The sequence below is a fragment of the Gossypium hirsutum genome, chromosome A05, assembly GCF_007990345.1.
Source record: "Gossypium hirsutum isolate 1008001.06 chromosome A05, Gossypium_hirsutum_v2.1, whole genome shotgun sequence".
In the NCBI taxonomy this organism is placed as follows: domain Eukaryota; kingdom Viridiplantae; phylum Streptophyta; class Magnoliopsida; order Malvales; family Malvaceae; genus Gossypium; species Gossypium hirsutum.
The window spans coordinates 99,615,379-99,759,557 of NC_053428.1; the positions used below are offsets into that span (position 1 = coordinate 99,615,379).

General features: G+C 32.7%; 6 protein-coding genes, 3 long non-coding RNA genes and 2 other non-coding genes across 28 annotated transcripts; 4 read left to right on the top strand and 7 right to left on the bottom strand.

Moving 5' to 3' along the window:
- Positions 1–3,760: 3,760 nt before the first annotated feature.
- Positions 3,761–6,065, bottom strand: LOC107961465 (bidirectional sugar transporter SWEET6b). The gene is made up of 6 exons (XM_041114252.1): positions 5,894–6,065; positions 5,326–5,362; positions 4,751–4,970; positions 4,396–4,551; positions 4,178–4,297; positions 3,761–4,091 (listed from the first exon to the last, which is right to left on the bottom strand). The coding sequence occupies exons 1-6, from the start codon at positions 5,925–5,927 to the stop codon at positions 3,945–3,947; spliced, it is 714 nt and encodes a 237-aa protein (XP_040970186.1). The 5' UTR covers positions 5,928–6,065; the 3' UTR covers positions 3,761–3,944.
- A 3,399-nt stretch (positions 6,066–9,464) lies between these two features.
- On the bottom strand, positions 9,465–47,370 carry LOC107959844 (bidirectional sugar transporter SWEET4). Of its 16 annotated transcripts, none has more exons than XM_016895997.2 (10): positions 28,409–28,926; positions 28,176–28,315; positions 27,934–28,045; positions 27,184–27,301; positions 24,302–24,419; positions 18,489–18,689; positions 18,229–18,390; positions 17,137–17,256; positions 9,843–16,843; positions 9,465–9,725 (listed from the first exon to the last, which is right to left on the bottom strand). In XM_016895997.2, the coding sequence occupies exons 4-9, from the start codon at positions 27,273–27,275 to the stop codon at positions 16,685–16,687; spliced, it is 852 nt and encodes a 283-aa protein (XP_016751486.1). In that variant the 5' UTR covers positions 27,276–27,301; positions 27,934–28,045; positions 28,176–28,315; positions 28,409–28,926; the 3' UTR covers positions 9,465–9,725; positions 9,843–16,684. The 16 variants fall into 16 exon arrangements, with proteins under 16 accessions (XP_016751486.1, XP_040970191.1, XP_016751485.1 ...); XM_041114257.1 differs by having other exon boundaries at positions 27,184–27,764; XM_016895996.2 differs by having other exon boundaries at positions 27,934–28,103.
- Positions 34,022–34,128, bottom strand: LOC121229741 (small nucleolar RNA R71). The gene has a single exon (XR_005927696.1). It is a non-coding gene; the product is annotated as a small nucleolar RNA R71 (small nucleolar RNA).
- Positions 47,371–50,187: 2,817 nt separating the features above from the next.
- Positions 50,188–53,498, top strand: LOC107959842 (uncharacterized). Its single transcript, XM_016895989.2, has 6 exons — positions 50,188–50,536; positions 51,458–51,799; positions 51,880–51,986; positions 52,092–52,224; positions 52,394–52,588; positions 52,989–53,498. The coding sequence occupies exons 2-6, from the start codon at positions 51,479–51,481 to the stop codon at positions 53,271–53,273; spliced, it is 1,041 nt and encodes a 346-aa protein (XP_016751478.1). The 5' UTR covers positions 50,188–50,536; positions 51,458–51,478; the 3' UTR covers positions 53,274–53,498.
- Positions 53,499–55,252: 1,754 nt separating this feature from the next.
- Positions 55,253–56,217, bottom strand: LOC107959841 (uncharacterized). Its single transcript, XR_001700989.2, has 2 exons — positions 55,937–56,217; positions 55,253–55,608 (listed from the first exon to the last, which is right to left on the bottom strand). It is a non-coding gene; the product is annotated as an uncharacterized lncRNA (long non-coding RNA).
- Positions 56,218–60,009: 3,792 nt separating this feature from the next.
- On the bottom strand, positions 60,010–62,777 carry LOC107959840 (cyclic nucleotide-gated ion channel 18-like). The gene is given in 7 exon segments (XM_016895988.2): positions 60,010–60,200; positions 60,203–60,872; positions 60,951–61,187; positions 61,277–61,388; positions 61,477–61,787; positions 61,874–62,086; positions 62,168–62,777. Coding segments are annotated over 7 exon segments (2,151 nt in total). The 5' UTR covers positions 62,654–62,777; the 3' UTR covers positions 60,010–60,078.
- A 17,402-nt stretch (positions 62,778–80,179) lies between these two features.
- LOC107959839 (uncharacterized) lies at positions 80,180–81,124 on the bottom strand. Its single transcript, XM_016895987.2, has one exon. It carries the CDS (start codon positions 81,122–81,124, stop codon positions 80,180–80,182), a length of 945 nt encoding a protein of 314 aa, XP_016751476.1.
- A 6,216-nt stretch (positions 81,125–87,340) lies between these two features.
- LOC107959836 (uncharacterized) lies at positions 87,341–91,324 on the top strand. Of its 2 annotated transcripts, XR_005927356.1 has the most exons (7): positions 87,341–88,031; positions 88,609–88,677; positions 88,848–88,893; positions 88,997–89,076; positions 90,613–90,698; positions 90,952–91,074; positions 91,264–91,324. It is a non-coding gene; the product is annotated as an uncharacterized lncRNA (long non-coding RNA). The 2 variants fall into 2 exon arrangements; XR_005927355.1 differs by lacking the exon at positions 90,952–91,074 and having other exon boundaries at positions 91,264–91,322.
- Positions 91,325–91,448: 124 nt separating this feature from the next.
- On the top strand, positions 91,449–92,589 carry LOC107959837 (uncharacterized). Of its 2 annotated transcripts, none has more exons than XR_001700988.2 (2): positions 91,449–91,547; positions 92,229–92,589. It is a non-coding gene; the product is annotated as an uncharacterized lncRNA (long non-coding RNA). The 2 variants fall into 2 exon arrangements; XR_001700987.2 differs by having other exon boundaries at positions 91,455–91,547; positions 92,351–92,589.
- Positions 92,590–95,674: 3,085 nt separating this feature from the next.
- Positions 95,675–95,781, bottom strand: LOC121229915 (small nucleolar RNA R71). Its single transcript, XR_005927866.1, has one exon. It is a non-coding gene; the product is annotated as a small nucleolar RNA R71 (small nucleolar RNA).
- A 23,227-nt stretch (positions 95,782–119,008) lies between these two features.
- LOC107959834 (potassium transporter 8) lies at positions 119,009–123,874 on the top strand. Its single transcript, XM_016895985.2, has 7 exons — positions 119,009–119,610; positions 119,696–120,191; positions 120,270–120,323; positions 121,590–121,850; positions 121,965–122,017; positions 122,104–122,482; positions 122,577–123,874. The coding sequence occupies exons 1-7, from the start codon at positions 119,575–119,577 to the stop codon at positions 123,629–123,631; spliced, it is 2,334 nt and encodes a 777-aa protein (XP_016751474.1). The 5' UTR covers positions 119,009–119,574; the 3' UTR covers positions 123,632–123,874.
- Positions 123,875–144,179: the final 20,305 nt, after the last annotated feature.

The window sequence follows — 144,179 nt, forward strand, 5'->3', positions numbered from 1 at the left end:
AATTATATTTACTAAAAATAATGGCACTTACAATAATTATTTGATTCTATAAATAAAAGAGTTATTGATTAAAAATAAAAAAAACTTGAAAATAATATATTTATTAATTTATAAACATTAATTAAAAAAACTTGAAACAACATGAAATAAAAAATACATATTAAAATGCTTATAAGAGGAATTAAACTTAGGACTCAATGATGAAATCACAATTATCTAGCCATCTAATCAAAAGAACTATTGTGAGTAAGAGAAGAATTAAACCCGAGACTCAATGATAAAAAACACTAACATTTAACCATTTGACGAAAATAGATGAATTGATAATTTTTAGTAAAAACCTTTCTTGTAGGACGTGTTTTCAGTTGACGTGACTAAAAGCGTGCTCTGTAGGATACATTTTCTTTTCTCTATCCAAAAACAACGTAAATCGATAAATTTAAAAAAAACGACCTACTTTCTTAAATAATTTTTTTCATCATATTTCTAAAAGTTAACTGCTTAGCAAATCCATGAACCAGAAAAATGCAAAATAATAAAAATTCGTTAAAAAATCCAAACCCTCTGCTAAAATATCCCATTTATAAAGTTTAATTAACCTAGATTAAGTGCTTGAGCTAAAAGGGAGAAAATATCGTTGCTTTTAGGAGTTAAGGCGGCCAAAGTTGTTGCACAAATTAACACTAGTGGCTGGGGCTCACACATGCCCATGCCATGACACCAAATTTTCTTCTTCCATACAAGCTGTAGCGCCAGCTTTCTAAGTTGCGTCCGACGCCTCTTTTTCTCCTATTCCGTATTTTGTTTAGTTTTAATTCCTTACTTCACTTTAAACTGTCTCCAAATTTACACCTTTTTTAACTCTCAAAACATCTCATTAATTAATAAATACTAAATCATGAAAAATAAAGCATAAATATTTAAAATGTTAATGTATGCAAATGTCACATTAATTATGCAAATTAAGCTAAAAATGATATTTTATCTGAGAATCAATGAAAAGTAAGTAATAAAAACTTAAATTATATGATGTATGAGTACTTATCAAGAAGAAATCAAGCTCTCCATACATGACTTGTGTAATACTCTTAATTTGGATTGGTGATAATTTTAATTGAGCAGTGCTACACTCGATGTTTGAAGACACCAACGACAAGTCTAATGACTCCATGATATTATATTAAAACTCAGAGCTATTTTGATTAAAGGAGATGAATGACTAACCAAAACCGAGCTCAATGTACTCATCATCAAATGCTAAACTGAGCTCAATGTACTCATCATCAAATGCCAAAAAAGTTTGGCTTTAGGTATCAATACCTTTAAATAAGGTATCTATATTCTCAACATTCGTAGCATTGACTGGAACAATTGTGCTTTTCACAATGTATGCACAATAAAATAAAATAAAAAGTTCCCCTTTAATTCCTTTAGAATTTTCAAAATTTTAAATTAATTTAATGGTACAATTGTATTTTGGCACTCCTAAAATTTAAATTTCAATTATTTCATCTTTAAAAATGAAAATTTTACATTTTAGTCCCTTAAAAAATTATAAAATTCTATGTTAATACAATGACAAAATTACATTTTTAAATCTCCTCAAAAATTATAATTAATTCGACCATTCCAAAAAAAAACTCTAGTTTCTCTTGCCAACTACATTCTCTTGTAAAAATGGGTTAGCAACACCATCATTGTCATTAATATCAAGCACATTGCTAGCATCCACATTAATGGTATCCATATTCTCAGGCAAAACAATATTTAGTGGATGTACCACTAGTTTCCTCATAAGGTAGTGGGTGTATAGAAACATCCTAAACTATAAAAGGGCCTTGCTCCTCACGATCCCTGCTATCAATTTTGCGCTAGACCAGTCTAGTTGTTCTTCTATTTGCATTGTTGTTAAAAGCTCCGACATTATCAGCAAAAAACACTTGGTTGGGGTCAATGGTTGTTGCATGGCCTAGTTTACGTTCAACGAAAGTAAGTTTCTCATTGATCATGTGCTCAATCTCATTGTTGTGTACTGCACAATTTGTGGGCGCGCGTGTGCCCAATCCTGCCATGGTAACGACGGGACCTACATATATTTGTATCGTAAATACACCTCACATTATAGGGCCATCTTTACTCTTCACGAAACATCCTGCTAATAAGGTTTTCCAGGATCAATGCAGATCCTCACTCTTAGGAAACAAATATTAAGAGGGAAAGTTTCTCGCCATTCTACAGAGATAACTTCTTCAATATTGTAGCCAATCTGTACACCAATCTCATAATATGAACGGTACAAAGAGGAAACCCCATATTTGTACCCAAATCATCACGAAGTGAGGATAAAGGTCATTGATCGGATCATCTTGACACCATGCATCAAAGATAAACAATTGACCATCAAATGAACACAAGCTCTCCTCATGAATCAACTACCTATAGCTCACTTTTGAAGTGAATGATGTAGAAATTGTCTTCTTTTCCTACAATAGTAATCCCCCCTTCAGGTTCCATGGTTTCATTGATCAATCTTGTTATTGGCTTCCTCATACTAATTACCAAGATTCGTCATCGGTTTGAGCTATGAAGAGAGTCAATTATTTTTGTTTTTATTAATATTGAAAAATTCAATTTGAACTCATAAATAATATTTGATTTTTTTACAAGGTTTCATTGAACAAATTTGACTAATGTGTTTTAATTTGGATTTAAATGTGAAATTTATTCAAGTATTGGAATTTAATCCTTTTTAGTTGATTTGATTGCAAATTGAAATATTACATTATAGTCTAAGAATCAAATAATTTTACAATTTTTAAAATGCTAGCATTTTTGAATTCATCAATTCGAAAAGTTAGCATTTATAATTGATTTGTTTGGAAAAATTAAGTTTGAGGAATCTTATAAATTAGAAATAACTATAAAGGAAGAGATATATTAATACTAGATTCAATATAAATATCATTATAATTGTAAAAATTTATTGATAGTTTTAATAAAGTAAAAAAATTTTAAAATATAATTACAATTAAATAAAAATTATTTTTAAAATTTTTTTATCTTATAATGGAACCATGTGAATTAAATCAAATAAAATTGAGGAATTTTGAAAAACGATCATATTTAAGTAGAATTTGAAAAAGAAAATTCAACTCCTAAAATTATCTATAAAAATTACTCATTAAATTTAAAATTTTCCAATATATTTACTCAAATTTTCTTCAAATCTCTCACCTAAAACACCTAATTTTCTTTAAATAATGATGATTATTTAGATTATTGTATATAATTAATAATCAGATCTGATTTGAAAAAGAAACCATTTTGAAGCTGATATGAAAGACCCAATGTCTTCCAAAAATAGCAAGTTCCAATGAAAGACCCAATGGCTTGAAATTTTGACATTGCCCATATTATGAATTACTCAACATAAAACATTTCGTGTGCAAAAATGGAAAGCTATCTTTTTGGTACATGAAAAGCAAAAAGATATTAACCATAAATAATATATAGCATATTTCGATTTTTAACCAAAAAAAAAAATCTCTCCCTTTAAATAAAATTTAATGCAATGTATATGCATTTTAAAATATAAAATAAGCAAAATTTATCTCTCTTTTTTTTACCAAAATATTGAGGAAAAAAGTGGCAGATAGCATTCGAATTTTTAATGGACCAATCGAGCATGAGAATTGGCAAAAATCATAAGAGAAAATAGAAAAAAAAGGGCAATTCCAAAATAAAGCATATGAAAAGAAAAGAAAAGAATTAAACCTAATCCATTACCAATAGGCAAGGTAACCAAGTCATAAAGCATAAACCAAAACTAAGAAATCCTCTGGACTACTTAAAAACTAAAAAAAATATAATAAAAAAGAAGCAAAATTGAAAATTAAAGTTTTTGTTCCCTTTGGAACTCAAAATAGAAAGGGGCTTTAAAGTTTTCAGGCTGCTCCTGTGGGGTGATTAGAGAGCTGAACCTCTGATTGCTTCTTTGCTCCCTCTTTACTATTCTTCTCTCCATAGAAGTAAAAGTAACAATATAAACCGAGCTGAATCACACCAAATATTGCTCCTAGCCCATTGCTTACCTACAAACATCCACAGTACTCACATTATTAATTTAGTTAATTAATTATTAGTATCATCATTATTATTTTAGTTTTTAATTTATTACCAGGAGGAAGAGATCAAATGGTATGAGGCCATAGATGGTCCAACAGATGCCATTAGATAAGCCTGCGACTGAGAGCCAGAATGGCATATACTCCACACTTTTTGTAGTGATAACTTTTTTCTGTTAATACAATGCCCAAAATCAAAGACGGTTAAATATGTTTTCCACCATGCATATATCTGATTATGGATATGAATATTTAAAAAGAAGATTTTTACCCAGATGCCTAGAGGCGCAGCATACATAATGATGTTAAAAACATCAGCTATAATTCCAACGAAAAGAGATCTGTGTTTATCGAAGCAGAGCATTGCAATGAGAACAATGGCTACTGTCAAAGCTGCTTCAGCCAAAAGGATATGAGCAACACGAAGCTGAAATAACAATAAAAAAACACAATATTTAAAACCCCAAAACCACATACCAAATATTGATGCGTAAGTTCAATCTAACACATGTTCTCATCCTAAAATTCTACCAATAAATCTTTATACATACACACAGTGAATTTGTTAAAATAGAAAATAATGTAAAGGCCAATAAGCATGCAAATTAAGGTTCATGTATAATTACCCTTTTCTTCCGATCATTAGCATAAACCACGTATACGGTTAAGTAGAGCAACTCAATGACAAGGCCAACGCTGTTGATGGTCAAGACTAGAATGTTGTCCTTTTTAACAATGGGAAGACCATAAAACATCCAGAAAATACAGTTCAGAACTGTGCACAAATAGGGGTATGGCTGAAACTCCTCAACTGCCTTGTTCTTATAAATTCGGAAAAAAGTTGGCCTATTAACATTTATTCACAAAAACCAACAATTGTCAGTGAGAATTTTGAATCCAAAAGAAAAAGTTATGAAAAAGAAAAACTTCATTATATATATTCACATATTCAAGAAAAAAACTCAATTTATAGGTATATTTATATAATCGTTTATCATTCTATATATACAACATCTGGAAAAGGAATAAAGAGATTCGAGTCTATAATACTTTTAGAATTATAGTAATAAATTTACTACGGACCAGAAAAAGAAATTTGTTAAGCATTTTTTTTTACCAGCTATTCGTTAAGCTTTTAATTAGGTAAATCTAAAATAAAATAATAAATTCATAGCAAGATAATTAGACAGAAGATGCGTACACTGGCGAGAGGAAGAGGCCGAAGGAGATGACATTCCCTGCAAAACAATATATAAATGTATAAATAAACGAAACAACTTCAAACAGAAAAAAGAAAACTGAATAACCAGTCTTCGATCTTCATAGAATAGTAGATTCGTTAATAACGTAAAAACTTAACATGATAAGCATTTAAGTACATATTTACTTAATGAAAAACTGAAGAGAAATGTGAAAACTCTTATCAAAGCTTTTAAACTCGCAGTAAATCTAAACGCATTAACGTCAACTCATCGCTTATCATGATGAAATTCAACAAAAAGCAATTAAAACCTCTAAAATCTCCAAAACTTAACCTCATGAACACTAAAGTTCATATTTACTTAATGAAAAACTGAAAAGAAGTTTGAAAACTATATTGGCTTATTGAACCAAAAAAAGAAAGGGAAACGATTAACAAAACATCGATCGCCATTGATCAAAGCTTCAAAACATCTTTAAAGCTTCTAATCACGATCAAAATCAAAAAAAAAAAAAAACTAATCAAAACCTTTAAAAGCTCCAAAACTCAACAGAGAAACATAAATTACCAATAATGCCAACGACATTGCGAGCAAGTCCCATCTTCGAAAGCTTAAGCAGTAACGAGAGAAAAGGAGAGGAGAAATTGATGAAGGATGAAGGATGAAGGATGAAGGATGAAACAGATTTGAAAGTTATATATAAAGCAAGGGATAGAGAAGGATTTTTAGTTGGAGTAGAAATCCGCGTCGATAAGATTTTACCTTTTTAAACTAAAATTTCTTTTTTGAAACACGAAATTTTAATTATCCACTAATCCTAATTAAATTCTAATTCCTTTTTCTTTTTCTTTAAAAAATTTGGTATTATTTTTTGTGCATGCAAATTGCATGGCGTCGTGGCTTTGGATAATTGGGGAGAACTGGAGAAGTAAGACGCGGCGTTTAAATCGTTTGTGTGTTTGTTGTTACGGAGGATATTCATTCGGTGTTGGATTTCATCTAAATTACCATTATTGCCATTACCTGAATATCCATGTATTATTATTATGCGTGGCGAAAAAGAATTCGAGACGATTTTCGTCTTTCCAAATTTTCATTTCGCCAATAGAATTTTGCCATGTCAGCTTCAGTTAAGATTTTACAAATTATTAAATTTATATTTTCTTAATTTTATTATTAGAATTATTCAATTATAAATTTTAAAATTTTCAACTATTCGGATTGCGTTGGATACTTTTGATAAATATTCAAACTGGTTTGACTCAGTTTGAAATAGTAAAATAATAAAAAAATATTAATATTTTAAATAATAAACAGATTTTTTTGGATTGAGCATTTACTGTTGCTTTTCCCTGATATAAGTTCAATTAACTCAAAATTTCAACATTAATCACCTTCAATTACTGTAATTAGTCTATCACAATATCAAATTTGATAGAATATATCAAATCTATAATTAATACATATATAATGCTTATCCACAGTGGGTACTAATTAAGTTATTAAATAATTAAACCATCTTTGTTTTAACAAATTAAGCAATTATTATTTTGAGGTATAATTATTTTTTATATGAAATAAAAAAATACATATTTCTAATGAGATTTTATTCCGAGATACCATAACATTCACTTTTTACTTTATTATTTGAACCAAAGTAGTATTTGGTTTTAGTGTCAATTTTAAATAAATATATTACATAATTCTTTTACCTACATTATGTGTGTCCTATAATCTAATAACAACGTGAAATCTACACGTACATCATAAATAGATTTTATATTATGATTAAATAAATTAAATTAAATATGATAAAAATATAGTCTTTTTATATTAAAAATAGGATAAATTTAAAAAATATATATTCGCATAATTTTGGTTAATTTTCTTTTTCTTTTTTACAATTGAACCACGAAAATTATAGTAGAGTAATTAACTTCTAACGTTTTGATCACTCGATTGTTAAAAGTGTGACAAACTTAATAGCGAAACGACCTGACATGTTATGTTTGTCACATAAGCACAAAGTATCATTCATATGTTATCATAAAATAAGAAAATAGAAAATAAAATTAAAAATTAAAGACCAAAACCTTAAAATTGGCGGCCTTCAGCTTATTTGTTTCTTTCTAGACACAACAACAATGAAGCAAAGGAAAAAGAAGAGGATGAAAAAAAGGAAGGAGAAGGAAAAAATGGTGTTACCCGATTTCATCCGGTATGCTTTTTATATGGAAATTTGATTGATTTAAAAATGTCATGGTCTAATGATAACCCAAGTAGAAGATTTTTTTTTATTGAGAAAACTTCGGCCATCAATTTTGTAATTCATGTAGGTTTTTTAGTTATGATTTGCCCATGACACCTCGTGCAAGAGTTGTGCTGCTTGGGCTGTTAAGAAAAATTAGAACAATAGAGATGGAGAGAAAGAAGGTGTAGATAATGTGATTATTTGCTTTGGTTGTTATGTTGATGTTAGTTTAGATGATGAAGTGAAGTTTTTGGGAGAAAAATGAGATTGAATGATTCAATTGGTTTGTGGAGTAAGGTTTATCTTGTATTAGTTTGGTTTCTTAGTGTAGGTTTAGAGAGGTTAGGGTTGCTTTTTTGTAAATGAAGGTGAACCAAATGCAATATGGGTTGTGATGGGATTTTGAGATGAAATTTAGAATATAAAATTCGAAATTGAGTCATAATGTGAGAATATAACTTATATTAGCAAATAATCTAAATGGTTCTTTATCTAACAAATCGAAATTGAGTAAATCAATTAAATGACTATTATGTTATCTATCAAATCCAAATGGGTATCGGAACGGATGACTCTCAAAAGATAAAAATATAGGTGTGATTATCTAGACTGACAAGACATTGAACATGACCCAAGTAGATCGAACTCCTAGATCTATTTGTAGATTTATTCACTTATGATATTCATAGTGTGGCTTACCTCAATGAGTAAGTAACTAACTATGCGTGCGTGACTTGTATACTTTAATGTATGAAAAGCTTGAGTTTAATTGATAATAGAGCTAAAAATTGGCACGTTGGGTATAAGACTTCTACATGGCATGACCTTGTTTAGAATAGTGAAGTTCATAACCCAATAAAAGGTAAATAATATCCTCTTATAGGTATTGCATGATAGATAGAAAAGTAATATGGTCATAGGTCATTTGTTTTAGGAAAAATTATTAAATTGCTATTTGTTAGTAACCGCTTTTTTCATGAAAGAAAATGTAATGGTTACCATAAGATAAAATAGGATTATATTAGGTGAACGAATTTAACCCAAAGAGATTAAGGATATCCTATGAGGGTAACACACATTTGATAATGTCAGTGGATGAGAACTTAATGAGCTGCTTTCGTAATGATATATAATTGGGAGAGTTTAGTCATGACATTTTTAATGGATTGACTCATTGACTAAATAATGTTGTAATTAATAGAAAAAAAGTCAAAATTTAATTAGAAATTATTTGAGCCCTAATTATATATGTTCAATCAATACCTCTGCTAACTCGATATAACTCTTGACAGTTTGCATTTGAACTGATGCAATGAATAAATAAAAATGATGAATTAGAGAAATAGATCGCATGTATCATATCTACAGTGAATGTGTTTTCTCACTACGAAGAATAGATGACTTGGATATTAAATTAATTTTTTAAAATTATTATTTAATTGATTGTAATTTAATAATTGAAGTTCGAAATAGAAATTAAATTAATTAGTTATTGCAATATTATTGAATAAGACCATTAAATGAGTTATTAGATTGGTTGAGTTATATAAGTTGGTTTAAAAGACTAAAGAAAAACATATTATTGTACAATACATGGATTATTAAAATATTAATTTTTGGCTTCTTCTTATTAAGCTAAAATTGTTGTCTTTTTTTCTCTCTATAAATAGAGACTATGGGTTAGGTCAAATAAAACAACACAAAACGTTGTTACACTGTCAAATTTTAGTTAGATTTATTCTACAAATAAATTTTATTTTTGCGAGAGTTTGTTGTTAGTTTCTAGCCCATAAAGAGACATTGATCTTCCCCACTTGAATATCGATATAGTTTTTATGTGTTTGTTAGTCCAAAAATTTAGAGCCTATACTCTAAACAAGCCTAGGGTTCAAGAACAATAGAGAAGATTGTATTCGTAGAAAGTCAAAAAAATGACTTACACTACCTATTTCAAAACACAGATACAAATTTGATAAATAAATTTATTGCTATAAATATCACAGTTACTCAATTTAAAAAAAATAATATAAAAAAAAATCTCTTTATAAATGGAATTTTCCCAACATATGCTTCCTCCTTATAGGCCACTTTTACCTTGGAAAGACCTTGAAGATTGAGGACCTGTCGCAGCAAATGTGGTCTTGTGACCTAAGACATAAAAATAGTTACTATAAATAGCTTTCATGGCATATGCAAATTAAAATGTGATGCATTAGAAAATTAATGCATAGTCAGAACCTGATTTAATCATATATTCTCACTCACCTCCCCCTTATAGATTCTCTTGTTGTAACATTTTTTCCTATCTTTTTTTGTTGACTTGACTAGTAGTAAATTTATTAGCTTCCTTCTTCCTATTTTTATTAGGCCTCCCTGGTGGTCTGCTTCTTCTTCTTCTTCTTCTTCTTAATGCAGGAGGCAATATTGGCTCAATGTCTTCAAATGGAGCCTATTGCTTTGAACCATTACTAGGACAAGTAGGAAAGAGGCATATTTCAGAGACTAATTTTGAATATAAGCATATATCTTTTACTGCCGTACGTTCAGCTTGCCACCAAATAACTTGGGACGAAATTTTTATCTTTTCTATTTCTTTTTTTTTGCTCAATCAAGGTATAACAATACCGCATTTGCAGCAACGAAAAATGCAAGCATACACTCAACAAAATAGACCCATACCCATGATAAAAAATTACGCTCGAACAAATAACCACAAAAAACACCCACAAAATTCCCAAAATCCCCTACTGTTAAAAAACCTTCAAAGCACCAAAAATAAAAACTAGCACAAAAAACTCCGTTAGACCCCATAACAGCATACCAACATGCCTATACTAACATCATAGTAAAATTCCAAAACTCACCACCATGCCTTAAACATACCAGGCCTTTTTATTCTAACAACTGCTAAAGTATCTGCCATTTCGTTACCATTCGGCTCTGCAAATGAAAAAGTTACCATATCCACACAGGCAAGACTCCTTTCCAAATCAGCAAATGTAGCTTGATGTGACCAAGGTCTCCTAACTTTATCTAATAACCAATTATACACCACCAAAGAACCCATTTCGACAATAAACGAACCAGTTCCCCTACACCCAATCTCAATGATTACATCCAACGCAATAATTATTGCTCCTAAATTCAGCTGAATCTGCAGCACAAGCATCACTTGGCCTCGAGAATAAAGCTCTTACAATTCCTTCCTTATCTCTTAGCACACCTCCATCGCCCAAAGCAACCTCAGAAGTTACACCACTTACTTTAAATTTCAGCCACCTACAAGGAGGATAACTCCAACCCCTTGGAATAGATTTAGAAAACCTGCTCTTGTACGGACAAAACCACCATAATCTCTCTTGAACCATATACTCATCGAAAGCAGTTCTTACCCACAATAATGCTCTCATCTTGGAATGAAAAATTTGCGTATCCATCGACAACACCTTTCTTTCAAACACATCTCATTCCTAGCAAGCCAAACAGACCAACAAGATGCCGCAATTGCAATCAACCACAAACTTTTGCAAGAATCATGAAGCTTCACATTAAAGCATAAAGAGTAAAATTCTTCAAAACTACTAACCACTTACCAGCCAACATCCACCAATTAAAAAACCTCCTCCAAAAATAAAAACAAAATTACATTTAAAGAACAAATGGTCCGCACTCTCTCTTTCTCATTCACACTAAGGGCAAACATTCAATATGGATTGCAGATACACCCCTTTCTTCACTAAGAAATCCTTCGTGGGAACTCTGTCAATAGCTAACATCCAAATGAAGTTACGCACCCTTGAAGAAACTTTTAATTTCCAAATTTTATCAAAAGCAAAAATGGAGTCATCCCCATCTCCCTCAATCAGCAATTTAGATAACTTCTTCACTGAGAACTCACATTTACTATCATGCACCCATAATAACCGATCCTCTACTTCCTCGGCCAAGACCACACTAATCACCCTTTCAATAAGGAGACTAAGAATCCCCAATTCTCGATCTAACAAAGGTCGAACAGAAAAATCATCCCATTTAACATTGCTAAAATCACTACTGTACGAATAATAAAAAACTGACTCGTTTTAGAGTTTTGCTAATCGAAATATCTAGGAAAATCCAGTTTTAATGGATCATTTCCACACCAAATATCCACCCAAAACATCATCGACTTTCCATTCCCAATCTTCCACCTAAAATTTTTATTTCTCATCCATCTAGCTACTCTAACATCAAACGAGTTCTCAACAATCTCTCTCCAAACTGCCGACATTTCTTTAAACTTATTCGCTCAAAATCTCCAATGTTGCACACTGGTGCCATACTTTGTTAATATAACTTTACTCTACAACGACTTTTTTTCAACCGCTAAACGCCATCTCCATTTTGCCAGCAAAGCTTTGTTCTTTATCGCAAGATTCACCACTCCGGCACCACCTTTTTTCCTTAGGACTACAAATCTGTTTCTAGCAAACTTTCGCCATTTTTCGTTTGCCATTAAAACATCTCCACAAAAAATTTCTCCTTATTTTATCAATATTTTTTATTACTATCACTGGCGCCTGAAATAAAGACATGAAGTAAACAGGCAAAGTCGATAAGACTGCGTTAATCAACACAACCCTGATAGCCCACGACATAGTTCTACATTTCCAACCCGACCATTTTTTTCTAAATCTCTCAACCACACTATTCCATGTAGCAACTCTCCTCAGATTCGCTCCCGATGGAATTCCCAAATAGCTAAACGACAATACCCCAATCTTACATTTACAGATAGCTGCCATACGATAAAAAATTTCTCGTTCACACCAAACCCCACAATACATGATTTTTTGAAGTTAATACTTAAGCCTGAAAAAATCTCAAAACAACGAAGAATGAATTTCATATTTTCCATCACCTTTTCATCTACCTTCAAGAACAAAATAATGTCATCTGCAAATTGTAAATGTGAAATCATCTGACCTGGAAGAACTTCTTGAATTCCTTCAATTAATCCCATCGCCCCTGCTTTGTCCAACAACAAATGTAATACTTCCGTCACTAGAATGAAAAGAAATGGAGATAAAGGATCTCCTTGACAAAGACCTCTACCAAAACTAAATTCATTTGTGGAAGATCCATTAACAAGAACAGCTGCTCTTGCCATTGAAACACACTCCATTGACCATCGAATCCAACGATCGCCAAATCCCATCATGCGTAAAACTAATTCCAAAAAATCCCAACGAACACAATCATATGCATTGGAGAAATCCAGTTTGAAGATCAAATTGCCCTCGTTTCCTTCCATTTTCTTCATCGAATGAATCACTTCATTTGTAATTAAAATACCATAAAAAATCTACTTACCTTTGATAAAAGCGCACTGTGTCTCACTGACTAGCTCTCTAATTACCTCTCCTTAATCTACGAGAAAGAACATTTGCTACAATTTTATACAAAGAACTAACTAAACAAATTGGTCTAAAATCTGCAGTTTCATACGGGTTATCAATTTTGGGAATAAGGGCTACAAAAGAACATTTGATGGATCTTTCAAGCTTCTCAGTCTATAAAAATCTAACATCATTCTAAACAAATGTTCTTTAACTATATTCCAGCATTTTCGATAAAAACACATGTTAAAACCATCCGGACCAGGTGCTTTCGATTCCTCACAACTCTAAACTGCACCTTTAATCTCCTCCCTTGAAAAAGGTTCCTCCAGCTTCTCGATTTCTATATCCTTTAGTATCCTAAAATTGAGCTCCATCTCCATCTTCCAATTTCTCGAGCGACTTTGGAAATGATTTTTAAAGAAATCATACACTCTCTTCTTTAACTCCCTTGGTTCATTACACCAGAATCTCCCGATTTTTATTCTGTATACAATCTTTCTTTTTGCTTTTATCTTCACAGCTCTATGGAAAAAAGTTGTATTCGCATCATCTTCTTTCAGCCACATCATTCTAGATTTTTGTCGCCATATCGATTCTTTGAATTTAATTGCATCCCAAACATCAAAATTCAATCTTTTAAGCTCCTCCAATTCTTTCTCGCTCAGCTTCCTCTGATTACTAGTTTCATCTAACACCTTAATCCTTTCTTTACACTCTATTATTCTATTATCCAAAAAATTGCAATTATCCCCATTGCATTTCTTAAGGACACCCTTAAGTTTTCTTGCTATTTGCCCATTCAAACTGTACATGTTAGACCATTCCTTCTCAATCAACCCCACACATTCTTTTTTCTTAAACTACGCATTGGTAAACTTGAATGGCCTAGGACCCCAATCAACTTCTTCATCTGCTAGTAAGATGAGTATATGATCAGAAACAGATCTCTTTAACCCCTACTGATGTAAATCTTTGATCTAGATCAACCAGAATTCTTCCATCAAAAATCTGTCAAGTCTGCTCCTTTTATTCTTCTAACAAAAATCTATCAAGTCTGCTCCTTTTATTATCCGAGCCATATCATGTGAACTTCTTTCCAAACAGCGGCAAGTCAATTAGATTACAATTGTGGATAAAACTAACAAACTCTCTAGACCCATTCTCTGTTCCCACACAATTGCTCCTTTCACTTCTACATCGCACCGCATTAAAATCTCCTCAAACAATCCATGGACTTGAAAATTGTTTTCTTAAATATGTTAACACCCCCCATAAAGTTCTCTGTTCAGACCTATTGTTAAGGTAATAAACATTTATCAACACCACTTCTAATCCCTCATTTACCCATTTTCCTTCAATCACAATCAATCTTTTATCACTCTATTCTTTGGATAACTTGAATTCATCTTTATCCGAAATTGTCAATAGCTCTCCCAGCCTTTCAATTACAGCAACGAATCAGAAATCATCCCCCTATAATTTTCTCACTACATCCATAGTCACAAATTCTAATTTTGTTTCCTGGAGAAAATAAACATTCACTCTTGCCAAACGACTTATTCTTTTGACAGATTCCAGTTTCACCTCCGACCCTAACCCCATTATATTCCATGATATAATTCTCATGACCCCAAACAATTCAAACAAACACTACAAATACTTAAACAAGAATTCCAAACTTAGAAAAACTCACCAAAATTTAAGTCTTTGACGCGACTATTTCCTCCATTTTCCTATCTCTACTGCCCCTTTAATCTTCTAATTTCATCAATTTCTTCTTCCTCATCCCCCCTCATACTGAAACCCAACTTCTTCCCTACTTCCCAAGTTCTCTTTGCCTCCCTTAAGGTGACCCTTCTACAATTGCTAATGTCTGAATCAGATAGCGAGATATTTGCTATTGTTTCTTCAAACCTTGTTATCGCTTTACCCTTCTCTAACTTCTCATTTCTATCCCTTTTCTGTTTTTCTTTTGTCGACAGGACACCGACCTAAATTTTGAGCATAAAACGAATTCTTTTATTCAACGACTCTTTCTTCCTTCTATTTTGGTTAATTTGAAAAAGTTCATCTTCTATTCCTAATTTTTCTTCCGCTTCTTCGAAGTTCCTGCATTCAAAACAATTATCACCTCCTTCAATAGCATTTGGGCTATTATCACTCCTTAGGAACTGCCTATCTTCACCTGTAAAACCCACTCTCAGATCCACACTCTTTTGTTGGCCAAGCCCCTTTTTGGGGTCCACTTGGATAAGCAGACCCATGTTTAACATATCCTCCTTAGCCCTAACCAATTCTTTATCATTATCCACATCCCCAACTGATATTAATTCTTTATTCCCAATTAAATTTTCTTCTGACAATATTCCTTCAATAGACAACCCCATGCTATCTTTTTCTATTTCACATTCTTCAAGATTGATTGTTAAAGCACCCCCCACATCATTTCGTCTAACCTTCGAAAATTGTTCTGATTCTGTTCTGGTCCTCGACTCAACTTCCGGTGTTTGTCCTTCCTCCTCCTCCGGCTGGCCCCTTACTTTCAAAAGAATTTCATTTTTCTATTCTAACAGACCTTTTTCTTTAATTCTGATCAGAAACTGTCAATCACCAACCTCTATATTTATCAGTTCATCAATCTAATAAGGCTGATTGATCGAAATCAACATCCCCATCCACTCATAACTGCTAGAATTATTCCAACTTTCTCCCATTGATATCAACTTCCCCCAGAAATCTGCCACTCTTTTAGAAGTCTCGTAATTCCAACAATGTAATGGGATACCTGCAACGTCGATCCATGCCACCCTCTTAGACAGAAATCTCTTTTCCAACCATGGTTCGATTTTTATAAAACATTCCTTCAGATAAGCCCAATCTTTTTGTTTCAAAACTTCCATAAACTCATTATCCGGAACTTCTATAAGAAAAAATCTTCCTTGAATTCTCTTAACAGATATCTCCTCGAGTCCAAACTTAGACAATCTTTCGGCCATACTTCTTGTGTCGCTAACGGTCGCTGATTCCCCCACCAAACATCGTTGAAGTTTCCCTAGAAGTTCTACTTCCACAAAACCTTCAACTACTCTCACTTAGTTCCCCTCCATTCCAAAACAATTCCTATTTTTTAATTGATCATCCTTTGAATTCCCAAAAGTTTCTCCTTTCTCGCTTACACTTTTCTCATTTCCTTTTCAATAAGTCTCCTTATTACTGATTGAAATTGCATGAGTATTCTTTTTTCTCCATATCTTCCTTCCTTTGAAGCTAGCCATTTTCACCCCAATTCTGTACCCTAGAATGACGAAACCATTGAGTCTTTCTATTGCCCGTTGAGCATCCGTTACACATGAAAATCTCACAAATCCAAACCTCGATCCAACTTTGCTTTTCTTATTCAAAATAAAAGCATCTTTTACGACTCCATGGAAGTTGAATAACGTCCATAATCCTTTCCAGTGCATGCTTGCCGGAATATTATTCACAAAAACTGTTATTTGGAGAGTTTCACGAGCCATCTGGAGAGTTTCTTATTTTTTCTAATATGGTACTTAAGCTTTTTTTTTTAAATTCGATTATCTTTTTTATTTCTTTTTTTTAAAAAAAGAAAAATATTCTAACAACACTATGAAAATCTTTACATGCATATTTGTATAATTTACTTGGAAAATATTTAAGAGTCTTTTTTGCTTTTTTGCCTTTTGACATATATATATATATAAACGATCAAACTGTTGGTCTAGCCGGTCCATTGCTGCCGGAGAGTTGAAGCTCAGATGGCTTGACGACGTCGTTTTCATCATCGTCTTTCGGGGCAGACTTGAAGTAGCAAGCATACAGAATCAACTGTATTGCTCCAGAGAGTGCCCCCAATCCATTTCCAATCTACATCATCAACCAAACATATTAAAATTTATTAAAACAATGCTTCACCTATTTTTTTTCTTTTTAAAATACATTTTTATTACACTCGAACAAGTTATTATTACTTTATATATGCCTAAACACTATAAAAATAAATAAATAAATTTATCATAAAAAAAAAAGTCTAAAATGCTTTTTGAGCCATAAATTAAAAGTTAACTACAAATCAGAAGTCAATAACTTAACATGTAAAAAAAAAATCTCTAAATAAATTCGTATTTTTTTTTAGGTTATTTTAGCTTATATATTCTTACCAATATATAGAGATCAAAGCCAATGAGGGCATATGTGACCCAAATAACTCCATTAAGAAAGTTGGCTAATGAGAGGTAAAATGGCATGTATTTTACACTCTTTGTTTTAATCACCTTCCTCTGTAAAATTAAAAAAAACATATATATTATATTAAATTGACAAAAAAAAACTAAAAATTATAACTTAATTATTTCCTGAGGGATCAATTTATTAATTTAGGGATAAAATCTAAATTATCATTCATAATGTATCAAATTTATTTTCTAAATTTGTAAGTGCAATCCAAAATTGTAATTATTTGATAGTCCACAAGCAGATTGAGAGTATGAGAAATGTTATATTTATTTTTAATTTTTTTACTACATCTTATAAAACATTTGCCGTACCTTAAATTTACTTGTAGAGTCTAGAAAAATTGATAAATTATGTATGCAATAATTTTTAAAAATGATATTTATAAAAGGTGAGTATTTGATCAATTGACAATGTATTTTTGTTATTCTACAAGTAGCCTTAAAAAAATTGATATGTGCCTTTTTTTAATATTTTTTATATCCCTATAAGACACTTATCAACCCCTTATCGCTACTTGTGTAATCTAAAAGCTCCACTTCCAATGTACAAAATAATTTCCCATTTATAAAAAGAGAAATGCAATTGACATATTATGTTTCTTCTTTTATGTTCAATAAATTTTAAAAATACTTTAAGGATAATATTTGGTACATTGGTAATTGTAAGTTTTAATTTCACAAGCAAGGTTGAGAGTTTTTTTCATGTGACTTAAAATTGTGTTTAAAAGATTTTAAAAATAAATAATACGTGTGACAAAATTTAAGTCCTACTTGTAGAATTAAAAATTTCCACTACTTGTATTCCAAATAATTACCCATATTCTAAAATATATAGTTAATAAATAATTTTTAACCGAGATATAAGCATGTATAAATGGATTCTAATTTTTATTTTTACAAAGTATGATAAATATGATTATCATCCAAATAGTCTAAATTTAGACCTTATGACCCCATTAATTAAAATCAAATAATATAGGAAAAAGAAGGGAAAAGATAAAAAGAAAAATGACATACCATAATGGTAAGAGGTGAAGCATACATTAATACTCCAAATATGACACAAAGAATTCCAACAAGGTCCGATCTTTGGGCATGGGTTTTGCGCAATGTCAACGTGCATGCGGCTACAACACCCAAAAATAAAATCTCTAGGGCAAGCCATCCAATAACCTTGGCCTGCAATTTCAATTTTATATATAAAATTCAATTCATGAACATGTGTAGGAATGAAGTATGGAAGAAAAGGTTAGAAAATGGGTGGGAAAGTGAGGTACTCGGCCTTTATTGGGGGCATAAAGGAAGAAAATGGAGAGATAAATGAGCTCCATTGCAAGTCCAATGCTATTAATGGTGACAACAAGGACGCTATCGGGATGAACCATTGGTAAGCCATAGAATATCCACAACATGCAATTCATTGCAGTTGCTATGTAAGGATCTGGCTTGAATTCCTCCACTGCCTTCTTCTTGTATATCTTCACAAAAGTTGGTCTGTCATAAATAAAATATAATCCATAATGAAACTCCCCTCTCTCTCTCTCTACCCATGTGGCTAAATTAGATGAAGAGAAAAAAAATCAAAAGACTGTACAAGTGGGTCGTGAAGAACTATGGGGGTGAAACACCTAGAACATACCTTTACTCCAAAACATTGGGCTTATCTCAACTTGTGGGTTTCATAAGGACAGCAAACAAAGACTATTTATTAATTATTTTGTTAAAGGAATTAAAGTATTCTTATTATCCACATTTTCAAGAGTTTTCATGCAAATATAAACAATACAAAAGAAAATGAAAAAAGGGTTTTGAGGGAGAGATTTTACAGTGGTGATGCAAACAGGAAGAATGAGATAACATTTCCTGCAAAACAAAACTTCACAAATAGGATTCGGAATACTAAACTCCAATAGGATAAACATTAATCACTAAAGAAGAAGAGTTTTTAGACCGGAAAGAACTTACCAATGATCCCTACAATAGTTCTTGCAGTATCAGCAGTAACCATCTTTCAAGCTTTACTTGGTAAAAAGGATCCAAAAATGAAGAACCCGAAACAAAGAATATCAGAATATGTCCTAAATGAGAAGTTAATTTGCCTTTACCGACTTTTATATATGGCTGGTTAGGAACTAAATTGGACTACCATGTAATGATAAAGCAGCCAGTTAAATGCTTACACATCATGTCATTGCCTACTATGGGCAACGTGGTAAGCTACTGAAAAAGGGTCTGAGTGGATAAAATGGTGGATGAATGTAATTTGAGTTCAAATTTTCTTTCCCAAGAAAAAAAGAGTGGTCAAATGGGTGTATTTCATGCCCGGATAAGTTGTACGGTCTAAGCAGCAGTGGACATTGATTGCACATTGTTTCAGATTTTGCAACCTATCGTGAATGGTGCTTTGAGTTTTCTTGGGGGCACTTGAATCTTCGAGTGCCTTCACTTTAGCATTTTTGGATAAATGAAAAGAAAAGGGGGTTTTCTAGCTTATTAAATTCATAAGTTGAAATGATGATAAATGGGGGCCAAACCTCATACAAATCCCATGAGTAATCTTATGCTTAACTTCAGCGACTTACCAACCATTGTTCTTTTTTACTATTTTTCATGGAAATGCAGTTAATCTGCACTAAAAACATAAATAAAACCCATCTAAGATATCTTTATCAAGATTAAACTATACCATTTTTAGAAAGATTTAGATTTTCAAGTTATCGGTTGACAGTAAAATATCATGATTTTGAATAAATCTTTAGAAAAAAGGGCGAAACAATTAATTGTATCATATATTTTCAAAGTATCAGCCTCATGATAATTAATTTTTAAATTTCAAAACGTTTTTATTACATTAAATGATACGTAAAATTTTATGTGATTAACTTAAAATGAATATTAAAAAAAAAAGTAAAATATTGCCACATAACTTTTAAAATTAAAAATTAAAAAAAGGTGAACGATAGTTTCTGTTTCGGAAACCTCAAAACCAAAACTTTTACAACATTAATTTTATCATATTTATTTTTCTTTTTTTTTTCATTTTGAATTATGTCACATAAACATATCATTTAACAATTAAATTAATGCTCTATGTTATATCAGCAAAGTTCAATAATTTTAAATTTTTTCATTTATTGAGTTAGTATGATTTTTAACACGATTAGGGTTTCTTGGTCTGCTTTGTAGCACAGTTTCTTTCTTAGGGTTTGGTTAGGGTTTTCTCAAACAAGGGATTAGGATATCTCGGTCGATAGGGGCGACATGACTAGTGATAATGCAATGGCTGAAGATCTCGCTACTCTCAATATTTTGGACAAAGAAGAAGTTCCATTGGTGTTGCTGGGTGACGCCGACGATGTAGAGTATCTTTATGATTTATGTTTGGTGGGGAGAGTCCTTATGGATAGCGTGGTGCATTTTTCGGCGTTAAAAAACACTTTAGCGGATTTATGGCATCCTTTGCGAGGGGTTTCAATAATGGAATTGGAGGATAAACAGATCCTGTTTAGGTTTTATTGCGAGATAGATTTACAGAGAGTCGTGAATGGTATGCTCTGGTTCTTTAATCGACATCTTATTGTTTTTCATCAGCTAGGACGGGGTGAGGATCCTAGCATAGTTCCCCTTTGGGAAACGATGTTTTGGGTACAAATACACAATATACCAAGTGGTTTCATGATGGAAGGGATGGCTTGCCAAATTGGGGATTTTATTGGTAGGTTTTTGGAGTATGACACATCTTTGGTGACGAGGGGGTTTGGTCAATATATGAGAATACGAGTTTCTATTGATGTTCGGCTTCCACTTAAGAGAAAGAAAAGAATAAGTGCTGTTCAAAGCAGTTCCTCTTATGAGGTGTTCCAGTATAAGCGACTACCCCTATTTTGCTTTCTCTGTGGTCGCCTTGGCCATGGGGAAAGCTTCTGTCAGGTTCGGTTAACATTAAGAAATCAATAAGTGGAGTTTGGATGGGACGTTTCATTAAGGGCGGCTCCAAGAAAGGGAGGGCAAGCGGTGAGTAAATGGTTGCGAGAGGAGAATGAAACTGATATGTGGGCTAGAATGGATGTTGATGGGGAAAGCATGGAAAGGGTATTCGGAGCGGATGTAACAAATAGGGGTGATCATAGAGAAGGAGGAGGGCCTGTGGGATGGTTTAGCCGACAGGTTCGACTAGTGACGAAGAGAAGTATACTTGATATTCCGAAAAATGCTATAAGAGAAGGAGAGGGCGTAGGGATGAAAGACTTTCCTGCTGAATTCATTGACGGAAAAAAGAGACAAAGATTTCATTCAGAAGTGGGTAACGGTGAAAGGGAGATGGATTCGAAAAATGCGATATCGGCAGCCATAGATAAGTTGGCCGATCGGGCACAATAAAAATTCTAAGCTGAAATATCCGTAGACTGGGGCAACCACGGACAATTAGACGTCTGAAGCATAAGTTGAGACAAGTTCAGCCTCAAATTTTGTTTCTCATGGAAACGAAGGTGTCAGGTAGGAGAATGGAAGTAGTAAGAAGAAAATGTGGGTTTGTTCATGAGATTGATGTTGATGTGGTAGGAACGAGAGGGTTTATCATTAGGTTAGAAGGAGGGGGTGAGTTTATCTCTAAGGAGTTTTTCGAAAGCTCACATTGATGTAGAGGTGGAAGAAGAAGCTGAAAGGGTTAAGTGGAGATTTATGGATTTTTACGGTTCACCAGTAGAACAGGATAGAAGGGAAACGTGGGACTTGTTGAGACACTTGAAGCGTGGAAACAACAGGTCATGATTAATTACTCGAGATTTTAACGAAATTGTATTCTCGTATGAGAAACAAGGGGGACGAGTTAGGGAGGAAAGACAGATGACTGGGTTTAGAGAAGTTTTGAAAGAATGTGAGATGAACGACTTGGGGTTTTCTAGGTAGTGGTTTACATGGGAAAGGGGTAGGCTGACGACCAACAATATCAAAGAAAGACTGGATAAGGGAATGGCAAATCCAGGATGGTGGGATCTTTTTTTAGGATTTAGGGTAAGCCATCTACAACATAATTTCTCTGATCATTGTCCAGTATTGGTCGACACAGAGGGGGATGGTAGATTGCGTTTTGGGGAACAACAAAGGCATTTCAGATTCAACGCTGATTGGATTTTGCAGTCGGATTTTGAGAAGGGGTTAGTTTTGGAATGGAACTCAAATCATCAGGATTTTCTAGTAAATCTGAGGGAGGTGGGGTTTAGTTTAAGTTCCTGGGCAGCCAAGTCTAAGAAGTTTCGAGAACGTCGAACGCTGGAGCTAAATACGAGATTAAGTGAATTAAGTGCCTGCGAGATAAGCGATGAGGTGTTGGAGGAGATCACAGAGGTTAAACTTGCTCTGAACCTCGAAGCCAATAAGGAGGAGATCTTCTGGGAACAAAGAGCGATAGTCAATTGGCTTCGCATGAGAGATAGGAACACGTCCTTCTTCCATAGGTGTGCTTCCAACCGAAAGAAGAGAAATGTGATTAGAGGGCTGTTAAACGGTGCTGGGACGTGGGTGACGGATTTTGGTAAAGTTTTAAAAATTGCAACAGATTATTTTAAAGACCTGTTTCCGTCTACGGAAACCGGTGATTGTGATCGCTTATTTGTGTATTTTGTTCCATGCATAACTGATGACCTAAATAGGGATTTAATGGTTGAGTTTAAAGCAGAAGAGATTGTTGTGGCTATGAAATCTATCGGCCCTCTAAAAGCATCAGGTAGGGATAAGTTTCTAGCACTATTTTTCAGAAATATTGGCATATTATTGGGGAGGATGTGATTAAGTATTGTTTGGATGTGCTAAATAGCCGAAGAGATATAGGGGAAATCAACAAAACAAGTATTGTGCTGATTCCTAAAGTAAGTTCACCAACTTCAATGAGCCAATTTCGCCCAATTAGTTTGTGCAATGTTATTTACAAAATTGTTTAGAAAGTGCTAGTTCATAGATTCCTCAGTGTCCTATATTATTGTATTGAGGATACCCAAGGGGCATTTGTTTCAGGAAGGCAAGTTACTGATAACATCCTTGTGGCATATGAAATTTTGCACTAGTTTAAGAAACGGCGAGGGATGTTAAAGAAAGGATTTGCTTTAAAACTGGATATGAGCATAGCGTATGATAAGATTGAGTGGGGATTTTTACGAAAAATGATACGTAGCATGGGCTTTTGTGAAGAATGGATTGCTCTAATTATGAAGTGTATCTCCAGTGTGGTGTATATAATGGTAATAAATGCAAGACATAGAGAGGACTTTTAGCCTCACAGGGGATTAAGGCAAGGGGATCCGTTAAGTCCGTATTTGTTTCTCATTTGCGCTAAAAGTTTCTCACGAGATAGCACTTGCTAAAGCGGAAAGAAGGATTTCGACAACAAAGGTGGGTAGAAGTAACGTTTAGGTGTCCCATCTCTTTTTCGCTGATGATAGTATGCTGTTTGGAGAGGCCTCCATTAAAGGGGCTTCTAATTTGAATAATGTGATTAAAGAGTATGAAAGGTTGTGGGTCAATTGATAAATTTCGATAAATTACTTATCTATTTTAGTGGGAATGTAGGCTCTGACATACAACACCAGGTGGGTAGAATTTTGGGGGTTCATATTTTGAACAACCAAGAAAGGTATTTGGGGTTGCCAACTAAGGTAGGACATCGAAAAAAGATGCTTTTGTTGACATTAAACAACGTTTGTCAAACTGTTGCATAACTGGAGTATGAGGGTCTTGTCGACAGGGGTAAGGAGGTATTTTTAAAATCTGTTTTACAGGCTATACCGATTTATGCAATGCAATATTTTAAATTACAGTTATCCTTCTATTATGAGCTTGAGAGTATCATGAATAAGTTTTGGTGGCGTAGCTCTAAAACAAATAAGGGTATACATTGGTGCAAGTGGCGTGACATGTGTCTCTTCAAAGCGAAGAAGGGATGGGTTTCAAAGATTTATCGAAGTTCAATTTGGCATTGTTAGCGAAACAAGGTTGGAAAATTCTTACGCAACCAGATTGCTTGCTTGCTCAAGTAATGAAAGTAAAATATTTCCCAAAAGAGGACTTTATGAGTGCAAGGTTAGGCTCTTACCCTTCGTATACCTGGAGAAGTAATTGGGGAGCTCGGAAACTCCTTGAGGAGAGGCTCAGTTGACGGATTGGGAACGAGGAAGCAGTAAATATATAGAATGATGTCTGGCTTCCGCGACCTGGAAATGGGCAGATACAGGGTCAACATATAAATATTAGCAGCCATAGATAAGTTGGCCGATCGGACACAATGAAAATTCTAAGCTGGAATATCTGTAGCTGGGGCAACCACGGACAATTAGACGTCTGAAGCATAAGTTGAGACAAGTTCAGCCTCAAATTTTATTTCTCATGGAAACAAAGATGTCAGGTAGGAAAATGGAAGTAGTAAGAAGAAAATGTGGGTTTTTTCATGAGAGTGATGTTGATGCGGTAGAGACGAGGGGGTTTATCATTAGATTAGAAGGAGGGGGTGAGTTTATCTTTAAGGAGTTTTTCGAAAGCTCACATTGATGTGGAGGTGGAAGAAGAAGCTGAAACGGTTAGGCAGAGATTTATGGATTTTTACGGTTCACCAGTAGACCAGGATAGAAGGGAATCGTGGGACTTGTTGATACACTTGAAGCGTGGAAACAACCGGTCATAATTAATTACTCAAGATTTTAACGAAATTGTATTCTCCTATGAAAAGCAAGGGGGACGAGTTAGGGAGGAAAGACAGATGACTGCGTTTAGAGAAGTTTTGAAAGAATGTGAGATGAACGACTTGGGGTTTTCTGGGCAGTAGTTTACATGGGGAAGGGGTAGGCTGACGACCAACAATATCAGGGAAAGACTGGATAAGGAAATGGCAAATCCAGAATGGTGGGATCTTTTTCCAGGATTTAGGGTAAGCCATCTACAACATAGTTTCTCTGATCATTGTCCAGTATTGGTCGACTCAGAAAGGGATGGTAGATTGCGTTTTGGGGAACAACAAAGGCATTTCAGATTCAACGCTGATTGGATTTTGCAGTCGGATTTTGAGGAGGGGTTAGTTTTGGAATGGAATTCAAATCATCAGGATTTTCTAGTAAAACTGAGGGAGGTGGGGTTGAGTTTGAGTTCCTGGGCAGCCAAGTCTAAGAAGTTTCAAGAACGTCGAACGCTGGAGCTAAATGCGAGATTAAGTGAATTAAGTGCCTGCGGGATAAGCGATGAGGTGTTGGAGGAGATCACAGAGGTTAAACTTGCTCTGAACCTCGAAGCCAATAAGGAGGAGATCTTCTAGGAACAAAGAGCGAGAGTCAATTGGCTTCGCATGGGAGATAGGAACACGTCATTCTTCCATAGGTGTGCTTCCAACCGAAAGAAGAGAAATGTGATTAGAGGGCTGCTAAATGGTGCTGGGACGTGGGCGACGAATTTTGGTGAAGTTTTAAAAATTGCAACAGATTATTTTAAAGACCTGTTTCCGTCTACGGAAACCGGCGATTGTGATCGCTTATTTGAGTATTTTGTTCCATGCATAACTGATGACCTAAATAGGGATTTAATGGTTGAGTTTAAAGCAGAAGAGATTGTTGTGGCTATGAAATCTATCGGCCCTCTAAAAGCATCAGGTAGGGATAAGTTTCCAGCACTATTTTTCAAAAATACTGGCATATTATTGGGGAGGATGTGATTAAGTATTGTTTGGATGTGCTGTATTGTTTGGATGTGCTAAATAGCCGAAGAGATATAGGGGAAATCAACAAAACAAGTATTGTGCTGATTCCTAAAGTAAGTTCACCAACTTCAATGAGCCAATTTCGCCCAATTAGTTTGTGCAATGTTATTTACAAAATTGTTTCGAAAGTGCTAGTTCATAGATTCCTCAGTGTCCTACATTATTGTATTGAGGATACCCAAGGGGCATATGAAATTTTGCACTCGTTTAAGAAACGGCGAGGGATGTCAAAGAAAGAATTTGCTTTAAAACTAGATATGAGCAAAGCGTATAATAAGATTGAGTGAGGATTTTTACGAAAAATGATACGTAGCATGGGCTTTTGTAAAGAATAGATTGCTCTAATTATGAAGTGTATCTCCAGTGTGGTGTATATAATGGTAATAAATGGAAGACATGGAGAGGACTTTCAGCCTCACAGGGGATTAAAGCAAGGGGATCCGTTAAGTCCGTATTTGTTTCTCATCTGCGCTGAAGGTTTCTCACGACTGATAGCACTTGCTAAAGCGGAAAGCAGGATTTCGACAACAAAGGTGGGTAGAAGTAACGTTTAGGTGTCCCATCTCTTTTTCGCTGATGATAGTATGCTGTTTGGAGAGGCCTCCATTGAAGGGGCTTCTAATTTGAAGAATGTGATTAAGGAGTATGAAAGGTTATCGGGCAATTGGTAAATTTCGATAAATCACTTATCTATTTTAGTAGGAATGTAGGCTCTGACATACAACACCAGGTGGGTAGAATTTTGGGGGTTCATATTTTGAATAACCTAGAAAGGTATTTGGGGTTGCCAACTAAGGTAGGACATCGAAAAAAGATGCTTTTGTTGACATTAAAGAACGTTTGTCAAACTGTTGCATAACTGGAGTATGAGGGTCTTGTCGACAGGGGGTAAGGAGGTATTTTTAAAATCTATTTTATAAGCTATACCGATTTATGCAATGCAATATTTCAAATTACAGTTATCCTTCTGTTATGAGCTTGAGAGTATCATGAATAAGTTTTGGTGGCGTAGCTCTAAAACAAATAAGGGTATACATTGGTGCAAGTGGCGTGACATGTATCTCTCCAAAGCGAAGAAAGGAATGGGTTTCAAAGTTTTATCGAAGTTCGATTTGGCATTGTTAGCGAAACAAGGTTGGAAAATTCTTACGCAACCAGATTGCTTGCTTGCTCAAGTAATGAAAGTAAAATATTTCCCAAAAGAGGACTTTATGAGTGCAAGGTTAGGCTCTTACCCTTCGTATACCTGGAGAAGTATTTGGGGAGCTCGAAAACTCCTTGAGGAGAGGCTCAGTTGGTGGATTGGGAACGGGGAAGCAGTAAACATATAGAATGATGTCTGGCTTCCGCGACCTGGAAACGGGCAGATACAGGGTCAACATATAAATATTAGGTATACAAAAGTGTTAGATTTAATCGACAAAGAAACCACTACTTGGAAGCAGGACACAATTTGGGAGTTATTCGGTGAGGAGCACCTTGCAAACATTCTGCTAATTCCACTTGTACATAGTGAATCAAAGGATATCTTAGTCTGGAGAGGTGACAATACAGTGGTGTATACCGTTAAGAGTGGATATAAGTGGCAAATTACAGCTACGGGGCCTAATTTTAAGACTGATTTGCTAGCTAATTTTTTTACAAAACTGTGGGGTCTCCATATACCAAGCAAAATAAGAATACATATGTGGCGAATTGCTGACGATTACATCCCTACTTTATACAATCTAAGAACTCGTAATTTGGTTGTCAACACACTTTGCCTGGTTTGTAAAACAGCAGAGGGAACTGTCATTCACTTGTTCAGAGATTGCTTCTTTACGCAGCAAGTATTAAGGGGGTTGGGGGTGACAGTTGTAACATGCAATGAAGATCCCAATTGGAAAATGTGGTTAGCAATAGAGTTCAATAATCTGAGCATTGAGTAATGTAAAAGCAGAGCTATTGCCTATTGGGCTATTTGGTATAACCGTAATAAGATTTACCATGATGGAGTCCGAGAGCAAGTTAATGAAGTTGTTGGTTTTGTGCAAGCCTATTGCACAGAGATAGCCACGCTGGGGGTGGTATTGCGGGGAGTCCAAGTAGTGGACAGTTCTGAATGGAAACCACCAGAACGAGATACCATAAAAATCATCTTCGATGCCTCGTTTAACTACCAAACAAGAAGCTCTTGTTCAGGAGTTATAACAAGGAATAATGATGGATTGGTGATGGGAGCGTATACCTGTCCATGGGAGAATATATCAGATCCAGTGATGGCTGAGGCACAGGCGTGTTTGCAAGCCATCTCTATGGCTGAGGACATGGGCTTCCAAGATATTTGCATTGAAGGCGATGCGTTAATGGTAATCTGAAAGTTAAACTCTGAAGAAGAAGATAAGTCTGAGATTAGCAGTCTGATTAGCGAAATCAAGGGACGATTTTCTAGATTCAGAAGAACGAGGTTTCAGCAAGTACCAAGGGAGGCTAATAAGGCAGCCCATAGGATGGCGATGGAGGGACGGTGATATGTAAGCCCCCAATACTGGATTAAGGAGGTTCTGCAGGCGGTGGAAAGACTGGTGGCTGGAGAAAGGCGAGTTAACTGAGAGGAAGGTGAGAGGGTAAGCTAGAGTCCGGACTAGAGGCAAATTGTTTGTCCGATGAGCTCGTGAGACCGGCCGAGAAGACGGCTTCAATAGTTTTGATACTGGGAGCTTATCAATCATTGTGGGTAGCTGATACAGAGAGATCGGAGTTTGACGAAAGGGAAACTGAGTTTTTAAGTCTATGTTGCCTAGGCTAGTCGTTTCATTTCCATTTTTGTATGGTTAAAATAAGTTTAATTTTATTTTTTTGTTTTAGTTGGTTTCTTTAATTCTCGTTTATTAAAAGCACTATTTCGGTGTCCTATAGGATACAAATAGGTGTAGGTTTAGTCTTTTTAGACCTGATATATTTATTTATTTTCCTTATCAATACAAGTATCAGTTCTGATTTCAAAAAAAAAACAATTAAATTAATGTTTTTAGTAATAAAAGAACTTTATTAATATAGTACCAATAATTTAAAAATATAATTAAAATATTTAAAAATTTAAAAATTAATTTAAAATAAGAGTGGCAGAGAATATTTGATGTAATTATCTCAACAATTAACTATTATATTTGTGAAATGGTAATTAATAATACTATCAAGCCACTTGCCTATTTTGCATTGATTCTTTTTCATCTATTCTTATGATCGTAATTGATTGTGATTTTTATTATTGAAACATATATATTATATAAAAGAAATTACGTAAGAAAACTTTGAAATTCAAAATATTTAAAGCGTATTTTTAAATATAGTTTTATTGTGATTAATAATAATTTGATTGTTATAACATACTGATTTATATATTAAGTTTTATCCTTATTCTATTCTTTATATTTTCAATCAAATATAATGAATAAATTAAATGATTGAATCTAATCAATAAATAATATTTTTTTATGTTTATTTATATCTTATTTTGAATATAAAATATTTATAATTAAAATTTTATAAATATATATATTTTTTATAAGAAAAGAGGTAAAAATTGTACATGGATTAAACTCAAGATTTATCATAACTTTATTTCAATAGAAGATTTTTTGCTATTACACTATAGGCTTACTTGCCATATATATACAGATTACATAGATTAACACATTGCGCTCTCTCTTTTATCTATTTTAAATTATTTCTATAATTTTTTATTATCCACTAAATTTATTTTTTTAGTAATAAAATCAAATTATAGATATACTTTTAAAAGTGATATTAAAACCTGTTTTAATATTATAAAATAATCTTAATTTTTTTAATATATCTTTATCATCAAACAGATTATTATTAGGTCTAATATTCCTACTATTCAAGTTGTTGAAAGCTCTTGAATTTTATTTGCTTACACTTTAGTATATTGTTTATTCTCATGTTGTATAATTATTGTTATTTTGTCTCACGAAGAGGAATGCAAATATGTATTGGTTATGTTTTTAGTTTTATTTACTTATTTTTTTTTATGTTTAATTTAGTAATTGTTACTTGAATATGTAAGTAAACATAATATCGTATGTAGTATTAATATGTTAGTAATAATCATAATGCAATGCAATGTAATAGTAGTAACACAACAGAATACCTGTAACCGGACAGAGTTGAAAATTAAAAGAAGAATTTTGTTGAGGCCTATATGAACAATTTCCTTAAGACAGATTGGACCTCTCTTCGGTGCTTTGAGTAACGTTGGACGTCTGTCTTCTAAGATACAACAACAAACAATCACAATAGTGACACAACAACAGTAATCAATCAAACACAATCTTGCCCTTTTTTTTATCACTACGAGGAATGAATTTAGAAGGAATTTTTTATATTAATGGTTTTTTATGTTGTGTTTTAGAAGTCTCCTAACTTGGCTTTATATAGAGGAGAGGAAATGAATGAAGAGATTTAGATTGATTCATGAAGAGTTTTGTAGAAAAGTTAATAGATATAAGTGAGCAGACATAATGAATGAAAAGATGCAATATTAAACCAAAAGTAATGAATCTGTTCACCAAGAGATACAACTGTTCATCAATAGACAGAACTATTGTTTAATTTGAGCATCAATTTATCATTAATCACTCAATAATTTTGAGCATATTATATAGAATATAGATCCATAATTTATTATTCAAACCTTCAATTTTATCAATAAAATAATATGCCTTAAAGTTCCAAAATATCCATTATTTTCCAACAATCCCCTACGTGAATAAAATTGATGGATCAATAAGACTCAAAGACTCAAAGAGGTGATAGATTCTACATTCGATATTTGCATAGGATAGGTAGGCATCAACCCTTGAACTTTTCCTTGTGAAAATATATTTACTTTACTAGCTGACCAATAGACGCAATGTCCTTGAACTGTTCTATCGTTTGTGTAAACAATGATATACCTCACACAATCACCTTTTTAGCAAGATTTTGGTTCTCATGGGTATGTTCATATGGCCATGAACATCCTCTTGGTTCTATAAGAGCTTAGAGAATTATGCCTCAATAGTCTTCTTAAAGTGGCCCCACTTCACTCTCACATAGGTGACTTATGTTGTTCGTTTCACTGAAACACACAATGGTCATTAAAAGTATTGTTTAACCTTTTCCACATTTTAATCATTATTTTTATCATAGGAATGGAGTTCGGATAAGAATCCGCACAGTGAGCTTATAAGGTTTATGTAAGTAGGTTGTCCCATTGAACCAAGATCTTGGGATCTCCAATCAACTAGATTGGGTTTTCCTTCATATACCGCCTTAAATATTCATGGGATTTAGTCACATTCCTTTCAATGTTTTATCAACTTGATCTTGGTTTAACCCTTTGGTTAGCGAATCCGTAGTGTTATCTTTTGTTCTTACAAAATCAATAGAGATAACTCTAGTTGAGATCAGTTGTCTAAAGGTATTGCGTCGAGGACGCATGTGTCTCAACTTACCATTATACGTTACGTTCTGTGCTTTACCAATTGTTGTTTGGTTATCGCAATATAAGCATATTGTGGGCACAGGTTTTGGCCATTCAGGAATATCTTTTAAAAAGTTTTGTAGCCATTCTACCTCTTCTCCAAATTTGTCTAGAGCTACAAACTCATATTCCATTTGTGGATCTGGTTATAATCGTTTGCCTTAAGGATTTCCATGACACAACTCTTCCTCCCAATATGAAAATATAACTAATTGTGTCTTTGGCATCTTGAATATCAGATATACAACTAGTACCGGAGAACCTTTCTAACACAGTAGGATCTCTGGAATAATGTAATTTGTAGTTCTGAGTATATTTGAGATATCTCAGTACTCTCATAATCGCTTTCCAATGATTCTCCCCTGGACTGTTTGTGAATTTATTTAAACTGCTTACAGTGAAAGGAATATTAAGTCTAGTGCAACTCATAAGGTACATTAGACTACCAATAACTCTTGCATATTCTAATTGGTCAACACTTTCACCTTTTTTTTAGATAGATGTTGACTTATATTTATCGGAGTTCTAGCTACACCAAAATCATTGATAAACCATAAAAGTAACATGTTTTAATCCCATGCTTCGCATGTTTTTGGATAATTTATTATGTGAATTAATGAATTTGATGCTCCTAATCCTTTAAATTTATGTTTTTATACTTAAGTGAGCATAGGGAAGTGAAAGGAGCGAAAAACAGACCAAAATTAGACAAAAAGAGTTGTTTTCAAGAACCACTCGGCCTAGACATTTTCAGACAGGTTGCACATGCCCGTGTAAGCCATACGGGTTGGCCACATGCCCATGTGCCAGCTCGTGTCAATTTTGAACCTTGCTTCTCTTTTACGCGAAAAAGCCTAATTTTAGAGTTTTTGAGCATTCTAAAATTTATAAATACATATCAGAAGAGGACTAAAGAGGACACGCAGAGTAGAACGAAGAAATTACTCGAAGAACACCATCACAGTCAACTTAGAAGTAGATCTCCTTCAAGATCGAAGATCTCCGTTCAAATTTCCTTTGAAGTTTTATTAGGTTTCTTATGTCTTGTTGTTATTCTAATTTTGAGTTGTTTCCCTCCCAGATTATGAACTAAATTCCCTAAATACCTAAGGAAGATGAAACCTATGATAAATCTTATTATTTAATTTCTGATTTACATGATAAATACTTGATTTCTTATTCTCAATTATGTATGCTTATTTCATGTTTTGATATTTTCAAGATATCGATTCATATTAAATGTGCTTATTCAGTGGAGCAAAAGTCCTTATTTAAGAGTAGTTCTAGCATAATTGAGTGGAGTTGCATTCAATCCTAGAAATAGGACGACATAAATCTACTGGATTAGCGTCGAATCTAATAGGGGAATCCATAGATCGAGTTAATGTGACAATAGAGGTTTTAATTAGAAAGTGATTTCAATTAATCAACCTAGAGTTAGTTGTTCTTATTCTCGAAAGAGATATTAACATAATTTAGGGATTTCTACGGGTCAAGGCAGAAGTGAATAATTTGTTTAAATTAGATTCAGAATAATAGGTAAAGTCTAGGTGGATTCTTTCCTGGGTATTGTCTTTCTTTTTGGTTATATTCAAATATTTTCTCATTCCATTCTTTGTCGTGTTCTTAGTAATTAGTTTAGTTAATTATAGATTAAAAACAATTCCTCAATTTATTAACTAGATAATAAAAAGATAATAATCACTAGTACTTTTAGTTCTCGTGGGTATGGTATTCTCGACTCACCATAGCTATACTACTATTCAATAGATGCACTTGCTTTTGTCGTGATTTTTGTTAGTTAAGTGACTCATCAAGTTTTTGGCGCCGTTGTCGGGAACTAAAATATTAGGAACACTTGATTTTTATTAATTTAGCTATTTTTTATTTCATTTTATTTTTGTTTTTAGTTTAGTTTTTATTTTCTAATTTTTCTTTTGTTTGCTTTTAACAGGTTCCTTTAGTTTATGACTAGAAGAAACTCGTCAGGTCATTTAATAATCGACAGTGAGATTGAAAGCACAGCTCGTAGAAATCGTAGAGAAGCAAGGCAGAATCGACAAAGTACAGTGAGAGGACAAGAGGATGTTATAATTATTACTGAGGAGATGGCTGAAAATCAAAATAATCAACTACCTCCTGTGGTTGCTGCGAATCCTGCAAATCCAAATCTTGCTCCTCGTACTATGTAGGACTATGCCAACCCCACTCTAACTGGGGCTGAATCGAGTATCATGAGACCTACTATTACTGCAAATAAATTCGAATTGAAGTCGAACACTATTCAGATGATTCAACAATTTGTTCAGTTCGATGCTTTGCAAGATGAAGATCTAAATACTCATTTGGCCAACTTTCCAAAATTCTGCGACACTTTCAAGATAAATGGTGTTTCTGACGATGCCATTTGCCTTCGATTGTTTCCCTTCTCATTGAGGAATAAGGCTAAACAGTGGTTGAACTCCCTGCCACGAGGTTCTATCACTACATGGGATCAAATGACTGAAAAATTTTTACTGAAGTATTTTCCACCGGCTAAGACAGCCAAGCTGAGGAATGATATCTCTTCCTTCTTGTAAATGGATTTAGAGACCCTATATGATGCATGGGAGAAGTATAAGGATTTATTGAGAAGGTGACCTCACCATGGGTTACCTCTATGGCTACAGGTTCAAACCTTTTACGACAGTTTGAATCCTTCAACTAGGCAATTGATCTATACAACCGCTAGTGGGACTCTGAATAATAAAACATCTGAAGAGGCTTATGAGTTTATAGAGGAGATGTCACTGAATAATTATCAGTGGCAAGTCATGAGAACGAAGCCCACAAAAGTAGCTAGTGTTTTTAACTTAGATGCGGTCACCATGTTGTCGAATTTGGTAGAACTCTTGAATAAAAAAATTGATGGTTTATGTGTTTCTACACAGGTACATCCAGTGATGCAATGCGACGCAAATAGAGGTGGAATTAATAATTTAGAATATTTACCCTATAGTCCTAGCATGGAGAATGAGCAACTAAATTATATGGGTAATAATTCTAGACCTCAAAATAATCTTTATAGTAATAACTATAATGCAGGATGGATAAACCACCTAAATTTCTCATAGGGTTTGAATCCCTCAACTAGGCAATTGATCTATACAACCGCTAGTGGGACTCTGAATAATAAAACACCTGAAGAGGCTTATGAGTTTATAGAGGAGATGTCACTGAATAATTATCAGTGGCAAGTCATGAGGACGAAGCCCACAAAAGTAGCTAGTGTTTTTAACTTAGATGCGGTCACCATGTTGTCGAATTTGGTAGAACTCTTAAATAAAAAATTTGATGGTTTATGTGTTTCTACACAGGTACATCCAGTGATGCAATGCGACGCAAATAGAGGTGGAATTAATAATTCAGAATATTTACCCTATAGTCCTAGCATGGAGAATGAGCAACAAAATTATATGGGTAATAATTCTAGACCTCAAAATAATCCTTATAGTAATAACTATAATGCAGGATGGATGAACCACCTAAATTTCTCATAGGGTGGTCAAGGAAATCAAATACCACAATTCCCTCCAAGTTTTCAACAACAACCTTATCAGCAAGAGAATAAACCAAACCTTGAAGAGATATTGGTAAAATTTATTTCGATGTTAGAGACTCATTTTCAAAACACCAAAACAACTTTGAAAAATCAGCAAGTGTCGATTCATGGGTCGAAAATCAAATTAGACAGCTTACTAAATTAGTTTCAAAAAGGCAACAAGATAGTTTACCTAGTAACACCGAACCCAACCCAAAAGAGCATGTGAAAGCAGTTACACTAAGAAATAGGAACGTGTTGATTGAACCTGAAAAGAAGCTACAACAGGAATCTAATAAGAAAAAGGACGAGGAGATAAAACTCGAAGTGAGTGAAACACCGGTACTTAAGGAATATAAACCACTGATCCTATATCCAAAAAAGTTGGTAAATTTCTTGAACTTTTTAAACAATTGCATATTAACTCACCTTTTGTTGCAGATATTTCGCAGATGCCCACATATGCAAAAAATTTTAAAAAGCTTTTAACAAATAAAAGGAAGTTTAAAGAGCTATCTACTGTGGAACTCAACGAGGAATGTTCAATTATTCTTAAAAATAAACTACCAACCAAGCTGAAAAATCCAAGAAGTTTTACTATTCCCTGTTTAATTGGTAGTTTAAATATTGAGAAAGCATTAGCTGATTTAGGTGCTAGTATTAATTTGATGCCTTATAAAATGTTCAAGCAGTTTGGTCTTAAGGAACCAAATCCCGCTAGGATGAGTATTCAATTAGCTGATAGGTCTATTAAATACCCTAAGGGTATTATTGAAGATGTCTTTATAAAAGTATATAAATTCATATTCCCTGTTGATTTTGTTGTGCTTGACATGTTAATTTTAGGTCGCCCATTTTTAGCCACTATTAGGGCTGTTATTAATGTGGGTGATGGTAAAATTGTGCTTAGGGTAGGTGACAAAGAAATTGTTTTTTAAAATCTATGATGCCATGCGATTTTCTAGAGAACAAAATGATTCATGTTATTTTATTTACTCTATTAATCATGTTATTCAAGATTCTTTACAAGAAATTGTGCATAAAGACACGTTGGAACTGTGTCTTGTCCAAGGAGAGAAGGTAGATGATGTTACTATTGTGATAGGTGAGACAAAAATGGATTTAAATTCTAATGAGTCTTCACTGAGACAAAAGAATTATGAGGGCATTGAGGTAAACGTTGAATTAAAATTAAAACCCTCTATTGAAGAACCTCTCAAATTGGAACTTAAGTAATTACCAAATCACTTAGAGTATGCGTTCTTTGAAAATAATTCTACATTACTAATGATTATTGCTTAAAAAATATAGCCAAATGATAAAGATGAGTTATTACAAGTATTAAAGGAACATAAAAGAGTCATAGCATAGAAGATTTCTAATATTAAAGGGATCAATCCTTCTTTTTGCACCCATAAAATTTTAATGGAGGATGAAGACAAATCATGTGTGCAAGCTCAAAGACGGTTGAATCCTAACATAAAAGAAGTTGTTAAAGCTGAGGTAATTAAACTTTTAGATGCTGGAGTTATTTATCCTATTTCTAACAGTACTTGGGTGAGTCCTGTGCAGGTTGTTCCTAAGAAAGGAGGCATGATTATTGTAGCCAGCGAGAAGAACGAGTTGATTCCAACAAGAACAGTCACGGGATGGAGAGTTTGTATTGATTATAGGAAGTTGAACGATGCCACGAGAAAAGATCACTTCCCTTTGTGATTCATTGATCAAATGTTGGAAAAACTATCTAGGCATATATATTATTATTTCCTAGATGGACTCTCTGGCTATTTTCAAATCTCGATAACTCCCGAGGACCAAGAAAAAATGACATTTACATGTCCATATGGTACGTTTGCTTATCAACGAATGCATTTTGGATTGTGTAATGCTTTTACTACTTTTCAGTGTTGCATGTTGGCCATTTTTGATGAACTTGTAGAAGACATTATGGAGGTATTCATGGATGACTTCTCGGTATTCGGTAATTCTCTCTATCTTTGTCTTAAAAACTTAAAACAAGTTCTAATGAGATGTGAGGAAACGAACCTTGTACTTAATTGGGAAAAATGTCACTTTATGGTTAGAGAAAAGATTGTGTTGGGCTATAAAATTTCTAGCAAAAGGATTGAGGTTGATAGAGCAAAAAATTGAAACTATTGAAAAATTACCTCCCCCTAATTCAGTTAAGGCTATTCGAAGCTTTTTAGGACATGCTGGGTTTTATAAAAGATTCATTAAAGATTTTTCTAAAATAGTTAAGCCTTTAACGAATTTGCTAGAAAAAGATATGCCTTTCGATTTTAGTCAGGAATGTTTAGAAGCATTTAATACTCTTAAAGACAAATTAATTAATGATCCGATTGTGGTTGCACCTGATTTGAATTTACCTTTGAACTAATGTGTGATGCGAGTGATTTTGCAGTAGGTGCAGTTCTTGGACAGCGAAAAGACAAGCATTTTCAACCAATTTATTATGCTAACAAACGTTGACAGTCGCACAAGAAAATTACACTATTACAGAAAAAGAATTGCTAGTTGTGGTTTTTGCATTTGATAAATTTAGACTATATTTGATATTATCTAAAGTTGTCATTTACACTGACCATTCAGCTCTTCGTTATCTCCTCACTAAATCAGATGTAAAACCTCAACTTAGAAGATGGATTTTATTATTGTAGGAGTTCGATTTAAAAATCCAGGATAAGAAGAGAGCCGAAAATCTTGCAGACGATTTCCTTTCTAGGTTAGAGAATTCACATCTTAAGGAGCTTGATGGGAATGAGATAAATGACTCGTTTCTTGATAAACAACTTTTGGTTATAACTAACTCTGAAGTCCCTTGGTTTACAGATATTGCAAATTATCTAGCTGCTAACATTCTACCAAAAAGGTTGACACATCATCAAAAGAAGCGATTCTTTGTCGATGTGAAAAATTATTCTTGGGAGGACCATTTCCTCTTTCGTGTATGTGCAGATCAAGTAATTCAGAGATGTGTTACAAAATTAGAAGCGAGTAAAATCTTGCAACACTGCCATTTAAGACCAACAGGAGGACATTACAATAGAACTATGACAGCACACAAAATGCTTGAATCAGGTTTTTATTGGCCCACACTATTCAAAGACGCTAACAGGTATGTTACTTCTTGTAATATATACTAGAGAATAGGTAATATTTCTAAACGTGATAAAATGCCTCAAACTTATATGCTCTCATGTGAAATATTTAATGTCTAGAGCATTGATTTTATGGGTCCATTTCTTAGTTCGTTTGGTAATAAATACATCCTAGTAGCGGTCGATTATATGTTGAAATAGGTAAAAGCTCAAACTTTACCTACAAATGATGTTAGAGTGGTAGTTAAATTTCTCAAGAAGCTCTTTTCTCGGTTCGGAACACCTAAAAAAATTATTAGTGATAGAGGTATGCATTTTTGTAATGCTCAATTTGGTAAAGTCTTTAAGAAGTATAGAGTGCATCATAAGACAGTTACCCCTTATCACCCTCAAACTAGTGGACAAGTTAAAGTTGCAAACCGAGAGCACAAACGTATCGTAGAGAAAACCATAGAATCAAATAGGAAGGATTGGGCGATAAAAGTAAATGACATTTTATGGACCTATAGAACTGCTTCTAAAACTCCCATAAGAATATTTCCTTACAAACTTGTTTATGAAAAAAGTTGTCATTTACCGTTTGAATTTGAGTACAAAACATTCTAGAATATAAAATTCCTAACCTATGATCTTAAACTTGTAAGTGAGAAGAGATTAATGTAGCTGAACGAGCTAGATGAATGGCGAGTGAATGCTTACGAGAACTCGCGACTATATAAAGAAGTAACAAAACGACGTCATGATGCTTGTTTGAAGCAGCCCAAACAATTCGCAGCTGGAGATATTGTCTTTTTATATAATTCAAAGCTTAGGTTGTTTCCCGGAAAGCTGAAATTAAGATGGTCAGGTACATTCATAATATAAATCGTTTTCCTATTCAGTATGATAGAGGTAACTCATCCAGAATATGGCACATTCAAGGTAAACGGTCATTGACTTAAACTTTATAATGGTGAGGATTCTAGAAATGATAGAGATGAGCTTCAGCTCCGCGAACCTTCGTAATTATGAGCACAAGGTAAGTCTAGCTTAGACTTTAAATAAGCGATTCTCGGGAGGTAACCCGAGTCTTAACACTACTAATTTTCTTATTTTCATTACATGGTATCTTTTAAAAAATAAATAAATAAATAGAAATGTCAGTTTTTAACTCACATAGCCTGGACAAACAGGCATGTCCTTGGCCGTATGGATCCTATGACTTAGTTTTAAAATTTGAAAAAAATCGACAATGAGTTACATTATTTGGCAACTTGGCCGTGTGACCACGCGTGTGTGTCATTGGCTGTGTGGATACTAGGACTTAATTTTACAAAAATCGACAGAGACACAACCTAAACTAGTCCACACGAGCATGTGACACGGGCGTGTCCTAGGCCATGTGAAACCTGGAGCTAAAATTTTCAATTTTAAAACAAGTCAGAGAGTTATACAGGCAAGGCACACGGTAGTGTGCGAGGCACGGCTGAGCCACATAAGCATGGGAGAAGCGAAGGAGGTTACACACAACCATGCGACACGGTTGTGTGTGCCACACAAGCTGGACACAAGGGCATGTTTGAGGCCGTGTGAAGACTGGGCTTTTATTATTAACTGACACGGGCTAAACAGAAGCCACACGGGTGTGTGACACAATCGTGTGGTCCAACACGGGCCTTACACAACTGTCACCCTTTTAAAAGCCCCAACTATATTTTATTTTTTTTAGTTTATCTTCTTCCTCCCCAGAAACCCGAACCATCGTCGTTCCCTTAACTCTCTTTTTTCGACCGTCGTTTACCACTCCGTAACATTTAATCCCGATCTTCCCCTTTCTCCCTCACTCATTCCCTTCGCAACCATCACCCACCTCTTTCGGTCGCCCTTTTCCTTTTCCCTCCCCTCGAAACAACACATGCCACACACACCACTAGCTGATCCTAACAAACACCAACCACTCCTCTCCCCTTACTCCAATAGAAAACCCGAGCCCCAGCCTTATTCCCCTTACGCGTACACCCCCACTCCCGTACGAACAACCCCTCCCTTTTCTCTTGTTCTCCTTCCTGTTTCACACCCCCACGCACGACTCACACCATTCGGTCGACCGATTCCCCGTCAACCGTCGAGCCCCCGCACCTCCGTTCACCGTCAGTTGTTCAATCGATTTCCCCTTTTGCCCTTCTATTTTTTTTATTTAATTCATTATTTATTTAATTCTTATCTATTATTATTATGATTTCTTTGTTTATTTCTTTATTATTATTTTCTTGTCAGTGGTTTTACTAATTTTATTTATTGCTTGGTTCATGTTTTATTTATTTACTTTCTTTATTAATTGATTTTGGATTGATTCTTGATTTAGTTGTTGAATATTCTTACTAGTTTATTTTATTTTATTTTATTTTATTTTTCATTCCCCATTTTATCCGTTCATTTTATTTTAGTTACTTTCATTGTTGATTTTATTCTGGCTAGTTTTAGTTATTCATTTTTATTGATAATTATCAATTTTATTTACATTTCCTTTGTTTTTGTTTGTATTGGCATTTTGCTTGTTAGTTTCAACATATTATAAGTCCATTCTCTATTTAGTCCAAATGTTGAGCTGAACTTGGATGCTTATTTCTTGTTAGCTTGCCTATTATGTTGATTCGTCAATTTGATTTCCTTGATTGTTTTATTGCAAGCATATTATGACGAACACTCGTGGCAAGTCTAAGACCGCCGTCCCCGCTCATCTTCGAGCATTTTCACCGAGGCCTATCACCCTTATCTTCGATTTTCGATAGGCCCCTAAGATGATTTATATCAATTCCTTCGCGTACGACCACTCGGTCTAGGCCACTATATCGATTAGGGCACGTTGGAGCAGGTCCGCCTAGCTGATGATGTTCGCGCCTTCATTACCACAGCTCTGTGGAATAGATTCTTCTCCATCATCGAGCCCACTTACATGGAGCTTACCTTGGATTCCTGCGCGATGTTTCTGGTACAGCAGGTCATGACGACTCATAACGAGCCAGGCACCATCACTTTTTGACTTGATGGTTTGGTGCGCCACATGAGCGTCCTCGAGTTCGGTGCTGTTATGGGACTTTACACAGAGGAATTTATGAGCGCCGAGAACTTCTTTTGACTTCATCGACACATCTATTACTTTCTATCTTAGTGTTGGACTGAGTTTATAGCAAGTCAGACACCATATGACGCGAGTTGCTTGAAGGCGACTTCTCTCCCTCCAGTTTTACGATACATTCATGCACTTTTAACTGATTGGTAGGAGGGAGAGCACTGGAGTCGTTAGTACTTATGACGCCTATTTTCTATGGAGCATGGCCACCGAGCATATCTTTGACTTGGCGTACTTCATTGTCTTAGCCTTTCACCATCAGACTGACTGCCACAGGAAGGGCCCTATCTATTTAGGCCCTTTTGTGACACGCTTCGCTCGACACTTCAGTCTCTTAGACACATCAAAGCAGTCTTCCACACTCACACTTGTAGGCCAGATGTCCCCACATGAAATCTGGACCATGATACACATGAGGATGATTAAGCAGAGTTGTGGAGCGGATCCCCCAGTATCGATTATTTCATTTTGACGCTCAAAATGAACCCGAAGACTTCACTGATGATGTTCTTCCCTATCACGAGGACCCACCACAGCTTCCACCTTCGAGTCACCATCATTCCTTCTACTCCTACTTCAGATGACATCTCCAAACGGCTCACTCGCTTCAAGCAGTACTGCGCTCAAAGGTTTGACAGTCTTGACGCGACATTGCAGAAGATCTATCAGCATCTCTATATTTCCTCTCCAGCGCTGACAACTCACGACACTGATGTGTCTGATGATGAGGACCATTGAGTCTATTTATTTTATTTTTATTTTATGGTCATTTTTATTTTTATTTTCAGTTTTTTTTATGTTTATTGTTATTTTCTTAAACTTCTTTTTTTTATATTTTAAACTATATTTTTATTCATTATGTTTGTTTCTAATTGAGTATAATCCCTTAATCTTCTTCACTACTTGTGTTTATTTTCTTAATAGCTTGCTCATAATCATGCACTACATTTAAGATTTGTCTACAATTCCACTTTTCACTATTTTGGGGATTTCATCCAATATTCAGGGTAGTTTCAATTCTCTCCCTCTCTTATGATATTATGTTTCTACCGTGATTGTTGTTGTTTGTACATTGAGGACAATGTACATCTTAAGTATGTGGGAGGTTATTTATATGATTATTAGAAAATCCCTAAATTATATCTTGTGTTCAAGTAATTATCTCATATTACTATTAGAATGAATTCTTATCGATTTGTTATTTTCATTGATAGGTTTTAGATTAAATTCGTAGATATTTGTGCATTGAATGTTTAAGCTTTAACACATGAGAGAATCAAGCATGATAAGTTTATTTTCAGAATTAAAAAAAATTAGGTTGTTTCCCTAAATTGAGGTATCACCTTGAAGTTTGAGATTTGCAAGATTGATATAAAAAATCATAATTTTTTGTGAGATTTTGAGCCTTTAGAGCATACATTTTTCTTGCTCATTTTATCATTGGTTATGAGTGTGTCAATATTGATGTGTTATTTTAGGACTTACTTTGATTATGCATGTCGAGACCACACATTTGATTTGATTTATTGAGATGATAAAAGTACTTAAGTTTAAACCCACTTATCCCATAAAAAGCCTACCTTTATAATTAACCCTTAGCGAACCCCTTTTGAGCTTAACACACCGTTTCTTGATTTACCCATTAATGATAACCCATAACTCATTTTTTGTTCATTGAGAATTTTTCAATTTTATTGACTCTATTTTTTTATCGAGATTTGATTTAGTTAATTGGCTGATTAAGCTTTTTGATTAAGTTGTAGAATTATTTCTTCTTATTTACATATAAAATCATCAAAAAAAAAAGAAAAAGAAAAAGATATAGTTATTCAGTTTTTTGTTAATTGAGCTTGAACAGTTAAATTCATATCTTGAAAAGAAGCTCGTGTTATTTTTGAATAGTTTAGATTGATGTAATTATTTGTAATTCAGCATTTGTTATTTTTCTAGTTAGGTAATTTATCAATTTGATCTCGATTCTAACCATTTTTTTCAGCCTTTCTCCACACCCTTAACCTAAGCCCCATTACAACCTCTTAAAGACTTTTTGATTTGTGTATCGTCTCATTTTATAGTGGTGGAGATTTGATTTTCATGCAAGCCTATGGTAATGACTTTTCATGTTTGACTATTGAGTGCTTATTTTTTAACATTAAACACTTTGAGCGATTTGAGTGAATCTTTAGTGAGGATGTCAATTCTTGTCGATTTTGAATTAAAGGTAATTAATTAAATAAGGGGAAATTCCTATGTTTTCATGCTTAAAAATGTTCGACTTTGACTGTTTGAATTTTTAATGCTCTTTTAGTTGAATTATCAATGTATGATTATTTTTGAATTATAAAAAAACATTATTGATGAGAATTATGAATTGAGAAAGTTTAATTTTAATTGTGAGTTGAGGATTTTGCTTGAGGACAAGCAAATGATAAAGTGTAGGGATATTTAATAAACCATAAAAGTAACATGTTTTAATCCCATGCTTGGCATGTTTTTGGATAATTTATTATGTGAATCAATGAATTTGATGCTCTTAATCCTTTAAATTTATGTTTCTATATTAGGTGAGTATAAGGAAGTGAAAAAAGTAAAAAATGGGTCAAAATCAGACAAAAAGAGTTGTTTTCAGGAACCACACGGACTGGGCATTTTCACACGGGCTAGGCACACGCCTATGTGCCAGCCAGTGTCGATTTCGAACCCTACTTCTCTTTTACGGGGAAAAGCCTAATCTTTAGGGTTTCTGAGCATTCTAAAGTTTATAAATACATATCAGAAGAGGACTAGAGAAGATACACAAAGTAGAACGAAGAAATTACTCGAAGGTCGTCGGAGTCAACTCAGAAGCAAGTCTCCTTCAAGATAGAAGATCTCTATTCAAATCTCCTTCGAAGTTTTATTGGGTTTCTTATGCCTTGTTGTTATTTTAATTTTGAGATGTTTCCCTCCCTGAACATGAACTAAATTCCCTAAATACCTAGAAAAGATGAAACCTATGATAAATTTTATTATTTAATTTCTGATTTACATGATAAATACTTAATTTCTTGTTCTCAATTATGTATGCTTATTTCGTGTTTTGATATTTTTAAGATATCGATTCATATTAAATGTGCTTATTCAGTGGAGCAAAAGTCCCTATTTAAGAGTAGATCTAGCATAATTAAGTGAAGTTACATGCAATCCTAAAAATAGGATGACATAAATATACCGGATTAGATTCAAATCTAATAGGAGAATCCATAGATCGAGTTAATGCGGCAATAGGGGTTTTAATTAGAAAGAGATTTCAATTAATCAACTTAGAGTAAGTTATTCTTATTTTCGAAAGAAATATTAACATAATTTAGGGATTTCTACGGATCAAGGCACAAGTGAATAAATTGTTTAAATTAGATTCAAAATAATAGGTGAAATCTAGGTGGATTCTTTCCTGGATATTGTCTTTCTCTTTGGTTATATTTCAGTATTGTCTCATTCCATTCTCTGTCGCGTTCTTAGTAATTAGTTTAGTTAATTATAGATTAAAAACAATTCCTCAATTTATCGGTTGGATAATAAAAAGATAGTAATTACTAGTATTTTTAGTCCTCGTGGGTACGATATTCCTGACTCACCATAACTATACTACAATTCGATAGGTGCGCTTGCCTTTGTCGTGATTTTAGTTAGTTAAGTGACTCATCAATCATCCTTGCGAAATTTCTCAAGAATCTTGTCTACATAGTGTGATTGAGTCAATGCAAGGCCTTCAAATGACCTTTTGATTTGGATGCCTAAAATTATGTCAACAAGTCTCATATCTTTCATGTCAAATCTTGAATTTAACAAGTTTTTGGTCCATTTTACCATTTCGTTGTTACTTCCAACAATGAGTATGTCATCAACATAAAAACATAAAATTACATATCCATCAACAGTGGTTTTGACATACACACATTTGTCATACTCATTAATTTTCAATCCATTTGATATCATGACACCGTCAAACTTTTCATGCCACTGCTTTGGTGCTTGCTTAAGTCCATACAAAGACTTCACCAATCTACAAACCCTTTTTTTTTGCCTTAGAGCTACATGACCCTTAGGTTGTTCTATGTAAATCTCCTCATCAAGATCTCCATTTAGAAAAGTTGTCTTAATATCCATTTGATGAACACAAAGTGGCAATAGCAAGTATCATCCTTATAAAAGTTATTCTTGATACAGAAGAAAATATATTAAAGTAATCAAGGCCTTTCTTTTGTCTATAATATTTTATAACCAATCTGGCCTTGTACTTATCAATTGTTCCATCTACTTTCATTTTTCATTTGAAAATCCATTTAGAATTTAATGGTTTAATTCCTTAAGGTAGATCCACTAATTCCCATGTATGATGTTTCATGATGGAATCAATTTCACTCTTGATAGCATCTTTTCAAAAAGTGCTTTCAGATGAGAGTATAGCTTCACTATAAGTTTAAGGTTCAATCTCCAGCATATAGGTTAGAAAATCTTATCTAAAGGACTTTTCCACCCTTGCCCTTTACTTCTTCTTAGCTCTGCCTCGACTTCAACCTCTTGTTGAAAGTCTTGATTATCAATAATCTCTAAAGTTCGTTTTGTTGAACTTAACCCAACTTTATTAGTCTTACAAGGGAATATATTTTCAAAGAATGAGGCATTTTTAGATTCCAATATCATATTCTTGTGAATTTTAGAATTCTTTGATTTATGCACAAGCAACCGATATTCATTGCTGTGGCGTGCATAACCAATGGAATTACAATCCACCATTTTAGGACCTATTTTTATTTGCTTCGATAAAGGAACCATTACCTTTGAAAGACACTCTCATATTTTCAAGTAATTGTAGGAAGGTTTCCTACCCTTCTATAACTCATACAGTGTCTTTTTTTTTTTGCAGGGTACCTTATTTAAAAAGTAATTCGTTGATAAAACAACTTGAAAACCCAGAATTTCCTAGCATTGCGTTCATCATTTCCTTTAGGCTTCTATTTTTCTGCTTTACTACTCCATTGGATTGAGAAGAGTATAGTGGTGTCACTTCATAAATAATACCATGTTGTGCACAAAATTTACCAAATGGTTCAACATATTCACCACCACGGTCACTTCTCACTCTCTTAATTCTTTTATTAAGTTGGGTTTTAACTTCCTACTTATAGAGAATGAATTTCTCTATAACTTCATCTTTGCTTTTAAGAAAATATATATAACAATATTTTGTGCTATCATCAATAAAGATAATAAAATATTTATTCCCTCCTCTAGTTTGATTAAACTTTAAGTCACAAATATCACTATATATTAGATTAGGTGGTTCAGTATTTCTTTCAACAAATTAAAATGAAGACCTTGTTAGTTTTACCTCAACACATGTTTCACATTTATGATTATAATTAATGTGAAATGAAGAAATATGATCTAAGTTAATCAATCTACATAAAGTATCATAATTAATTATCAACTATATTTAGGAGTTGGACAGATTGGAAGAGGAAATGAGTACCTGTTTTAGAGTAAATAAGGAATGAAGACTGTTAGAAGGCTCATACCTCAAAATATCTACCTCGTGGGTTATAGTAAGAAACGCGAAAAGGGAGGTTCTGGTCTCAAAGTCACGGTTACACACTGGTGTGGGGTCGACCTTTGGAGTGGAGGCCCTCGCATGCTTAGAGGCAGTGCTTTCAGGGGTTGGTATGGGGTTGGCAGAGGCGATAGTGGAGGGGGATTCCAAGTCTGTCATTAACAAATGCAAAGCAGTTTTAGCAGATAATCACAAATTAGCACATACATTAGAGATATTCAAAGAGAAAAATAAGGATTTCGTTTTATTCTATTCAGACATGTGCATAGATTGCCTAATCAGTTAGCCCATAGTTTAGCCACGACGATTTTAAAGAAAAAGGAAATGGTTTACCTGGTAGGTTGCATTCCTAGTTACGCTCATTGGCAAATAGAGATGGGGCAGCCAAGGGAACCAGACTGAAGTGTCTTTGTTGGAGAAAGAGAGTAGAGAGAAAAAGGGTCCCAAGCTGAATAATCAGACTTTCTTCTTGGAGATCTGGAACTGACAAACTGAAATAATAATGATAGTGGAGTGGGTGCCAGTGCAATGAGTCAAATTGGGGTTTGTTTTTATTATGTTTCTATAATTCTCTTTATCACGGGCCTTTGAAGTTTTGGGCCTGCCTGGAACTATTTTTAAATTGGTTATGTTTCTTATGTTTTCTTGGTTTGAATAAGAGCCAAGTTTGATTTTTTTTTAAAATTAATTTTTCAATTCTCAAATGAAAACATACATGATTTAGGTTCTTCATATTTTCAGCCATTTTCGACGTTTGTTTCATGTAAAATAGGATGGTCCACGTAAAATTACTTTATTATTCTTGTAAAATATTTTATCAATTTTTTTCGTAAAATATTTTCCAAATTGATAAGGCTCTGTTTACTGTAACACCCTCATACTTGTCCTGAACATTAGGTCAAAACACCGAGATTTTACATTCTTTACTACATTCTTCACTTATCAAATATTTTCTTATAAATTTTCATAACTTTTCAATTTAGTCCTTTTTTGTTATAAAAGTTTAATATTCACTAATTAATCATATTGAATCATTTTTCTTTCTTGTTACATTTTAATCACATAATTTATCTCAATATGTTGTTTTACATATCAAATTTCTATGTATTTCACTTCTATTATTTCATCTACATATTTTCTCAAGTTTAACAATTTTAGTCCTTGTCATTATAAAATTTTCATATTTTTCCACAATTTCACTTTTGCAATACTTTATGCATATTTCATTATCTCATAACACATTCATTAAACTTTTATCATAATTTCCTTATTCATATATTAAATTGTTTCACACTTAAATTGTTATACAATTTTCAGCTTAGTCTCTGTTGCCATGTAATTTATTTTTCATCATATTAACACTTTTATCAAATAATTTCATTATAATGTCTTATTTCACCTAACAATTTTTTATGCAGATCACTCCTCTTGTTTCAATTATAAATTTCACAAAGTTTACGATTTAATCCTTAACATCATGAAGATTCATTATTTACTATAATTTCACCTTAATATCACTTTGTAATAAATTCACTACTTCATAAATCTCAAATGTATATTTGTTTAATTGCAAACAACTTTTACGAAATATTTTCAAGAAATCTACCAAATAATAGAAAATATTTTACACAGATTCATCTAAATATAAAAAATATTATTTTTTTCGATAAAGGTAAGTTATTTTTCAAAAACCATTTTATGGGAAATAAACGGATTAAAATTTTATATACTGAGGGAACATCTAACTGAATAAAGAAAATCATTTGAAATGCAATTATTTAAGTACAATTAGATGTAGTCAAAGGTCTAACTAAGGGTATGATTGTTGCCATCACAACATATCGTAATTGTATTATTAGTTGTCGCACGATTAAAATAAGAAATAAGAAATAATGATAATTAAAATAATTTATCTCATTAAAATGAAATTCAATAATAGTCGATAGATAACCAATCATACAGGTTACTCATAAATCAATGCATTCTCTTAAAACTTTGAAATAGGACCAAATATCAACTAAAAATTGTTCAATTATGGACCGCTTTTCAGGTTGTTCTGGAGAAATAATGATTGCTTTAACCATAAGTGAACACTTAATTAATTATATATTAATAACTTCATGGAATAAGAACTTATATAAAAAAAATGCAAGTCCATTTAATTTATTTAAAATCTATTTTAATAAGATATAAATAATAAATTATGAATTTTATGTAATGGTCTGATGGTGAAAGATGTTTACTATTTTAAATGTGATTATTATTTGAGTTTTACTAAAAAAATATTATTGTGTGTACTAAAAATTTTAGGATGATATAGTATGTTTTTAGGGGTAATAACATAATAATAAAAAAATAGAAAAGGAGGTTTGACATGTGAAATTTTTTTATTGAACAGAATATCTATCCATAAATAATGAAGGAAAAAGGATTGAATTAAAAAGAAGAAGAAGAAGTTGAAATTGACATCCCATTTGTATAAAATTTTAAAAAATAAAAATGAAGAAAAAGGAGACAGGAGCATATGGCTTACTTAAGGCCCATGAAAATTACTGAATGTCTCCTCAATAATAGCAGCCCAAATTATGGTGCACCGACACTAGTTTCCCATGTGAAAGGTTTTTATTTTTATTTATTCATTTTAGAAATCATGAATATATAAATCATTTATAAATTATTGGTTTGTAAATGGAATGAATAGGATGATGATGCCTGCTTTTAATCTTATTTGCAAAATAAAAAATTATCTTTATCAATTTATAAATGCACATATGAAATCATATAAATAAAAGGGAAATCTAATTTCTAATTATGTAATAATCAATTTTATTTTCTATAATAAATAATAAAACAAATTTTTTAATAGATGCTGTGATTACATTAAATATAAATTAATTATAGATGTTTATTTATTTTGCTACAAAATTATATTGATAGTGTAGTAATCACCTCATCTAAACAACATGGAAAAGGAAAAACAATCCATTTCATGGTTTTCCTCTTTTAAGCTAACTAATGTTACGGCAATGTATGATTTAAAAAGAGGAAATATTAATTAATGTCTAGTGACACTATATAAATAGATGTTAATAAAAAAGCAAAAAGAAAAAAATCAATTAATTTATTTTTTCCTAAAATAATATTATAAATAAATGTTATGAGAACAACATGAAACTTCAAAAGTCTTCAATAATAAATTTATTTGATGTCTAATTCCTTAAAAAAAGAGATTATTAAATCCAAAATGAAGGGAGCCTAAAACCTTTTCAAAAATCAAAATTTCCTTTTCTATATATTGGACCGTCAACTTCAAATGTTTTATTCTGCAGTCATTCATTTTTCATTTTTTAAAGAGAAAAATGGAACAGTGGCATTTTCGGTATTTAAAGCCAGACCAAGGGCGCTTAGAAAATAAAAATTAATTTCAACAGCGAGAGAGAGAGGAGAGAGAGAAAGACAAAAGGCCGTCTCTCACAGTCACATGCAATAGACCCGTGCCTGCCGGCCCCGGTCGGATTTTCTTCCCGCAATAGCCTGGAACGATATCGTTTTGGATCAGTTTGTTTCCTTCTATATAAAAGAGTCGCCATTTTCACTGGTCAGTCTTAACACGAGTCACAGTGTTCGCCGATCGCTTCGTCTCTCTCTCCATCTTTGGTATTCTCTCTCTCTCTCTCTCTCTCTCTCTATACATATATATATAATTAATTTTTTGATTTTTGTTTCGTGAAATTTAAATCTCGGAGAAAAATTAAGCACATTTCTCGGTCAGATCTTTCATATATATATAAATTTAGTATAATATATTTTTATTTTATTTTATTTTATTTTTAATGTTTATGTGATGTCATTTTCGACATCTAGATCTCTCTTTGCAATTGCTTTGATTATCTTTTTAAATTTTGTTGTGGAAACTGGAAATTTCATAATTTGTGGAACCGTGTATTTTTATCTGTATTTAATCAAAGTTAATGAAGAGTTACTTAGATTTGTTCGTTTTCGTTGATTATATCTTTCAACGCAGATTTATAATTAAATATTTTTTTTGGTGTATATTTGTTGTTGGCTTTTTTTTTTTGTTTTAAGTGGTAAATTTGGTTTAATTGAGGCTTTAGAGTCTTTAACTGGTAAAATGTTTTTCAGATTATGGCAGTTTAGAAAGAAAAATTTGAAGTGGAAGTAGGCAGTTTTGTGGCTCAAATATTGCCTAATTTGTGAATGTTGGTTAAAATGTTGGCAGTTAGGCTGTACAGTAGTAGGTATTATAGGTATAAATTGTTAAAAATGAGATGAAATTTGTGGAAGGAAAGATTCAAGCATTGAACATATGATTACTGCTTAAGGATTCTCGATTGCTTGGCTTAGAATCACTTTGTTTTCTGTGTTGATCTGAGATGAAAGATGAGTAGTCGTTGAATATGCAGAAAAAAAGAAAGGATTTTTACTGTTTTCAGCTATGGAGTTCTCTAAACCAACTGGCCAAGCAATTAATTTAATTTTGCTGCAAGTTTGTAAGGTTTGTTCATTGTTGATCACTCTCTGGAATATGTCATTGTTTGTCTATTCCTTGCCTTTCAGTTTCAGACTTTAATTTCTATAATGTCGGGGAATGCATTAAGAGATCTCAATACTTTACCTACACCTGAGAGGAAGAATGACAGCTCCAGTAAAGGGAATTTTACTAAGCCTTGCAATGGGAAGACAATTGAAAATGTTGAAGAGCAGCTGAAGAAAAGCCTGTCTTCTGTTCAAATAAATGGAGGTGAAACTTTAAATTTGCAGCACAATAAAAGCTCCGCTTCTGTTCAAATAAATGGAGGTGAAACTGTAAATGTTGGAGTGGAGGTAGCTAATTCGGAAGTAGAATACATTGAATCTGAGAACTTGAGTGATCTAGAAGATGTTGATACATGTCTTAAGGTATAATTTACTTTCGGTTTACACTTCAATTTCTAATATTTGGTGTACTGTTTTCTGATTTGCATATATACCTATTTCAGAAGCTCTTACCTGGACTTGACTCTAAAGATTGGATTCTGGTTGTTGAAACACTCAATAATGTTCGTCGATTATCAGTATTCCATAAGGAAAGAATGCATAGTATGCTGTAAGTCTCAAATTCTTACTTGGTTATCTGACTAGAAAGACTAGAGAATCGGGTGTCTTAGGTTTAATTTGACTAGTGTATTCTATTCCTTGTTCTAATGTGCAGGGGTGATTTGATCCCTCTTGTAGTTAAGTCCTTGAAGAATCCTAGGAGTGCTGTTTGTAAAACTGCAATTATGACATCTGCTGATATTTTCAGTGCATATAATGATGATTTGATTGATTCTTTGGATCCCCTGGTACTTTCACATTCCCTACGATTTATTGCATATTAGTCTAGCTGCTCCTATGCCTTGGATGGTGCATTTCCATCTTTGATATTATTCTCTTTTGTTAATGTTTCTTCATCTTGGGAAACAATTAAACCTATTCTGGATTTTCTGATGTGTTCAAATATGATTGATACAGCTTGTACAGCTTCTTCTTAAGGCTTCACAAGACAAAAGATTTGTATGTGAGGCAGCTGAGAGGGCCTTAGAGGCTATGACTACTTCAGTTTCCCCTATGTTGTTGTTGCCCAAGTTGCAACCCTATCTGAAGAACAGAAACCCACGAATTCGAGCAAAGGCATCAATGTGCTTTAGTCGTAGTGTTCCACGTCTGGTAGGCAGTTGGGATCTGATATGCTTAGCGCTATTTTATTTACCTGGAAGGAAGTCCATTTTTTTTGCAGTCTTAACCATGTTCAATTTGTTTCATTGGTTTGGATGGTACCGTTGTTTGCTATATTTGCAGCAACATAGTTCATATAGATTTCTATTAACTAAGTTCATTTAAAGTAGTTAGCGTCTAGCTATATATGGGTATTTTTGGTATATATGGTTTGCAAAGCTACTGTTTCTTTTTCCTTTTTATCCCACCATTTTTTCATGCATACTGATGATTCAACCTCTGATATCCTTGTTCACTTATTTTCATGATTGATTGCTTTATTTTATAGGATTTGATAGATGTCCTGTCGTATTTTATGATTTTTCTTTTTTTATTCATTTGATTTTATCAGGGTGTTGAGGGAATTAAAGAATATGGAATTGACAAATTGATACAAGTAGCTGCATCCCAACTAAGCGACCAGCTCCCAGAATCACGGGAGGCTGCTCGAACCCTTCTTTTGGAGCTGCAAACTGTATATGAGAAGTCCCATGGTCTCTCAACTGTAGTATCTGAGAATCCAGAAATGGGCTCTTGGGAGAACTTTTGTCTGTCAAAGCTCTCTCCTTTAAGTGCACAAGCAGTGCTTCGTGTGACAACAAACAGCACTCGGGAAGGTCTCGTTATTGGTTCCTAACGGTGAGTTTTATATCGACCATAAATGAGTTTGTAGCAAGTAATGTCTTCTTTTTAATTTTGGCCACAAATATATGAGCTTTAGTGAGCAGAGTCTACAGTCACCTATTATTGTTTTGGCTTTGGTTTTGTCCTTTTTCCTTGTAAATTCTCTCGAATCATCTCCCATCTTGGTTAAGAAATTAGTCGGATTGGAATTGAAATCGAATTAATGATATTCTTTGCATATGGTTCCCGAAAATAGTATACATTTGCTTCAGCTTTCCATTTTTTTCTTTTTTTGTGCTTAATCTCATAGCTGAATGTTCTATCATATATGTTACATAATGCCATGTATACATGCTGTGAACCGATGACATATAATGGTGTTATTGTTTGCTAGTCTAATTTATTAAATCTTCACTCTCTATTTTTTATATATGTTTAGAAATGAGGTATGATGTTTTAATTTTTTTTTAATGTACTTGTATTATATATATATATTTATATATATTGATACATGTATGATGTATGTATGTATCTAATGTACCCATGCTAAATCTGGGTAACGTATCTAAGAGTTTGGGTTTAGTTTAGAAGTCTTTATCATATGCTCACATCTTTTTATTTTATTTAATTTTAAAAATGTTTATGGTCCTCCTCTCCATTTCTTAGCTTAAGCTATAAGAAGCCCAAGTTGGATTCAAAACTTAGCTATAGCTTCTGCATTTGTTTGGATAATAATATAACAACTTGTTTGATTAGGTTGGAGCTAAGTTTTAGAGTTTTTATCATTATTTCATTCAAATAATTTATATATGAAAAATATTTTAATTAAATTTAATTATAAATAATTAAAAATATTAGTGTAATTTTTTAGAAAAAATAACTGAATTAAATTTAAATATATTGTGGAAAATTTTGCTCATGATACACTAGGTCTATTTTTATATGAAATTTTTTTAATATATTGTATTTTGAAAAAATAATTAAATTTAATCTTAATTGTTTTAGAGTTTGTATCATTGCTTAAAAATTATTTTGTACTAATATTACATATTTATAATTAAATTTACATAAAAATATTCTTGCCATATAACTAAATATCTTATTTAAAATAAAAAATTTGTTAAAATTTGATTTATATGAATCGAATGAATAGCTCAAAATTTGGAGAGATTTTATTACCATTTATGAAGTAAATAACATATTTTTAAAATTTTAGAACAATATATATATACTTATATATTTTTTAAAGGGAGAGTATTTGATATACGTAGTTTACTTTTATTATTCCACAAGTAATTTTAAAAAAGTGATAAATATTTTTTTTTAAAATACTTATTTGTTTAATATTTTATTTTACCCTTGTAGAACACCTATTATATTTTGAATTGTTTAAAATGAATTTTTTTAAAAAAAATATTTTTAATTTAAAGAGTTTTCATTTTTTTAAAAATATATTTTATTGAAAATAAAAAAATACATTTAACTTTTAATATTTTCTTGTAATTTTTTGTGGTTTTAAAGGTAAGGATAAAATTCACATAAATAATGGAGCTAAAAGAGTAACTATTGTTTTTTTTTTTTGACAAATCAACCATTTTAATGTAAAACTAATGAAGGGGTCAATATTTTTAAATACAAAAAATATAAAAATTTAATGCTCCAAAATTAAAGTATATGGCTTAAATTTTAAATTTCAGGAAAAAAGTATAGTATCATTTGACACATTTAAACCATTTATTATAATTATAATTATTTTTATTTTTATAATTGATCATATTTCCTTTGGATCTTAACTAGACAAATTCAACGTGGCTTGTTTCTTGGACTAGTTTGATAACACAATCCTATATAAATAGTATTAAATTAAAAAGTAATAAAAATATAAATTTAGTTAAGAGTAATTTGCACCAACAGTCACTCAACTTTGGAATAGTTGACAAAACAATTACCTTACTTTTATTTTAGTCACTCAACTTTTAAAAAAAATAACTGTAGTCAACCAATTTTGCCCGGCCCTTTATTTTATTTTTTCACTCGCAATAAGTAAATAGTCAGCCAAATAAACCCAAATAAAGTCCAAATAGTCTATTTACAACCTTTAATAAACACTAAACTTATACTAGCCCCAAAAATAAAAAAACAGATCTGGTCCAATGCCCGAATAGCCCAAACATATACAGAGGCCCAAAGACCAATATCCTTAAGCCCGATTTGCAAAAAGGCCCAAACTCGAAAGAACCCAAAAGGGGAATCTCAGCAGCCGAAAGCACTAGGGGTTTCCAGAACACACCAGTGCTGCAATCACGGCTTTCACGAGCGATTTTCTCCGTACGGTCGTTTCTCTATACCTGCAAAAGAATATACGAGAAGAATCAGCAACAGAATATACAGCCAAGTGACAGAAGGAAAATGTATTTTTTATTTTTCATTTATTCTGTAAATTTGGCTATAAAAAGCCATTATTTGTACCTCGATTTTTTTAATCATAGTATACACTTACGCACGCATACTAAATACGAGAGAAAGTATTTCAAAAGCAAATTTAAAAAGGTAATTTTTAGTTTTTTTTTACTGGCTTTTAGTTTTTTTTCGTTGAATCGTTTCATTTTTCCTATTCAATCTTTCGATATTGTATTTCAAAATAAAAAGTAATTAAAGCGAAAGAAAAGATCTTACTTTGCAAATTCGCCATGGATCTTCTTTGTTTCGTTGAAATAGAAAACAGGGGAGAGATCTTAAGGCTGCAAAATGGTTTCATGACTCAAATGCTCCTCTTGTTGGCGGCGCCTGCTAGATGAAACCCTAAGGGATTGGGCTGATAGCATATACTTTATTTGGAAAGATTAGCTGCGTTTTGGGGAAGGAATGGGAAAAGGAAGGTTAAATGGCCTGTTATTGAAACGGCGCCGTTTCAAAGGGGGGGGATAGGGTCCGCGTGTCAGCCCGTTTGGAGACCTGGATCCACCCTCTTGCGCTTGAAATGGTTTATTTATGTAGCAGTCCCCTCCCCTTTGCGCTGCATTGTGATTAAATCCTTCTTGTAACTATTTTGTTTCGGTTTTCTTTTAAATTTTCCCCAAAATTTGTATAATCTTGCATTTTAATCCATGCCTTCATGCAGTGTTTCAGGATCAGGGACAATTTCGAATATGGTCCCTGTGAATTCAAGCATGTTATATATGAGTCCTTATTTTATTATTAATAGTTTATTTATTTATGCAAATTATCCTTTTTATTTTACTTTGATTTTCATTGAGTAATTTGTTAGACTTATGCTATAGTTTTAAATTTGGTTTTACTTACTCTTACATTTTGAATTACTTTATTGATGTATATAGATTTATTCTTTATTTTTTTTTATCATTTATATTATTTGTAATGTTCATATTAATTGTATCATTTGTATTATTGATTATTTATTTGTTGTAATTTGGGTAATTGTGTTTCTACTTGTTGCATACAATTTTATGTAATGTTGTAATTTGCATCATAGGTACAGTTAATTGTTTTTTTTCTTCACCTATTTATGTTATATATGTAATTGTTGGTTAAAATAAAATCATATGTTTTCTACATTATTTAAATTCTAACTATACGTATACAAAAACATTGGTATGTATTAAATTTATCTACATTTACTAAATATTAGTATTTTACACATATAATTTTTAACAAATTTGTATATATTTGCAGTTTTTTTTACGTTATTTGTCGTATATATATAATTTATGCTAAGTTTAAGTTAATTTTATAATTCATATTTAAAGTTATTTTTCTATGTATATATTTTCTTTTAAAGTTATTTATGTGTATATTATATTTCTTTTAAGAACCATATTTTAAATCATATAACTTATTTATTGTATATACTCTCATATTATCCTTATGTATGCATTATTTATGCGTTCCATCAATTCAAATCGTTTTGCTACATGTAAAATTATGTTATATACTATTTGTTTTAAAATTTCCTTTATATATATATAGTTTTATAAATATACATCACTAAATTTATTTATGTGTAAATATAATTTTGCCTTTTGTATATAACCTTGTTTTTTAGAAATTTCTGTTATATATATAACTTATATATTTACTTTGTTTCTTTCATACATTATAAATTTTATTTTTTTTACAAATAATTATACCCAATTTTACTTGTATATACATGCTTCATAAATTTATTATGTATATTATTTTATATCATGTATTGACATTCCTTCATATTTAATACATTATTTAAGTTATCATGTGAATTATCAATTTTTGAATGAATTTGTGTTTTAAATATTTCATATATTATTTGATTTGAACTTTTTTTATTTTATAATAACTATTTCAATAAACATGTATCCCAAATTTTTATGCAAATTTATCAACTTATATATATTTTGTTTCATACATATTTTTGTGCATCATTTTATTTTGTGTTATGTTGATTGTTGTGTATTTTATTTTTATATTAATTATTCATTATCCATGCTTAAAGAATTTTTGGTAACATTATACTTGGAATAATTGTATATAATTGTTAGATGTATTAAATGAGGTTGTACTTTGTGTATATTATTTCATATTCATTAACCCCTTTTTTATATATATACATTTCGTCGTAATGCATCAAATATTTCATTTGTTTTAAAAACAAATTTCTAATTTTCTGTCATTCAAAAATTCTGAAATAAGGCAATATCTAATATTTGGGGAATTCGGAAAATTATGCTCAACCGTACTGGGTATGACTTTTCCGGTGAATCAAATATTTGGATAACCTTTTATAATTTTAATGTATGAGATTTTCAAAAGTCGAAAATCAATAGCATTTTAAAGGTATAAGGGATCGTATCCAATCGTACTGGGTATGAAACTGCATATCTTTAAAACGAGAGATTTTTGACTACTAATTTGAACTATTCAAGCATTTTAAAAAATCATACTTTGAAAAATCTTTTCTTTTAAGACCTTTTGGTATAAGGACAGCATCAAATCAATTTGGTACCAATTTTTGGGCGTCATGAGGGTGCTAACCCCTCTTCATGCGTAACCGACTCCCGGACCCATTTCATTTGATTTTACATGAACCAAAATTATTTTTCATTGAATAAAATGTTTTAGTAGGTGGCCCAATCACACCCAAATCAAAAAATTGGTGGCGACTCCACATTTTTATTTTCAAAAGTCAATCCCCATTGTTTTTCAAAATAAAAAAAGGTTTCGACAATAACAAATGAGTCATTTTTACCGTTTTCTATTATAGACATAATGGCAAAGTGACATGGCAAATGACATCTTACTTGAAGAAGAAGAAGAAGAAGAAGAAGAAGAAGAAGAAGAAGAAGAAGAAGAAGAAAGAAGGGTTTGTTGTCAAGGATTGAAATAGGGCTCTTGAGAGATTCAGTGTCAAGAAAGGCTTTTGAAGTGAAAGCTTTAAATAGTAGAGAATTGAAGAAAAATGGGATTGGTTTAGTGCAATTCTGGGCAAAGGATGCTTGAGAGTTGTGATCAGCCATTAAAGTTTGCTTGCTGGTCACTGCTCTGGACCTATTCCTCAGCATACCTATCTATCCTCTTTTTATTAGATGGATATCAGAATAAGACCCTGCCAAATTTCTAATATGAAATAACTGCAAAAACAAGGAAACAATCATAATTTGACTGGAACAAAAAAAAAAACTATGGGGAAGCAAAAGATAAAAGGGGAAAACCCATATTTGAAAGCTCTTTTTTTTTCTTCTTATCTGTGTTGAGTGTTTTTTTTCCATCTTGTTTGTTTCTTCTATCTAATCACTTTGTCAAACTTGTTAGGCAGGAAAGAAAGGAGAACGACAATAAAAAGAAATTGAAACCAAAATTAGGATTTAGAAATTGGGAAAATACTAAAAACCCATATCTTTCTCTCTTTCTCTAGCTTTATCCTTCAATCTTTGTTTTTTGTTCTAGTTACTTATGTACTGTTATTGACCAAAATTAGGCAGAGAAGAGTTTTTTTGGCGATTTAGTGTTTCAAGAAGAAATTTCTCTATGGTACAAAGTTTAGCCTTCGAAATTTATCCACAATAGAAGAATATTGGGAAAAAAAACCCTAACCCAATTTAATGGTGGTGCAAGTGGTGGTGGCCGGAGTATTTGTCGGTGTTGCTGGTTTGTTTGCGGGGTTAGTTGTATTAGGGTCGTTGGAGACTTTGAGAGGGGTTTTATAGTCTCTTCTTCTTCTTCTTCTTCTTCTTCTTCTTCTTCTTCTTCTTCTTCTTCTCTGTTATTAGGTTTTTTTTTCAATTTCTTCTTAAATTGGGTGGGTTTCCACTGTGGACAGCCAACGTGGCTAGTTAATTGGCCACGTCATCTAGTTAACTGGCCACGTCACCTTTCCCGTTAGGTCTATAACGGAAAATGTTAGTAGGTGACTGATTTGTCACTTTTTGATAATGTTAGAGACTGTTTTGTTATTTTTCTAAAGTTGAGTGATTGAAATGAAACCAATATGATTGTTTTATCAACTACCCCAAAATTAAATAATAATTGGTGTAATTAACCTTTTAATTAAATACGTGTGAGATTTGTATTCAAATAAATTGGATGGATGGATCTGAACATTTTTTATTTAATGGAATATAATCATTAAATGCCCCTGAATTGTATAAATATGGTTTTACTTGTATTTATAATTTGGCTTATAAGGTTTAAAAGTCAACATTAAGGATATTTAAGAATGTGATTTTCTTTTAAAATTCTAAAAGTAAAAATAAATATACAGAGATAGGGTAGTTTTTATATTAATTTGTCTAACTATTGTTTTTTTTTTCTTTTAATTTGTCTATCTAAACATTTTCAATATGGTCTACCGAGAAATCAGGCTCGTCTGGTTTAAACAACTTGGGCATCTTTAAACTATCAGCAGAGGAATCAATCAAAGGAACTTTAGATCCTTTTTTAGTGTTTTAGCAAACTTTGAAGCTAAAATGGTTGCCCCAAGTTGAAAATTTTGTTGATTATCCATGGATGATGATGATGTTCCGTCAATGTAATCTTCATGGTCTAGTAACCTTTCTTCCACATCATCCATGTTGTAATGATAACCATCTTGATCACCCAATGTCCTGTAATAGGAACTGTTCTCTCTTTTAATCAACTCTTTCGCCATCTTCCTCTTCTTAAACCTTCTCCAAGCAGCTTGTATGAAACATGCGCCCCACGTCCGCCATTGATGAGAGTAGTATCGGAATGCGTGCTGGAGCTTCTTGCTTTGAAGCCTTTTGAATTGATGTGCGAAGAACTGGAGGTCATCGGCTTGGAGTGCGAAAGCTTCAACTTCCGAAACTGCTTGGACGGTTCGAGTTGAGAGGGGCAGGTTGAGGGTGGAGTTGGGCATTAGAGCCCATGTCAGAAGCTCTTCGCCACAAAAATCACCTGGCCGGAGGGTGATGGAGTTGAAGAAGCCAGTTCTTCCTCCACCAGTCGTGGAGCTCTCGAGTTGGCCTCGGATGATGAAGAGCATCTCGTTGACCGGTTCTCCTTCTCGGACGATGTAATTGCCTTCGGTACTCAACGACGAGACTAGGCGCTCGCACATCGCGTCCAAAAGTTGGTCATCCATTTGTGCGAAGAAAGGAACCTAGCCAAATAAATAAGAGTAGATAAATTTTCCAGTAGATGCTGATATTTGAACAAGAAATACAGAAAGATGACGCACACGGCGAACAAGAGAAAGGCACAAATGGCGTTGAATTTCGCGGCGGAGATCCAACGGCAAAGATTGCAATATAAACTCTTCATCGACACCTCGAGTGGCTAGCCATTTGTATTGAACAAATCGTCGAACACGTTCTTGCAAATCTTCAGGTAATTGACGATGCCTCATCCACTCCTCTGTATCCCTTCGTTTAAGCCTCCACTCCTCAATCCTTACAGTCATTGATTGCAATGATGTCTTCCAGGATAACAAGTTTATTATTATTTCTCATACATATTGGGACATGGATACAATCTATCTTAATGCAATAGCAAGAGTTACCATACCTGCATGTTGCCAATCAAGAGTGCGAACAGAACCAGTCCTAATAAACATATGGCAATTGCGAAAACATTCTCCCAAATATATATGGTTGTCTCCAAATTTTGCCCATATGAACTGCAAAATTGAAAGGAACTCATAATTAATGCATAATAAACATCTTGCAAGCTAAGAACCATCATGAACACTTTAGGTAATGCAATACCTTAAATTTCTGATACCCCACCAAAGGCAGTACAAGTACTTGATAACAAAGTTTTTGGAAGCAACGTCATTAGTGAAGGCAGCTGCAAACATTCCGAATTTGAAATCAGTCTCTTCGTTGGAGGCATCGCAGTTGTTGAGCACGTTGGTCACATTCGCCCAATATTCCCTCTCCGGTTTCACCAAGCTATTGCAATCCAAGAAACTTGGGATGCAAGCAATCACCTTCAAGGCATTCTCCTTCGCGCATTCCGCTTTCCAACACGAGAATTGCCTCGCTATTGAACACAGATACCATATTGCTCCCAATACCTACACGCAACCAAAGCATCAGTTTATAATTTTAAAAAGAAAAGAAAAAAAATAATTATGAGGTGGATTGCGGCTGCATTTCTTACATGACTGGCGAGGACATATAGAAGGAGATTGTATACAGCACCAGCCCAAGCTGTTTTGGCAATTATTCCATTGGATTTGATGATCTTTGAGTTAAGAGGGAAGATAATAAACAACCTTGGAACATATTGAAGGAGCACAATAAGAGCAATGGTGTTGTTTGCATGATCCGTTCTTGAGTGTCTTGTGGTTGGAATCAATACCCATATCACAAACTGCATGCACAAAAAAACTACCCTAAGAAAAATGATTACATTAAATTAAAATTTATAAGAAATGAGAATATTGGTTGAAACCTGAGGTAGTGGTAATGTAGCTGCAAGATCAATGATAAAATCCTTCTTCAAGTACCGTATCGCAATCTCCCTGGCATCCATAACAAGCTCACCCTTTCCGAAAACCCTAGAATTGGGGGCAATGAAACCCGTCCTAAACTTGATTACCATGTTGAAAAGATATAAAAGATCGGCCATAGACCTTAAAACAGTGATGAAGACCCCCATGCTGGAGTCGGAGGCCAAGCATGCAGGCCCCCCCACGTAAGGGAGGAAGAAGTAAAGAGGGTCTATGAACAATGCCATAATGCAAACAATCAAGAACACATGGTTCCAATAGGAAACAAGGTCGCTGCCGGGGTCCAATATTTGGTAATGCCATAGTAGGGAGAAGTCGGTATTATCATTGTCTTTGGATTGTAGTGTAGGACGTGTGGCGGTGGCATTGGTGGCGGTGGTGGTGGAGGTGGAAGGTAAGTAGCGGAACGAAGGGAGTACGCTATTCATCTTCCATTGCGGATTCTGATGCGACACCAATTCCGCGGCGAAAGAGGGGAGGATAGAAAGAAAAAAACAAAACAAAACAAAACAATGTAACTTAAAATTGTATCAAATAAGTTGACATGAAAAATGTATTGAAAGAAAAAGGGCAGAGAAATGGCGTGGCGGTGATACAAGGGAAGGAGAGAGATGATGGATTGTGGAAGAGAAACTGGTTTAGGAGAGAGACGAGAGACTTGCGCCCAACCTTTCAACCTGCATGAAGCTCGGACCCTGCTTCTTTTTTTATCAGGATTTTTAATAAAATCAACGCCCACTGTTATGATTATTTTGAATTATTTGATCTTTAAATAATTTTTAATTTAAATTTATTATGAAATATTAATATAAAATATTTTCATACTTTTATACACCAAATTCAAGTTTTGATTAAGTAGTATATATATACATACAACTTAATGAAAAATGTTAAAATTATATTTATGTTAAATTACAATTGAAGATTATAAAAATCATATTTATATTTATATTTATATAAGTTATATTCTATTTGTACTATCATTTAAGTTCTTAATAAAGTTGGTGTCACAAGATAACTAGATACCAACTCGATTAGGTGAATTACGAAAATATTTTTTCGTATTTAAAATAAGTTGTATTATTCGATGACACTTTAGCCTTTTATTTAAAGAACAAAAAAAAATTACATGTGTCATTTATATAGTAAAATCTTAATTTTACCACTCAACCAAAATTTTATCTCTAAATATTCTCTACATTTTACTTTTATTTTGCATATTTTATTATCTTCATCTGATTGAGATGGTGTATCAAGTCAACTAAGCACCAACTAGGTTAAAGAAATTATGAAGTATCATCCCGTGTTTAAAATAAAGTTACATTATTCGAGAGTACTTTAACTTTTTTACTTGAAAAAACAATAAAAAATGCATATGATGAGATTTGAACCCATGCAGTTTGTATAAATAAAACTTTAACTTTACCACTAAACCAAAACTTTACCTTAAAACATTTTGTACATTTTAATTTAGTTATTCACACTTTATTGCATCCATCAATTATATATATATTGATAATGTTATTGATTAAGTTGGTGTTATGATTTGCCGTAATTCGGTGTAGCAGATTAAACTAGTTTTCGTGCTTGAGGAGCTTGAATATGAGCAATTCTAGTATGTTTTATTTATGCTTTCTTAGTTTAGTTAAATTCAATAAAAAGAACATTTTGAGTCTTTTATTGACCTTAAGGGCTGATTGAGGCCTAAATGTGAGCTAACATACTTAGTAAGTGTGCAGGAGACCATTCAAAGGCATTGGAACTCAAAGCTAGTCGCTATGTTGCAATGTTGGGTGTTCGATGTCGCAACATAGGGAGCAGAATGCCAGGATTGCTATACTGCCTTTGGTGTCGCAACATAGCCAAGGTGTGTCGCGACACACCCCTGAAGCTAGCCTTGAACCGTGCATATTGCATTTGATGTCGTGACATAGGGACTAAGGTGTCGCAACATCAGTTCTATACGAGAAGCACTCATGAGCCAGGGGCATTTTAGCCCGCACAATGAAAATTAAACATGAGAACGTAAGCTAACTTAGGGTTAATGACGACGACAACCCTAACTTTATAAATAGGCTCTTAAAACACTTGTTGAAAGACAACTTTTATATTCTAAGTTTTTCTTTGTAAATTTAGTCTTTATTTTTTTCCTTTCTTTTAAACTTTAGGTTTATTTCAGTTCTTTGCTATTGTGGATTTTACACTTCAATCAATACAATTCAGGATTCTTTAACCCTTTCTCTTGATTCATTATTCATGCTTATCTTTATTATCAAGATTATTAGTTCATGAGATCCACAATGAACTAATCCTTTTATGGGGAATTAATGAGTGGAGATGTGATTAATTAATTACTATGTAGGATTTTCTTAGCGGACCAGTTGTTTAGAAAGAACTTAAACCCTAAGCTTGATGACCCTATGAAGTCATTTTGGTGGGAATTAGCCCAAAATTGGTATGGCCTATCCGTGAACACCTTAACCCCGAACTAGTCTGGACTGTGAAGTCAAGAGATAAGTAATTCTTGCTGACTCATTAGTTTAGTGGAAGATCAAGAGATCCTGCTAGGGTAGCGACTAGTTGATTGTATAGAAACCCAAAATAGGAATTAGTTATGATGACCAGATCGAGCTAATCACTCATACTTAAATTTGATTAAATTAGAATTTATATTTCCGGAGTTCACTTTCCTTTTGTTATTTTTATTTCAGTATTTATAAAAACCCAAAAATATTTATTTTTATGTTTTACCATACTATAATTTATTTAAACTACTAATTACTTCTATTTGCGTTTAGGTTGACATTAATTTAGTACTTACCTTCCTTTGGTACGATCCTCAGAGCACTAACCTACTTTGTTGTAACTATCTTACAACCTAACCCATATACTTATGGACTCCACCTCAATTCCATATCTTTTAGTTGTAGTATTCATACTCTAGACGTTGGTATGTTTGGAGACGATCAAGTTGTTGGCGCCATTTCGGAGGAGGCAACATTACTAGATTAGTTTTAATTTTACATTCAATAGAATAATTAGGAAATATCTAAATTATATATACGATTTTTTTACTAACATTTTTATTTTGCTTTGTGGTTTCAATGTATGACTCTCAGAAGGGGGACAACTATAAAGCTAACCACCGATCTAGAAAGACTAAACAAGAAACGACTCATAAAGGAAGTTGACAAATTAATATTTGATTGCCATAATATGATAAATGACCTTTAACAATATGATGCAGGTGTTAGGAACATTTCTTTTTGATATGAGTTGGTTCCGATCTAGTATCACCCATCCCATGATCTATAGTCCTTATTTTGAATTGAATCCCTCATTGTTAACATGAATTTCTGCTAATATCAGGTTTAATGATTATACAAAAAAGGATCACATAGCTTTCCTTCGGTAGTTCGAACATATATGCAATACTTTCACTTACATTGGTGTCTCGACAGAAGCTGTTAAATTATTACTAATCCTATTTGCGTTAGGTGGAAAAGCAAGAGCTTGGTTAGATACACTCCCACTAGATGCAATTACTACATGGACTGAATTTGTACAGTTATTCCTTCGACGGGTCTTGCCAATGACTCATGTAATTAGTATTTACGAAAAATTATTCAAATATAAACAAAAGGCTACCGAAACGTTAGGGCAACCTTGGGAAAGATTTAAAGCAATCCTTAGGTCAATACTGGGAGGAGGTATACATTTTTCAATTCAAATTCAACATTTTTATGATGGATTGGATAGCCAGAACAAACAACAATTTAACATTATAACTGGAGAAAGTGTTTGGAAGAAAACAAGAAGAGAAGTCATGGAAATATTGGAAAGGTTCAGTGAAAATAAAGTAACTTGGGATATACATCGAGAATTAGAAGCTGCAAAATTGGTAAAATCTAAGCCAAAAGAACAAGCCCATAATACTCTGGAGTTAACTATCAGAGATTTTGCTAAATAGGATGAATATGAATCAAACGAGGAAAAATTAGATGATGTTGAATGAGAAAAATAAAGAGATAGCCTTACACTTTATTGGTAGTGTAAAAGTAGAGAATAATTGGAACAAATAATTTCCAACACGATAAAAATGGTTCCTTCCATTGTTAAACCTCCTGAACTAGAATTAAAACCATTACCAAAACATTTGAAGAATGGGTATTTTAGGAGAGCACAATACATTACCGGTAATTATAGCTGTAAGATTAGATTCTAAGCAATAAGAAGCATTATTGAGTATTTTAAAAACATACAAGAAAGCCATTGGATGGAATATCACCGACATTAAGGGAATTAATCCGATATTGTGCCAACACAAGATCAAATTATAAGAAGGGAAAAACTAGTGGTAGATGCCCAGCGTCGGTTAAATCTGACTATGAAAAAATTGGTGAAAAAGGAATTACTTAAATGGCTAGACGAGGGTATTGTTTATGCAATTTTTGACAGTGAATGGGTTAGCCCTACACAATGTGTTTCGAAGAAAAGAGGATTAACAGTGGTTGAGAACAATAAGAATGAGTTAATTCCAACTAGGACAGTCATTGGTTGGATGGTATGCATTGATTAAAGAAAACTAAGTGATGCAATAAAAAAAGATCATTTTCTTCTTCATTTTATTAATCAAATGTTGGACTGATTGACTAGAAAAGTATACTATTGTTTCCTTGATAGATATTCTAAATATCACCAAATCTTAAAACATCTAGATGATCAAGAAAACACTACATTTACACATCCTTTTCTCACGTATGCTTTTAAATGAATGCCATCCGGGTTATGCAATACTTCTGCGACATTTATGAGATGCATGATTGTCATTTTTGCTAGTATGTTGAAGAGGGTCTGAATGTATTTATGGATGAGTTCACAGTATACAGAGATTCTTTTTAGGAATGTTTAGATAACTTTGACAAAGTCCTACAAAGATGTGAAGAAACAAATCTGGTGCTTAACTGGGAAAAATGCCATTTTGTGGTGAAAGAAGGATTGGTTTTAGGACACCAAATATCAAGAAAAGGTTTGGAAGTGGACAAAGCAAAGATCAAAGTCATAAAAAATCTTTCTAACCCTACAACAGTTCGAGGAGTAAGAAATTTCTTGGGACATGCTGGGTTTTACAAGTGATTTATAAAAGACTTTGCTCATATCTCTAAACCATTGAATTAACTTTTTAAAAATGAGACGCATTTTATATTCGATCAAGACTGCATTAAAGCTTTCAAGGTAATAAAAAAAACTTATTTTCGCACCTATAATCATTACTCCTGATTGGTCAAAACCTTTTATTATAATATGCGATACTAGTGATTATGTTGTAGAAGCAGTGCTAGGAAAAAAAAAGAAACAACATATCACCCAAAAGCCAATGGGCAAGCAGAAGTGTCTAACCGGGAAATTAAGCAAATTTTGGAAAAAGGGTAAATCCAAATAGAAAAGATTGGGTAGCAAGATTAGATGATGCACTATGGGCTTATAGAACAACATACAAAACTTCGTTATGTATGTCCCATTACAAACTAGTATGCAAGAAAAATTGTCATCTACCGATCGAATTAGAGAAAAAGCATACTGGGCAATAAAAAATTAAATTTGGACCCAGAGTTAGCCAAGAAAGAAAAACTATTTCAATTGCAAAAATTGGAAGAATTTTAGCTTATGGCTTACGAAAACACTAAATTATATAAAAAGAAGAAGCAAACTTTGGCATGACACTAAAATAAGGAAACAAGAGTTCGCACCAAGTCAAAAGGTCCTATTGTTTAATTCATGGTTGAAATTATTTCCTGTCAATTTAAAATCAAGGTGGATAGACCCATATACTATAAATCAAGTGACACCTCATGGGGCAATAGAACTTATTGGAAATGGAGGGGAAACTTTTATTATCAATGGAAAAAGAGTAAAACATTATTTTGGTGGAACAACAAAAGAAGTAATTGACACCCAAGTAGTGCAATCTAAGGTTCTATAGAATCAATTTGAAAAAAAGAAGAAATTATAGAGAAAGAATGGGAAATGGGCAAAGAGATAAACGAGGATCTAGAAGGAACAACAAATTACAACAAAAATTGATTCCCATGTCACGACATCAACTTAGCATGTCGCGGTTGAACGAAATTCAGCGTAAGAAACTTGCTTTCGTTGTCGCGACACTAACAAGGTATGTTTACGTAATCTGCAACCCAAAAATTACTAGCTTTAAATGTGTTTGTAATTGAGTTTTAGTATATTTAGAACTAATTAGTTTATAATTCTTTGCAAATAGCATTCTTATCATAACTTGAACCCTTATTCTTATTTTCATCCTCTTCCAACAGTTAGTAGGCTACAAATATCTTCTCATTTTCTTTTGAATTGTGAAAACTGCAAGATTTCTTTTTAGTCATTCAAGAAGTTCAATAAATACAGATAGAAATACTACAGTAAATCCAGGTTTGTGTAGTTACAAATTTTCTTTTTATAATATCATGAATACATCTGTTGAATTCTAGGAAAACAACATAGATAAATACCTACAACAGTTGCAACCCTATAAATTTGTCCAAGAAAAAGTGTTTGATTATAGATAAATACCTACAACAGTTGCAACCTTATACATTTGTCCAAGAAAAAAATGTTTGATTCTTTGATGAGGAATTGTAAAAGAGTGTAGGAGATTGCAACTGAAGGTGAATGGACTAACTTCTACTTACCACCTAATGAACCAACAATAATACCAATTGTACAGGAATTTTATCTCGCATTAAAAGAAAGAGAAGTGGCAAAACCATATTATGATACGGAAACATATGTCAAAGTCAGAAGGGTCAATGTTTTGGTAACAGAAATAAGTATTTGTCAATTTTGTGATTCTCCTTATTATTACTGTGATTACATGTTCAAAATAGATCTCAAACTATTCAGAAACATAGACATGAAAAAGGTCGTAAGATTTTTAACAAAAGGAAAAGAAGAATGGATGTATCAGCCCAGAATAATGATACTCGAAACATTCAATCAAACATTAATGACTCCAAGAGAAAAAATCTGGATGAAGTTCATATGTTCAAGAATTTGGCCCACATCAGATATTTCTAATATCAACCCGATACAAGTTATTCTAGTTTATATGATCTTGCAAAAGAAGTAAATGTATTGGTACTTGGATTTACCAGAGTATGATTGAGTGTGTAAGGAATCAATCAAAAAGAATATTCTTCCCACATTTAATAACAGAATTATGCAAAACACAAAGAGTACCCACGGTTCGATTAGACAAAGAGACGAACCCTCTAAAGAAATTATTAGGAGATGACTTATACAAACAATTTTTGTTACTTCATAGAAAACAAAAGGAAGAGAGGAGAAAACGCGAACTCTAAGAGGGGGATGAATAAGGAAGTTTGTTTAATTCTCTTAAAAAATTGTACAAGTATATGCTAAGCTGATACATATAGGATAGTTTATTTGAATTATTTTTAAGCATTGTAATTTTGGATAATTTTCATAGTTTTAGGAGTAGGATTAATTGTAGACTTTTATTTTTGTTTTTCTTTTCTATTTTGAAATTTTCTATGTAGGAACCTCACATGAAAGAAGCACAACATATTCACACTCATGACGAACAATGAGGGAAGCACCCACTATTAGACCATTGCAATGTCACGATCAATCGGGTAACTTTTTTCCTCTATGTCAAATATGCTCAAGAATATGAACATGAATTCATCAAATGGTAGCTGGATGGGGGCAACCTCTAGGCCAGTTCGAGAATGTTTCTTGTGTGTATTATGGTGATGGTCATACTTTCGATAATTTCCCGTCAAATCTGGTGTCGATTTATTACATGGGAAATTAAAATAGGAATGGGCTGCAATTGAACTCCTACAATCCTTCATGGAAGTATCATCCAAATTTCTTATGGAGTAATCAATAGGTTAGTCTTAGCAACTCATCTATGTCTTGTCGATCAAATTATCCTCCGGGGTATTCTCAACAAGTTCAAAGACTTCAACAAGCTAAGTCTTCTAATACTCTTAAAATTTTGTTGAAGGCTTACATGGAAAAGAATGATGCATTTATTCAAAGCCAAGAAACGACATTGAGAAATTTAGAAAATCAAGTGGGGCAGCTGGCTAATAAGCTGATAAATTGATCCCAATGTGATTTACTTAGTGATATAAAAAATTTAGAAAATGTTAGTTGTCACACTTATTACTCGACCCGATTGTCGAGACAAAGTACCGGGATGTCATATTCATTGCTAAAGAAACTACGATAACATCTTATCAATAAAACATTCTTATTGCATTAAGAATGTGATTTTTCTAGCTTAATTGAGTTTAAAATGAGCTTTAGTTAACTGAGCTTAAATGAACTTTAGAAAACTTTCAGACAAAACAAAACTCAAATTAGAACAAAATGATGAAAACTCATGCATTCGAGAGCTCGTCACGATGTCAGTTTCTCCTCGTCACGATGTCTGTCTTTCATCATGTCTAGGATATCCCTCGTCACAATGTGACTCAATGTCTTGAACTTGTCACGGATGTAACATCCTGTCATTGTACGTCAATGTTCATTGTGACTAGGTGGGATTTCTCATTACGATGTCAAACCTGCAATTGCACATCTTGCAAATTTTTGCTATTTATCACCTAAAACTACTTCCATATGCCATATAACCTTCCAATATCCAATATCACATTCAAATATACCAATTACCAGCCTAAAAATGTACTCAAATCACCATAAACAATTTCAAATATATCCAAAATGCAAAGTTTACAATTCAAGCCATGGCATCTATGTTTTCACAACATGCATCCAAAATATATATAACATAATTCTATTATACATTCTATAACTAAAGTCCAAAATTTAGTTCGTACTCTCCTCACGCTTGGCAATGTGATAAGATAAGAAACCATCGACTTAAATTCTAGCCTTTTGGATATAACTTTACCTACGTGTTAAAAAAATAAGTTAAGCCGGTAAAGGCTTAGTAAGCACTACAAGTAATCAAAATTCAATAAATAATAATCCAACTTACTTAACCATAACATAACTACACTTATGAACTTAACCTTACATAAGCTTTCATCCCATTGAAGCTAATTTTTTTTATTGTAGATATTATTACTTACCATGATACGTTAAACACCCTTTCCTCATATTTTTGTCATTGCCCATAGTAGACTATATAGAACATCCAAGATATACAAAAAAAAAAATAGAGAGGTGCATTGATATACATTAATAGAGCAGAGAGTACTAAGGTGTTATACAGAAAGTACAAATGTGCTAAATGGAGAATATCAACGTGTTAAAATCAGATAGCAGGCTAAAGATCCTTAATGGCATGCACTAATATCCTAATAGTTCTAACTTTGCCTACTTAGGCAATAATACACTTGTGAAGAATTATACTTGCTTTTCTTCTTTTTACAACTTAATCCTTAAATTAAGCACACATAAATAATATACTTTTACTACACTTTCCCCATACAAAATACAAAGATTAAGACATACACAATTTATGTCTTTTTAAAATTCTTTACATGTATGTTCATAACATACTCCATGATTTTTCCACAATTAATCTAACTAATTATACTACCATATTAAACATCTTAAGAAAATAATGTGAAATACTTGTAGTACTTACAAAAAAAATTTGATATAATATATTTCTTTCTCTTTTCAATCCTTGGCCTCATCTTTTCCTTTTCCATCAATTTGGTCCCAACTTTCTTCTCTTTTTCTTTAATCCCATACCGAAACATATAACACCTACATGTAAAAATCACAATCAAATAACTTTTCTATGCTATTTATTGAAATAAACATGTATGTAACGGAGATTTCACCATTTTTTAGCTCAATCTCTTGAAACTAAAACTTAGTTCTTATTTTCTCTCTCCTTTAGAGCAACCATGGAGTATCTTATCATGAATTTAAGGTGATTATTAGGATTCTCTATTGATTCTTCTAAAGAAACATGAAAGAAACTTGAATGTTTAAACTTGGAAAGGTTAAAAAAATGGTGGAATGACTTGTTTGGAATAAAAGTGAAAGTTGAAATGGTAGAAAAATAAGGGTGACAGTTTTTGCTTCTCAAGCAAGGATGATAGATATTCTATCTTTTCTCCATATTTCTACATAGTTCTTCAAAAATATCTCACAATTTAAAAAATAATGGTTAAATTGCTATTAAGTTCTCTAACTATACATCTGTACACTTTGATCCCTAATAATTAATTCTCATAATATCTTATCTATTAATTACCATTTTATCCTTCATTTTTCTTACAATACCAAGTATGAATCACATTTTATTTGGTAAAATTTCTTCTTGGTTTTTCCTTGGTTCCCACTGATTCCATAAAATTTCCTAACTTTTAATTTTCCTACTTTCGTCACAATATTTTCTATTCTATTACAATTTAATCATTATCTCAAATAAAATTTTTCTTCTCTAATAAATATTTTGCTAATTTCTATTGGCTCTAATTACTTCCTAGATTATCAATCAAAAATCCTATTTTGTCTATTCTGGAAATTCCCTACTATTTTTTAACCTGATATAGTACTGTACCTGTCTTCGTGGCATAATGCAATATGTTACATTGGCAATGAACCTTGCAAAGCCACCACATTGAGAAATGGAAAGACGTTGGAGATAAAAAAAATTAAAGTTGATTGTGAATCATCTGCAATCCAAAATAGTGAGAAAATTCAAGAGAATGCTAGAATTTCTAATATACTGAAATATGCTATTATGTCGAATGTTGCAACATTGCCGCAGTAAAGCCATCCTGATGATTGAAAATTCAATAGCCACCATTTCCTCAACAGTTTTAGAAGCAAAAGCAAGATACTCAAGTTAAGAAATTTTTGGATATGTTGAAACAACTTCATATCAACATTCCATTTGTGGAAGCCCTTGAGCATATCACTAACTATGTCAAAATTATGAAGGATATTCTTTCTAAGAAGAAAAGGTTGGGGTAATTTGAAATCGTAGCTCTAATTATAGTGCAACTCATTTTTGCAGAACAAGTTGTCACTTGAGATGAATAATCCAAGGAGTTTCACCATTTCATGCAATATTGGAGACTTTTATTGTGGGATGGTCTTATGCGATTTGGGTGCTAGTATAAACTTGATGCCAATGTCGGTTTTTAAGCAATTGGGATTGATGAAGTCAGACCTACTACTACTCTTCAATTGGAAGACAAATCTCTTGCTCATCTTGATGAGAAGATTGAATATGTGTTGGTCCAGGTTGATAAGTTCATATTTCTCATTGATTTTATTGTGTTAAACTATGAAGCAAATAAAGAGGTACTTATTATTTTGGGAAGGCTGTTCCTTGCAACTAGTAGAACTTTGATTAATGTGCAAAAGGGTGAACTCACCATGAGGGTCCACAATGACAAGTTAACTTTTAATGTCTTAAATTCTATGAAATCTCTTGATAAGGTTAGAGAATGCTCTATGTTTCAATATTGGATTCTTTAGTTTCTATAGAGTTGGAACATAATTCTCTTGATGATACTTCAGAATGTCTCTTGCTATTTTATTCTCCACATGAAAATGATGAAGATGAGTATCTAGCTTAGTTAGAAGCTAATTCGCATGGATCTAAAATAAGAGCTCAATTTGATTCATTAGAGCTGTCATCCAGAGAGTTTAAGGCACCATAAGCATCAGTTGAAGAGTCACTCTAATTGGAATTTAAGGTTTTGCCTTCTCATTTGAGATATGTTTATTTGGGTTCATCTTTTATTTTACTTGTCATTATTTCATTAGAGTTGACTGAAGACCAAGAAGCAAAGTTACTTGTGATTTTAAAAATTTTCAAGAAGGCTATTGGGTAGACTATTGCAAATATTTGAGGTATTAACCTTTAGTGTATGTACAAGATATTGCTAGAAGATGATAAAAAAGGGGTCTATCAAGGGACAAAGGAGATTGAATCTAATTATGAAGGATGTGGTAAAGAAAGAGATCATTAAATAGTTTGATGCTAGAACCATTTATCCTATCTTTGACAATTCATGGGTTAGCCCTAATCTGTGTATATCGAAAAAGGATAGAATTATAGTAATAAAGAATGACGACAATGAGTTGATTCTTACTAGAATAGTTATAGTTTGGAGGATTTGAATGGACTATAGGACCTTAAACAAGGCCACCAAGAAAAATCATGTCCTGCTTCCTTTTCATTGATCAGATATTGGACAGACTTGCTGAGCGAGAGTATTATTGCTTCTTAGATAAGTATTATTAGTTGGATAGATGGTCATTTTATTTCTCACCTCACTTTTTGGAGTAAATACTTCAGCCATGGAGCCTGTTGCTAAAGAAGAGCAGAAATAGCCCGACACCAATATTGACAACGTTAGTCATCAGTAAAAGTAGAGGGAGTTTTCTTTTTCTCTTTCATTATTTTGAGTTATTTCATTGTTTTTACTTAGTAGTGGTTTGTTGTTATGTTAATGTTTCTTTTGTTATTTGCTTTGGTTTGTCTACCAATAAAGGCATTGCTTTCCTTTATGTTGGGTGGGGGAATATGTTTAAGTTATTTTATATGTTAATTTCTATTATTTTTTTAGGTTTTAGGTTGTTTTAAGATTATGGTTTTTTTATTGAAATTGACTTTTTCATGTGATTTTGTTTAAGTGAGGAAGCTTAATGATAAATTTTTTTTATAATAATGCTAGCTCTTGTATAGGAAGGAGCCTTTAGTACTTAAAGTGTCACACCCCGAAAATTGGCAGACCCAATAAGAGAAGTAAGGTAGGTAGGTAAACTACTGGGTGCATTGTGGTAACATAATCTGTCACCCTGCTGGCCTGATGCCGAGTTAAAGTATTGACGCATACTAGCGCTAAAGTATTCATCCATTGGTGATATCTAAGAAATTAATCACAGGGTGTTTTCAAGTGAAGAGAGATTGCGCCAATGAAAGTGCATGCTTATTAAGGAGTATGCCTTAAAGTTTTGTTTGAGCGTTAAAAGCCTGTCAAATGTATGAGGAAATTGTAGAAAACTTAATTGTCCTTAGGACCACACCAAACGCGAGTCTCTATTAGGTAATAGTACGCCCGATTTGCATGAATACTATTCAATTGGATCTTGTATCGGGTTTAGTTGAAAGTTTTTGGGATTCTACGACAATATAAGCAGAGATCAGAATAAATAGTAGAGTAACAAGATGTATGAAAGATTACTTGTACAAATAACAAGTAAACTAAACAAATCATCACAAACGACATAGCTGACCATTTCTCAACAAGTTTTAATTAGATTGATTTGACCCTTCCCATGACTGGTCAATAGTAAGGTTAACCTTTACCGAATTTTCTTTTACCTACCATGGGTTTGGTAGGAAAATCTAAGGGACCGAGAGTATATTTATCGGAAGAGGACATTTTAAATGGTTTTTCTATTCGCTTAATGTTCAATTTCTTCTTTTTAACCTCAACATTCTCTTCTCTTCTTCTTCGTTAAGATCAAACTAAGATCTCGTCTAATGAGTAGATGATTTTGCCTTTTGGTAAGTCTTACAGCTTTGCACATTATAATTACAGAATGAAAGAGTATTATAATAAGGCCCTATATAGGGGTCACATGTAGTTGAAATGCTAGTAAAATATTTGTAGTGAGGATTCTAATGGAAATCTTATGATCTTTTAAGCAATTTCTGCTATTGGATTAGGAAAGACAATTGAAACAAAAACTAGGTTGAAGTAAAGTAGGACTTTGGTGAGCCTCTAAACTTGATTCATGCATGTCATTTTATGTTGATTATATTATGGTTGATGTTTCTGTGAACGAGTATGTATTTTTTTAGAGTGATGTAAATATGTGTATGTGTGTTTTTTGAGAACTATTTACAAGTAAGTAAATAAAGTGAACAATGTGTGATATATATGAATGGGGAAATATGTGTTAGAAAATATGATTTCGTTATAGATATGAATGAGATTTACATAAGTGTCTTTGTCATGATAAGTTGACTCATGAAGTCTGGGTAAGTGTGATAAGTTGTGTTGTAGGCATGAGTATGAACATTGTCTAATACCTTCTTGTTATACTATTCTAATACTGACAAATTTGTGTCATATGAAAATGTAGAAAGAAGCTTTATTTGTAATGCCTCTGGTAAGGAAGTTTTATTGCAAAATAAACTGACAAATCACGGTCCAACCTTGCAAGCTAATACGATATATGTAAGACTGTGTGGGTGAGGCCCCATGGCATCATTTGATAACACGCCAAGATTGCGAGACGATGTAAGACCATGTTAGTGAGGCTCCATGCCATCCATTGTATTGGTCCACTAAGACGTTAAACACAAGGTCTATCGACATTGTAAATTCAAGAATTCTCTAGAAAGCCTTTGTAGCGTATCATTTAGAAAGTTTTTGTGGCATATAATTTGGAAAGCCTTTGTGGCGAATTCTGTGAAAAGCCTTTGTGGCGTATCATTTGGAAATCCTTTGTGGCAAATTCTCTAGAAAGCTGTTGTGGTGAGTTGTTATTTCATCCTTGTAGTAAGACCTAGGCATGCTTATGAGGCATTATTTGAAAGAGTTCTCGGCAATGAACTCATTTAATGATTCTGCCATAGTGACCGCCATGACAGAGAACTTGGGGTATTTGGAATATTAGTGGTGCAAGGGTTCGCCAAACTTGGAACTTCTTAAGTTCGGTATTGAAGTCATCAGGGATTCTACTGATTGAATTAAACGTTACATTCGTTAAAGCAAGTCTGGTTATTTGGACTAATTTGAAAATAAGATGTATCTGGTGTTTTGATTATTGCTGGATTCTGTGAAGGAATACATTAAGAGTAGCATCCGTTAAGTATCATTCTAGGAAGTGTAACCAACTATTATTCACAAAGAAATTGTGTAATGTGATTCGAAATATGGTGTGAGGTTTGTGATCCGCTAGTTGTATGGAATGAGTATAAGACGGTTAAGTGCAGATATTGACGTATGAGAAGGAAACCAAACCCTTGAGTTGAGAATTTATACAACACCGTTAAAAGGTAATAATGTGTGAGGCTCACTAAGTTCCTTTGAACTTATACGCATCTTTTGGTATGTAGGTCTGATAATTGAACCAGTGCGTCGGAAGGGACCAAGCTAGTGATATGCCATGATAATTGAACCAGTGTGTCGGAAGGGACCAAGCTAGTGATATGCCATGGTGGTAGACCGAGGGTAAATTATGTATACAGAGGGACATTATTAGCAATATGTTTTTAAATGACAATTAGTAATATACCTACAAATATGTTTGTTAAATCAAACATCTAGGTTGTAAGTAGAGGTGTGCATGGGCCGGGCTACCCGGCCCGGCCCGAAGGCCCGCCCGAAATGTGGGAGGGTTTGGGCAAAAATATAGGCCCGAAAAATGGGCTTGGACAAAAAATAAGGCCCGTTTAAAAAATGGGCCGGCCTCGGGTAAGATATTTTTAGCCCGGGCCCGGCCCGAATTCACTAAAGGACAAAAAAAAATCTGCATATTTTTTTTTTATTTTTGAATGTTATTTTTTTGTTGTTTTCTCCATATTTTGCTACTATTTTACTATTATGTTGCTATTATTTTGTTGTTATTGTTTGGATATTCTCTAAAATTTATTTTATTGTTAATTTTCTTATTATTTTAAAGGCATTTGTTAATTTTTTTATTATTTTAGAAGCAATTGCTTGTTAAGTTGCATTTATCTTAGTGTTATTTAAGTCTACATATTTTTCAAAATTTATTTTCAATTTTTTGGGAAATATTTATTTTGATATTTTTAGTATTTTTGATGTATTATATATATTTAAAAATAATAATAAAATAATATAAAAAATTAATACGGGCGGGCCGGACCGGGCCCGGGTTTTAGTATTTTTATTCGGGTCGGGCTTGGGCAAAATTTTAAGCCCATTTTTTGGGCCCGGCCCAAGCCCAATAAATGGGTATGATTTTTTAGTTGACCCGGACCCGAACCCAGACCCGGCCCGGCCCGGCCCATGAACACCTCTAGTTGTAAGGTTTTAAATTACCTTGGAAAGTCTGTAACAAACGATAAATGTTTTATTCAAACTTATTGTCCTAGAAAAGATTTTAAATAAATAAGAGCTGCATTCAATAAGGCTTTTGTAGATTGTAAAAATTTTGCTAAGTATATAAGTATTGTAACATCTTATATTTGAATTCGATAAATCAAGTCGGATATAGGGTGTTAGCACATAAATTAATGATTTGAAAAAATAAACACTACATGGCACTATAGGCTAGACATGCTAATTATCATTTTTAACATCATTAACTTTTTTGGAACAAACATATAATAGAATGATAGTTAAAGTATTAAAGTGGGAATGAAAAAAATGAATATAACTCAAGGGTCGAATTTTAATATAAACCTTCTTTTTAAATATATATAATTAACTTATTTGTTTTAGTTGGTCTGTTGTAACCTTTTATGTTTGCAAAATTTTCTCTCATGTATTTGTAAATATATATAATTAGCTTATTTATTTTAGTTGGACAGTTGTAACCTTTTATATTTGTAAAATTCTATCTCATGGATTTGAGGTGTTTGTTATACTCAATTTAGGGAATAACAATAGAAGAAGTAAAAATGATGAAAGAGATGACAAAAAGGAAGAAAGGGAGGAAGGAAAAAAAGATGATGAAAGTAAATAAATAATAAGTTATATGTAATTATAAAAATATAATTAATTTTTAAATTTACTTTTTCTTTAATTTTTATTTTAGTAAAAAATTCTATGATTGGTTTTTTTTTATTCTCCAATATATTTTATGATTTTTGTTTGAGTTCATGGTTGCCCTTCCCAATAATGTTATCTTCAAGGTATAAACTTATATTCTTCTTTAGGAGCAGGGGCGAAGCCAGAGGGGGCTGGCATGGGTCCCGACCCCCCTAAAATGTAAAATTACATTTTAGGCCCTTGAAATTTTTTAAAATTTTAAATTAATAAAGGTAAAATTACACTTTGGCCCCCCCTAAAATTATAAAAATTCGATTTAATCCTTTACAAATTATAAAAATATAAACTATGAAAAATTAAAATTTCATCCGGCCCCCCTAAAAAATTTTTCTGACTTTGCCCCTGTTTAGGAGTACAAAAAATTCTTTAAGTACCTAAATGAGAAATGAAATACAGTTTGAGGCCAATTTTACATTTAAGTTTAAAAATAAAGATTAGGGGACCAAAAGAGGAATTATGATTTCATTGCATTCACAAAATCTCGAAGGTATCCTTTTGGATTTTCACTTCAATATTTAATTTTACTGTCACCTAATAAAGCTTAAGTTACTATAGAAGCCCTTCTACTAAGAGTTAAATTACATTTTATTTTCTCTACTCAAAAATTGATCTAATTAGACCCTGTACATTATTTCAAAGAGCAAATTAATCATTTCTTTTAAAAATTCCATCCCATTGTACTATCAAAAATAGGCGTGGCTGACAGAATAGTCAGACAATAACACATGACATGCTGCTTGTACCTCATTCTGATGTACAATGACCAATTTTTAATACAAAAAAATTGATGCTTTTTTTAATAGAAAGATTAGGTTGCTATATAATCTACCATACAGGGATTAATTTGTCTATTTTTTTATTATAAAGGTCTAAATTCAATCTAACTTTTAGTATAAAGGCCTCCATCAACGAATCAGGAAGTGTTTAATTAGAAATGAGTAAGATTTTAACTTCAAACTTAGCGGTTACATAAAAAAAATGATCCTTAAGAATCAATAAAAAAAGTTTTCGGTTTCTTATTATTTACAAACACAGATTATTAGATCAATTGAACTAGAACATGAACTGCAAGATCAAGCTTTAGTAATAACAATTCCATGTAAAAACAAGACAATTATACAGATTTGGTAAAATGCCAAATTTAAACATGAAAATTTATTATGTAGCTGCAGATCTTCGTTCCTGAATTTTTGCGTCTTCAACATCACTAATCTTAGAGGAAGTTTGCTTCTTAAAATCATAAAAGTAAAGCATGAGGGCCACCCATTTTACCAAATTCCCCAAGCAAACTAGGCTAATATGTAGAGTCGTTTCCCCAATGCTACTGTCTCCATTGTACCACGTTCTATAAAGGAAAGCAAATCGTAACCCAAATCTCCAAACAAAGGATCCAAGCATTAAGAAGAATCCACCGCCCCTATTACATCTACTGAGATACGATGAGAGGAATAATGCTACATCGCCTTGTTTATTATCTTCCAGGATTGAAACCACAATCCCCATGTTCCAAATCGCACTCCATTCGAGGTACTTCACCAATAAAGCTATAAAAGGCACCATAAATATCACCATGAAGAAGACAGCTAATGATGCTAATATGTATATGCTTGTTGCAAACGAGATCAGTCCAAGGAGAACAAGGGCAGCTAAAGAGAGAGAACAAATTGATGTGATAAGAGGCCCTTTGAACCTTGTTTCGTTGATAGATCTGCAAATCATGTGTTTGAGGCTGATGGGTTTTTCTCCTGCATATATCATTGATGCAATATCCACGATTGCAATGGTGTTGAAGAGGTCTACGAAATGGAGGGTTCCCATAAATAGGACACACATGAAAAGATCCATAGGAGAAACTTTCTCTAACAAGTACCCAATTTTGGTTAGTCTTTCATAGTCATCATATGTTTTCTGAAAGATTTGTGCGGATTCAATCAGGGTATGCTGAAGGATGATCTCGTAGAAAACGAGGAAACAAAAAAGAGGGAAGGAAGTGAGGAAGGTTAATAAAATGAAGTTGGGATTATTCAATAGGATTTTCAGAGATTGTTGGATTATCTCAAAGAACCCAAGTCTGTCTTTCATCAACCTTGATGAACTTTCCATCGTAGTGATCTAAGCAACTGTATTGTAATACCTTATCCTCACACTCAATGACTCAATATGAAGGTGAAGACTACAAAGTGGAAGTCTTTCCAAGGGATTGACTTTTCATGGTTTGTCATATTGGTGGAAAGTTAAAGGAAATGCTAGCTAGTTGGTTGGTTTGGTTCACATCTTCTTTGACTTAAGAGGAGACTTATCTTTGCTTTTCCTTTTATCTTTTTGTCATAAAAAAGGAGATTTGTCTTAAATTGAAATGTAATTTTTGTTTTTATAAGAGATAAAAAGGCGAAATAAAACATTTGTACTAATAGCAGACTTAAATATAATATTTCATAAGTTCAAGTTTAAATATAAATATTTACAATTTCTTTTACTATCTGTTGTAAGTGGGAAAAAAAAGGGCTAAGAGTGAATCTTAAGTTTGAAATGTATTGGACATTAATTCAATAACTAAATTGTTGGGTCATATGTTTCATATTGAGTATTGATTATCTTGATTTGGTAAAAGTTCATATGCATATGGATATTTATATGCCCAATGTTAAGAACTAGGCCTGCAATTCAGCAAGCTTGCTAAATTAAATTTGGACCCATTTGAGATCCACTTCAGGAAACTTGGGAAATGTATAGTGTTTTTATTTTTACATAAGATATTACATATTTAACTCAACTTATTAATATATTAAAATTCATATAAATATATTAAGTTAATTACTCTTATAAGGTAAAATTAATAATTACCTCATGCAAGTCGAGTTTAAGTGACTCAAGTGGTATTAGATTTATTTATAAGTCTTATATAAGGTATTGGTCGGTGGTTTAATATACAACACGCTTAAGTACTACTATAAGTATTCACACGTCCAATACTAACATTTATTTCAAGTCTTGCAGGTAGCAATCTTCACCAACTGAGGCACCTCCCTCTGTTAATCATACACAACTTTCCAATACCTTTGGTTGTTGAGTATAGTGTCAACTGCTTGGAGAACGATACTTCAAAGACTTTTTCCGAACGAATCTCTAAACAACAAACTTGAAATTTGGAACTTTGAATTAATTTGATTTTTATGTTGAAGATTAAGATGAATTAGTTAAGCTCAAAATTGCCTATTTACGAGTGAAAAATATAGCTCACTTCTCATGTTTTGCTTATGTTGTAGATGGAGTTGAATTAAATATCTCCAATACAAAATAAAAGTAATAATAAAAAATGGGTTAGTCCAATTATAGCAATTTGAATACGGCTCGATAGTGGGTGGTGGTTTAAACTTTACAAGAATTCGAAATGAAAAGGGCATGAAATGACAAGCCAATTACTTGTGAAGTTGAGAGTTGCTTCACCAGACTTGCGGTTCACGTTTTTGGAATTGTTTGAAGTGTGGAGTTTCACTTGTACATGGCGTTTTAAGATTTCATAGTTTAGTTTTGATTGATTCCATTCATGAAATCTTCTTTTTATTTAATATCAGCAATAAAAGCATAAGTCAAAAGATTGTAAGTTGAAACTTGAAAATTCCTAACTTTTAATATCTCCCATCACAAATTTAAAGAATAGATTCATGTTTAATGTTTGGTGGTTCATAGTAATTATGGGATAATGCCAAACTATAGACAAAAATAAAGGTGGGCCATCTTTGATTACTGGTACTAATTGAAAAAAAAAATCAATTATGCAATTGGCCATGCAACTAAACTAGTGATAAGTTGTCTATTTTGTTGGTATATTTTACTTTGAAAATTTTAGTTGTTTAATCTATTCTTTCTAAGGGTTATTATGCAACCAACTTCACTATTATCATTGACGAGATATTCACTCAAAGTAAGGATATATGAAGTGATCTAGTATGATTGATTTATCTAATTTTAAGAGATTCAATCAAAGAAGTTCAAGTGATGAAGATCTCTATGTTCTCTCTGTCTAAACCATTTTTTTTTAAAAGGGATCGACTTTTTATTTAAAAACGAAAATGGAGTCGTCACCAATCCTTTTTATTTAGGTGTGATCGGATCATCTCATAATTTAATCATTTTAATAAAAGTTTAAATTTACTAAAAATGATCATTTTTGGTCTACAAAATTCAGAAAACAGGTTCGGGAGTCGATTACGCACGAGAAAGGATTAGCACCCTCGATACGCCCAAAATTGGTACCTAGTTGATTACTTAATATCTTAATGTCGAAAGTTAAAAATTTGAAAAGATTTTAAAATACGATCCCTTTTCATTAATGTTAATTTTAAAAATGCTTGAATTAAATTGAAATGAGCAGCAAAGGCCTAGTCGTCTCGCGATAACAATATGCCACATCCCGCAAGTTAGGATGCGACATTTGAACCCTCGAGAATAAGCTTGCCTTCGATTTTTATTTAAAACTTAGGTATTTTAAATTTAAAAGGATGTTTGGTTGTTTAGATTTAACGAGAAAATCGAAAACCCGTAAGTTAGGGTACGATTTCTCAAATTTTCAAAAAACAAAACATTATTTTTAACAGTTTCTTTTTTTGAATAATAGTGATTACAAAACCTAAACGATGCGTGCTATTTCGTTAAAATATTATACAATGGCCTATTATGGATAAAGGAAAAAAATTAAACGCGACCTTTGAAGTGATTTTAATGAAATGGGATGGAATGATAATATACAACATGGAATAATAATTTACGAATAAAATGTTACACTGATGAATCACAATAACATGAAAATACGAATAAACGAATTATAATACACATAATGCCAATAATCACACAACACATGTCACTTTAATATCAATATTAACAAACAAAGAAAACGAAACAAAATAATATATATAAAAACAATTTAAAGTAAATAATATGAAAAAATTTAAAATAAATAAATAAATTGCAAAAAGGTTGAAATCAAACAGATTAGGGACTAAATCATAATAAAAATGAAATTTAAGAGTAAAAATTATGACAAAATAAACAAATGAGGACTAAAATAAAATAAAAAAAGCGAAAAGGCAGAGGACCAAATGGGCAAAAAAACCCAATCCTTGGACACGTGTCCATTTTTCAAAGCATCAGTGGGTCAGGGACTCGATTGAAATGCGTCGTAAATTCTAGGGTCAAATTTATAAAATAAATAAATAAGAAAAAGGACTAAATTAAAAGGAAGAAGAATGCGGAAGGACCAGGGGCGTAAATAGCCCATTGAATGAAAACACGCAGATCCCCCTAGAGCGGGTCGGGTCGCGCGCAGGTCAAGGTTAAACGAAGCCGTTTTGGCGCTGGTGACCCTAGTTCAAAACAGCACCGTTTCGTGCCTTTATTTAAATAAAAAAAATTGAACTCATTCAGCCATTCTATAAATAAAAATAAAAATTCAAAGCTTTCCCCTTCTCTCTCAATCTTCTCCTTGGCCGACCATAGGCACCGCCGCCCGTGCACCACACCGCCGCCGTGGCCGGGGGCCGGTTACAGACAAAATGAGCTTTTTAGCCCCGTTTTCAATGATTTGAAGGCCAAGCCTTCTCAACCCCCAAAAGATCGAAAGAAACAGTCTCTCCCGCTCCCTTTTAGGTCCGATTTCGACGACGAGACTGCGGGATGATTCTGGTGAAGTTTTCCTTCTTCTTTCTTTTTTATTTTTGTAGGTAAAAATAAAAAAATAAATATAATAAAACTTAAAAGTAAAAATAAATAGAAATGTCAAATGAATATCACCTTCTTAAAAAATTATAAGTTCAAATCTTTGATTTTTTTTATTTTATCTTTCGGAAAAAATACAAAGATACTGTTTGTGGCTTTTATAGCCAAACTACATGGCTGTTTGTTTCTATTTTTTGTTTTTTTCTCTATTGTTTTTACTGGTTGTTGGCTTCTGTTGCGTGTTGCCTTTGTTTTGCAGGAGTCAGACGCGTGCTGAGGTGGTAGAGTGCGAGGAGGCCCGGCTGACGTGCAACGCGCATGGGAGGAGCGGTGGCTAAAGGCTTAGGGGGCTAGGGCTTTTTTGTTTTGTTTAGGTGTTGGGTTAATTGGGTCTGTAAAGTTTGGGTAGTGGTTTTTAAGTAATTTGGGCTTATTTATTGTAAATGGACTCTTTATATTTTTGGACTCAATTTTTTATTTTTTTGGTTTTGTTTGGTTTTGGCAGGGCAAATTGGGCCTACAACACTCTCATTTCAAAAGAAAAAGTTTATTTTAAACGAAAATCCATTAGTTTTGCAATCAAACTAGCTTGATTTATAAGTCTATAAAATCTGTACAGTATAGACTTATTTAATGTTTACTTGTGCGAATTAGAGAGATCGAATCTATTCATTTTTTAATAAATTATTTTATCAATTTATTCTAAGTTTTCATAATAGAAAGTGTCTTGTGCGATTGAATTATAGTGTAATACTCTTTGGACTAGGCTATACAGAGGTAGGACTAGATTTGAATTGTAACCAATTTGTTGTGTTCCTTTTTATATTTCCACTTTTAGTTGTTTTTGTTGAATCTAACCATTGCCAATTGCATAGAAAATAGAGTGTTGAATGGAGTTCCAATGGCCACTTCGGTTACCATTGTGTTGAAGAAATTTAAAAATAGAGTAAACAAATAACCACTACAGGAAAATAGGGCTTTAGCGGTGTTTTTAGTGGTGTTTGGACAAAAACGCCGCAAATATTATACATTAGCGCGTTTGCAATAAAACGCCATAAAAAATTGAGAAATAGTGGTGTTTTTTGTCTAAACGCCGCTAAAAACTGAGCAATAGCGGCGTTTTTGGTTCAAACGCCGCTAAAAACTGAACAATAGTGGCGCTTTTGGAGAAACGCCGCTAACGCCAATATAAATTGAGGTTTTAGCGGCGCTTTTGGATCAAGCTTTTAGCTGCGCTTTTGGAGAAACGCCGCTATAGATAGAGCTGTTAGCGGCGCTTTTAGAGAAATGCTGCTATAGATTGAGCTTTTAGCGGTGCTTTTTAAAAAACGCCGTAAAAAGTAATTTAGTTTATGGGTTATGGTTTAAGGCCTAGAGTTTGGGGTTTGGGGTTTAGGGTTTGAAGTTTACAGGTAAATATGGTAAACTACTTAACTTGTGTATATTGGATTTTTTTATAATATAAATCTAAATAAGATAAATCTAAATTATTATTTTTAAAAAATATATATCAAATTGGGTTAAATCCCAAAAGCATAAATTATGAATACAATTATTGATATAACATCATTTTATATTTATATATTGCATACATAAATATTTATATTTATTCAATATAAAAATATATTGATGTATTTATTTTTTAAAATGTGTATGATTAAATCAAAATTAAAGTTTCAATTATACATTTAAACCACAATTAGAATTTTACGTCTATATTTACACATTAAATCGAAATTCATATATAATTCTGAGATGTATCTCTATCAAAATTTAGGTGTATACATATAATTAAATATCTAATTATAGTTTAAGGGTTGGGATTAAGGGTTTATGGTTTATGTTTTATGGTTTAGAGTTTAGGGGATAGGGATATAATGTTTATTATTTTAGGGTTTAAGATTTATGATTTAAGATTTAAGGTTTAATGTAGGGGTTTATAGTGTATGATATAATATTTATTATTTTTGGTTTAGGGTTTATGGTTTAGAGTTTTTGATTTTTTGTTTTACAGTTAGGATCGTAGTACTGTTCATGGTTTTAGGGGTTAGGCTATTAAGGTTTAAGGGTTAGGGTTTTCGATAAGATAACAAAAAATAAAATTATTTTTGGTAAGTAATAAGATTTTTTTTAATTACTTTTATCTCTTGTAATATATATTTAGGGTTTAGGATATAGGTTTATGGGTTGGGGTTTGGTTTAAGGTTTACTGTCGGAAAATTGAAGCAACATTTAGATTTTATTGAGAAAAATTTTGAAAGTAAAAATATAAAAAAATACATGTCAAAAATGAAAAAAATAAAATACTATTAATTAAAATAATTTTAAAGTTTTATTTGGATATATGACTGATTTTTTTAATTTATATATTAATTAATTTCTTATATAATTGTAAATAAGATAATATTAATTTTAATATATTAAAATTATCAATATAATTTAAATTATTTAAGAGATAATGATAAAGTTCATATGTATTAAAACAAAATAAGAGATTTTTAGAAGAGCAAAATAGAATCATTTTGTGTGAAGGAAAATAACTCTGTGGCGTTTTTATTAAAAATGCCACAACAGGAAAGCAATTATAAAAAACGCCGTAAAAAATCTTACACAAAACAGTTTGTTTTGTTACCCCCAAAATGCCTTAAACTATTCCCAAAATCGGTTCCCCCTTCCCCCCGAAATCCCAAAATTTTACCTGAAATCTATTCTTTTTCCCTCCTTTCTTTTTCCCAAAATCGGTTCCCTCCCCCCTCCCCAAAGAAATCCTAAAATTTGACCTGAAATTAGTAGAAGCAATGATCAAAGAAGTAATGGAGTTTATGTACCCTTCTCTACTTCACTTCTCGAATAGAAAAAGAAAAAACCCTAGCGGCTACGCTATTCCCTCACTTTCTAAACTCGAATCCGTTAATCATTTAAGTTAATGGCTGAAGAAGCAGCAGTAGCATCGGTGCTGCCTCAATCATCTGCGTCGCCGTTGGGATCTTCTGTTATACCGCTAGTGAACAAGCTATAAGACATATTCGCTAAACTTGGTAGCCAGTCCACTATAGAGTTGCCGCAGGTGGCGGTGGTTGGAAGCCAGAGCAGTGGCAAGTCCAGTGTGCTAGAGTCGCTAGTTGGTCGTGATTTCTTGCCTCGTGGTTCCAATATATGCATACGTCGCCCTCTTGTCCTTTAGTTTCTCCAGACCAAGCGTAAACCTGATGGTTCTGATGAAGAGTATGTCGAGTTTCTTCACTTGCCTGGCAAGCGCTTCTATGACTTCTCTGAGATTCGCAGGGAGATTCAGGTTCTGTCTTGCTTGTTATGATTGAGAAGAGCAGAAGTTAGCAATTTTATTATCATTTTTCCCTTTTTCAAACTGCTTGTAAGGTTTCTTAGAATTGTAAGATAAAACATTGAAGCGAGAAACATTTTAATTGGGTGACATTTGAAATTTCTGGTTTCTAGAGGTGCCTCTGCTATTTTTTGCTTTCACATAAAATCCTTTGGGTTATAGAAGAAAGATACACAATTTCCATAAGCTTTAGGTGGCTATTTGTTTCAAATGGTGTGTGATATCCTCGACTTATGTTCTAGGCAACCTTAAGTATGTTTAGCATAGATCAAGGCAAAGCCTTTTATATGGGCTGGTCAATAGATCAGGAATCGATTGAAAAAATGTACACAAGCTTTTTTATGGGCAACTCTTTGTCTCAAAAAACCCTTTTATATCTTTCTCTCCACAAAGTTATCATAGTTTTGCTTCTTGATGATCTCTACTTTGATCATACATGAAACCATTGGCTTGGAAGCCATCTCTAGTGTGTTCCATTGGTTCCTTTGTACTCTCAAAGTCTCAATTGTTGCTTTTGTTTATGCAACAGAAGCAAATAGTAAAGGAAGGCCAGGTGCTTTACTACATCGGACAACTAGGCTGCGAAATTCTGACTGCGGTATAAATCTCAACTTAACAGGAATTACGATGTGGCTTCTGCATGTTAACAAATGGAAATGAGGGTTTATTTCACGGTTCACCCTACTTGTCTTTCTAGTTTTCTTGTATGCTTATGTTTATATGATCAATCAATCTGGATTATCTCTAATTCCGATCACTGTTTTATAGTCTGATGTATCCAGGGAGGTCATAAAAATTCTACGAGAGGATGGTGGTATGTCTTTTCCATCTTTCAATACATTTCACCTTGTGGTATTTTACAGTGTCATCCAGTCATTTACTCATTTATTCTTACTTTCTTTGCTTAAATATGATAGATTCTATCGGATATGGTGATGATCTTATTGCAATTCTCTCTTCTTTTCCTGGGATAAAGGAGCTGCAGTAGATGATTTCGGTAATTTGCTTGTTATCCATTAGTCTATCGCTGATAGAAGGTTTATGTGCTTTATCATCTTTGAAAGAATGAATTCACCTGCCTCTAGCATTTCAGTACATAAAGATTCTGTGAAAATTAATTGTTGCTGATAAAAATATTTGTAGTCTTGGAATTGAAATTTTCTTGTTAGTAATTGAAATGTGGAACCTGTGAACATTATCGGGAATCTACCATTGAACTTCTTACCTTTTTCATTCATTACATTTGCAATGGTTTGATGTTCAACTTAGGAGTCTTGGCAATCCGTGTTGTGTTTCATATATTTTCTAGTGTCATAACTGTTTTTAAGTTATTTTATATTGGTATGCCTTTTGACAAGTTAAATTATTTGTTTTTATATAGATTTTGGCATGTTTGAGTATTCATGTTGTGTGGGTGTTTTCTTCATGTTTTTTTCTTGGTGTCTCATGTTTTATATCATGTTGTTTTAGACATCACACTATTTAGATGCTACATTGCCACTGCAATGCAGTTTCTATCATTTGGTGTCCTCGTCTCAACAAAAGAAATTTTAAAATTGCCAATCAAAACTAATAATGGACTACTGTGGAACGAAATATATATAAAAAAAAAGTATAAAGAATTTTTTTAATTAATTAATAAATATTATTTTGGGAAAAATAAATTTGGGTAGAAAAAGGAGGTTACTGAGTTGTAGTATGTATAACATGAGACAGCTCAGAGTAAAAGGCAGTACATCAGGACGTAACATGTTCAGGTGGAGGAGAATAAAAACTGGAATCCATATTGGCCATGTAGTCTGTGGAGAAACTGGCTTCATAAACTTAAGCCAATGGTTTCATGTTTTTTTCATGTATGTTTTATGGGCAACAATTGTCAGTTGGCGAAGAAGCTGAACCAGGTAAAGTATTTGCAAGATGAAGTTTTCATAAACTTTATGGAATATAACTCAATTTCAAATGTCAATGCTTTGTTCTAGCTATAAATATTCAGCTGCCTATGAACCTTCGGCTACTTTGCCCTTTCTTCATATAAATATTTACATATCCTATCCGTGTATTTATTCGCCTCCATGCTCATAAGGTTTGTTGAAGGGTGGTTCATCACATCATTGTACAAAGTTGGTCATCAGTTAATTATTAATATTGACATCATTGTACAAACTGTTGGTCATTAGTTACTATCTTTTATCATTAATATTTCTGTTGTTTCTAGTGATGAGTGTATTTTACTCGCCAATGTGATTGTGCATAAGTTGTCTGCAAGGACAGGATGCTTAAAATAAAGATGCCAAAACCTGATCAATATAAGTGGTTATCTGGTTTCATGATGTTAATTTCTCACCTTCCCTTTTTTCTGCAATAAAATAGAACTTTCTAACTTTTGTCATGGCACTGTTTCATGTAAAACACAGACATTAGTTTTACATTGCAACTCTAGAATTGCTAAGACGTGCCTCTGAACAAGAGCCTTTATGTAAATACTTTTGCCTGATGCTGGTTTTGAGTTTGTGGTTAACTGATTTTTGTACAGGGGGTTGATCCATGTGAAGGCTTGACTGACGATGACATTCGAACTGCTATTCAAAGAAGCTCTTCAATTTATACTTGGTTGATTAGGTGGGTTTTAGAGTCTTGATTTTATTCTTTGGTATTAGCATGCCAGTTGAGGGTGTTTCAGTGCCATTTCATCACTGAATTCATTCTTACCAAGTATTACTTCCTCTATCCTTTGACAGATTTATTTATTTTTCAAATTGTACAGACATGAGGAAATATAATAAAATTTAAAGTGCAGAAAGTAGTATTTGAGTTAATGAATCATAAAAATAGAAATAATGGACTGAATATAGAAATATTTATTGGGAAATAGATTTTTGTGGATTGTGAGAATCAGAGGTGGAGTCTTCCCTGTTATGAAGGAACCTGATTACCTCCTTAATGGTGAATATCGTATTGATAAAGGCGTTGCTCCTAAAATGTTGAATTGCCTCATGTAAGTTTTCTAGGTTATTACTTCTCTCTCGATTGGGGCATGTGTGTATATATATTCATTATTTGGTATAAGGATTTTGGATGTTGAGAAATCTTTGCATTTAATTTTTATACGATCTTTTTCTCTGATTTTATTTACTGAAGAACCTCCTGAAAATGTTAGCTGATTTTGATGTCTTAAATTTTGCAGCCATTGATGCTTATCTATACCCCTCTTGAAACAGATGTTATCGTCCAGCTTTTCGAGGCTAGTTCTTAATATATGAGAATTTTTTTCTTATACCAGTTGGAGTTTCTTAATTATTAATTTACTATGATGTCATATTTAAGGCCTCTCGAGTATTTTGTACTGACTTGGTTTTTTTTGTTCCGAGGATTCAGGGCCTCCAGCATTTAGAACTATTGCTTGAAAACATCCCAACAATGTTTCAGAGTAGTACAACTGCTGAGTCGTGTTTTGGTGCTGCAATCAAGGTAACTCATTAGAAGGTTATACCTTCATAATCTGTTTGAGGTGTTGAGTGTATGTAACTTGGTTACTTGAAGAAAACTGAGGTTAAGATACTTATACATCAATCCTTGTCTTAAACAATTTGTATGTAGTTTTCATATGTTGTTTATTTGAGTGTTGGAGTTTTTGAACTACTTTCTCAAAATTTTTATTGACTAGAAGTTTTCTAGGAAAATTTAACATGGTCCTGAAATTCAATTTATAATTTGTTGCTAATATTCTTTTATTTTTAGCTGAATTAACTGACCAAATTCGGTTTTTTGGTTAACCATAAAAAATTCAGTTTGGTTAACAGAAGAGATTTTAAGAAAATTTGATATTTGAATGTTATTTTGGTTATTAGTTAGGATTAGTCCTGTTAAGTTTTTATACCTTCATTTTATTTGTTTCGAACTTTTAGTATGTGTTAATTTAACATCTGATGGTGATTAATATCTTCATTGTTTTGTGCTTTTAGATTTTGATTTGTTCTGATATTTTGATTGGATATGTAGAATTATCCATTGAAAAAATGTTGAAGGCTAATTTTGTTTAGTTAACAAAAACCAACCAAATTAACCGAAATATTAAGCTGTTCTCTCTTTTCCTACAATTTTGTAGTTAACGGATTTGGGTTTCACGTTACATTATTTTGTATGTTGTAGGTACATATTATGCACAGCCTTTTCAACGACTTCTGCATTAACAGACTGGAGTAGTGTACAAAAATCCTTTAGACACTTTCAGACTATTCAAATCTATAATATTTTTCCCTCTCTGTTTGTAGGTTCATTGGCATCTTGTCCTGATTAGAGTGTACTTTATGAAGCTTTAAACTTTGCATTGTCCTCCGAGGTATTAGAATTCCTAGTTTAAAACTTAGCAATTTGCCTTTTATAAAAGACCTTTGCATTTTTAGTGTTGTTTAGGTTCGCAAACAAAGATGTATTTGGACTTGCTGTTAGTAAAAGACTTGCTGTATTTTATTTATATTTATATTTAATCTAATTTTTATTATTTATTTTAGTTTTGATTCTATATTTTTATTTTAATTTGATAATGAATTTTAATAGAAAATTTTTATATTATATCATGGACATTATTCTTCTCAATATTTTGATAATGAATTTTAATTTTTTTTATATTTTTCATGACTTTTTATAATATTTTATTTTTTTTTAAATTTCATGACCTTTAACAGCGTTTTCGAGAAAAGCGCCGCTAAAGGCCATGACCTTTAGTGGCGTTTTTTAAAATAAACGTCGCAAAATTTAACGGCGGCGTTTTTTGTGGTGTTTGTAAAAATGTCGCAAATAGTTTTAGTGGCATTTTTAAGCGCCGCTAAAGGCCTAAAAAACGCCGTTAAAGGCCAGTTTTGCTGTAGTGAACTCATAAGATTGTTTATACAGTTTCGTTTCCCTACGATCGTGGAGCCTAGCTCAATGAGTAAATCCACTATCATTAATCCTCGATACAACAAGTGATTTAAGTTAGGTCCAATTTTGTTGTTAGACCCTATAGTTTGTGTAAATTATGAATTTAGTACATGTACTTTAATTTGATCAATTTTAATATCTGTACTTTTTGAATTTTGAAATTTTAATCTTGGCCGAAGTGTAAGAGTTAAATTTGTTTGGTTAAATTATGTAATTAGTCTTATATTATGCATAAAGTTATAGATTTAGTCAACATTACCAATTGGACCATTCTTAGTGGTTATATTTTTTAATTTCAAAACTTTAGTCTTAATGCAAACAACAATCATTAAATCTATCAATTGATTTTTTGCAAGTAATATATGTGAAAATAACAAAAAAAATCATTACACATGTCATAATATCTTTGACATAAATTTTAAAAATAATAGAACTTAACTTAATGAATAGGACTAAAATTTTCAAATTATATAAGAACAATGACTGAAAATAACCAAATTAAAGTATAGGTACTAAATGCACAACTTATGCAAAGTAGGGTATAATAGAAGAACTTACCCTTTAAGTTCTATCACACTTTCGGTATAGCAACCTCACTTTTATATATAAAGACCTATATTACTCTTATATTACTCACCTCTAAATTTTTTCCCTAAGAACTTAGGTAGTAAACAAAACATGTTTACTTTCTCAAATGCACTGAACAAGTGTTCCACAATGAATAGATTAGTGTTTGATAAACCATAAATGTAACATATTTTAATCTCATTCTTAATGCGTTTATGGATGATTAATGATGTAAATTAGTGAATTTGATGCTCCTAATCCCTTAAATTCATGTTTCTATACTTAAGAGAGCATTTGGGAGCAAAAGGAGCGAAAAAGAGGCAAAAATCGGAGTTTTCAAGATCCACACGGGCATGCCACATGCCCATGTGCCAGCCTGTGTCGATATCACTCCTTATTTCCCAAACATGTGAAAAAAGCTAATTTTTAGGGTTTCTAAGCATTCAAAAGCCTATAAATACATACTAAAAGAAGACCTAAGGGGAGACGTAGAGCAGAAAACAGAAATTACTCGAAGGAAGTCGTTGGAATCGTCTCAGAAGCAGATCCACGTCAAGATTGAAGATCTCCATTCAAATTTCTCTCGGAGTTTATTTGTGTTTTTCATGTTTTGTTGTTTTTCTAAATTTGAGATGGCTTCCTTTTATATTATGAATAAATTCCTTAGATACCTAGGGAAAATGAATCATAAGATGGACCTTATTATTTAATATTCTGAATTTAATGATAAATACTTGTTCTTGTTCTTAATTATGTGTTATTAATTCTTACTTTAATATTTTCAGGATATTATTCCAAGTTTGATGTGCTTGTTTAGTGGAGCAAAAGTCCCTTTTTAAGAGTAGATCTCACATAGTCAAGCGAAGTTGCATGCAACCCTAGAAATAGGGTGACATAAATCTATCGGATTAGAGTCAAATCTAATAAGGGAATCCATAGATTGAGTTAGTGTGACAATAGGGGTTTTAATTAGAAAGAGATTTCGATTAATCAACCTAGAGTTAGTTTTTCTTAGTCTCGAAAGAAATATTAACATAAATTAGGATTTCTCGGATTAAGACAAGTGAATAAATTGTTTGATTCAGAGTCAGAATAATAAGTGAAGTCTAGGTGGATTCTTTCTTGGGTATTGCCTTTATTATTGGTTTATTCGATTATTTTCTTCACTCTCTGTCACGTGCAATAGTTAATTAGTTAGTTAATTTTAAATTAAAACAAGTCCCTTATATTTTTAGGCTAAATAATAGAAAGATAGTTAATACTAGTACTTTTAGTCCTTATGGATACGATATTCTGGACTCACCATAGCTATACTAATATTCGAAAGGTGCGCTTGCCTTAGTCGTGATCGTAGTCTAGTTTAGTGATTCATAAAACAATCATCAAGTTTTTGGTGTCGTTGCCGGGACTAAGATATTAGGAACGTTTAATTTTTATTACTTTAACCATTTTTTTATTATTGCAATTTATTTTTATATTATAATTTACTAACTTATCTTCTATTTGCTTCTGGCAGGTTTCTTTAGTTTATGACTAGAAGAAATCCGTTAAGACCTCTACTTTTTGACAGTGAAATTGAAAGCACAGCTCGCAAAAATCATAAAGAAATAACGCGAAGTCTACAGTTTATAGAGGAAGAGCACGAGAATGATACCAATACTACCAAGGAGATGGCTGAAAATCAGAATAATCCGCTACCTCCTGTGGTTGCTGCAAATCCTGTAAATCAGAATCCTGCTCCTCGTACTATATACGACTATGCTAAGCCTAATTTAGCGGGGGCTGAATCGAGTATTGTTAGACCTGCAATTGCTGCAAATAATTTTGAACTGAAACCTAACACTATACAAATGATTCAACAGTTTGTTCAGTTTGATGGTTTGTAGGATGAAGACCCGAATATTCATTTGGCCAACTTCTTAGAGTTCTATGATACTTTCAAAATAAATGGCATTTCTGATGATGCCATTCGCCTTCGGTTATTTTCCTTTTCATTGAGGAACAAAGCTAAACAGTGATTGAACTCGTTACCACGAGGTTCCATCACTACTTGGGAACAAATGACCGAAAAGTTTTTACTAAAGTAATTTTCGCCGGCTAAAACGACAAAGTTGAGGAATGATATCTCTTATTTTGTGCAGATGGATTTAGAAACTCTTTACGATCCATGGGAGAGGTATAAGGACTTATTGAGAAGGTGCCTTTACCATGGGTTACCTTTATGGCTACAGGTTCAAACTTTTTACAACAGTTTGAACCCCTTAGCTAGACAATTAATCGATGCAGCTGCCGAAGGGACCCTAAATAACAAAACACCTGAGGAGGCTTATGAGTTTATTGAAGAAATGTCACTGAATAATTATCAGTGGCAAGTCATAAGGACAAAGCCGACAAAAGCCGCTGGTGTTTTCAACCTTGGCACAGTCACCATGTTATCAAACCAGGTAGAGCTTTTAAATAAAAAGATTGATGGTTTATGTGTCTCTACGCAGGTACATTCGGTGATACAGTGTGACATAAGTGGAGGAGGAATGAATAATCCAGAATGCCTAGCCTACGACCCTAGCAATACGAACGAACAAGTCAACTAAATCGGTAACAATTCTAGACCTCAGAATAACCCTTATAGTAATACTTACAATACAGGTTGGAGGAACTATCCCAATTTCTCTTGGGGTGGTCAAGGTAATCAAAGAAAACAACCCCTTCAGGCTTTCAACCACCGTACCAGCAGGAAAAGAAGTTGAACCCTGAGGAGATGCTAACGAAATTCATCTCGGTGTTAGAAACACTTTTCCAAAACATCGAAACAACGCTTAAAAATCAGCAAGCGTCGATTCAAGGGCTCGAGAACCAAATAGGTCAGCTTGCTAAACTGATCTCTGAAAGACCACAAGGTAGCTTGTCTAGCAACACCGAGACTAACCCAATAGAGCAACTTCATGCGATTACTGTTAGAGATGATGAAGGGTTAGTTGATTCCAACCCAGAACCAAGGCAAGAAGGCGTGATAAGTAAAGATAAGGCGGATGAAAGCCAGAATAAACAAAAACCGGTAAGCAGAGAATATACACCTCGCGTGCCATACCCTAAAGCGACAAAGAAAGAGCGCACAGATGAACAATTCGGTAAATTTCTTAACCTTTTAAAAAAGTTACATATTAACTTACCGTTTATTGAAGCTCTTTCACAGATGCCCAATTCAGTTAAACTTTTAAAGGAGCTTCTGGCAAACAAATGAAAGTTAGATAATTCGTCGCATGTAGAATTAAATGTAGTTTGTTCAACAATTCTACAAAATAAACTACCCTACAAGTTAAAAAATCTTGGAGTTTTACAATTCCTTGTTTAATTGGTAGTTTAGCTGTTAATAATGCTTTGGCTGACTTAGGGGTAAGTATTAACGTCATGCCCTATAAAATGTTTAAGAAACTAGGTCTTGGGAAACCCAAACAAACTAGGATGAGTATTCAACTATCGGATAAAACTATTAGATTTCCTAGGGGTATCATTGAATATGTACTAGTAAAAATTGATAAATTCATATTCCCAGTAGATTTTGTTGTTTTAGACATGGAAGAGGATAGTGACGTTCTTTTAATCTTAGGGCGACCCTTTTTAGCGACTGCTAGTACTATTATTAATGTTGGTACAGGTGAACTCACACTTCGTGCAGGTGACGAAACGGTTACTCTTCAGGCTCGTGATTCGATTGAGATATCAAGTAATGAAGATGACCTTATAAATCTGGTTAACAATACTAATCATGTGGTTCAATCCCCTTTGCAGAAAACACTTTCGAGAAGCATAAATGAGCCACGTTTTAGTTCATGCACTAATAATGGAACCATCCATGAAAGACGAATGCTACAGATAGATGAACTAGACGAATGGCAGACTTATGGCAAGGAGGAGCAGAAGCAACACCATGTCGAGTTTAATGATAGAAACAATCAATTCAAGGTTGGGACCAAGTCTTGTTAGATGAAAAGGACCCTCGAATTATCACTACAGAGCTCAATGCAAATGGCGCAACTCCTTTTACGGTACTCAATGTCTTTCCATACGGTACAGTCGAGGTAACTCATTCTCATTTCGGCACTTTTAAGGTAAACAGTACTCGACTTAAACCTTATTTAAATAGAGGAAATACAGCGAGAAAGAGGAGTCTCGACTCCATGATCCACCGTGACCATGTGAATGAGAGGTAAGACGAGCTTATACTCTAAATATGCGCTTCTCGGGAGGCAACCTGAATGTTAACACTACTTATTTTCTTAACATTATTTCATGATTTTTTTAAAAATTAATTAATTTTCAAAATCTAATTTTTTTTTTGTGTTTTTGACCCACATGGCCTGGCCACACGGGTGTGTGGGATCTCACATGGGCATGGGAGAAGCGAAGGAAAACACACATGGCCTGGTGACATGGCCGTGTGGGGACACATGAGCATGTCCTAGGCCGTGTGAAACCTAAAGCTAATTTTTTTCAAAGTGAAAGAGTTACACGGCCTGGCTACACAGGCATGTGGGATTTCACATGGGCATGGGAGAAATAAAGGAAAACACACACGGCCTGGTGACATGGCCATGTGACCTACACGGCCTGGACACATGAGCGTGTCCATGGCCATGTGAAAACTGGGTTAATCACCCCAATTTTATTTTATTTTATTTATTTTTATTTTACTAATTAATTAATTAATTAATTATTCTTATACTTATATTTTTAAATTTTTTTTATATTTTAATTTTTATATACTTTTATTATTTTAATTTTAATTTTAATTTTGCCATTTCTATTTTTTTCTTTTTTCTTTCGTATTTTTTTCTTTTTACTATTATCATTACAATTACCTTTTAAGTTTATTGATATTATTGAGTTTATTATTATTACTTATTATTATTATTATTTTATCTTTCTTTTTAATTTTGCTTTAGTTGTTTTATTTTTTTTTCTCTTCAACTTATTTTCATTATTATTTTTTGAAAGATTTATGATTGTTTCTAATCAAGTTATAACCCCTTAATTTTCTTTATTATTTGTGTTTATTTTCTTGTTAGTTTGCTCGGAATCATGAGTTACATTTAAATTTAACTGCAATTCCGTTTTTCACTATTTTGAAGATTTCATCCAATATTCAAGGCAGTTTCAGTTTTCTCCCTCTCTTATGATATTCTGTTTATATTGTGATTATATATGTTTGTACATTGAGGATAATGTACATCTTAAGTGTGGAGGAGGTTATCTATAGAATTATTAGAAAATCCCTGAATTATATACCTTGTATTTAAGTAATTTTCTCATATTGCTATTAGAATGAATTCTTATTGACTTATGATTATCATTTATGTGTTTTAGCTTAAATTCATAGGTAATTATGCATTGATTGTTTAAACTTTAAGACACTAGAGAATCAAGCATGATAAGTCTATTTTCAGAATTAAAAATTTTAGGTTGTTTCCCTAAATTGAAGTATTATCTTGAAGTTTGAAATTTACAAGATTAACATCAAAAACCATAATTTTTGTGAGATTTTGAGCCTTTAGAGCATACACTTTTCTTGCTCACTCTATTATTGGTTATGAGTGTGTCAATACTGATTGGTTATTCTAGAACTTGCTTCGATTATACATGTCGAGACCACACATTTGATTTGATTTACTGAGATGATAAAGGCACCTAGGTTTTAACCCACTTATCCCATAAGCCTATCTACATAATTAACCCTTAGTGAACCCCCTTTAAGCCTAACAAACCATTTCTTGATTTACCCTTTAATATTAACCCATAACTTTTTTTGATTAATTGAGAATTGTTTCCCGTTTTATTGACTCCCTTTTTGTTGAGATTTGATTTGGTTAGTTGCTTAACTATGTTCTTTTGTTTCAGTTATTAAATTTTCTCTTATTATCTATTGTTCTCCAAAAAAAAAGTGAAATAAAAAAGTGAAAAAAATACATTTATGTTGAATTATTACTAGTTCTATGTTTTTGAGCTTAAGTAGTTAATTCCATATTCTGAGAAGAAGCTCGTGTTATAATAATTTCTATTGATGTCATTATTCAGTATTAGTTTATTTTTCTAGTTAGGTAATTTATCAATTCGATCTCGATCCTAACCTTTTTTTTCAGCCTTATCTACACCTTTAGCCCAAGCCTCATTACAACTCTTTAAAGACCTTTTGATTTGTGTATCATATCATTCTATAGTGGTGGAGATTTGATTTTCATGCAAGCCTATGGTAATGACTGTTCATAATTGACTTTTGAGTGCTAATTTTTTAACCTTAAACAGTTTGAGTGATTTGAGTGAATCTTTAGTGAGGATGTAAAATCTTGTCGATTTTGAATTAAAGGTAAATACTTAAATAAGGGGAGATACCTATGTTTTCATGTCTTAAAAAAAGTGTGACTTGGATTGTTTGAATCTTTAGGGCTCTTTTAGTTGAATTTTCAATGCATGATTATTTTTGAATTATTTTGAAGCATTATTGAAGACAATTATAAGTTAATAAGAATTAATTTTAATTGTGAATTGAGGATTTTGCTTGAAGACAAGCAAATGCTTAAGTGTAGGGATATTTGATAAACCATAAATGTAACATATTTTAATCCCATTCTTAATGCGTTTATGGAAGATTAATGATGTAAGTTAGTGAATTTGATGCTTCTTATCCCTTAAATTCATGTTTCTATACTTAGGAGAGCATTTAGGATCAAAAGGAGCGAAAAAGGGGCCAAAATCGGAGTTTTCAGGATCCACACGGGCAGGCCAAACACCCATGTGATCTACACGGGTAGGCCACACGCCCATGTGTCAGCCCGTGTCGATATCTCTCCCTGTTTCCCAAACACTCAAAAAAGCCAATTTTTAGGGTTTTTGAGCATTCAAAAATCTATAAATACATACTAGAAGAAGAACTAAGGGGAGACGCAGAGCAGAAAGTAGAAATTACTCGAAAAAAACCGTTAGAATCATTTTAGAAGCAGATCCACGTCAAGATTGAAGATCTCTATTCAAATTTCTCTCGGAGTTTATTTGGGTTTTTCATGTCTTGTTGTTTTTTTAAATTTGAGATGTCTTTCTTTTATATTATGAACTAAATTCCCTAGATACCTGGGGAAGATGAAACCTAAGATGGACCTTATTATTTAATATTCTGAATTTAATGATAAATACTTGTTATTGTTCTTAATTATGTGTTATTAATTCTTGCTTTAATATTTTTAGGATATTATTCCAAGTTTGATATGCTTATTCAATGGAGCAAAAGTCCCTGTTTAAGAGTAGATCTCACATAATCAAGCAGAGTTGCATGCAACCCTAGAAATAGGGCAACATAAATCTACCGGATTAGAGTCAAATCTAATAAGGGAATCCATAGATCGAGTTAATATGACAATAGGGGTTTTAATTAGAAAGAGATTTCAATTAATCAACCTAGAGACATTTGTTCTTAGTCTCAAAAAAGATATTAACATAAATTAGGGATTTCTACAGATCAAGACAAGTGAATAAATCGTTTGATTCAGACTCAGAATAATAAGTGAAGTCTAGGTGGATTCTTCCTTGGGTATTGCCTTTATTATTGGTTTATTCGATTATTTCCCTCACTCTCTGTCATGTGTAGTAGTTAATTAGTTAGTTAATTTTAAATTAAAACAAATCCCTTATATTTTTAGGCTAAATAAGAGAAAGATAGTTAATGCTAGTACTTTTAGTCCTTGTGGATACGATATTCTAGATTTACCATAGCTATACTACCATTCGATGGTGCGCTTGCCTCAGTCGTGATCATAGTCTAGTTTAGTGATTCATAAAACGATCATCAGTGCTCTCAATTCTCCATGCAAAACCTATATAAATCTCTCAATATATAAGTGTTTTCAAGGCTTTCTAACGTACTAAAGATCAATTGTAATTAAATCCCTACTAAATAATAGGTATAAAATAGAAATATACAATATACTAATAAAGACTAATGTAAAGTGTATTGTTGGAGATTCGTTCTTTAATGGTATCTTCAATGCTATTCCAGTCCAATTTCCATAATCCAAGGGATCTAATTGCTTGATACAATTCAATCTAATCTTTAAGGAAATTTTATTTAAATGGATTAGTCTTGAAGGTCAGGCTTGCATACCTCCAGAATATCAATTTTATTTCAAAGTAGAAAGATTTTGTTTCAATAAATTGCCAACTTCAAATATGGTGTAACACCCCTCGCTTGACCCGATCATCGAGTCCAAACTATAGGATGTTACATTCATTTCCAGAACAACTACAATCAATTTACAGTAAAATATTCACATGCATAAGTAATTCAATGCCAAACATATTCGTTTATGGTTAAACAATCAAAATCGAGCTTACAAAAGCTCTTTTGTTTACTCGAGCATGAAATATGACCAAATTGCAAAGTTTTAAAGATTAGGGTCGATGTCATGATGTCTCATCCTCCATGTGTGACGTCGCTAAATAGTTTCTTGAGTCGTGACCTTAAGCCACTCGACGTTGCAACGAGAAAGGTTGCTTGTCAGGAGGTGGACTCAGTTTTTTGTAAAAATGAACCATTTAGTACCTATTTCAAGCCTTCCACCAAACCTAATTAATTTGTGCACAAAATATTAACTTCACATTATTCAAAACATGCCCAAAATCATACAAAAAAACATATAAAAACAAGTCAATTAATCATTTCAAATCAAACTAATTCAATATAGGTTCAACCTATTACCAAGCTAACCATTTCCATACAATCAATCAAATGTCATTCAAACAAATCAATGTAACTCTTCAAATAACAATCTTACCTTTTTTATAATGCATTAAAGCTTTCCATTTTATACATATGTGAACATTATATACCTTATTGATTTAATGGCATTAAAACTGAATCAAATCAACCAATACATATCTCAAACATATAAATCAAACTTAAGTAAACTATTGTTTTAACTTTCCACATTCATCAAGTATTGCTAATTCGTGCATTAACCAATTCACTTTCCATGAACAACATGAGAATCATCATATACCAAATCCATCAAAAGTTACCAAAGTCATCAAGACTTGTATACATTTAAGTACGTATCAAGATATCTATATACATGCCACAACCTTAAGTTAAAAATAATCAAATAGTTACCGATTTGGTGATAGGATAATGTGAAAGTTGAGTCGATTCGGCTTGACATGTTTTTCAAGGTGACGATTTACAAGAAAAAGGGGAAAACAATGGTGTAAGTATATATGATGCTTAGTAAGTTCATAGGCATTGAACAAAAACTTACATTATCTTTCAATCAAACATAATAAGTTATTAAGCTTGGTATAGTTTGTTATACCTGGAAAACCATATATTCATAAGGTGAGTTTTATCTTGTAAATAAAACATATAATACCATAATAACATGTCATGTCAATTCATGTCATCTTGATTAACAATATCAAAACAAATTCAATCATGGAATGAAACATTTGTATACATGCTAATGTCATTTCTTCAATACATTGTTCAAGTTCAAATTCAACATTTCACAAGTGAATATCAAGATCATTATGTCTCATTTCAATTTCTCAATTCATGTAATTTGTTTTACCCGATGAACAATAGTAAACGGACTCGGATACACATGTATCTCGATTACACCAATTGCTTGTCCAAGCTAAGTATACTCATGTCAGGTTATTAATACAGGCTAAATCTTTATAACGACACGTCTAATTGCTTGTCACAGTTGAAAATATACATGTCAGGTTACTCGTTCGGGCTAAACCTTTAAAATGACATTAGTTTATTAGTCCAGGTTAAACATGTGTCACATATATCTTCAATTCACCAATTGCTCGTCCGAGCTGAATATATATCCGTGTTAGGTTACTAGTCCAGGCTAAACCTTTATAACGACACATTTGATTGTTTGTACAAGCTGAAGATACACATGTTAGGTTACATGTCCAGGCTAAACCTCATCAGTAGTTCATTCCAACTTAGATTTAGGATTTTTTCTAGTTTTAGTTTCAATCATAGGTGCTTAACTTCCAGTGAGAATAGAGCATCATGTCTTTTCTTCAGTTGACTTGATGTAGGGTTTTACCATTGTCTTCTAATAGGCTTAGTTGCCACTGTCTAACATAGGGGGACGAGTCGTCAAAGATCTTTCCATATCTAGCCATCAACAACACCATGAAACATCACCAAATACATCTAGTGGGCTCTAATATTAATTTTTTTAATCGAATAGTTGCCAATTGCTTAGAAAATAAAGTTCATTGCCATTGTAATGAACAAACTAAAAAACAAAGTAAACAAATAACATACATGATTATTTGCACAGTTTAGTTTCTGATAACGTCACAAACTAACTAAAATACGACAAAGGCAAGCGCACCTATCGAATGGTAGTATAGCTATAGTGAGTTGAGAATATCGTATCCACGAGGACTAAAAGTACTAGTAGTTACTATCTTTATATTATTTAGCCGAATAAATTGAAGGATTTGTTTTAAAATCAAATTTTAACTAAACTAATTACTTAGTGACAGATAGCGAATTGGGAAAATAATCGAAGAAAAACTTATGAGAGAGACAATACCCAGGAAAGAATCCACCTAGACTTCATTTATTATTCTAAATCTTAATTAAATGATTTGATTAATTAAAAATATTTTTCTAATTAAAACCCCTATTGTCACATTAACTCGATCTATGGATTCCCCTATTATATTTGACTCTGATCCGGTAGATTTATGTCGTCCTATTTCTAGGATTGCATGCAACTCTACTCAATTATGCCAGATCTACTCTTAAACAGGGACTTTTGCTCTACTGAATAAGCACATCAATCATGAATTAATATCCTGAAAATATTAAACATGAAGGTAGGTAAACATAATTGAGATTAAGAACAAATATTTATCATGTAATTCAGAAAAATCAAATAATAAGATCTGTCATAGGTTTCATCTTCCTTCGGCATCTAGGGAATTTAGTTCATACTTGGAAAGAAAAATATCTCAAAAATAGGAAAAAAAAACATAAAGAACCCCAAAAACTTCTAAAGAAATTGAATGGATATCTTCAGTCTTGAAGGAGGTCCTGCTTTTGAGTTGAGTTTGTCTCAGTAATTTCTGCGTTCTACTCTGCGTATCCCCTTTTAGGTCCTCTTCTAGTGTGTATTTATAGACTTTAAAATGCTTAGAAACCCTAAAAATTGGGGTTTTTAGCGTAATAGGGAAGCAGGGTGCGAAATCGACACGGACTGGCACATGGGCGTGTAGCCAGCCGTGTGGCTCACATGGGCCTGTGACCAGCCTGTGTAGAAATGCCCAAGCTGTGTGGATCCTGAAAACAGCTCTTTTTGCCTAATTTTGGCTCATTTTTCACTCCTTTCGCTCCCCTATACTCACCTAAGTATAGAAACATGAATTTAAAATATTAGGAGCATCAAATTCACTAATTCATATAATAAATCATCCAAAAACGTAATCAAGAAAAGGATTAAAAACATGTTACTTTTATGGCTTATTAGTTTCTCTACGTCTACAAAGTCTAACTCAGTGTGTAAATCAATTATCTTTAATCGCCAATACAACAAGTGATTTAAGTTCTATCACACTCTCGGTATAGCAACCTCGATTTTGTATCTCAAGACCTAAATCATTCACCTTTAAGTTCTTCCCCTGAGAACTTAGGCAATAAACAAATCGTGATTACTCTTTCAAATGCACTCAACAAGCACTCCACAATGAATAGAGTAGTGCATGCAATTCTATATGCAAAAGCTATTCAAGTCCCTCAATATATAAGAGTTTTCAAGACTTGTTGACATACTAGAGATTAATTACAATCCAGTCCTTATTAAACAACAATTATAAAATAGCAAAATATAATATACTAATAAAGACCAATGTAAATTGAATTGTTGGAGATTCGTTCTTTAATAGTATCTTCAATGTTATTTTGATCCGATCTCCACAATTTGATTGCTTGATCCAATCTTCAAGGAAAATTACTTTAAATTGATTGGTCTTCAAGGTTGAGCTTACATACATCCAAAATATTAACATCGAACAATAAGTAGTTGAATTTCACTATGTTAATAGCTAAAGTTGACAATCACCAAATGAATTGGAATTCTTTTTTAAGCAAATCCGAATAAGTTGCAAAACACGTGAGTAGAGTACAAGGTGTAGCTGCGTATGCCTTGTAGTTTCAAAGATGCCCCATTTAGATGTGAAATCTAATTCCTCCCAACTTCAAACACAACCAAACACTTGAAAATAATAATTTGTTAATTAAGATTGTTGGATTATTTTGGTGGGAATTATATACTCATAAATGTCATTCAGACCGGACCACAGGCTTGGCAAGTGGGTGGCTACAAATAAACCGCCTGCTAAGGCTACTTTCAGATGATGGGAAAAGACAACGGAAAGGAACCAAACGTGTTCAACAATGGCTTCGTATATTTCATCCCCCCAAATAAAGGCTTCTTATCTTTTATGAATATTCTGGACTTAACTCTCTCAAACAAAAACTCTACTTCAAGAATTTAAGGTATATACCCTTTTTCTCTAGAAAACTATATATATAATTTTTTATATCTAATAAATAATGTGTCTGGCTCGTTAATAGTGGCCGATATGAGTAGCTGAAGAGACTAATTAGTATTGAAATTTTTTTAATTCAAACATACTAATCTAGCTTATTTTTTATTAGATAAGTTAGTCTAGTTCAAACAATTTAATTTATTTTCATATAAAACAGAAATTTAAAAATTTAATTCAAATAATAAAATATGACTAAAATTTAAACTAAAACTTTTACTAGTTAGTACTTGGTAAGACAAGCTAACAAACCTTGACTTTAATTTAAATTCATTGGAGCAATTTAAGACTTTAAAAATCTCAGAAGTGGGGGGGGGTGGAATTTTAATTAATTTTCCCTATCATACTGCCCAGCTTAATAAGATTATGGTTTTGGTTTTATGCAATAAACCTGTTTTTTTCGTGCTTATTATATGTTAAGGCAAGTTTTGACCATAGTGATTTTAACAATCATCATTATATTTGTAACTAGTCAAATTTCACAACTTAATTTAATTGACATGTTTAATTAAAATATTTTAGTTACTTGCTTGTATTTTTTTTGAATTTTATGCAATTAAATTTGTGATTGTATTAAATTACGGGGATGACTTGATGAAGATTTGTCTCAATCCTTTATATCCTAAGTATTTGATTTGATGAGATTTGAGCAGATCAAGATTGATTAAATATTACTTTGTGAAGATAGATTTATACTCTAAATATAATAGCTTTATTCAACTGATGAGTCACTAAACTAACTAAAATTACGAAAAAGGCAAGCGCATCTATTGAATAGTAGTATAGCTATTATGAGTCGGAAATATCGTATCCACGAGGACTAAAAGTACTAGTAATTACTATTTTTTTATTATCTAGTCAATAAATCGAAGGAATTATTTTAATCTAAAATTAACTAAACGAATTACTAAGAATGCAACAGAGAGCGAATTGGGAAAATATTTGAAGAAAACCAATGAGATAGACAATATCCAGGAAAGAATCCACCTAGACTTCACTTATTATTTTGAATCTGAATTAAACGATTTATTCACTTGTGCCTTGATCTGTAGAAATCCCTAAATTATGTTAATATCTCTTTCGAAAGTAAAAACAACAGACTCTAGGTTGATTAATTGAGATCTCTTTCTAATTAAAACCCTTATTGTCGCATTAACTCGATCTATGGATTCCCCAATTAGATTTTACTTTAATCCGGTAGATTTATGTCGTCCTATTTCTAGGATTGCATGTAACTCCACTCAGTTATGCCAGATCTACTCTTAAATAGAGACTTTTGCTCTACTGAAATAAGCATATCACACTTGAATTAATATCCTGAAAATATTAAAGCAAGAAATAAGTATACATAATTGAGAAAAAGAATCAAGTATTTATCATGTAATTCAGAGAATCAAATAATAAGATCCATCATAGGTTTCATCTTCCCTAGGTATATAGGGAATTTAGTTCATAATCTGGGAGGGAAACATCTCAAAATTAGAATAACAACAAGACATAAGAAACTCAATAAAACTTCGAACGAAATTTGAATGGAGATCTTCAATCTTGAAGGAGATCTGCTTCTGAGTTGAATCCCGTGGTGTTTTACGAGTAATTTCTTCTTTATTCTCTGCGTACCCCCTTTAGTCCTCTTCTAATATATATTTATAAACTTTAGAATGCTTAGAAACCCTAAAAATTGAGTTTTTCTGCGTAAAAGTGAAGCAGGGTTTGAAATCAACACCGGCTGGCACATGGACGTGTGCCCAGCTCGTATGAAAATGTCCAGGCCGTGTGGCTCCTGAAAATAGCTTTGTTTGTCCGATTTTTGCCCGTTTTTCGTTTCTTTCACTCCCCTATGCTCACCTAAGTATAGAAACATAAATTTAAAGGATTAGGAGCATCAAATTCACTAATTCACATAATAAATCATCCAAAAACATGCCAAGCATGAGATTAAAACATGTTACTTTTATAGTTTATCATCAACCTTAAAAGGTGTCATTGTTAAGGTAATTATGTAAGCAGTACCACTGCTCTTAACATTGTGCAAGTATCATAACTTGCTTTATTTAGAATTGACAATATGTTGTACCAAAATTGTTAAGTAATGACTTAGAAGATATTATAGATTCATGCTAGTCCATATTTGAAGATCAATCTTGTGGGGAAGCAAATCTTTGAAGATTGGATATCAATCCGGATCAAGTAAGTCGAATCTCTTATTTTATGGGGATTGACTTGATTGATTTGAAGACTTATCTTGGAGATATATGATTTATTCTAAATTTTATGAGGATATTTATAAAGCCCTTTTAAGTTATTTTAGTGGAACCTTGATTGTAATTGATCTTTTATCTAAGCAAGCCTTAAAACTCTTATATATTAGAGGTTTGTGTAAGTTAGAAGTGAGGAGAGTTGAACACTTAATTTATTCATTAGGAATTTATTATTGTGAGTTCATTATGTAATTAAACCAGTGAACCACTTGATTTACCAACTAAATTTTCAAGGGGAAAATTTGTTGGAGAGATCTAAAATTTATGTGCAAAAGTGAGATTGTAAATCAAGTAAGGCCATAACAGACATAGGGAAACCGAACTGCATAAACAACTTAATTTTATTCATCTTTGTTTCTATCACAATAACACTCTCAGCTTCCATTACATGTATCACTACTCGTAACACTGCTCCCTTATTTTAACAAATATTGATTGAGTTCTTTTATTATAATGAGTTTTTTTTTAAATATGATAAAAAAATTATACATAATATTTCATAGATCAAAAAATTTAAAATTAATAAGTGATATTAATATGCAAAATGTAAAAAAAGAAATTGAGAAATTTAATTATAAAATATACATGGAATTTATTTTATTAATAAGATATATACAGAACCAAATTCATAAATAAATAATGTTATGTGAATTTTTTTTTATATAAATCATACACTCACTTATTTATGAATATATTTTTTTAGCTTTCTTGGGTGGTTTGTTTTTAAGATGCAATTTTAAGTATATTTATCTTTTTCTTAATACAATATTAAAAATAAGAGATGAAATAATTTAAACTCATGTTAAATAAATGTTTAACAAAAGTCTTAATTATTATTTTTTACAAGTCAAAACAACATATTTATCTATTATATCTTTATATCTTTACATAATCAAGCATTGCTTAGAACATAAACCCTTTAAAGATTTACCTTTACAATTAATTTAATTATTGTATTTATTTTTACAAGATTATCCACTTGAAGATTTTTAATAATGATCTGTTAATGAATAAGTTAGTATATAATTAATGAATATAATTAAACCAAATAATTTTTTTAAAGGAATTAAACCAAATAAATATAAAACAGATCTTTCCAATTTATTAGCACTTAAATTTTCTAGTTATCAAATATAGCCTTATACAATTATTATTAATACATTTAGAATATTTTTCAGAAAAAATAGTTATAATTTTTAATTATTTTTATATTTTTAATATTATTTAAAACTTCAGAAAAATTAATAAAATAATTCTAAATAAAATTTAGATAACTATTTGTCTAGAATTTAAATTTTTAAATATTTATCATATTTTTTAAATTTTCATTTTTGATATCGTGCATGAGAATTCAATGTCAGTATTTACTATTAATTTAGTAGCTGTTAACCATCACGTCAATATTCTCTTATAATAGTAGAAATGATTGTTTTTAAGACTAATTTAGAGGGTTAGGATTCTAAGGGTTCTTTTATGGTGTGGATGTTAAATGAGTATTAGGTATGACTTCCTTACTCCTTACCATTTCCATCCAAATAACTTGTGTTTCATGCTGTGATTAGACCCTCAGGAAGCTCCTTACCATTTCCATCCAAATAACTTGTGTTTCATGCTGTGATTAGACCCTCAGGAAGCTAGAAAATTGAGCACTTTCGCCACATGTTTCCTGTCTCGGGAATAACTCTCTCCTAATAAATAAATATTTCTATAAGATAGCCTTCATATCTGTGATGTGGGCTGCATCTAAACCTGATGTCAGGCTAACAGGATATTTTCAAGCATTGGATCCCCAAACCAATAAATCGACTTTTAATGAATTACAGACGCTCATAACATATGTTAGGACTAGTTGGCAATGGTCTAAGAGTAGCACAAAATACTTATTTTTAAGCAAATAATAAAATCCCAAAACACAAACTTAAAACATTTTTCGACCTTCATTGTGATTCCATTAAAAGATGAATCGTCTCCAAGATAACCATTACGAATATACTTGAAAATATTTAAAAAGGAAAACAATGGAATGGCAGAGATCAAGATTCAAAGAAATAATAATTTCACACTTCTGTCATGCAAAAAATAATTAAACTTAGAGCTGGCCCTGTTATGTTAACAATAACAGAATAAAACCCGGATTCAAAGGACTCGCTCCATCGCCAAACGAAACTTCTATTTGATCTTATTCACTATATTTTATTAAGACGGAGAGATCCCATTAAAATTGTTTTTTGTGATGTGCTTGATGTGATCCCACCTGTTTTTGCTCCTCTAACAGGGTTTGAGTGGGTCCATTTGTCAGTTTTATTAACCATTTTAACTCTCTCTTTTTACCTCTCTTATTTTCCTGCTTCAGATATAGCTGGGGCGCATGAATGTTTTATTGGAGAAATTTAGTTCAAATTATGAAATTATTATTTTTACGAAGGCCTAAAAGTAACAAGGCCTATTTGTACAAGTGATTCATGGTGGGAGAATTTTTACACTTTTTTTTTTTAATTTCAGTTTAGTTTGTGAATTGATTTATTAAAAATGTTTAATATATGATTAAATTTTAATTTAGTTGGTATTATAATAAGAGGTGAGAGAATTATGAGTGATTAAAGAAATGTATAAATTAATATCTTTATAATTAAGCAGCAATTTGATCTGAATTATTAAATAACAAATCTATGTGTGATTCTAAAAAATCTCAGGTATATTGAAAAAGATAACATCAAATTAAAGTTATTTAATCAAACTAATGCTGTCAAAGCAATATCAATCACCTCTCAAATCTTTCACTTTCCTTTTCTGCAAAACATGGAGTAAAATCAAAACAAAAGCTAGGCTTTTAAAATTTTATTTTTATTTATTTATTTGTATGATGATCTCAAAAATAGGGTCCAACTTGATAAAAAAAAGTGAAAAAAATCCAATTCAAAAATCAAAATAGCAAAGCAAAAGAGCCAAATTGAGACAATAGTGGAAAGTGGTCACCCACTAAGTAAATTGACGTGACAAATACGTTTACATATGGCAACTGCCTTTTTTTACTTCAATATTTTTTTATTAATACATTTTTAAATAGGATGTCTCAACATCGATCGCTATCAAATTTTATTATAAAATTAGTTTCATATATTAATCGAGTTAAAGTTCAATTAACGATTATTATATATATTTTAATATATAGGTAATTAACTTATATATCAAATGTTTCTCCACACTAAGAGATATTAAATTCTTATGCATTTAAAATTTTTTATTTATTGAATTTAAGATTAATAAAAGTATTATATTAAACTCAACATTTATAAGTGTTAAGTTTGTATTTATTTAATTTTTATTATTTAGTATAATTTTAATTCTCATAAATACTTTAATAAGGATTTAATACTCATAGATACCAAATTTTTTTAATTGAATTTTAATCTATTGCTTAAATCTAACCCTCAGGAATTAATGTTGATACCCATAGGTGTTGGCCTCTTCAGAAATTTTTCACCATGCTTATAAATACACCCTCTCCTCATTTGGGTTTTCCACCTAAGCTAAAGTTGCCTCCCACCATTTTCGATTTCTTAAGTAAAAAATCTTTCTAAATTCTTCATTTTTCACCTTAAAATAGACTTTTTAAACCTGACTATGGATCTCATGAGGGAAGCTAATCAAATAACTCTAATAGTTATTAATATAGTAATTTTTCATTAACTCGTTAGTTAAATTTGTCCTTTAAATTTAATTTTAGTCTTATTTTTTATATTGAACCCTAAACATTGAATTCCTTTTTGTTTTTGTTTACTTACTAGGTTGAGGAACAAAACTTTTGAATGTTTCGGACTTAGATCAAGAAAAGCGAAGTTCGGATTTAGATCAAGGGAAAAACAAAGTTTCGGACTAGTCGATATGTTTCGTTGTTTTCACGATCGAGGTAAGTTCGTATGTTAATAAGCTTTAATATAATTGTATTTTAAATGTTTATTATTGAATTATTTGTGAAATTCGACCTTGCGGATATATTTGACGAAGATTCGGCATTAAGAAATCCTGTTTGAACCTTAGGAATAGATTAAGATACGAATGACATGTCATTAGGGGTTATGTGATTTGGGTGTTGGTCCGCACGTCCTACCGGTGGCTAAGTTATTCAGCATGTATTGTAGATTCTCGTCAACTTGTGTGCGCAGCACCGTGTAGCTACGTCATTACCATTAGCTTGTGTGGGCAGACCCGTTGATAGCTCGATAGTGAGCATTATATGTGATATAAGATTGTGATAGCTTCGGCTATATTGGCACTCAGGGTGCGAAATTCTTGAGTATCCGATAGTATTCCGAATGGTTCAACGGGTATATCAAAGATATGAAATGGTGAGAAATAGATACATATCAATACAACTATGTACAGAAACTATATGAACATTGAAACTATGAAAGTTGTGAAATCTTGATTAATTATGTGATTGAATATATGTTAACCTTATAATTACATGATTTGAGGTATATTATGTTATATTGCTTGAATGGTGATTAAATGGTGAGTTTACTTATTAACTATACGAGCTTACTAAGCTTTATAGCTTACTCTATTTATTTTCTAGTATTTTATAGTGAATATCGAAACTAGCTCGGATTGGGAGTCTTCGGAGATCGTATCACACTATTGAGCATCTACTTTGATACTTTTGAACTTTTGTTTTGGTTATATGGCATGTATAGGAATTTAGTCATTTTGGTATATAGTTTAGTAATGAATTTAGCAATTTGAGTTGGCTTGTAAATGTTAAGTACTTGTTTTTGTGTATAGCCATGAGAGTTGCTTATTTTGGTATATTTAGTGATGTATATATTTGTGTAAATAGTTTTTGTTGTATGGTTTATAATTGCCTTTTTATATGCTTGTTGTGAATTGGTATTATGGATGTCAAATGGTTGAAATTAGAAGTTGATATGCTTACGATTTTATGGCAAGATAAAGTATGTATGAAGTAATCATTTAAGTGAATTATGAATGTGAATTTTGGTATGAAATCATATGACTTATCTTGACACATGTGTGTCTTATGGTTGATGGTGTGGAATTAGTATGAATTAGGCTTGGTATGGTTAGTTTGAATGTCTATTTATGCCTTGTGTTGTGCCATTTGGTTTGATGTAGGTATGTGTTATTTGGGTGAGTAAAATGGCTTGGTAAATAGCCTATTTTTGTCCACAGGGGCAGAGACACAGGTATGTGTCTCAGTCGTATGTGACACACAGTCAAGTGACATGGTTGTGTGTCCTCTGGTGTTTAATTAGAAACCAAGTCAGTATGCTCCACACGGCTCAGCACACGGGTGTGTGTCTTAGCTGTGTGGCATACAGTCAGTATACCCTACAGGTTTGGCACGGCCTAACACATGGCTTGGTACATGGGCATGTGTGGCCATTTTGAAGGGCACACGGGCTGGTCACATGGGCATGTGGTTGGTCGTGTGACCCAAATCAGAGAGTTGCATGGGGTCGGACACGGGCTGGGACACAGCCATGTGATCCTATTTCGAATGCCCACACGGCCTGTGACATGGGCGTGTCTTTGGCCATGTGAGACACACGACCGGGCTACACGACCATGTGTCCCCTATATTTTGTAAAATTTTCTAAGTTTTCCAGAAATTTCACAAGTTATCGGTTTAGGCTCGAACCACTTTTAAAGCATGATTTGGGCTTCGTAGGCTCGTTTTAGGGACAATGTGAATGATTTTGAATGATGTTTATTTGGAATATGAAAATGTTTATGAAATGTATAGTTATTTGTGAAATAAGTTCGGTAATACTCTGTAACCCTATTCCAGCATTAAATACGAGTGAGGGGTGTTAGAAGACAGTGGTATATGCATCATGAATTTGTCATCACTAGACAAGTGATCCATGAGTATCAGGTCGTCGCTAATAAAATTCTCAGTTCGAGGTATTCTTGAGTCATCGATGACGCGATATTACTCCAAAATGCACATATTTAATATAACCTGTCGAGATGGGACCATTACTTTGAAACCTATCCTATTGAAGTCGAGTTCTGGGGATATTTTTCTTTGCAAAGTTACAAGTGGAAGTCTACATAGAGGTCTCAATCAATGACCGTTATGAGGTTATGGATCAAAGTATAACAGGGGAGCCAGTTGACAGTTGTTACGCAGGCACGAGCTCAAACTTTTTGGGTGCCTGAAAATATTGTCTCATAAATACAATACAGAAGTTTGAGGGCATAATCATAGGGAAAAACTGTAGGGCTTCCCGTTATAATTTGTGTAATTTTTTTCTCCATTTCCACACAGCTAGTATCTTTAACCTTACTTTTTATCTGAAGGCTAGCATCATTGTGGACGCAGGGGGACTTTCAAGCAAACAGTGGTTGTTGCAATGCAGTAAAGGTGATGCTCATTTCGGGGTGACAACGGTTTTCCTTATTAAACAACCCAGTAATAACTACAATCGTGGTTACCCTGACTTGAGTTTAACCTCTACTGTGCTGAAACATCCACTCTCTGCTTGAGAGCTCTCTTGTGTCCACCTTGGTGTCAGCCTTTGGATAAAAATGAAAGGTTAAAGCTACTGACTACCTGGAAATAGAGAAAAAAATTACGTTGATTACACTAGGAACCCTTCCATTTTTCCCTATGATCATGACCTGAATCTTATATATGATATATATAATGCATCATTTGCAAGTATCCAAAAAGCTTGAACTTGTGTCTGTATAGCAACCGTCAATTGGCCCCCAGTTATACTTGAACCCATGACTGCATCACGGTCGTCGACTGGGACCTCCACTTAGACTTCGATATGTAACCGTGTCAAGTATTGTCACCTCGAAACTTGACTTCCATAGGATGACTTTTTAAGGTAATGGTCCCATCCTGGCGTGGCATATGAAATGGATGTGTTTTGAGGCATGTTATTGCATCCCTAGCCCTTCAAATCTACTTATAAATATTTACGGTTTCACTCTTAAAATCCTAACCTTAATTCCTAAAAAAACCCTAACAAATTTTTTTTTTTAAAAAAAGGAGAGAATATGAAAGCGAGCCCAGCTGCTCGTGCTTTCACATTTTTTTTAAAAAGAGTCTATTTTCCTAATTAAAAAAAAGGACATAAAAAACCAAATTAAAAAAAAAAGAGATATATACCTTATTTAGCGTAATTAACAACCTCTTATTTATATAAATTTTATTGCATTTAGAAATCATATTATATAAAATTTAATTGTTTAATATATTGATATGAAATCATGTTATTGTTTTTATATTTATACAACAATGCAAAAAAATGACATAATTTGGTGGATTTTCTTCTCTCATTTCCGATCCCTTTTGATAATCATCTTTTTATCCCTTTTTAATATAAAAAAATAGTGCAAAGATAAGGGCAACTGTAGCACTTGGTGCTGAGTACTCCATTAACTCAAACTGGGATCAAATTTTCTTTTTTTTTTTTTTCTCTTTTTCTGTTATTGGAAAAGATATATTTAAGATTGGTAAGATACTAAATAAAACCATTTTCATTCAAATTATGGAGCAAGAAACTAACAAAATGTGGGGTTCCAAGGGGACCACTGTTTCTGATGCTAATCCTTAGTCGCTAAAACGATTTTGATTAAAAAAAATTTTCGATCATGAATAATTTATGTCATGAAACTTTCGTTGGAAATACTTTTTCAGCCCTAAGTAATATTTTCAATGAATTTTCTTCAGAAATTAAAATTAGCGAAGAGTTCGCGATCCTAATTTTTCACCTAAATTTTCAGGTTAACATCGTTAAAAAAATTATGTCTTATTTAATATTTTTTATTTTTAAAAAATGTGAATGACTAAATTTAACTTTAAAAAGTAATTATTAAGTACAAATATTAAAAACTAAAAATTACATTATTCCAATGTAATAATCAAAAGTTGGAATAGTGAAGAATGTTAGAATAGTAAAAGCATGATGAATAATAATGTAAGCAATATTCAGTGAAGTGATCCTAATTAATGCTCTTTCAAAAGGATCTAATTCTTGAAGGATTTATTCTATATATATATAAGAAAAAAAGGTTAAATTAATGGATAAAGAATTATTTAGTGATTATTAGATTCTTAGATGCAAATATTAATTTATGGAGAATTTTTAGAATTAAATCCAATGGGCAGTACAAAGTAATTTCAGTTTTAGCATTAAATTTGGTTACAAATTACAAAATGAGAATACAAGGTATTTGGATTTGAGACTAATGTATGTTTTTCTTATTTTTTAACATCCTATTTTAATATTTATATTCGAAGATTTCCAAACTTCAAACAAGTTGGCCGACAAATTTTGTGTTTTACGAAACATTATTTCTTTTTTATTCTTTCCTACAATTCAAAGGTTGTTAACATTAATTCTAATCTCATACAATTTGCTTTGTGAATCATAATAAATTATGTTTTTACATTTAATAGGGGAGTATTACAATTAAGTTCGTTTTATTCACTTATACTTCAAATGTTATATTTTAGCCATTTATGTTATCGTGTCGTAACGATAAGCTGACGTGGCACGTTAAATTATTATTTCAAACAAAAATTTTACGTTAAATTATACAATTGATCTCTATTTTTTTTCATTTTGAGCAATTTAATCATTTTTATGTTCTTTGAACTTTTTTTTACTATTTTCTTCTCCTTCCCTCTCTATTTTCCTCCCATCTTTATTTTTTTTAAACATAGTTTTTCTATGTTTTCCATTTGTTAAAACCAGTCCCTATACTTTTTTATTTTTCATTTTCCTTTTCTTCTTCCCTTTTTATTTTTCTCTTTTCTCCTTTCCCCTTTGTTTTCCTCCCATTTTTATTTTTTTAAATATAGTTTTTCTATGTTTTCCATTTGTTAAAACCAGTCCCTATACTTTTTTATTTTTCATTTTCCTTTTCTTCTTCCCTTTTTATTTTTCTCTTTTCTCCTTTCCTCTTTGTTTTCCTCCCATCTTTATTTTTTTAAATGTAGTTTTTCTATGTTTTCCATTTGTTAAAACCAGTCCCTATACTTTTTTTATTTTTCATTTTCCTTTTCTTCTTCCCTTTTTATTTTCTCTCTTCTCATATTATTTACCACAAAAACATAATCTTTTCCTATCAAATAAACCAAGTCCTTATTTATTTCACATGATTCCGAAATTGAATTTCACTCAAAACCAAATATCAATCATTCTTAATTAAATCTCGATTTGAATATAACCTAATTTTGAAAGTAAAATTAGATCTAACTAATTAATATAAAAATCATATGCTTAATCAAATCTAAACATAAATTGAATTCTTTATATTCAAAACAATTTTTTTTTCGTTCCCAAACTTTTACAGAACCGTGTAGATTATTCATTTCTTTTTCTTTTATTTTTTGACAAATAAAATTAACCAAATTATAAAATTGATCTAAACCTTTCTTGGATATTCCCAAACAAGCTTGATTGGAAGCTAAGCATAGATGAACCGAAGAGAGAAAGGGAGCATGGAACCAAATTGGTTTGGGTAAAGTTGAGGGTAAATTTTGTATGGTGTTCATTTTAGTTATTGAGAGTGTAGAGCTTGTTTGAGGAATTCGTGAAACAACGTAGTTTCAAGAGGGCGAGAATGTTGTAGGTAAGATAGATAAGGTGGTCGTGGGGTTGGTTAGGAGGTTAAGGGAATGGACTAGGAAAATTTTGTTGAGGGTGGACTGCCATAAGTCACGATTGGCGAGGTCTTCGAGTGAGGCGAACTTGTGGATTAGGTCATTGAGAGATTCAAATTGGTTCGTTAAAGTGATGATAGACGATGAGGATTTGTAATTGTGGGGGGAGAATATGCGAAGTGAGTTTTATTTTGATTTCAGCTTTTACCTTTTAATTTTTCATAAACATAAAAAGATTTTAATAAATGGAAAACATAGAACAAAATTACGTTAAAAGAGATGGAGAAGTGAGGAAAACAGAAGGAGAAGCAGAAGAGAATGAAAAATAAAGAAAGTTAAAAGAACATAAAAGAAAAAAATTAATTACTCAAAACTAAAAAATATGAGGATCAATTGTATAATTTAACCTAATTTTTTTGTTTGAAATGATAATCTAACGTGTTACGACAGCTTACCGTCAGACAGTTAACAACAATTAATGGCTTAATGACTAAAATGTTACAACATGTTAATATAAGTGACTAAAATATAACATGAGATAAATAAAATTGACTATTTTAATAGTTTACTTATTATCCAAATATATATTAAATATAAATATAAGTAATAATCATTGTCCTAATACATATCAAAATGATAATAAAATATCTTAGTAGTATAGCTATTATTCCATTATTTTGAAAAGGATGTAATCTTAGGGGTAATTATAACTAGATAAATTTTACACCTCGTAATTTTATCCGATCTTACTCGTGGAATAAGATGGTCCCGTTTTCCGTGCTAATTTAGCAGTAAATCAAATAAACCAGACAAAAACAATAGAAAAACTTGAAAAGAGAGACGTTTCAGTGAGTGGTCTGTGTTAGGTTTCACCAAATAAAAAAGGAAAAGGAAAAGGGAAAATATTTCAATTTTCAGTTAGTGAATGGCCATTGCCCAGTTTATAAGGCACTACATTTTCCCAGTAAACAAACAAAAAACCTTTAAGCATGCTTTTTCTTCCTTTTTTCGATTTTGGTTTTTTTTTCCCTCTAGGATGAAAATTGATAGCATTAACAAAATCCATGTAATCTAGAATCTCAAATACTGCTAAAAGAAAAAGCTTAAAAAGACTACCCAAATTTTGTAATCTTCAAAAACCACCACTTCTTTATTTTTCCAATCCATCTTGTTTTACTTTTTCTCTCTATAAAATTAGAACTCACAATATTCTTTTATTCTTATAGCTCTAAATCCAATCACCTTTCCATTTTCAATACCATTCTCTCTAAACATATCTTCTTCGTTTTGGTGTTTCATGTTAAATTGTTCTCGACTTATCTACATTGTCTGGTTCTTCATCACCTGCTTATTCTCTATACAGTATATACATAATCTCTTACCAAGCCAAGCCTACCCTTTTGTGTGTTTCTGTTCAACTTTTAAGAATTGGTTTACTTGTTGAAAGAATGGATGTTGAGTGACTGTAGACAAGTTTATAATGGATCTTGAAGGTGCTATCCCCACGAGTCCAATAGTAAGAAAGTGGCAGTAATTAGTTCTTTTGAATGGTTACTCTCTTCAAAATCTCAACTTGTTTTTGTTTTTCTTTTTGGTTGCAGAAGAAGGAATCATGGAAGACAGTGTTAAGTTTAGCTTATCAGAGTTTAGGTGTTGTTTATGGAGATTTAAGTACTTCCCCTTTATATGTATACAAAAGTGCTTTTGCTGAGGATATTCAACACTCTGATACAAATGAAGAGATATTTGGGGTTTTATCATTTGTGTTCTGGACATTGACATTGATGCCATTACTGAAATATGTGTTTATTGTGCTCAAAGCTGATGATAATGGGGAAGGTGGAACTTTTGCATTATATTCATTGCTCTGCAGGCATGCCAGGGTGTGTTCTTTGCCTAATTGTCAGCTTGCAGATGAGGAATTATCAGAGTACAAAAAAGATGGGATGGCATCAAATAATAATAGGAGCTTTTGGGGTTCAAGTTTGAAATCAACTTTAGAAAAACACAAAATATTGCAAAGGCTATTGCTTGTATTGGCTTTGATTGGAACTTGCATGGTCATTGGAGATGGGGTTCTCACACCTGCAATTTCTGGTATTTTTTTCAAACATAAAATCTGGGTTTCATTTATTTTTCCTTGGGTTTATACTAAGACTTTATGGGTTTCTGCAGTTTTTTCAGCAGTTTCAGGGTTGGAGCTTTCAATGTCCAAAGAACAACATCGATGTAAGTCCTTAAATTAGAAGCCTAACTTTCATATTTTTGTTTTGTAGAAACCTTGTTTTACCGTATCCCACACTCATCCAAATCCTAGTATTTGATGTATAGGTTATCAAAATCGTGAAAGGTGTTGCATTAGTGTGGGGTCCCTCATAAGCTTCCTTGTTTTAATAAAACTCAATTCACCAACTTCATAAAATTACGCTTAGATGCATAATGTGGAAAGTCAAGTTGATTAGCTATTTTGTATGTAATTGAAGTAAAGGTGAAACATGTGGCTAAGAAAACAAGTTTTCTAAATTTCATAAATCAGAAAGATGATGGGAAAGTGTCAATTTTCATATGTTAATCTGTCGTTATAAGGCTAGAAAAAGGTATGTTTGGTGAAGGATAAAAGTTGGGATAAACAGAACTACATTAACAGTATTCGAATAAAAATCATTTTTTTTATATCGAAATTTCATTATTTACTTTATTTGGCAAACCTACTTTTGTTAAAATAGTCAACCTGGAAACCATGACTGAAAACCCCTCATAAGGGTCATCATGGCTTCAGCTAAGCTTGAATCACTTTTGAATGATTTTTTGATTGACTGCCACCACTGAAAATGTGGTAAACTCATCCTCTTTTTAATGATTTTTTTTTTTACTTTGATTTCCAAATTTCTAATGAAATCGCATAATATTTTTCTTATATTCCTTTTTATCATGTTTGATTCTTTGTTCACATTACCTTATTCTTTCTACAAGTGGGCTTTCGTCTGTCTCCTTGCATCCTTTGTTTGCTAGCATTTTCTATTTATGGCTGACATGTACTCATTTGAGCTTTCTATCATGGCATCACAGTTCTAATAAAATATCCTAAACAATTAGATCTAAGATTTCATTCAATGATAATTTTGCAACTATCTAAGCATATCTTATATGTTGCATTTTTCATTTTTAAGGTTATCGTATTTGACACTCATATTCAATGCATATTTGAATATAGGTATATGCATACCACTCTCCGAAAGTCTTCTAAGCACATGAAAAACTATTAAGAAATTTTTTTTTGAATATAATCATGATGGACAAATACCTCTTAAGCCCAATGCTCACCACTCGAGTTGGAATTACATGAGATAAGAGATAGATGAGATGGTATCTAAATTGTCCATCAATTTAACAGCATCATATATGGTTAACGTAATTTATTTCAAAAGCTCAAACTCAAAACACTGCTTATGTGCTTTAATATTCTGTTTCCTCAGAGTTTATATCATTCTGCAGATGTTGAAGTCCCAGCAGCTTGTGCCATTCTCATATTCTTGTTTGCGCTCCAACATTATGGGACACATCGAGTAGGGTTCTTATTTGCACCAGTGGTGATAACATGGCTTTTATGCATCAGTGCCATTGGGGTTTACAATATCTTCTATTGGAACCCCAAGGTTTACCAAGCTCTGTCCCCTTTTTACATGTACAAGTTCTTGAAGAAGACCCAAAAGGGTGGTTGGATGTCACTTGGTGGGATCCTGCTCTGTATAACAGGTACAGGAAAACTGCATCTTGGAGTGTGGGTGTCGGATACGAGTATACTCGTGTCCAAATATGTCTCAAATACGGGTTCGCACATGAGTACTAATGCTGATCTTATTGTTTCAGGCTCAGAAGCTATGTTTGCTGATCTTGGACACTTTTCACAGTTGTCCATCAAGGTAACTTAAATATTATTTCATGTTTTAGTTGTATAAAATGCTCATATTTATTGTTTTTTCCCTAACAAAATGCAACTTTCCTGCAGATTGCTTTCACCTTTGTGGTTTATCCATCTCTAATCCTTGCATATATGGGACAAGCTGCATATCTTTCGAAGCATCATATTCTCGAAACCGACTACCGGATTGGATTCTATGTCTCTGTACCAGAGAAAATAAGATGGCCTGTTCTGGTTATAGCCATATTTGCAGCAGTTGTGGGAAGTCAAGCCATAATTACTGGAACATTCTCAATCATCAAACAATGTTCTGCTTTGGGTTGCTTCCCAAGGGTCAAAATTATCCACACTTCATCCAAAATGCATGGCCAGATTTACATACCGGAGATCAACTGGACTTTAATGCTGTTATGCTTGGCAGTGACTGTTGGTTTTCGAGACACAAAACGCATGGGAAATGCATCAGGTATCATCTTCTCTGGAGTTTTATTTGATCTCGAGAGTTCATAATTGTGTGATGATCATCATTCTTACAGCATTTTTCTTATTACATCCTACAGGTTTGGCAGTTATAACAGTTATGCTGGTTACAACATGTTTAATGTCTCTGGTTATTGTCTTATGCTGGCATAAAAGTGTTTTTCTGGCTATTTTGTTTATATTCTTCTTTGGCTCCATTGAAGCACTGTATTTCTCAGCATCTCTTATCAAGTTCCTTGAAGGGGCTTGGGTTCCTATTGCCCTTGCTTTAATATTTTCAGCCATAATGTATGTTTGGCACTATGGCACACTCAAGAAATATGAGTTTGATGTTCAGAATAAGGTCTCTATCAACTGGCTCCTTGCTCTAGGTCCGACTCTCGGTATTGTTCGGGTCCGAGGCATTGGGCTTATACATACTGAGCTTGTTTCCGGGATCCCAGCTATTTTTTCTCACTTTGTCACCAACCTCCCTGCATTCCACCAAGTTGTAGTATTTCTTTGCATAAAATCAGTTCCAGTACCACATGTGAGTCCAAAGGAAAGGTTCCTAGTAGGAAGAGTCGGTCCCAAGGAATACAGGCTCTATCGATGTATAGCACGATATGGATATCGAGACGTTCACAAAGATGATCTCAACTTTGAAAAAGATCTTATTTGTAGTATTGCGGAATTTATCAGATCAGAGAGACCTGAATGTAGTATTCCGATACTAGACTCTGAAAATGACGAAAGAATGACAGTTATCGGGACATCATCATCTAATTTAGAAGGTATAAGAATGCATGAAGATGGTGATGTGGATTCATCTGAAATTGTTGGCACTTCAGAGCGAAGGGTGGCAAAGTCCCCGGAGAAGGTGAGGAAGAGAGTGCGGTTCATTGTCCCGGAAAGTTCACAGATCGATAACGGCGTGAAGAAGGAATTACGAGAACTGATGGAAGCAAGGGAGGCAGGAATGGCATTCATACTTGGCCATTCATATGTAAGAGCAAAGAAAGGATCAAGTTTGATAAAGAAAATTGTGATAAATTTGGGATATGATTTCTTAAGAAGAAACTCTAGAGGACCAACTTACGTCCTAAGCATTCCTCATGCATCTACACTAGAGGTTGGGATGGTCTACCAGGTATAGAATAATTTTATTAAGTACTTGTACCGGAGCCCGCACTCAACTTGCAGGATATTGTCCATTTTGACTCCAAAGTTTCACAATTGATGCCGTGAAAAAGGGGATAATACCTTGCAGATTGGGTGCGGATGTTCACACTTGGATCTTTGCATTCCATCATTTTCTTTCTTCCGCTCTTATTGTATATGATAGAACATAACATAGCTTTCTAGAGATGGTAATTCGATTGCAGATCATAGTTCAATATGCGACTACTCTCAGCTTTTAAAGCTATTTTACTCGGATTTTTCCTTTTTTCTACATTACTTGTGTGTGGTATAAATTCATATGATATAATATAATCCTCTAAATAATAAATCTAAATTTTTTAATATTAATGTATTAAATCCATTTCTGAATCCCATTTTCACATTATATCATAGATTCATAAGATAAAAGTTGGATAAAACGTGAATATGAAAGAACAAATAAACAACCACTATGATTCTTTTCTTATGAATTATGTGTTATAATTCCTCTAAGAATATGATCCTATTACAAACTACAAATTGCCTCCAAAGTAAAGGTGTTTATTTTCAACCATTGCAAACTTTCAATACACCATGGACAATTATTTATATCAATGCCCTTCTCCGCCGTGACTTGGCCCTGAAGAATCCTTGATTCCCAGAAGATCGAGAACTTTGAGAACTTCATCGAGTCGAAGTCCACGGCCTACTTGACCGTCATGGGGAAAATGATTTGGAGATAAAGTACGAGCTTCCAGGGTGAAAACCAGTAACGTGAAGCTCAAGAAAACAATAAAGGAAACGAAAGGGAGGGTGGATTTGAGTTTCATGGCCATGAATGAAGGATTTATGTTTTGTGTGTGTGTATATATATTCAAAGGGTGTAAAGAAAAAGAATGTGTAAATGTAGTTTGAATATGTTATTGCATGAGTGTGGTTTATATAGGAAAGGTAATAACAGCTTGGTTTTGACCAGAAATAGTGGGGAAATCTCAGGTTGAAACAAGTATGAGAAATGGGGGTGATGTTAAGGAAGCAAGAAACGAAATTCAGTTGGATTGACTGGAAATTTAGAGGGTCAAACATTGAGAAGTTCTTTTTGTTTGAAATTAATGTTTTCACAAGTTTTACCAATTCACCACTTTTTTCTTTCTTAACAAATAGATTTGTTTATGAATAAAATTGTGATCTAAATTTCATTTTGTTAAATGTAATTTAAGCTAGCATGGTGAGTTGTATTCATTATTCACAAAATAATCAAATAAATAATTTTTTTATTACAATATACACAAACAAAATGCAAATACATAAACTATCAAAATAAAGACTTGTAATAAATGAATAAACCTTCAAACTGGGTTCAAGGGAAAACCATGGTTCACGAGCACATCACACAACACGCGCATTGCCAAATCACACCACATGGTTCCAACTTGGAATTCAAACTCTTCCACTCAAACATGTATAGTATTAGGGTTTTTTTTTTTTTGTAGATGGATCTCATGTTTTCTCTTAAAAAATTGAAAAGAAAATTTATTGAACATGTGCCATGTAAATTGGAAACAAAATAATAACTTTTTTTTTTGCCATTAAAAAAAAAGAAAGGGAGATATTTGGTATTTATTCGTTTATTCGAGTTCATCCATGTATGGTAGTAATATTATGCATAATTTTTTAAGTTTGTTTATTTTTATAAACAATTAACCTAAGCTCTAATTATTTATTTATTTTTGGTATTTATATATTTTTTGGTTTAATTACAAATATTTAAATTTGTTGGATCAATATTAGATAGAAGAGAATATTTTTCTGCTCAAATAGGATTTTTAAATTTATAATTGCCTAAATATCTTAATGCTTGCGGAAAGTAACATGATTGGGTATAGGCTATGTACGCAATTCATGTTTGGTGGATATGTAATTTAGTTTAAATAAACTCCGCTTGTACGTTTGTTAGCTAGAATTAAGTCTTTCTAATTCTTAATGCTATTAATGAATTAAATTCTGTGTGATTTGTTTTAGAGTTATTTTTTAATAAGTAAAATAACTTAAACCAGCTTTCTTTTGGTTATTGAAGACGCAACATTGGTAACTATAAATAGTTCATTTAACAATATTAAATTTATCTTTGCATAGATAATTAAACTCATTAATCAAAGCTAAGTGTTCATCTTTGACTAGATTCTCATTGTATTGACCTTACAATTTTTATTTGTGATCTTTTACCAATCTCTACTGATAGAATATTAATCATCATTAGTTGACCTAGTCTTTGGCAACTAAAATTTTTTATTTGAATTAGCTCCTCTTAACTAAGAGTTTTGTTGATAGTTTATGTGTATAAATAAATGCTCATTCAAAATGAACCACAACCACATGACCTAGTTTTGTTGATGTATGACCATGATCTCATGCCTTTTCTCGATGGCACTATTGAGCCACAATCACAAACCATTACTATCAAAATGAAGCTATCCCCAACTCAAAATACAAACTTTGTTTCAGGCAAGATCAACTAATACTCAATGCCTTACTAGCCTCAGTATAACTTCCACAATTGAAAAAACCAATACCTCCTAGCAAGCCTGGTATAAACTACACACTTTGTAAGCAAACAAATTGCATACATGCATTTTTAGTCTTCGCAACCATCTGCAAGTCATTATAAAAGGCTCAAAGACCATAACAAAACATCTTTAAGAGATCCGTAAAATTGCAGATGAACTTGCAATTGCCGATGCTCCAATAACTGATGAAGAATTGATTCTAAAATTCCTAAATGGTCTCAATATTGAGTATGATTCTATGAAGACAACTATTCAGGCTCAAAATGAAGCCATTTCATATGAAGAGCTATTCGACAAGCTTTTTAATTGTGAGGTAATCCTTCAAACTCTACTCTTCATATTATAGAAGTTGAATAATTTATTGCATTATGAATTAAAGATAACAAAATTATTCATTAAGCTACACTCCATAGAATTAGAGAAAATAGAACTGTGTAAACAATTCTTGTCCCTTGTTTTTCTATTGTTTATTGTAATGCCATTTGAAATGTCCACTTCCATTGTCGCTTCGGTCACTACTTATGCACTTTATTTTTGTTTAAGTAATTATTAATTATAGGTTTCGACAAAGGTACTAGCTCTCACCTCATTTCCACCACTCAAACTTCTTTACCTTCAACCTTTAATCTTATCTCAGCTGACAAACACTAAACCCATACCATGCAGTTAACTAATCCACCAACTCAAAACATCTCCCAATCTGAACCATCTCCACTAGTTATCCCTCTCCGACCAGCCAAACCATGTCATCATTCACTCTAAAAACCAAATTTCTGAGCCCAAAAAAGTTTTCGATCATCTTAATTGCCTCTCACATACCCACCTTTTTCAAACTAGCTACCAAATATCCACACTAGAAAGCATCCATGCAAGAGGAGTTTGATGCCTTAAAAACCAATGAGACTTAAACCCTTGTTCCTCGAGACCCAAATACACCGATGTAATTAACTACAAGTGGATTTTCAGAATTAAACAAAAATTAGATAAATCAATATAGCATTATAAAATTCAACTTGTTGCAAAAGGGTACACTCAACGAGAAGGTGTAGATTATCATTCTACTTTTAGTCTTGTCTTTAAGCCTGCAACCATTCGCCTTGTACGATTAATTGTTGTTTAAAATCAGTGGTTACTACAACAGATTGATATCAACAATGTCTTTCTACAAGGCTATCTTGATGATCAGGTTTATATGAGGCAACCACTGGGTTGTGAAGACTCGAATCACTCTAACTATGTTTGTCGGTTAAAAAAGACAGTATGTAGACCCAAGCAAGCTCCTCAACAATGGAGCAAAGAACTCAAAAAATTTAAACTCGAAATTGGCCTCAAACAATCTAACTGCGATGCATTCTTATTTATCTGTGGTGACTAATAATTGCGTAATTTCTCAATTATTTATGATATTTCTCATGTTGAATTATGCTATTTTTGTTCTTAATTATATTACTTATATTTTATTTATTATTAATTTAGGGAATAATTGAAGAAAAAGAAGTTTAAAGTTTATTTTTAACAAGTTTTTAAGTATGGAACTTTTAGTGTAGTGCAACTTTAGTATTTTGACTATAACTTAACCTATAGAACTTCGATTTAGGCCTATAATAGTTGATATTATATTATGACTCAAGCTCAAAAAGCACCAGGAAGACACCCAAAAATGGCCTGAAATTTTGAGGCAAAATTTGTTGAAAAGCCTAGAAAAAATATGTTTTATTTAATTAAGGGCAACTTTTTATTTTCTTCCTTATATTATTTTTCCCCTATAAATAGAAATTATTAGGTTAAGACTAAAACAATCCTAGACATAGCCACCTTAGTTATACTAGTTTCTAATGTTGCATGCAATTTTACGCATTTAATTTTTAATTAGTTTTTAAATAATGTATTTTTATATTATTGCTACCAATCATTGATAATGATAATTTTTTTTAATTTTTAAATAATATAAAATTTTGGAACTATATAAGAAAGTAAACTAAATATTAAATTGAAAAAAAATATAGGCAAAACAACATGCAACAATTATAATATTAGTTCAAGATAAATAAGAAATATATTTAAACTAAATTAATAAACACATTTAATAATAGTGATTAAAAAAAAAGAAACGATTTTAAAAGTGCTTGCTTCACGCAATATAAACTTATAGAAAAATTTTAAAAATAATATTATCTTATTATATAACCTCATCATCAATTAAAATAATCTTTGATCATTCTTAAGTGCCATTGTTGTTCGAATATGAGTCAATGTTGTCTCTTCGAAGAGCCATTTCTTTAATTCTCCATTCTTTTTTTATATTATTTTAACTTGTTAATTCTAAAAATCTTCATTTTTTTATTAGTAATTCATCTTTGATGTTACTTGATTGAATATGTCTAAATATTTAATGTTATTTATAAAGCTAACTTAAAATTCAATAGGTATATAACTCTAATATTAATTAAGTGATAATTCTGATGCTTAAAATTCTATTCAAGTAGTTACTATATTTTACATCAATAAAATTAGCACAATTCTTTTAAAAAAATAAACATTACATTTTTTACTTAAAAAATTTTAACAAATAATTGTAAATTATAATTATATTCAAGTACTAACTCTATTTTAAAATTAGCACATCATTTTAAACTAATAATTCTAAGTTAAATTATAATTATTTATTAAGTTAATTTAGTAATATGATATAAAATAAAGGGTATTCTCGTCAGTTCAAAAGTTTTTCCAAACTCATGTCTTTATATATATATATAATAAAAATAATATATTTTGTTTTTGCGTTTTATTTTCTTTATGAATTTATAAACAATTCTTTTCTAGCTGAAGGTTAATCAAAGTTTGATTCGATAAATTCGTAAGACTTATTTGTATTTTAATCCTTCTTTGTTTTTTGGTATTCATGCATATTTTATTTTAATTATAATTGTTTAGGTTTGTTAAATATTCAACTAGTATTAATTGCTTAGAAAGCTTACTTTGTCATATAAAATAACTATTCGTAATTGTTTAATTCATTATAATACTAGTGATGAACTACATAAATTGTTTATGTTGTAGTTCATGATTATGTGGCATTGATATGTGAGCTATCTTAAAAAACTCTATTGAGGTGAGTTTGCTAGTTAGAATTAGGTCTATCTAGTTCTTAATGTTGTTAGTAAGTTAAACTTCGGGCGTTGAGTTACAATGTTATTTATCGGTTAGAAAAGTAATTTCAAACGGGTTACCTCTTAGTTACTGAACAAGTAAGGAGAGATTGGTTGCCTGACGCTGAGCCAGCAACTAGAACTAATATACTAAAGGTATTAAAAACATCATTGCATCAATGATTGAATCTATGAATCAAATGAAGATTTTACCTTTAGCTAGAATTTTTTACCATTGGTTTTTCTAAAACGTTTGATTATTGCTTTTTTTGTTTTAGTTTTTAATTTAAAATTAGTTTTTTTTAAAACCCTTTTTTATTTACTTTTCTATTTCTCTTAGAAAATAAAATTATTACCAATCTTTGTAGAAATAACCCTGTTTGTTGCTTTTTACTAATTTCATATTTTTAAGTAGATTTTATTTTTATAGGTCTCGACATCCTATCAGTGATTTTGGTATTTTAATTTATCTACTCGTCTATGAAAACAATTTTATCGTGACCGAAAATAATTCAACAATTGTTGAACAAATTATTTCTATTTCATAGAAATTTGCACTTAAAGAAGTTGATTCATTAATAATTTTTCTTGGGGTTGACATAATATCAACTACAGATGATCTATTCTTGTCATAAAGCAAATACATTTAGAACGTACTAATGATATAGAGATGCAAGACAGTAAAGGAGTACTTACTCCAATGATCTCCTCTCACCATTACAAGCTTCAAGATAAGTTTGACCCTACTGATGCTACTATATATTGAATAACTATTGGGAAACTCCAATATACTTCCTTTACAAGACTTGATATATTGTTTGTTGTGAACATATTTTCTTAATTTATGCATGCTCTATTGTCCATACATCGGAAGGGAGTGAAATGAATTATTTGGCAATTGAAACAAACCTTTTAGCTATGGTCTTTTGTTCACTCGCCATATGGATTCAAGTTTTATATGTACTCAAACGTTAACTAGGCAAGTGACCACACCAATCATAGTTTAATAATTGGTTTTAAATTATTATTATTTTTGGTCAAAATTCAATAAGATGATTCTCAAAGAAGCAACGTACCATTGCCCGCTCCTCCACTATCTCATCTCCTGAAAACCATTTTTTGACAATCACGGTGCAATATCTTAAAATCAACATTCAGTTTTGCATAGCAAAATGAAGTATCTTGAGTTGGATTTACATTTCTTTTGTGATTATGTTCAAAAAATAATTGGATATCATTCACATTTCTGCGACTGATCAAAATACATTTACAAAAGCACTATCCAAAGCAACTTTCATGCGTAACCTCAACAAGTTAAATATTACTCCACAAACTCCAAACTTGAGGCAGACGTATCGATTGACCAAATCATTTGAAAACAAAGATTTTTTATTTGAAATTTAAAATTTAAAATTATTTGAATTAACTCATTTAATCTAAGAATTTTATTAATAGCATTTAAACAATAAATCACAGCTCTCTTTTGTCTTTTCTATAAACTTCTTTACTTATTTTTAATCATTATTTACACAATTTTACTTTTAATTATTGGATTCTACATCCACCTACAACAATTCTGTATTAGATTTTAGTTTATGAAATCTTGTACTTTAATTCAACTAATTTTATAACCGTGCCTGTTGAGACCCAAATTTGACCCAATTGCATCAGCCCAAACTAAAAGAAAAAAAAACTAAAAACTCTAAAGCCCACTAAATAAGCCCAACATAGCCAAAACATTAACAGAAAAAAAAAACCCTAGCCACTTGCACTGACAGCCGCAACCACCCCTTGGCATCATCTGCTCCACCAGTCACCTCCACCGGCCATACCCTGCAAAAACAAAGTAAACACGCAAGGCAGAAGCAAGAGATAGCAAAAAGTAGTAATAAAAGCATGTAAAAAATGGCTATAAAAAACCAAGCAAAATATTGTAAGGGGATTGGACATTTTTTAATACAACGCATTTGATTTTTTTAAACAGAGAGAGCAAAACAGTGATTCAAAGCAAAACAAATTAGAAAAATACCAGATCGGAAGAACCCAAAATACTAGAAATCCAAATTCGAAAGCCTAAGGTGATTTTTATTTTATTTCTTTCCTATTTTTGGGTCTATTCCTTCATATATATACATATATTTAAAGTATAAAAAATAATATAAAAAATAAAAAAAACGTACCTTTTCGATTTTTCGGCCACAGTGCGCGGTGGCCGGCGGCGGCGGACCGACGGCGGCGACGGCAGCCTTCCTGACCTGAGTTGGGGCCTAGTTCAGAGAGAATTCTCTCTTCTCTCTTTTTTTTTTCTTTCATGCTAACAAATGAATATTTTTCTCTAAAACTTGACTTTTATAGCCCCCTAAAACGACGTCGTTTTGGGGTTGGCCATTAACACCCAAAACGACATCATTTTGACTTGGATCGGATCGACCCGACCCGCCTGACCCGCCTAGGATCCGCGTGTTTTTTAGCGGAAGGGTTAATTGCGCTTTTAACCCTTCCGCTTTTTTATTTCTTTGCAATCAAGTATTTTTCGTTTTCAATTTTGCCCCGAATTTGTACTTGGACTTCAATTGAGTCCTACCCGATGCTATGCGTTTTAGAGGGAGGGTTATTTTCGGTTTCGGTCCCTCCTTATTGTTAGCGTGTTCGATTTGGTCTTTTCTTCTTTATTTATTTGCAAATTGGCCCCGAACTTTCATTGTAGATTTAATTTACTCCTTTTTTCTGTTATTTTCCATATTATATATTAAATTAACATATATTATTATTACTTTAACTTATTATTATTATTATTTTGTTAATATTACTATTATAATTATATTTTATTTTTGTGTATTTATTTGTTCATTTTATTATTAATTCATTAATTTTTTATTATTAACATATTCTTATTATTTTTATTAATGTATTAGTATTATTATATATTAGTGTATATTTTTTATTATATATGTATATGTATATATATTTATATAGTATTATTTTTAATTACTTTATTTTAATATTTTCTTATATTATATATGCTTTTTGTATTTCAATACTATTACTATTATTATTATTATTATATATTAGTGTATATTTTTTATTATATATGTATATGTATATATATTTATATTTAGTATTATTTTTAATTACTTTATTTTAATATTTTTATTATATTATATTTACTTTTTGTATTTCAATATTATTATTATTATTATTGTAATAGGCCCAATTTGCCCGGGCTATTAAAAGTCTAAAAAAACAGAATAAACCAAATAAAAGAAAAATAAAGTTTTTTTTAAACAGTCCATTTTACAAGGCCCACAGATACTTAAACCCAATGCCCCAATTACACCCAAGCCTATACCGTAGCCCAAATACCCAAATACCCAAATGCTGCCAAAACTCATCAGACCCAAAATACACAGGGCCCAAATGGCCCAAATAGTTAACAGAAGATAGAAGGCCTAGGGTTTCTGAAACCCTAGGCGCCACAAGCACCAGATGAAGGCCCCTAAACTCGCGTCGCAATCGGCGCCCCAATCCCACCACTGACAGATTCGTGCCATCAGCACCCCATCGTCGCCTCAATTAGCGCGCTAGTGAATCACCATCAACTCCCTATCGTCGCCGGATTTCTCGTTGGTACCTGCAAAAAGAAAGTAGAACGGCAGAGAAACAACAAAACATAGCAAGAAATCGAAATGACATACTTTCCATTTTTGTAAAAAGGCTATAAAAACAGAGCCTAAACATTGTAAAAAAAAAAGAGAAGAAAAAACAGAAAAGAACGCAAAGAAAACCTTTGCAGAATATACTTTTACAATAAAATACCAGCAGTTTATCGAATAAACAGAGGTGATTTGTTTTTACTTTATTTTTTCTTTTTTCTTTGTTATGAATACATACAAATATCACTAAAAATAAAACGAAAAGAGATTTACCGTCGGATTTGCGCTAAAAATCGAAGCTCTTCAACTTCCGGCCGCCATATCCGGCAAGGTCGATGACGGCGCATGGGCGGGTGTGCCCGATGACCGGGGCTTGGCCTGACGGAGGCCGGAGCCTGGAGGGCTTTTTCTCTTCTCCTTTTTCAGAGGATTTCTGCTTTTTTTTACAACCGGGGGCTAAAATGAATTTTTAGGGTTTTTTTCATATTTATAAACGACCCGTACGACGTCGTTTTGGGATGATTGTTTAGTGACCAAAATGGTGCCGTTTCAAGGCTGAGGATCCGCGTGTTGACCCGTGACCCCGGAAGGATCCGCGTGTTTTTGTTTAAAGGGCTAATTGCCCAATTGGTCATTCCGCATTTTCAGCATTTATAATTTCGTTCAATTCGAATTTTATTTTATTTTAATTTGGCCCTGACCTTTTATTTTTGTTTCAATTTAGTCCTAGCTGCTATTATAAGGCCTATTTCGGGAACGACGTCGTTTTGTGATTAGGGTCAAATCGCCCAGTGAGTCCCTCAGCTTTTAGCGCGTGTTTCAATTGGGTCCAAAATTCATTTTATTATTTTAAAGTTAACACTAGAGTTTTATTTAAATTCAATTTTAATCCTTCATATATATATTATATAATTTATTTATTTTAAATATTTTGTATATTATTTATTTTACTTTAAACCTTATTTATATGTAAAAAAATATTTATTTTATTATTTATTTTATGTATTATTTATTATATTATTTATATTTTATTGTATATTATTTATTATATTATGTATAATTTTAAAATTTTAAAATTATTATTAAATATTACATTTTTATATATCATTATTAAATATTTAGTATGTAATATTCTAAAATTTACTATAAAATTTTGTTCCTATTTAACATATTATTATTTTTATAAATATATATTAAGTTATTATATCATATAGTATATTTTTATATATATTAACCATTTTTTTAAAAAAAATTCTCCTTTGTTATTTATATATTGTCTTAAATATTTTATTTTTTTAATACCTCATTTATTTTTAATCGTATTTAGTTTTTATCTTTTTTTTTGACTTATTTTTTATATGTTCATAATTTGTTTATTTATTTTTGTATCCTTTTTTTGTATTTATTTAGTATCGTTTTAGTATGTTAATTTTATCTCATAAATTATTTGTTATTTTTATATTATTTATTGTTTTTATATATTTGCATGAAAATTGATTATTATGTTGTTATTTTAAGTTATATTTGCATGAAATATTATTGTATATATATTATGTAATTTGTATTATTATATTTATTGTTTTCTATGTTGTATTTTGCATGAAATGTTAATGTATGTATATTTATGTTATTTATGATTATATTTGCATGAAATGTTAATGTATATTATGTAATTTTTGTCGTTATTTATCATTTTCTATATTATATTTGCATGAAATGTTAAAGTATGTATCATGTAGTTTATATTATTTAGTTTTGATATCTTGTAATATGTTAAATGCATCATTATTTTAAAAAAATTATATTTCATTTAATCCAAAAGAATTTTAAAAATGAGGCAATGTTTTTTGTATTTAGGAATTCGGGAAGTAGTGCCCTACATGCTGGGTTGCGATTTCCCGTTTGTCTAAATGTCTAAAGTATCCTTCTAAATAGATTTTGTAAATCACGAGATGATTTCAGTTACGAAAGTTTAAGAATATCGTGCCCAATCATGCTGGATGTGATGTTTGTACTCTTTTGGAGCGAAGGAATCTCGATTTTCAACTAAAATTATTCCGGTTTTAAAAATGGATCCTATTTTTAAATTCTTTCAAACTTTTGACATTAAGACAGAAAACTATTCAATTTGGTACCAATTTTGGGCGTTGCAAGGGTACTAATCCTTCCTCGTACGTAATCGACTCCCGAACCTGTTTTCTCACATTTTTATAGACCAAAATGTTTTATAAAGTGATCCAATCACACTTAAAAAGGTTGGTGGCGACTCCCGTTTTCAAAATCTCCCTTTAAAAATGGTTTCGACAGGTTGGCAACTCCACTGGGGATAAATAAGAGAGTCAAGCCAAGAAATTGATTATTTTCTGTCTTAATGTCAGAAGTTTGGAAAAATTTTAAAAATATCGATCTTTTTACATGTGTTTGCTGCATATGTTTGTTATTTTGTTTTCGCACACATTGCATTTGCATGACCGCTGTGGTCGCACCCTTAAGTGGGAGTGAGAAGTTACGCTTTCGTGAGGTTTTCACCTCCGCATGGGCTAGGCTTCCGGGATACATCCATACCTATGTCTTCGTGAGATTTTCATCTCCGCATGGCCATAAGGAAATGTGTCCCCCTGAACCGAACTTGGTCCATATGAGCCTATAATGGATGAGGATCGAGGAATCTGCTGGTTTAGATACCCTCGCTTTAGAACTGAAATACATATAGTGAACTTTAAGTGCTTACACTAGGTAGTACAGTGATAGCCTTTAGTAAGCTACCCTTATAAGTGCTTGTTTATTATACCTTTTATATATGACACTGACATATTTTATTTTGTTATCATTGCATGTCATTCAACATTTAAAGGTATTGATTCACGGTTCGATTTCTAGATTAGAAAGTTTTGTAATGAGGAACGAATATCTTGATAAAGTGGAGGACAACGCTTCTGTCTGTGCGTGGTCAGAGAAAACCCAGTTAGAGAAAGGAGATAGTGTCACCGAGGGGTATACATCAGAGTTGTGGGACTTCACTCGTATCAGTTCGACACATAATGAGTTTCAGGAGTTGAAGGACATTTGGGCCCAATGGGATGACGAGGCTAAGTAGCTGTTCTACCAGAATTATGGAGATCTTCCTTATTTGCTAGACATCAAGGTGGATAAGCATCTATTTCGAGCTATGGTACAGTTTTGGAACCCTGCTTATAGTTGTTTTACATTTGGAGAGGTAGACTTAGTACTTACTTTGGAGGAGTATACAACCTTGCTTTGCTGTCCAAGAATTCAAGGTAACAAAGCTTATGTTAGGGCTGCTAATCTCCCAACTTTCGTGAAGAAATTAATGATGATCACAGGGATGAGTGAACAGTGGGCCGCAGCTCGAATCCAACAAAAGGGTGATGGTAAATGCATTCCATGGGCAAGTTTGAGGGATCTGATATTGGCGCACCCAGATGTGAAGAAGAGGGTTGATGTCTTGGCCTTAAGTATTTATGGTTTGGTGATTTTCCCCAAAGCTATGGGGCACATAGATGAGGCAGTTGCGGATTTATTCGATCAACTTGGTAAATAGAACACACCTGTGCCTGCAATCTTAGCTGAGACGTTTAGATCCTTGAGTGCATGTCGGAGAGCCGGTGAAGGTAGATTCATTAGATACGCACAGTTGTTGTTGGTATGGTTCCAGTCACTTTTGGAAGGTTGATAAGGTTTCTTACCGAGTGTTCTTTGAGGATTATTCTCCCTTAAAGGAAGCAGCAGCTACGCCGAGGAGAGACGACATTACAGAGGAAAGGTGGATGGAAATATTTCAGAATCTCCGAGAGGAAGATGTTATGTGGAAAACCCCTTGGATGGCTCCTAATGAAGTCCTTTATCGTTGCGAAAGCTTTGATTGGGTACCTCTTCCTGAAATTTGGGGAGTTGTTGGTTATGCACCATTACTCGTCCTAAAGCAATACAAAGCTGGGCAGTTTATACCGGCAACACAAGGGTTAGTTCAGAGTGATTTCTCATATAAGGGGGATCATTATAAGAAGAAGATGCGAGAGATTTCTAAGGCTTGGAAGAAGATTTGCTGTGTGAAGATTCTGACTAAAGGTCCGACGACAACCCTTAAGTACAAAGGGTAGTTTAGCAAGAGGATCAATGATAACATCCCTAGGCCGAGTTTGGGGGCTGCTCAATCAATCGAGGAGAATTTATGAGTGGTTCCATCAAAGTTAGAAGTCATAAAGCAAGAGTTCAAAAGAAAGAGTTTGGAGCTCAGGAAAAAGATAGAGAAGCTAGAGGAAGAGAAGATGTACCTAAGCTTAGACGTCGACGTTCAGAAAATTGAGGTCAAGAAAGTGAGGAAAGAAAAGAGGAAGATTGAGGAAGACCGAGATAACTTGAAGACGCAATACAAGACGATACAACTATCAATGAAAAGAGCTGGATTGGGGAAGTCTTCAGAGCAGTGGCAACAAGAGGTTCAAGAAAAAAGAGCCAAAGCCGAACATTGGGAGAAGAAGTTTCAAGAAATGCAGGCACAGAATCAGGCCCTAGAGAGAAGCTTGGCAGAAAGTTAGAAGGAGAATCAAGGATTAAAAGCTAAAGTGACTGAACTCGGACGGTCCCTTCATCTTCACCGAAGTCGTAACTTTGCGGTCGAGTTAAAGACAAGTCTGAACAAGATCGAGGAAATGAAGCACAAGATTGGAGGGTTAGAAGCAGCATTGCAGAACTGTGAACTCCGAATTGAGCAGCTTGAGGCAAGAGAAGGACATTGGAAGGGAGAGCTTCACCACTTTCAAGATCAAGTCAGAGATAGGGACTACCTCATGGGAGAAGCCATAGTCCAGATTCGAGAGGTTGCTGATCATTTGCAAGACCTGGCAGCGCAAGCTAGTGTATTGAGTGCAAAGTATGAGTCAGTGTCAGATATAGGTCGAGAGTTAGCTTTGTTATTGGATAGGGTTAAAACTCTGGGCATGAGGGCAAAAGCGTATTTGTAATTCTTTTTGTGTAAAGATTTTTCTTTCTTAAATAACGTTTTCTAAAAGAAACTGAATCAGAATCGATATCTTTTTGCATTCATGCATTTGCATCTCATCGCATCATATGCATTTAAATTTATAGAAAGACCCTAATTAGTTAAAATTAATAGAGAGAAAGAGAGAGAGTAAGAGAAAGAGAAAACCTGGAAGTAACACATCCTTACAGTACAAGCACTAAGACAAAGAATATGGATCAAAGACTCGAGCAGATCCAGAGACAAATGCAAGAGCAATTGCAGGAACAATTGGCAACAATCCAACAGGAGATGAAGGATCAAATGTTAGAGGCCTAAAGGAATATGATGGCTGAAATGGCTCAGCTGCTAAAAGGGGCAACGGATAAAGGAAAGGCCCCTATGACTATTACTGAAGAGGATAATGAGGGTCATCCTCTGGGTTTTACCCCACCCCATGTGCAAACTCAACCTAAGGCATATCCCCGAAGGCCGTCCGTCACAATAAGGCCTCAACATGGGCAAGTCGATGCTGGAACACCCATGAACTTCCAAACTGGCTCGGGATTCAACCCGGGAGATAACCCTACCAATCCAGTCATCCCTGATTTATATGTAGTTGAGAGGGAAGAGATGAGACTCGAATCATCAAGGCAATTAGAGGAACGTTGCAGATGGTTAGAAGAGAAATTTAAGGCATTGGAAAACATTGATAATCGTCAGGGAATTGATGCCAAAAACTTGAGTTTGGTTCTAAATTTGGTGCTCCCTCATAAGTTCAAGACGCCGGAATTTGAGAAGTATAATGGGACTAGGGGTGAGCAAAACTCGATTTGACTCGAAAAAATTGAAAAAAAATTCGAATTTCGAGTTAAACGAATCGAGTTATTCGAGTTAATCGAGTTATTCGAGTCAACTCGAATTTTTTTTCGAATTTCGAGTTCGAATCGAGTTGAGTTTTCGAATTCGAATAACTCGAATAATTCGAATATCAAACTATAATATTTTACATTTTTACCCCAAACTCCCAAACCTTTTTACTTTTCCCTTAAAACTTTTACTCCTTCCCACTTTCCCTCCAAAACTTTTACTCCCCTTCAATTCCAACCCCCCAATCTACCCAAAATCCATTTCCCACTAAAATTTTACTCTCCCATTTACTTTTTCTCAAAATTTTATTCTCAAAAACACTCAAAACTTTCTTTTTTTCCCCCATAATTTTTACTCCCTCCCATTTTCCTCTTAAAATTTCTACTTCCTTTTAATCCCACCTCCCATCTACCCCAAATCCACCCCCAATTTTTTTTAATATTTTCCCTCCAAAATTTTACTCTCCCCTATTTACTTTCCCTCAAAACTTTTATCTCCCAAAACTTTTTATTTGCCCTCTAAATTTTTACTTCTCACCCTATACTCTCAAATAAAAAATTAAAATTATCTAAAAAAAAATCACTAAACATAAATAGTAATAATTTTATCTATATCTACTATTTATATTATTAAATTAAATTTCACATTTTATATTATTTATATTATTGGATTGTTTAGTCATATTGAATATTTATATTAAAATTAAATTATTAATTATGCTATTAAATATTCATGTTAAAATTTTATATTGGTATCAATTTCACATTTTATCTTTAAAATAATTTTTATTAAAAAATCACATTTTTACATCTAATATATTTTTTAATTCAAAAATATATAGTGACAAGAATCTGAAGATAATTGAAGCAACTAAGCAAACAAAGAAGCTAACCCGTATATAAAAGATTAATAAATAAATTATGAGGTGATGAAAGTTAATAAAAATTTTAATTAAGGTGGATAAATTTTATTACAATGGGTGACAGTGGTTACAAGGACCCAAAATTATTTTTTAAAATTTAACTCGAATAAATATATTCGATTCGATTCGATTCGAATTCCATCTCGCTCGACTCGATTCGAGAAAATTTCAAATAAAGTTAGGATGATAAAATAAGATTCGAAAACTCGATTAACTCGAAAATTTTCGATTCGATTCGATTCGATTCGATCGAAAGCTCACCCCTAAATGGGACTACTTGCCCTGAGGCTCATATCACCATGTTCTGTAGGCGGATGTCTGGTTATGTAAAGAATGATCAACTATTGATCCATGTTTCCAGGATAGTTTGGTTGGGGCAGCGGCTAGGTGGTACAATTAATTGAGTCGTGCTAGGATCAGTTTTTGGAGAGACTTAGCGCAAGCCTTCATGCAACAATATAATCATGTGACTGACATGACTCCTGATAGAATCACTCTGCAGAACATGGAAAAGAAGCCTAATGAGAGCTTTAGGCAATATGCACAGAGGTGGAGGGAGGTTTCTATGCAAGTTCAACCACTGCTCTTGGAGAAAGAAACTATCATGTTGTTCATTAACACCTTGAAGGCCCCATTCATTACTCATATGATTGGAAGTACCACCAAGAGCTTTGCTGATATAGTTATGGCAGGGAAAATGATTGAGAACACCATAAGGGGTGGTAAGATAGAGGGGGAAATTGCTAAAAGATCGGCCCCAAGAATGAAAGATAATGAGGTGAACAATACGAGTAGTTATAACTCAAAAGCGATTACGATTCGTCAGACCAGATCAACTACAGTTGGGCAGTAGGGTTCCCAAAAGCAAGGATCTGGTACGAGACAAAACTCTGAAAAGGTCCCATTCACGCCTATCCCAGTGGCGTACCAAGAGCTTTATCAAAGTTTATTTGATGCGCACGCAATAGCTCCTTTTCATTTGAAACCACTGCAACCTCCATATCCTAAATGGTACGATACAAACGCCAAATGTGAATACCATGCAGGGATATCGGGGCATTCGATCGAAAATTACACTGGCTTTAAAAAAGTAGTGGAAAGACTTATCAAGATGGGGGTTGTAAAATTTGACGACACCCCTAGTACAGAGAACCCGTTGCCGAACCATAGTGATCAAGGGGTAAACGCAATTGGGGAAACTGGTATGAGAAGGATTAAAGAGGACATGGCCGAGGTAAAAATGCCGATAAAAGTAATCTGGGAAGAAATGATAAAAAGTGAAATGATAATCTTTGAAGAAGGAAATAAAAGAGTAAGGGACTACTGCGAGTTCCATGCAGAAGAGGGACACGAGATCCAGGAATGTGACGAGTTTTAGGCTTTGGTACAAAGCCTTATGGATAATAAGGAGCTGGAATTTTATGAAGCTGGCTCAGATGAGGGGCACGTATGCGCATTGGAAGGTGAACCAAAGAATCAAAGAATCAATCGGCCAAGGATCATTATTTCTCTACAAAAGAATAATGAAGTTGAGACACAAACAGCGCTGAAAGTCATTATTCATAAACCCTCTTCCTTTCCTTATAAGGATAACAAGATGGTACCTTGGAATTATGACTACAATGTGACAATGCCGGAGAGAAAAGATATAGCTAGTACTTCTAAGGAGGCTCAAGTTGAAGGTTCCTACACACGTAGTGGGAAGTGTTATGATACAGGAGGCATCAGAGTTGAGCCCACGAAACTGAAACCCTTTGATATTGAGAAGGAGAATGGGGCTGAGGTACTTGTTAATGAGCCAGTTAATTAAGAAGAAGCTAGAGAGTTTCTAAAATTCCTGAAACACAGTGAGTACAGCGTGGTTGAACAATTGTGCAAACAACCAGCTCACATATTAGTGTTGGCTTTGCTTCTGAGTTCAGAGGTACATCGTGAGGCATTAATGAAGGTGATTAACGAGACTTACGTTACTAATGATATATCCGTCAACAAGTTGGATCAATTGGTTAGTAACATAAGTGCTGACAACTTCATTTATTTCAATGATGATGAAATCCCACCTGGTGGCATGGGATTAGCTAAAGCTTTGCACATCACCACTCGCTGCAAAGGATATACATTGCCGAGGGTGCTTATTGATAATGGGTCAGCCTTAAATGTCCTGCCATTGTCCATATTGAACAGATTACCCATAGACAATTCTCACATGAAAACATGACATAATGTAATGAGAGCATTCGACGGCACGGAGAGAAAGGTCATAGGAAGAAGTGATATCCCTTTGATGATCGGGCCAAACACGTATGAGGTAGACTTTCTAGTGATGGACATCAAGCCTTCTTATAATTGCTTGTTGGGAAGGCCTTGGATACATTCGGTAGGAGTGGTGACCTCATCTTTGCACCAGAAATTGAAGCTAGGAACAGATGGACGGCTGATCACCATAAATGTGGAGGAAGATATCATAACAACAGTTACCAGTGACGCACTCTATGTAGAGGTGAACGAGGAGGCCAGTGAGTGTTCTTTTCGCTCCTTAGAATTCGTTAATGCAACATTTATTTTAGAGGGGAATGAGGTGCCAGTGCCTAAGATATCCAGAACCATAAGAATGTGTTTGTAGATGACAGTAGGGAAAGGAGCCTTGCCAGGAAAAGGAGTGGGAAGATATCTCCAAGGAAGGATTCAAGTTCCAGAACTAAAGGTGAAGAGAAACCATTTTGGCTTGGGTTTCAAGCCAGATCACAGGTAGAAGAGGAAGGAAATAGAGAAGCGTCAAGAAAGAAGAAGGGCAAATTTAAGTGGAAGAGAAGTAGAGTGGGAATCGATGACGTTCCCTCATATATCCCAGACCTTTATATCAGGAGGGATAATTTACCCTAAGAGAGGGTTGCTTGAAAAAGGAAGTCATCACATCAATGCTGTATATAATGAAGAGTCTGAACGAAGAAACCTTGAGGGCAATCGCCCTTACGAATCGGGAAGCTCTTTAAACAATTGGACTGTAGAAGAACTTCCTATAGTTTTTAAAGATTTTTCAGAGTAATTTTCAGAACGCTCTTGTTGCTCTAAGAGCCTAGGAGTAATAAAATTTCATTTGTAAAATAGGCTCATGTTCGGATATTTGCATTTCAATAAAACACAACTTTTGTTATCAATTCGAGTGAATATTCTTTTGACCTTTTTAAATTCTTTCAATTGTTTTTTTCCATTTCATTCATAACACATAAAAAAACATTCTTAAATTTATTCATTCTTTGTACATTCTTTCGTACCCCACAGGTCCCTAGATATCAACGACATGAGCGATGATACTACAAATCCTAAATTCTCTTTTGAGTAAGACATGTGTTTAGAGGAACCTCAGGATTTTGAAGATGACAGGGATTGTGATGTATCTCCAGATCTGTTGAGATTGGTGAAATAAGAGGAGAATCAAATTCTACCCCATGAGAAAGAGGCAATAGAGAATATAACCTTAGAAGAAGGGAAAGAAGTGAAGATTGGGATGCACATTGCTGAGGAAACAAGGCAAGGTCTTGTAAAGCTATTACATGAATTCAAAGATGTCTTTGTATGGTCGTATCAAGATATGCCGGGGTTGAATACTGACATTGTAATACATCACCTTCCTATAAGACAAGATTGTAAGCCAGTCCAACAAAAATTGCGAAGGATGAGGCCTGGTATTGTGCTAAAAATAAAAGATGAAGTCAAGAAGTGGTTTGATGCTGGATTCCTACAAGAGGTTAAGTACTCAGAATGGGTGGCTAACATTGTGTCTGTCCCTAAGAAGGATGGAAAGGTATGAATGTGTGTTTATTATAGAGATTTGAACAAAGCTAGCCCAATGGATAATTTTCCTTTACCCCACATCGACACTTTGGTGGACAATACAGCGAGATATTCGTTGTTCTTCTTTATGGATGGCTTCTCAGGGTATAATCAGATAAAGATGCATCCTAAGGACATGGATAAAACCACCTTCATAACATTGTGGGACACCTTTTGTTACAAGGTAATGCCCTTTGGGCTGACGAATACAGGGGCAACATACCAAAGGGCTATGGTGACCTTATTCCACGATATGATGCACAAGGAGATTGAGGTGTATGTTGATGACATGATTGCCAAATCTCGAACAGAGGAGTATATTGGAGTATTGAGGAATTTGTTCCTAAGATTGAGGAAGTTTCAATTGAAGCTTAATCCGGCAAAGTGCACCTTCAGAGCTAGGTCGAGGAAATTATTGGGCTTTGTGGTCAGCAAAAAGGGAATAAAAGTTGACTCAGACAAGGTTAGAGCTATACGAGAATTGCCTCCACTACGTACTCAGAAAGAAGTTCGGGGTTTTCTTGGAAGGTTGAATTATATCGCTCGGTTTATTTCACAATTAACCGA

What these genes read in the sequence shown, in the direction of transcription:
- LOC107961465 (XM_041114252.1), bottom strand. Translation starts at nt 5,927, where the DNA reads ATGGGACTTGCTCGCAATGTCGTTGGCATTATTG. An exon ending in CAATGTCGTTGGCATTATTG is followed by an intron (nt 5,363 to 5,893) that starts GTAATTTATGTT and finishes ATTGTTTTGCAG; the next exon opens with GGAATGTCATCTCCTTCGGC. An exon ending in CTAATGATCGGAAGAAAAGG is followed by an intron (nt 4,552 to 4,750) that starts GTAATTATACAT and finishes TTGTTATTTCAG; the next exon opens with CTTCGTGTTGCTCATATCCT.
- LOC107959844 (XM_041114258.1), bottom strand. Translation starts at nt 27,275, where the DNA reads ATGTTTACTGCTTCCCCGTTCCCAATCCACCAACTGAGCCTCTCCTCA. An exon ending in ATGCCCCCAATAAAGGCCGA is followed by an intron (nt 18,391 to 18,488) that starts GTACCTCACTTT and finishes TTGAAATTGCAG; the next exon opens with GCCAAGGTTATTGGATGGCT. An exon ending in GCTTTGATCTCTATATATTG is followed by an intron (nt 16,844 to 17,136) that starts GTAAGAATATAT and finishes TTGATGATGTAG; the next exon opens with ATTGGAAATGGATTGGGGGC.
- LOC107959842 (XM_016895989.2), top strand. Translation starts at nt 51,479, where the DNA reads ATGTCGGGGAATGCATTAAGAGATCTCAATACTTTACCTACACCTGAG. An exon ending in GAAAGAATGCATAGTATGCT is followed by an intron (nt 51,987 to 52,091) that starts GTAAGTCTCAAA and finishes TCTAATGTGCAG; the next exon opens with GGGTGATTTGATCCCTCTTG. An exon ending in TTGATTCTTTGGATCCCCTG is followed by an intron (nt 52,225 to 52,393) that starts GTACTTTCACAT and finishes TGATTGATACAG; the next exon opens with CTTGTACAGCTTCTTCTTAA.
- LOC107959839 (XM_016895987.2), bottom strand. Translation starts at nt 81,124, where the DNA reads ATGGAAAGTTCATCAAGGTTGATGAAAGACAGACTTGGGTTCTTTGAG.
- LOC107959834 (XM_016895985.2), top strand. Translation starts at nt 119,575, where the DNA reads ATGGATCTTGAAGGTGCTATCCCCACGAGTCCAATA. An exon ending in CTATCCCCACGAGTCCAATA is followed by an intron (nt 119,611 to 119,695) that starts GTAAGAAAGTGG and finishes TTTTGGTTGCAG; the next exon opens with AAGAAGGAATCATGGAAGAC. An exon ending in TTTCACAGTTGTCCATCAAG is followed by an intron (nt 122,018 to 122,103) that starts GTAACTTAAATA and finishes ACTTTCCTGCAG; the next exon opens with ATTGCTTTCACCTTTGTGGT.